The sequence below is a fragment of the Aristolochia californica genome, unplaced genomic scaffold (genome assembly GCF_029961685.1).
Source record: "Aristolochia californica isolate CCGP_79_NKW_82.1479 unplaced genomic scaffold, dmAriCali1.0.hap1 SCAF_16, whole genome shotgun sequence".
Lineage (NCBI taxonomy): Eukaryota > Viridiplantae > Streptophyta > Magnoliopsida > Piperales > Aristolochiaceae > Aristolochia > Aristolochia californica.
In genome coordinates this window covers 2,055,120-2,197,146 of record NW_027181837.1, presented here as the reverse complement: position 1 = coordinate 2,197,146, position 142,027 = coordinate 2,055,120, and the positions used below count along the sequence as shown (strand labels likewise).

The 142,027-nt window shown below is 40.0% G+C and overlaps 9 protein-coding genes across 18 annotated transcripts in view; 4 read left to right on the top strand and 5 right to left on the bottom strand.

Moving 5' to 3' along the window:
* The window catches only part of LOC137953487 (BEACH domain-containing protein B), a 113,644-nt gene extending 65,016 nt beyond the window's left edge, over nt 1–48,628 (top strand). For 3 of the 6 annotated variants that reach the window (XR_011112385.1, XR_011112384.1, XR_011112382.1), the window contains exons 19-42: nt 9,492–9,652; nt 16,025–16,331; nt 16,419–16,851; nt 16,960–17,296; nt 17,480–17,668; nt 17,959–18,220; nt 18,329–18,535; nt 18,605–18,826; nt 28,327–28,503; nt 28,640–28,761; nt 28,884–29,345; nt 29,440–29,653; nt 29,788–30,009; nt 30,111–30,551; nt 30,634–30,966; nt 31,067–31,519; nt 31,609–31,655; nt 36,919–37,012; nt 37,204–37,410; nt 37,902–38,027; nt 38,130–38,501; nt 38,893–39,124; nt 41,194–41,962; nt 48,065–48,628. Coding sequence is in view for 1 of the 6 variants with exons in the window: in XM_068800910.1 (XP_068657011.1) it covers nt 9,492–9,652; nt 16,025–16,331; nt 16,419–16,851; nt 16,960–17,296; nt 17,480–17,668; nt 17,959–18,220; nt 18,329–18,535; nt 18,605–18,826; nt 28,327–28,503; nt 28,640–28,761; nt 28,884–29,345; nt 29,440–29,653; nt 29,788–30,009; nt 30,111–30,551; nt 30,634–30,966; nt 31,067–31,519; nt 31,609–31,655; nt 36,919–37,012; nt 37,204–37,410; nt 37,902–38,027; nt 38,130–38,501; nt 38,893–39,124; nt 41,194–41,894 (6,321 nt within the window). In the remaining 5 variants the exon portion in view is untranslated. Of the gene's footprint in view, nt 1–9,491; nt 9,653–16,024; nt 16,332–16,418; nt 16,852–16,959; nt 17,297–17,479; nt 17,669–17,958; nt 18,221–18,328; nt 18,536–18,604; nt 18,827–28,326; nt 28,504–28,639; nt 28,762–28,883; nt 29,346–29,439; nt 29,654–29,787; nt 30,010–30,110; nt 30,552–30,633; nt 30,967–31,066; nt 31,520–31,608; nt 31,656–36,918; nt 37,013–37,203; nt 37,411–37,901; nt 38,028–38,129; nt 38,502–38,892; nt 39,125–41,193; nt 42,474–47,274; nt 47,780–48,064 lie in introns of those variants that run through there. The other 3 variants (XR_011112386.1, XR_011112383.1, XM_068800910.1) reach the window with 3 other exon arrangements.
* A 994-nt stretch (nt 48,629–49,622) lies between these two features.
* LOC137953529 (putative UDP-rhamnose:rhamnosyltransferase 1) lies at nt 49,623–51,035 on the bottom strand. The gene has a single exon (XM_068800956.1). The coding sequence runs from the start codon at nt 51,033–51,035 to the stop codon at nt 49,623–49,625; it is 1,413 nt and encodes a 470-aa protein (XP_068657057.1).
* Nucleotides 51,036–53,804: 2,769 nt separating this feature from the next.
* On the bottom strand, nt 53,805–55,451 carry LOC137953527 (pentatricopeptide repeat-containing protein At1g12620-like). Its single transcript, XM_068800954.1, has one exon. It carries the CDS (start codon nt 55,449–55,451, stop codon nt 53,805–53,807), a length of 1,647 nt encoding a protein of 548 aa, XP_068657055.1.
* A 1,671-nt stretch (nt 55,452–57,122) lies between these two features.
* LOC137953778 (KH domain-containing protein HEN4-like) lies at nt 57,123–62,938 on the top strand. Of its 2 annotated transcripts, XR_011112420.1 has the most exons (8): nt 57,123–57,844; nt 59,127–59,567; nt 60,056–60,328; nt 60,657–60,944; nt 61,130–61,209; nt 61,445–61,556; nt 62,142–62,394; nt 62,735–62,938. XR_011112420.1 is itself a non-coding variant. In XM_068801283.1 (7 exons), the coding sequence occupies exons 1-7, from the start codon at nt 57,236–57,238 to the stop codon at nt 62,283–62,285; spliced, it is 1,947 nt and encodes a 648-aa protein (XP_068657384.1). In that variant the 5' UTR covers nt 57,123–57,235; the 3' UTR covers nt 62,286–62,601. The 2 variants fall into 2 exon arrangements, 1 of the variants encoding a protein (XP_068657384.1); XM_068801283.1 differs by lacking the exon at nt 62,735–62,938 and having other exon boundaries at nt 62,142–62,601.
* On the bottom strand, nt 62,522–63,744 carry LOC137953779 (costars family protein). The gene is made up of 2 exons (XM_068801284.1): nt 63,603–63,744; nt 62,522–62,807 (listed from the first exon to the last, which is right to left on the bottom strand). The coding sequence occupies exons 1-2, from the start codon at nt 63,681–63,683 to the stop codon at nt 62,628–62,630; spliced, it is 261 nt and encodes an 86-aa protein (XP_068657385.1). The 5' UTR covers nt 63,684–63,744; the 3' UTR covers nt 62,522–62,627.
* Nucleotides 63,745–64,673: 929 nt separating this feature from the next.
* On the top strand, nt 64,674–70,231 carry LOC137953029 (GATA transcription factor 24-like). The gene is made up of 8 exons (XM_068800212.1): nt 64,674–65,160; nt 66,084–66,173; nt 66,255–66,397; nt 67,427–67,543; nt 67,768–67,873; nt 68,445–68,525; nt 68,955–69,014; nt 69,538–70,231. The coding sequence occupies exons 1-8, from the start codon at nt 64,834–64,836 to the stop codon at nt 69,616–69,618; spliced, it is 1,005 nt and encodes a 334-aa protein (XP_068656313.1). The 5' UTR covers nt 64,674–64,833; the 3' UTR covers nt 69,619–70,231.
* A 1,106-nt stretch (nt 70,232–71,337) lies between these two features.
* LOC137953525 (pentatricopeptide repeat-containing protein At5g65570) lies at nt 71,338–73,423 on the top strand. Its single transcript, XM_068800950.1, has one exon. The coding sequence runs from the start codon at nt 71,338–71,340 to the stop codon at nt 73,180–73,182; it is 1,845 nt and encodes a 614-aa protein (XP_068657051.1). The 3' UTR covers nt 73,183–73,423.
* Nucleotides 73,424–77,666: 4,243 nt separating this feature from the next.
* Nucleotides 77,667–81,094, bottom strand: LOC137952941 (probable 1-deoxy-D-xylulose-5-phosphate synthase 2, chloroplastic). 2 transcript variants are annotated; one of them, XM_068800068.1, is made up of 10 exons: nt 81,017–81,094; nt 80,685–80,843; nt 80,417–80,581; nt 80,145–80,295; nt 79,650–79,921; nt 79,302–79,575; nt 78,903–79,210; nt 78,535–78,816; nt 78,166–78,450; nt 77,667–78,082 (listed from the first exon to the last, which is right to left on the bottom strand). In XM_068800068.1, exons 2-10 carry the CDS (start codon nt 80,799–80,801, stop codon nt 77,936–77,938), a joined length of 2,001 nt encoding a protein of 666 aa, XP_068656169.1. In that variant the 5' UTR covers nt 80,802–80,843; nt 81,017–81,094; the 3' UTR covers nt 77,667–77,935. The 2 variants fall into 2 exon arrangements, with proteins under 2 accessions (XP_068656169.1, XP_068656170.1); XM_068800069.1 differs by lacking the exon at nt 81,017–81,094 and adding an exon at nt 80,969–80,991.
* Nucleotides 81,095–83,176: 2,082 nt separating this feature from the next.
* On the bottom strand, nt 83,177–140,950 carry LOC137953510 (protein SABRE-like). 3 transcript variants are annotated; one of them, XM_068800934.1, is made up of 24 exons: nt 140,587–140,950; nt 138,455–138,566; nt 130,683–130,955; nt 129,363–129,628; nt 128,909–129,107; nt 110,526–110,699; nt 110,331–110,408; nt 107,800–108,069; nt 105,650–107,713; nt 103,407–105,252; nt 103,101–103,201; nt 102,162–102,518; nt 101,877–101,995; nt 91,238–91,496; nt 90,299–90,523; nt 89,770–89,909; nt 86,466–86,538; nt 86,107–86,208; nt 85,852–86,028; nt 85,043–85,390; nt 84,790–84,957; nt 83,888–84,269; nt 83,647–83,721; nt 83,177–83,555 (listed from the first exon to the last, which is right to left on the bottom strand). In XM_068800934.1, exons 1-24 carry the CDS (start codon nt 140,655–140,657, stop codon nt 83,455–83,457), a joined length of 7,980 nt encoding a protein of 2,659 aa, XP_068657035.1. In that variant the 5' UTR covers nt 140,658–140,950; the 3' UTR covers nt 83,177–83,454. The 3 variants fall into 3 exon arrangements, with proteins under 3 accessions (XP_068657035.1, XP_068657036.1, XP_068657037.1); XM_068800935.1 differs by lacking the exons at nt 129,363–129,628; nt 130,683–130,955; nt 138,455–138,566; nt 140,587–140,950 and having other exon boundaries at nt 110,526–110,694; nt 128,909–128,997; XM_068800936.1 differs by lacking the exons at nt 83,177–83,555; nt 83,647–83,721; nt 83,888–84,269; ... (1 more) ...; nt 85,043–85,390; nt 85,852–86,028 and having other exon boundaries at nt 86,184–86,258.
* Nucleotides 140,951–142,027: the final 1,077 nt, after the last annotated feature.

Below are 142,027 nucleotides of genomic sequence, written 5' to 3'. Positions count from 1 at the left end.
AGAGATATGGTCAGGTTCTATCTTCAACCTCGGGTGCCTGGTGGTGGGCGGATGGCGTTACTCGCCTTCTATCCCCGATATGGAAATCAATTCAAAAGCTCCTCCCAATATTCAGAGATGCAGCTTCCTTTCACACAGGCATTGGAAGGACCCTCCTCTTTTGGTCGGATGAATGGTGCAGTCCCCGCCCCCGCTCTCTAGCGTGGCTAGGGACCTCTCTTGCTCAGTGGCAGATTCTTGGAGAGACTGCTCATGGAGTCTAACGTCTCGCCGGGGATTAAATGATGAGGAAATTTCGGCTTTTTGCCCTCTCCAGACTCAACAACATTACTATTTGTGAGCATGCAGTTGATAAACCGACATGGAAGCCAAATATTAATTTCCAATTCACAGTTGCATCCGCTACTCTCATATCAGAAAGCAAGATTCCAGTATGCAGGAGCACAAAGCAAACTTGGCACGGAAGCTCTCAGTGCCTAGTAAAATCAATTTTTTTGTGTGGACGGCCGTAAGAGAACAAATCCTCACCTCTAACAACCTCTATAGCAGAGGCTACACAACCCCCGATCGTACTTGTCCCCTCTGTGGTATGAGCGATGAGACAGTCCAACATGTTCTATTACATTGTGATTTCTCTTGGCAAGTTTGGATGAAGATTTTCTAGAACATTAGACTCCAAATGGGGCTACATCAGGACCTCTTTGGAACCAATGAGATGGTTATGTGGATCCGCCTTCTTAAGTTGGGCAAGCTAATTCTCTTAGCATGCTTTGCGCATGTCCCATGGTGCCTATGGCTCGAGTGCAATAACTGGAGATTCGACTCCAAGGCTAGCACCTCGGAAAACACGGCTTCTCATGCAGTAGGCCTTATCTCTAGTTGGTTACATACCAGGAAGGAATTTGCCTCTCTATCGGATGTTTCCCTTCGGAAAAATTGGGGTTTGATCTCTCATATGGCGGGCCCGTGCAGAACTCCGATTATGGCCACTTGGGATCCTCCCCCTTGCGACTGCATCAAACTCAATTTTGATGATAGTGTTTTAGGTTGTCCTAGGCCAGCTAGAGCTGGTGATGTTTTAAGAGAACAGTGGAGACCCTATTCTATCTTATGCAGGGCCAGTGGGTATTGCTGATTCAAATACTGCTGAAGTGAGTGCTGTTCTATTCGGCCTTCAAATCTTCAAAGAGCGTTTCTATGCCAAGTTGTTTATTGAAGGAGATTTCTAAGACTGTCATCAGTTGGTGCTCAAAAGATAGCTCCCCCCCTTGGCGCCACTGGCCTATCACTGATTGTATTGCTAACATTGTGTCATCTATTCCTTGTAATTGGAACTTTGTTCCTCGATCAACCAATTCTTTGGCTGATAAATTGGCAAAATTTGGAACCTCCTAGCAATTTCTCATTGTTTGGGAAGGCTTCCCCCTTTGTAATCTACCCATTTGAGCTTTCTCTTAATAAAAATCAGCATCTTTAAAAAAAATAACACTAAAGGGGCAAGGAATAAGAAAAAAAAAATAGTTTGGCATCCCAGAGAGAACTGATTTGATTAGAACAGTGCAGCCAGCTAGAGAAAGAAACTTTCCTTGCCAGCAGGATAGTCCATACTAGGGTGAAAGCAAGCACTCCAAATCATTAGTTTAGTAAGTTATCCAGAAAACAGATAAAACGGCAAAATCTCCTAGACTTTATGGCTATTCAGCTATAATTTGTGTTGTTTTTTTCTCCGAAAAATTCTTTTGTTTTTATCATTTGTTGTTCCATGGTCATGCGCTTCTGTAAAAGTCTGCACCCAATTGAGGATCAAATTTGTGAATCGTCATATAACCATTGATGTGCGTGTCGAGAGATGATGCTTCCCTTCTTGATGAAAATAAGTTAATGACATCTTTTGACTATTGATAGGTTGGTGGAGCTTGTGTTCAAAGCAATAACAAAAGATTCAACTTCTAGTTGAGGTCACCCTGTCTTATGGAACCCAAAAAGTTGGCTGATAGCACAAGGTGAATCATTGGGTTCCTTGTTAAATTTTCACTTTAGAAAGTCGAGGCGTGCTAGACATAGCTGCAACTTTTGATGACATTGGTGTGTGGTCTTTGTTGAATTTAGGACCCCATGAGTAATATCTCGAGCAAGGGGAGAGAGAAAATTAAAAGAGAGCTCTCGGGTAGAGAGAGAGGAGAAGAAGAAAAACTAAAGAAAAGAGAGGTAGAGTCTTTCACGTGAATGAGAGAAGAGGAAAGCTTTTTTAAATGCCTCAACCAAGACCCCCTATTCATACTATTTCCAATACATAATTAGGGAAACTCAATAAATTAGGATTCCTACTTTCCCTTATAATACATCAATCTAAGGAAGATAAATCAATCATATAAATCATGGAAGATATGCAAATATTTCCAACTCATGTTGGGAAAGATACCAACACGTGGTATATTTTGTGGGTCACACTTGATCCTCAAATCTTCCAATGTATTCCAGCTCATTCCAACTCATGTGGTGATTCTTCTTGGCTGACGTCCTCATGATGGGTCCCACCATGGTTGCACGTCATGGTGGGTCCCACATTGTAAATCTCCCCTTCAAGCTGGGGGTGAGGAAACATCGTAGATGTCCAACTTGCTGCAGATGGAGAAAATTTTATGAATGACTGGTTTGGTGAGAATGTCTGCAAATTGGTTTTGCAATGATATATACTTGAGAAATAAGATGCCTGCAGTGAATTTTTCTCGTATGAAGTGATAGTCTACTTCAATATGCTTTGTTCTTTCATGGAAGACTGGATTCGATGTGATGTGTATTTCGGCCTGATTATCACACCATAAATCCAGAGGAGCTTCTTTGTAGAATCCCAGTTCAATAAGAAGGGATCTGATCCATATGAGTTCACTGACCGTGTGTGCCATCGCTCTATATTCTGCTTCTGCTCTAAACTTCATTTTGTTTCTTGCTTCTCCATGTAACCAAGTTCCCTCCAACCATCGTTCATTATCCCGAAGTAGATTTTCTGTCATCCGGGGATCCGACCTAGTCCGCATCTGAGAATCCTTCGATGGTGAAGTTACCGTGAGTTTTATAGAGAAGTCCTCTTCCTGGTGCTTTTTTCATATATCGCAATATCCTTTCTGGTGTTTGCCAATAGCTGAGTTATGGGTTATGCATATATTGACTTACCACACTGACTGCATATGAAATATCTGGCCTCGTTACGAGGAGGTAAATGAGTTTTCCCACCAATCTTTGGTATTTTCTGATGTCTACTTCTTCTCTACTACCTGCACATAATTTTGTATTTTGGTCTATAGGAGTTTCTGTTGATCTGCATCCCATCATTCTGGTCTCCTCCAATAGGTCAAGGACATACTTCCTTTGAGATAATATAATGCTATGTCTGGATTGTAGTACTTCAATACCCAGAAAATATTTGAGTAGTCCGAGATCCTTGTCTTAAATTTAGCACATATCCTTTCTTTTGTTTTCTGGATGCCTTCGGGATCACTACTGGTTATAATGATATCATCAACATATACTACCAGAATTACCTTACCTTTCACTGTGTCTTTAATAAATACTGACTGATCTCCAGAGCATCTGTGAAATCCGGCCCGTATGAGTGCTTGGCTAAAATTTTCAAACCATTCACAAGGAGACTGTTTCAAGCCATATAGGGAGTTTTCTAGTCAACATACGGAAAACATTTCCTCTTTGATATCCCCATTCAGGAAAACATTTTTTACATCAAGTTGGTATACTTGCCAGGAAGAGTTAGCTACCAGAGATAATAATACATGTACCGAGTTCATTTTTGCCACTGGAGAGAAGGTTTCCTTATAATCAATGCAATAACTGTGTATAGCCTTTAGCAACGAGGCGAGCTTGCAGGCGAGCCACGGATCCATCTTGATTGTGTTTCACAGTAAATACCCATTTTCAACTGACGGGTTTCTTATCGGAAGGAAGTGGTACTAGAGCCCATATCTGATTTTCATAAAGTGAACACATTTCTTCATCCATTGTCGCCTTCCACCTTGAATGTTTGAGAGCGTCCTGATAGGACTGTGGTACAGATTTGGAGGAAATAGCCAAGAGAAATTGATAACATACAGGGGACAGACAATGATGAGACACAAAATTTGTTATGGGATGAGAAGTAGAGGGCATGGTGCATGATCTGGGTTCTTTTCTGAGGGCAATAGGATGAATATCATATTGTGGGCCAAAAATAACTAGAGAAGATGGACTTACCTCGGTGGGATCCGTAAACTCAGCAGGTGTGGTGTCGGCCAATGTTTCTGGGGGCTGAGTCGTTTCTGTAGCACAGGGCACAACCGGTCGAGGAAAACCTGGTACTAAAGATAGACCTGGAGGAGCATTGTTAGAATAATATGGAGTCTTCAAAAAATGTGACATCCTTGGACACAAGTAAACGCTAAAGAGTGGGATTATAGCAAACATAACCCTTTTGGGTGCGAGAGTATCCTAAAAATATACACTTGATAGATTTTGGATCAAGTTTACTGTGTTTTGGGGAGGAAATATGGACAAAACAGTGACACCCGAAGATTTTCAAGGGTAGTGAAAAGGGATCATCATTGGGTAATAATAGAGAGTAAGGGGTTTTGTTACCAAGAACGGAAGATGGTAACCGGTTTATAAGAAAACATGCGGTAAAGATTGCATGCGGCAAATAAAAGTATGAAACTTTCATGGCATATAGTAAACTGTGAGCTACCTCAAGAATATGACGGTTGTTCCATTCGGCTAGACCATTTTTTTGAGGGGTGTAGGAACATGAGGTTTGATGAATAATGTCATTTTCTTGACAAAAGGAGTCAAGGTCTTTGGAGGTGTATTCTTTGGCATTATCCGACCGGAGTATTTGAATTTTCTGACCAAACTGAGTGAGTACCATAGCATGAAAAGATTTAAAAATCAATGGTTTTTCAGAATGCTCTTTAAAAAGAAATAACCAAGTGGTATGAGTGAAGTCATCAATAAATGCGATAAAATATTTTTCTTGAGAACTGTTCAAGATGCTCAAGGGTCCCCATACATCAGTATGAATTAAGGCAAACAGAGTGACACTTTTAATTTCTGGACGAGGTGAGTATGTAGACCTCTGATGTTTACTCATTTGAGAAACTTCACATTGAAAATTTTACCTCGTTTTAAGAGTAGGAAAAATATGATGAAGAGATTGTGTGGATGGATGTCCCAACTGGTTGTGCCATAACTTGATTTCAGTTTCAGTGGTGGAAACGGTATTTATTTTTGGCACATCTAGGTAGTAGAGGCCCCCTTGTTCACGGCCTCCGCCAATTGCCTGCTTCGTTATAAGATTCTGAAACACACAAGAAGTGGGTGAGAAGGTGATGGAGCAATGAAAATGTTTGGTGAGCTGACTAATTGATAAAAGATTTAAAGGGAAGGTAGGAACAAAAAGGATATCAGTGAGCAGACGTGATGGTGTAACAGAAGTGGTTCCTTTAGTTTGGGAGCCGTCAGCTATGGTAACATATTTATGTGAAGGACACGGTAATAAATTTTTGTTACTTGTAAGATGCTCAGAGGTTCTTGAGTCAATTATCCAGGATGAAGAAGAGGCAGATAGCATACCTGAAGCAATGGTGGCAGCGGTAGTTGAGGAAGTACTTGGAGTAGAACCCATCATTGTTCTCATTTTCTGGAACATCTCATACTCTTCATCAGTCAATGTTTTCTTTGCTGGTGATGTGGTTGACTGATCTTCTTTTGTTTCACTCACTAAGGCTTGGTTAGCCTTATTCTCGTCTGGTTTTCCATTGAGTTTATAACATCTTTCTCTAGGGTGGCCTTGGATGCCACAATAGGAGCAATCTTTCAAATGGAAGCATTGGTCTCTAGAGTAACCAAATTTCCCACAATAACTGCATTCCTTCCCATATGTTCTATCAAATCCATTCCTTCCACCTGTTCCTCGACCTCCTCTATAATTTCTGCCTCGGCCTCGGCCTTGGTCAGATAATGTTCCCCTATGCCCAGACATAGCGGAGAATACTTCGGTTTTAGAGGAAGAAGCGTCTGGAATACGGAAAAGTGTGGCACATACATTATCAAAGGTGGGAACCGCGGAAGAGCTAAGAAGTTAACTCTTAGCAACTTCAAGATACGGTTTGATGTTAGCAAGGCATATGGCCGTGACTAAGGTTTCTTTTTGTTTGTTTTGGACCGAGATATCTGTGGAGGTAGGCTGGGCTATTTTCCATTCTTGAAGGAAACCTCTAAACCGAGCCAAATATTCATGGACATTGTCTCCTTGTTTCGTGGTAAGCATTCTTTGGAGAATATCATATGGCCTGTGTAAGTTGTCAGAGCTAGAATACAGCTTAGTATATGTCTCCCAAATTTGTTTAGTCGTGTCAAGATGAATAACATTATTGGAGATATGTTCTTCCATGCTATTAATTAGCTAACTAATCGCCAAAGTATCATTCTTCAACCACTTGTTATAAAAAATATCATATTCATCAATAGGTGGTCCACGGGTGGTGAGGTGACCAAGGAGGTCTTTTGTTATAAGAAATCGACGAACCGATGTGGACCAACTCATAAAATTTGATACCCCTCGCAATGGTACAATAGTAATCTTGAGTATATCACTCTTGTAACCCATGTATTCTTCAGCCATCAGGCAATTCACTTTAAAAAAATTCTCCAATCAACTACTAGTTAAAAAACCTACGTATAGGTCGTTAACCAAATCAATTAATGGAGAAGCTTTAGCATAAAAGCTAAATAATTATATTTTTGAAAATTTTCGAATAATCACTCAGAAAAGGCTCAATACCATTCTTCTTTATCGGGGAATCTCGTTCCCATAGAGTTATAACTCTTTATATAAAAATTTCAACATAAATTGGTCTCGGTCAACAAATTTTTCAAACCGACAAAAACTGCCTTGATAAATTCTTCTAATCCAAGATGCAAATATTTCCACAACCTCATAAGATGAAGGCATGCATAAAAACATCTCTAAACCATCCTTTTAATATCCGAAAACCAGTAGCATAAATCAATAATATAATAAAAAGAAAAACCTATCTCATGAGCTTCAATCATGCTTCATGAAGAGCCTTTTATGATCATATCTTCTTAGAGCATTCATTTGATGTGGGGATCCTAAATTGGTTGCTTTGATACCATGTTGAATTTAGGACCCCATAAATAATATCTCGAGCAAGGGGAGAGAGAAAGAAAAAAGATAAAAGGAAAAGTGAGCACTCGGGTAGAAAGAGAGGAGAAGAAGAAAAACTAAAGAGAAGAGAGATAGAGTCTTTCACGTGAATGAGAGAAGAGGAAAGCTTTTTTGAATGCCTCAACCAGGACCCCCTATTTATTAGGGAAACTCCTTAACAAATTAGGATTCCTATTTTCCCTTATATACATCAATCTAAGGAAGATAAATCAGTCATATAAATCAAGGAAGATATGCAAATCTTTCCAACTCATGTTGGGAAAGATACCAGCTACTGGTATATTTTGTGGGTTCCAATTGATCCTCAAATCTTCCAATGTATTCCAGCTCATTCCAGGTCATGCGGTGACTCCTCTTGGCTGACGCCCTCATGGTGGGTCCCACCATGGTTGCACGTCATGGTGGGTCCCACATTGTAACAGTCTCTTTCATAGTGATGGGGAATAAATGTCTGAGGTGCTAGCTAGTTTGCTTTCTCAAGTTGGGAAGCATCTGGGCAGCCTGTATAACTTTCTTCAATGTTGGATCCCTTCAAAGGATCAAAGAGTTTTATCAGGGTTTGGCAAAGTTTTGAGCCAACGTGCACTTTCTCAAACTGTTAAGGAATAGTCACATATGGATTACTGAGTACAAAGATCTTGAGTTTATTAGTTGGGAAAGAGGTTTCCTAAGTTGGTTAGTTATTCTGGGATGGGCCTTGGACCCAACTTCACATGGTATCAGATCAGGTACTCATATGTGAGCCTTCACTCAAATTATCTACATGTAGAACCATACAAGAGGGCTACACATGAGGGGGGAGTGTTAAGGAATAGTCACATATGGATTACTGAGTACAAAGATCTTGAGTTTATTAGTTGGGAATGAGGTTTCCTAAGTTGGCTACTGATTCAGGGATGGGCCTTGGACCCAACTTCACACAAACAATGGCCTTAAGGTGGTGAGCTAGGCTTCAATACTGTCGAAGTGGCTAGTTATCCAAGCCATGCATTGCATTACATTACCAATTTGGTGGACATGGCATGTACTCAATCTTGTGAACGCATTTCAGATGCCATCTCTATGAAGGTTATGTGACAGCCATGGCAGATTACTTTCATCTTGTGATACTCACGGTCTACTTCTAGTACAAGCTTTGGTTTTTCTTGTGTCGATTTCTCCCTGTGGATAATTCGAATTGATAAGTTATTTCTTCCGTTAGAAAGTTGACCTACTGTTCTATTGTCAAGCTATAAGTTTTAGTATATAGTTTTGGCTGATGAAAAGTTTCGGTTGATTGAAGCTAGTTTCTACTATCTTCGACCTCCTCTTTTTCTCGACCTTCACTCTCTCTGAAGCCAGTTTCTCCTTGTAGAAAAATCAGGTTAATGGGATCCTTATTGCATTTTAAAGCAGACTCACAAGACTTTGGGACAAGCTATAATTTTGTTAAAAGTCATGTATTTGATGGTACAAAATATGAGAAAAGTCTGCTCTAATACCAATCTGCATAAATCTGTCCTAACTTGGGAGATAAAAAGTGAAAGAAACAAGAAACAAGATAAATGAAGCAAGTTTAGGGTCTAAATACCTCCCTCACTCTGTGATTTCTTCAATTTATTGTTAAAAGTCATACATTCATTTGAGAGAAATCCTTACTCTTACTTCTATGTTCTGTCCAAAACCTAACTCCAACTTTCATTCTAAATCTGACTTTGACTACTACTAAGGCATTCACATACAGTAGGATGTCCACACGTCGAAGTCTGCCTCTAATTTCTCTCCAAATTACTTATTTACTACATCAAAATTTCCCAAGTCCTCAATTCCAATAATAAACAGTATTTTTTTTTTGTTTTCAAAAACAATTTTACTCCAAGGTTTCTAACATACAGAGGTACCTATGCAATCTTCTTGCTAAAAGTTCTATATATCATAAAATCTGCACTAGCTTGTTACTGGAACATAACCTTTAGCCTGCTAAAAATTCTATATAACATAAAATCTGTGCTAGCTTCTAACTGCAAACATTTCCTATAGCCTGCCCATCTCTCTGGTGTTGGGACAGCACAAATCCTTATTGATGATTGTTTTTCTAGTAATGTGACCCTTTGAACTACTGCTTTCTGTAAACTAGAAACTGAAACAGTGGCACCTTGGCCCCTTAGACTCTTTAGTTGTCCATACACCTTTTTTGTTTTATCCTCTTCTTTCTATTTTTCTTAATAAAATCTCTTCTACACTTCCTATTGTAACTAAAATGATATTGTATTTTCAGATCATCAACCAAAAACGGCAGGCTGTTTCATTATCTCTTGGTCTTGTACGAAAGAAGTGGCATTTTCTTTGCCTTACTCACAACATTGGGAGAGCATTCTCTGGAGGCAGCTTACTTAGATGTTATGTTGATGGTGATCTTGTATCCACTGAAAAATGCAGGTTGACATATATTTCGAGAGCTCTTTGGGCAAGTGCAAATCTTATTATGCTAAAATATTTGTTAGTAATTGTTCTTTGTTCCTCTCCCTCTCAAACTCTCTCACACACTCTTTTGCTTTGCACCATATTCTTGGTTTTCAGCATATCTTTCTCCTTTTTTTGCTCTTTGTATGTGCTGTAGGGAATGAGAAGAAATATCTTTTGAAATCTTGTAGACTCTCCAACTGTTGCATTTATTTATTTATTTATTAGATAATTATTCCCTTTAATTTGTGCTTGTGAAATAATATGGTCTGGTGATCTTAGAATAGAAAATTTGAGAAGGAAGGGAGGGCGAAGCCAAACCCGGGATCCCAAAGGCGCTGCCATCAAAGTTCAGTTTATAATATCCGGTGGGAGAAGGCGCCCAAACAGCAACTCGGCGGGGGGCAGGGGGGACGGACACTTGAGCAATAATCTTCCAGTTGGTGCGGGCCGAGGCACGAGAGGCAGGTGAATTCTTTCCAAGTGTGGATCCAGGTGGAGATGAGCCCTGTAGCAGTGTAAGAAACCTTTGCAGCAGAGCGAAAAACATAGTCAAACCGTCTGGAGTTCCTCTCCTTCCAGAGGCATCAAGGGATGAAAGCAATGCAGGCAGCTAGCAAAAGCTTGCTTAGGCTGGGAAGGCGGGTCCTGGAGGAGAAGCGACACATGGTGCTCAGGTCAAGTGGGATGCAGAAGTTGAGTCCCATACTGTCAATCATGCAAGTCCAGACCTTCCAAGCGAAGCCACAATGGAGGAGAAGGTGGCTAACAGTTTCAGCTTCCGTCCCGCAGAATTCCTAGCCAGGTCCTAGCTGATGGATGTGGAAAACTCTCCCAATCCCTGATTGTAATAGTTGCAAGGCTGAGTTATACTGGCCAAACCATCTCGACCTGGTTCTCTAAGCAACTTTGTCTGACCTACATCTTCTGTTGTTTCTCCTACCCCGGCATTGGCTCAATTCCCTTTTCCACTGCTGAAGACAAACTTGCAGCTGCTGCCCTTCCGCTTAACCCTAACTCTCTAATTTGCACCATTCAGGAATAGAGTCCTACTGAGACTGATTTCTCCTGTAGGCCTGGTTCACCCTCATGGGCCTGCCCGCTGAGCTCTGGGACCACCTGACAATGGAACTCATTGCCAACACCTTTGACAGACAAGGCAAACTGGATAGTGGTCAAGCTCCCTTCTGCCTTTGCACTCGAAGGCCAATCTTCGTCCAAACCGAGGAAACCTTTGCACACCTCCGTTACCTTTTGGGACAACTGACCGGATGACCAGGCTCGACTGTCCTAGATTCTTCATTATTCCAAACCACCGTTGGACTGGATGCAAATTCCTAAGACTCGATGCTGGCAACTCATCCTTCTGGATCAAGTTCCTCTTTGATGAGTTCAGCACTGGCCACCTGAGCGGATATGAGAACCCCCCCCAAAACGACAAAACCGTGTAGGCCACTCATCCTGGTAACTTGGACGCTCAGAACCATGTCTGCTTCACTCCAAGCACCCCAACCCACTCTCATATAGACCCCGTCTGTGACAGAGAAAAGCGGCCACCCCACTGTCTTTCCATTTCTGAAATGGCTTTCCCCCCATCTACACCCCCACATTCCCCATCAGCTCACCATTTTGATAATGAGTCCACCACCATAGTCAACCGCCAACCCCCGCCCCCCCCCCCCCCCCCATGCACACTCTCACCCGAGACAATTCTAGACAGCCTCTCCATGGCGAACCCAACTGTTTGCACCAATACCCAGTTGATCCCACCATTGGTCAGGTTTCTTTTCCCCTGTTGGGTGAAAGATCGAGGAGGTTGGTTGCTGCTCTTCAATCGGACTTGCGTAATTACAATGATGAGACCTGGAGGACCATGATGGAACTCACTGAACTCATGGGAGTCGTATACCAAGGGGATTATTAGCTCTTGGAAAGTAAGAGTAATTAGCTCCCAAAGGAAATGAGCCACCATTAGAAAATTCTTACCACCAATGCCTCCCTCTCCATCATCATTCTTCAGGAGACAAGCTACCAGGCACTTAGGGTGCATCTTCATCCTTCGGGATGCCAATTCTGTTGACGTCCTGTCCACTTCCTCCGAATCCCACTCCATTGGCCTTCTACTTCTGGACAGAAGTTCAGGCAACCTCTAGTGCCTTGCTGGAGTCTACGGGCCCAATCACTACAGGGAGAGGCCGGGCTTTTGGGATGAACTCCTTGGTCTTCTCCATCCATGACAACACCCCTGGCTTCTGGCAATGCCATTTGTTTTTGCAAGGACAACTCCTCGCCTGCCTACAGAATTACTTCCTCTATGTGTGCCTTTGCTGACTTCATCAGCTGTTGTGAGCTTGACGAGATCCACCTTACTAGCAAAACCTTCACCTGGTCTAATGGACAAAAACCTTCACCTGGTCTAATGGACAACTTCCTTGTAAATGTTGATTGGCTCAGGCTCTACAAAAATGCCACAAGGAAAGTGCTCATCTGTGCTGGATTCGACCATTGGCCAATCCAACTGGACACTTAATTTCGGACGCTAGGGTAGCAAGCCCTTCAGATTTGAAAGTAGTTGGCTTCTTGAGAATGACCTTGATCCCCTCCTCTTGGGCTTATGGAATAATCTCTCATCTTCAACCAATCTTGGCTGGGCCTTCCCCTGCAATTTCAAGCTTCTCAAATCCATCCTCAAAGTCTGGTCCTTTGATCGTCATGCTGCCAACCGTGCTAAGAAGGCTTCTCTTCTCTCCTAGATTGCCAACATTAATGGTGTTGAAGAATTGAGGCCATTCACTCACTCTGAATTTTATTCTCCATTCACTCACTCTGAATTTTATTCTCTCATCTCTCCAAATCAAATTTTGATTAATTTTTCTTAGTGAACACTGTCATTGGAAGCAATGTGCTCAATTCAAGTGTTGAGAGCGACAGAAATACGAAGTTCTTTCACTCCATGGCCTCAGCCAGAAGGAGGAATAACTGGGTTACTTCCCTGTGCATCAACAATGAAGTAACCTCAGATAGAGCCTCCATTACTAATTCTCTCATAAGTTTTTTCACAGTCTTGTACTCGGAGGAATGTACCAACCGGCCCAAGCTCTAAAACTTCCAGTTTTCATCAAAACGGTATCACTGACTATGCTATGGGGCTCGCTTCGTTGCACTAATTTCCAAAAGGGCCAGCCCCTAGCACCCCCACAACTTCAACCTGATTAGCCTCGTCTCCATCCTACACAAAGTCATTGCCCAGCTCCTTGCCCACTAATTTAAGCTGATTTTCCCTACGATCATCCACTAGGGTCAAAGTGCATTTGTGAAAGGGCGGAGCATTCTTGATTCAGCCATGGCCGCCCATGAAATCCTGGTTTCCTTTAAGAGATCAGATTACCCAGATATGCCCTCAAGCTCAATCTTAGAAGGCATTTGATCGAGTCAATTGGCAGCTCATTGACGACCTCCTCCCACAAATGGGCTTTGGTAATCATTGGAGACTCTGGATTAGAAGTTGCATATCTTTAGCTTCCTACTCCTTCCTCCTCAATGGTACCTCTTGCGGACTCTTCCACGGTTCCCGAGTCACCTGATAGGGAGACCCCCAAGGAAGCTAGATGGCTTCACCTTGTCTTCAACCAATCGGAGCTTGACATCCTACTTCTTTAGTTTGTTGATGACATCATACCCTTTGGGGGAAGGCACCTTTGAGCAGATCAAAGGCGTCAAGGCCTTCAGCCTTTTCGAGCTCTCCTCGGGGCAGAAGATAAACTGGCAGATGCTGCCGGGGCCTGCCTATATACTGCCACCCCCATAAAAATCTTTGAACTCCTATGATTGAGAAGTTGGAATTGAGGCTGGAGACATGGAGGGTTAAGCTTTTGTCCAAGGCTGGCATGCTTCTACTACTACAATCTTGCCTCGCTGGGAATCCTAATTACTCCCTCCCTCTTATCTGCTGCCCTTCTTCGATTCACCATCGGATTGAATGCTTCAAGAGACATTTTCTTTGGAGAGGGCCCCGAGGTGAATTCAGATATCACCTCGCCACTATGTGCTGATATCTACAGACCTAAATCCATAGGCGGCCTTGGCATTCGGTTGACAACTAATATGAACTCCGCCCTCTTGCTCAAGTGGATTTGGAAATTCAATATGTCACCTAAATCTATTTGGCAACCTATGGTGGCTGTTAAGTTCTGGTGGGGCAATGATTGGTGAACTACTGGTGGACGTCGCCCTTGCCTCTCACCTCTTTAGAGATCCTTCTTCCTCCTCCTGCCAAAATTTGTTGCTGCTATTCACTACCACGTTGGCAATGGATCGATGACGAAGTTCTTGTCTAATTGGCGGAATGGACTCGGCCCCTTAGCTTCCTCGTATCCCTCGTTGCTCGCCATTACCTCATATTGCTCGACGACTGTTGTTGATGTCTGGGGCCGCAACGACTGCTGGAATTTCCAATTTCAGACATGGGTTTAATGATGCTGAAACTTTTATTGTCTACACTCTCCTGGATGATATGAACTCCTTCAAAATCCGAGTGCATGTCTCTAATAAGATGATCAGGTTGCCGGACACTAGTGGAGTGTTCTCAGTCTTCTCGACATGTTACCACCTGAAGGGGTGGACCGCAGGCCTCAATCTTGTTGACATTGCAATTGCTTCATTGGCGCGACAATACTACTCCTTGTGCTCTCTACTTGTTCTGCAACACCGTTGAGGAATCTGTTAACCACCTACTCCTCCTTTGCCAATTTGCTTGGAAGATCTGGTCCTACATGCTCAACAAGATAAGTATTCACTTTTGTGCTCCCAAGGACGTCACTTCTGCCTGGCTTACGAAGTTGGGAGCTCAAGCTTCCTTGCATTCACCCCTTGGCACCTTTCGAAGGAGAGAAACAACCGCCGCTTCAACTACAAATTAAGAAATCATAAAGAAGTCTCTCTGACTTAATTGTTGGCCATGTTTTCTCTTGGCTTCACACAGGGATGGCTCCGCTTCATTTGGTGCACCATGGCCCATATGTTCGCCCCGTCTCAGCCTCCAACCTTGGCAACTTGGTGACCTCCCCATGCTAGTGCTCTCAAGCTCAATTTTGATGGTAGTGCCATTGGCAACCCTGAGATTGCTAATTTTGGTGGTGTCATAAAAAATTCTAACGACGCTCTGTTCTACTCTTATGCTGAGCCTATGGCAATCTCTAACTCCACTTTTGCTAAGTTGTTTGCACTCCTTCAGGGACTTATCATCTGACCATCTCTCTGGTCCCCTTTTTATTGAAGGAGACTCATCGGTGATGATTGGCCGGTGCTCCTCTCCCAAGGATCCGCCCTGGCGACATTGGATGGTGTTCCATGAAATTGCAGACATCACTTCTACTCTCACTTGTACTTAGGGCCACGTTCTCTAGTCAGCAAATTCTTTTGCTAATAACATTGCTAAACAAGGTCATTTAAAAAAAAAACGTTGCTAAACAAGGAGTCTCACTCCAATCCCATGTTCTATCACGAGAGCTCCCCTAAGATGCTTGTATCTTTACTTTCTCTTTTATAATACACACATCATTCTCAAAAAAAATAAAAAAAGTGAGGGGATGGGTTTGACACCCTCTTATCTTATATGACTCACTTCAGTAACAAAGAAGTACATGCACATAAGTACCCCTCTTACTAATACATCGTGTTCGAATTTTTCTTTGTACATAAACAGAAAACTAATAATGTGAATAAAGACATAACAAGCCTAGATTTGAGAGAGGGCATTTGACCAAACTATCCTAGATTTTGAATGACCAAAGTACCCCTGGACAGTACTTCTTGACATTACCACATCCTGCTTCTTATTTCTCCAAGCTAATTTGAAAATTTTGTTAGTTTCATTGAATGGTTTAGATTTTGGGCTAATGATGTGTGAGGGAGTGGAAGAGAGAGGGGGAACAAAGCTGTCTCTCCAGTGCCTTCTCAATGGCTACATTGGTTTAAAGGTGCCGGGGGGGGGGAGGATCTCTGTATGAATTCCTGAACATCTTCATGAAGATGGAGGCTCAATCTGGACATTGCAAGGAAGATAAACTTAGAGAGTTTAATGACCGTAGTAGCTCGTTTCAAGATGTTGACAGGAGGCTCTAGTATTGCTTAGTTGACTATCTGGTTCCTAAATAAGCTCTTTAAATACTCTTGACTATTTAAACAACATCAAGTAATGATGTGGAGAATAAATAAGAGCATGTTTGAGATTTATTTTGAAAAATGGGGTTTTGGTGATTAAGCAACAAGGTGGGAAGAAAGTCTCTCTTCTTCTCTTGTACAATTATTGATGAGGAATAAATTTGATTTCTTTTTCTTTGTTTCTAGGTACCCCAAAGTAAATGATCTTTTAACACGTTGTTCAATTGGCACTAAAGTCATTCTAGCTCCAATTGAAGAGAGCTTTCAGATTCCTTTGAAGGATACATTTTCTTTTCATGGGCAGATTGGACCTATGTATTTGTTTGGTGATGCCCTTTCATCAGAGCAAGTCAAGGGTATTTACTCGTTGGGACCTAGTTACATGTATTCGTTCATTGGCAATGACATTACTGTTACTAGTGATGCTGCAAATGGGATTTTTGATGCTAAAGATGGTATTGCATCAAAGATCATTTTTGGGCTCAATGCACAGGTTTGATTCCTTATTTTATTTCAAAAATCTAAAATTTCTGACAAATATATCTCTTTTTAACTCTGCTAATTTCCATGCCTAATGCAGGCTTCTGATGGTAAGGCTTTGTTTAATGTTTCACGGGTGTTTGTTCCTACTACGGATAAGAAATTGTTTGATGCTATAATCTTGGATGGAACACAGTTATGTTCCCGTCGTATGTTACAACACATCATTTACTGTGTTGGGGGTGTTTCTGTCTTTTTCCCACTTTTGACTCAGTATGACATCTCTGAAAAGCCAGAAGGTGGACAGGCTGAATATACATTGCTCAGATCTATTACTAGAGATAGGCATGCGGCTGAAGTTATTGAGCTTATAGCATCTGTTTTGGATGAGAATCCAGCTAACCAGCAACAGATGCATCTTCTTTCTGGATTTTCAATTTTAGGTTTCTTGCTCCGATCAGTTCCACCTCAGCAACTTAATTTGGAAGCTCTTTCAGCTCTGAAGCATCTGCTTAACATTGTGGGAAACTGTGGTAATGTAAATTGGTTCCTCTCTTCTCTGTCTCTCATAATTGCAAATGATTCTATATTGATTGTTAAACTAATTCGTGCAAATAATATATTCTTTTGACATGAATTAGGTTTATCAGAGCTTCTGGTGAAAGATGCTATCTCTTCAATTTATCTGAATCCTCATATCTGGGTCTATGCGGATTATAATGTCCAACGTGAACTGTACATGTTTCTCATCGAATACTTTGAGACTGATCCTAGGCTTCTGACAACTTTGTGCCGGACCCCAGAAATTCTTGATATCATACACCAGTTTTACTGGGATGAGAAGTCAGATCAATCTGCTTTTGGCTGTAAACCTCTTTTGCATCCTGTAACTGGAATAGTTATTGGGGAGAGGCCAGATCGAGATGAGATTCAAAAAATACGTCTTCTGCTCTTAAGTCTTGCTGAAATGAGTTTAAGGTAATACGTTCGATTCTTCTTCATATCTGATATGAAGATTATGCTGTTGAAGATGTTGGTGGTGGGAGTCTGGTTAAGTAGTTTTATTTTAGCTTTTTTTTAAGAGAGAATGAAAAAGACTGCATGAAGTATAGTGATTATAGCATCACCAATAATTCTGTTCGGAACCTTTGAATTACACAGGCAGAATATAGAAGGCTCTGATATCAAAGCTCTTGTAGCATTTTTTGAGAGAAGTCGTGATATGGTCTGCATTGAGGATGTACTGCATATGGTTATTCGTGCTGTTTCTCAAAGGCCAGTGCTGTTGTCTTTCCTTGATCAAGTCAATTTTCTCAGTGGCTGCCACATTTTTATTAATCTTCTCCAGAGGTCAGCCATTCATTGTCCAAAATTTTAGAAATATGAAATATTGTTATTTTAGTTTATCTCTGTTGATGCTGACATGTTTAAGATAGTTGACATGTTATTAATCTTCCATGTTGCTTTGAAGGGCTATACTTACTCTCCTTGTATTCCTATTGCCTAGATAAAACATGACACCTTTGCTATCCATTCTTCACAGTAATATGATGTAATAAGTAATTGACTGTTTCAGCCAGATGTCTGGTGATTTTTTCCCTCATTTCCTCTGAATGTTTGCTTTGTTTTATTCATTTTAGGGACCAGGAACCAATCAGACTTCTAGGCTTGCAATTCTTAGGAAAGCTTTTGGTTGGTATTCCCTCTGAAAAGAAAGGTCCAAGGTTTTTCAATCTCACAGTTGGACGAACAAAATCTCTTTCAGAGGGGCAGAAGAAAGCAGTGATAAGATCCCAACCCATTTTTTCTGCCATGTCAGATAGGCTTTTCATGTTTCCACTGTCAGATCATTTGTGCGCGACATTGTTTGATGTCCTCCTTGGTGGTGCTAGCCCTAAACAGGTTATATTGGATATTGAGATATGAAACCTCTGATTCTGTTTTCTTTCTTCTTGTGTTCAGAAAAAATAGTTAACTGCTCTAACTGCTGTTGATGACAATGTCTTGTAGGTTCTACAAAAATGTAGTCACCCTGAAAACCAGAGGTTTAAGAAACATGGTTCTAGCAGCTTCTCTTCACACTTCTATGTTCCTCAGGTTTTGGTGCTCATTTTCAACTTCTTGTCAAGCTGCGATGACACCCTTACAAGGACAAAAATTTTGCAAGATTTACTTGATCTGCTTGATTCAAATCTTTCAAGCTCTGAAGCACTAATGGTATTTTTATGTCTGATGTGTAATTTAATTTTCAAGAATATTAGTTAATGACTTGTATGGTCCAAACAGGAAAATGGATGGAATTCCTGGTTAGTAACATCGCTATCTCTTGATGTGCTGAAGAACTACAGCCCTGTGTCTCAACTGCAAGCTGATAGTGATAAGAAAAATGAGCAAAATCTTGTGCGGAAAGTATTCTGCTCTGTTCTTTCTCACTATATATGTTCAGTAAAAGGTGGCTGGCAGCAGTTGGAAGAGACATTGAATGTCTTACTCTTGCACTTGGAACAGGTACAGATACATACTAATTTTTTGGTGGTTTTTTTTCTGTCACCAAAACTATGAATTTCATTATCGATAGTTGTTGTCAAGTAAAAACAGAGTCTCTACTAGTATAGACAGTTTCTCTTGGTTGCGTTTTGGGGGAGACATTCTGGGCACCTATGGGCATGATCGAAATCCAATATAAGAGGTTGTTTTGATCAGATGCGTTAATGAGAAACAGTTGCCCTTCTCTACATGTTTTATGATTGCTTATTCTTAGAATAGATTGCCCTCTGTCCAGAGGAGGGATATCTATATATACTCACTTGTGAATATATCATTTCAGTTTTATAATGAGGGATATTAGTTTGTATGGAAATTTTGTATTGGCAATGGAAGATCTGTCAAATTCTGGGGTGATTGGTGGCTTGGTGATGGACCTATCTGGAACACCTATCCAAGGATCTTTAACTTGATTAAAGACCTGGATCTGCTCAGGCTGATTATTGGAGGTTGGATAGTTACCCTGTCGCTTGGGCATTTGAACTAGGAGTGGGATGGATGTTAAGGAGGCAGGTGATTTTGGCAGTCTACCCTCCCAAGTTAGATGGTAGGAAATAATTGAGTCAACTTTGAAGGAGATGAATGACGTAACTGTAGATGCCATTGTAGAGGAGAAACCTTAGTGTGTAATGCCTGTGGAGAGTTTTGTGAATCATCCTCCACACAGTATAGTCTGCCTCTCTCACGTGCCGAACTAACCATACGCCTCGTAGTAAGATCCTGAAAAATACAGTGTGAAGGATAAAAATCTGACATCAAGTTAAGAGGAAATTTAGGGACAAACAGAACTGTCTGTTGTGACATTAAAGTGGACAAGTTTAATGTACCCATTCCCCATACTGGAGAAATGGATCCATCAGCTAAGGTGACTTGTTTAATAGAAGTGTGCTCCTTCAAATCAGAAAACAATGTGGACATACTTGACATATGAGTAGACACCCCTGAGTCAAGAACCCAAGTGGAGGATGGACGCACAAGAAAAGCTAACATACCTGAATTAGCCAATGTGGTGTAGGAGTGGAAGATTGAGTTACAAATGTTTATGAGGAGGCACCATTTAATTGTCATGCGCTAAATAAGCTGCTGCATTTCATTAGAGGCGCCTATTACGACTTGTACAAGAGGTTCAGTGGATGTTAGTACTCTCATGAACAAGCGAGTTGGCCCAAGCTTCTATTGTAATCCTCCAAAAATCTAAATGTCAGAATCCTTCCAATTCCATTATGCATGACCTCTGGGGTTGTAATAATTTGGAGTGGCTTGCTATGAATGCTATTGGTTTTTCTGGTGGCCTCTTTCTTCTTTAGAACTCCTCTGTAGTTGAAGTCTTAGATCACGTGACTGGATCCTTCTCTATTGATATTAAGTTGCGTGACAGATGCACTGGATTCCTTGGGGGACTTGCTGGCATTTATGGCCCTACCAAATACCGGAATCGGCGCTCTTTTTGGGATGAGCTTTTGGCTTTCTGCCTCTCTAGCCCATTCCTTGGCTCCTTGCCGGGGATTTTAATGCAACCCGCTTTTGCAATGAGAAGTCCCTCCTACCTCCCGAACTATCACAACCATAAGGCAATTTGCTGACATTATTAGCGGTTTTGAGCTGGAAGAAATCAGCCTTTCTGGCAAGGCGTTTACTTGGTCCAATGGTCAGAGACCTTCCATCCCGTCTAAGCTTGATCGTTTCCTTGCCAGTAGTGAATGGCTCAGACTCTACGACAACACTTGTGGATCGGTCTTGAGTCGTGCTGGCACTGGCCTGTTCAGATTGATACCAAACTTGATAAATGGGTGCCTGCCCCTTTCAGGTTTGATAATTCTTGGTTGTTGGACAAACATTTCGCCGGCAACGTCGCATCTTGGTAGGAAACCTTTGGGGACCCTAACTATGATGGCTGGTCTCTCCCGCGCAAGTTAAAGAGTATCAAAGTGAAGCTCAAATCATGGTCCTCGGAGCGTCGCTTTACTACCTCCTCTCAGAAATCCTCTCTCCAGTCTCAGATTGCTGCCCATGATATGTTTGAGGAGCAAAGATGTCTTACTCATCCTAAGTTTTCTAACCGCATCTCTCTTCAGTGCAGTTTTCAATCTATTCTACACTGTTAAAGGGTTCAGTGGAAGCAAAAGGCCCGTTTCAAGTGGTTGGCCGAGGGTGATGTAAGACAAAAGTTCTTCCATGCTATCGCCTCGGCCCGCAGAGGATTAACCGGGTCACCTCCTTGTCTATTGACAACAAGGTTACTTTGGGTAGGACCTCCATTACTGATGTTTTTCTCAGTTTCTTTGCAGATCTATACAGGGAGTATGACCACCAGCCCAGACTTTCCAGCCTTCGCTTCACCACCATTTCCCCCATATTGGCGAGTTTCATTGAGCTTCCTTTTTCTGAATAGGAGGTTGAGGATGTGGTCCTGGGACTCCCCCAAGATAGAGCCTGGGGCCTGACGAGTTCAACGGGGAATCTATAAGGCTTGCTGGCCCGTCTTGAAACCGGATATCGTTTTCATGATCCGAAGTTTCTATGATCGTGGAATCACTTTTAAGAGCGTGGGTGCTTCCCTTATTGCTCTGGTCCCCTAAAAAGCTAGTGTGGAACGCCCTTAGGATGATCGGTCGATCAGTCTTGTTTCAAGTCCTTAAAAGATCACCGCCCTTATCACCAGCCTTTATCCGATTCACCAGCCTTTATTTCATTAAGAGAACTCAAATATGAAATATGATTTGAAATCATTAATTATTTTGATTCTTTACCAGATATTTAAAATCTTCCAATTATTCGAATTGAGAAGTTGCATTTCCTCAAATAACCAAATTAAATTACTATTTTAATTTGACTATTAATGCTTAGTAATTAATAAGACCCTTGCAGAACTCCGAGTATGGCCATCTGGGATCCTCCTCCTTGCGACTGCATTAAGCTGAATTTTGATGGTAGTGCTATTGGATGTCCTGGGCCGGCTGGAGCAGGCGGTGTGTTCAGAGGTCACAATGGAGACCCTATTCTTTCTTATGTTGGTCCGATGGGCATTGCCGATTCTAATACTGCTGAAGTTAGTGCTCTATTGTTAGGCCTCCAAATCTTCAAGGGTGGTCTCCATGGCAAGTTAATCATTGAAGGTGACTTGAAGACTGTTATTAGTTGGTGTTCCAAAGACTGCTCCCCCCCTTGGTGCCACTGCCCCATCACTGATAGTATTGCTGACATTGTATCTTCTACTCATTGTAATTGGAATCTCATTCCTAGATCAGCCGACTCTTTGGCTGATAAATTGGCAAAAATCGGAACTTCCCAGCAATCTCTCATTGTTTGGGAAGGCTTCCCTCCTTTTTAAATTGCTCTTTTGAGCTTTTGTCTTAATAAAAATCAGCATCATTTAAGAAAAAAGGATGTACTTTGTGTTCCTTTCAGCAATCAGGAACTTCTTAATGACTCTAGACCAATTTTAAGTAACTAGATCTATTCAACTTAATAGACATAATCTAAATGTAGTCCTTGATCTCTCAGAGTCTGATGTTTTAGTTGGTGTACTAACTTCACTTATATTAGTCATAATTACACCCCCAAAAGCATAAAACAGTCCCTACAACAATCAACCAAAGAACTGCTCACAAAAAAAAGTTAACTAGTTTATAAAACACTTGTGGAACCGCAGATACACAGCCTGGATTTAGTGAGCACATAATTTGATTACTTCCAATAACCAGCAATCTGCGACTCCAGCACATAAATCTGTTTGTGGAGGCTTACCTGTGCATCAAGAAAGATGACACAGGCACAAGTCTCCTGTAAACCCTACTTCAACAGTTCATCCAACCCTAGAAGGGCCTTAGATATACGTTTTTTTTTTGAAAAATGTGTATATAGACTAAAAAAGGAGCAAATACAATCAAACCTAGGTCTGAGGGCCTTCATCTACAACAAAGTGTTGGAGTGAAATGCCCGCCTTAGCCTGGTTGTCTACCAAGTGATTGGCAGAGTGAGGAACGTGTTTCCAATTACAATTCAAATGGGAAATTAAATTACATATTTCCGAGTACGTATCCCAGTGACACCATGGAGGCCTTATGGATTTTGCACACCAGTTGATGACCACCTTTGAGTCGCCTTCTATGTAGAGTGGACTTGAAAAAATTTGAATTCCGTTTAGCAATCCTGAAAGTTATGTTGTAGTGGAATCAGAGTTTCCAAGAGGGCTTGCAAAAGAGAGAAGGAGATCGTCGTTTGGGTACCCCCTCGGATTAAAGAAGTAGAAGTGAGAATTTTATTTCTTCAGGCGGTCCAAATGAAATTTTTTGCACGTGGCGGGGCAAGGAAGTTCCAAGCAGAGGCCACTGGGTGATTTGAATGGGTTGTGGATGTGTTGCAGAGGAAGTTGTAGGTTGAGGCAGTGGAGAAGGACCCTTTTGAGCAAGGTGTCCAAATCAATGTATCATCTGTGTTATTCGGCTTCACTGCAAGAAGACATGATAGGAGATTGGAGGCCAGCATGGCTTTAGGATCAGAAAGAAGTCTTCTGAGATTTAAGTTCCAATCCCTGCTGTTTGACCACATTTCAGAGATGAAGGCATAAGAATTTCCGGAGAGGCTAGAGATTGATTCATGGCTGATTTGAGGCTGGATTGGCCAATCCACCAATCATCCCAGAATTTTGTTGAGGTACCATTTCTGATATAGCACTTTACTGCTTTCTTGAAATTTGGAAGAAGTAGGACGATTATTTTCCAGGCAGGGGAGAGAAAATAGAGCCATCCCCCCCTGTCCACCAGCCCAAATGCTTGTTAGCTTTTGCCGCTACTAGAGCTCTTCATATTGAGGCAGGGTAGAGATTGAATTTCCAAATCCATTTAAGGAGAAGAGCAAAATTTTAGTGGAAGTATTCTGAATACCCAGACCTCTGAGAGATTTTGGTTTACAAACCTCATCCCATTTTACAGGATGATATTTTTTCTCCCCATTTGGCCCTCCCCCCAAAAATCTTCTTTTGAGAAGCTCGATTCTGTTTCTGATAGAAACAGGGCATCGAAACATGGACAAATAGTAGCTGGGAATTCAATGTAAACAGGATTTAATCAGAACCACCTCTCCAGGAGGCCAAGCGCCCTTCCAATCGCTCAATGATAGGGTGCTAAGAAGCCTTGGAAGAGAGACAGTCAAGGGGAGACCGAGATATGTTCCAGTAGACATCTCAATTTTGCATCTAAGATAGCTTGCCATTGAGCTAAGCAATTTTTTTTCAATGTTAAAGCCAGTAATAGATATTTTGCCCAGCTGACTTTCTGGCCCGATGAGATCTCAAATAAGTTAAGCAGGGCTTTGATGTTGTGAATTTGGTTTAAAGAGCCTTCGCAGAAGAAGATTGTATCATCTGCATATTGAAGGAAGGCAATGTCTTGAGTAGGATCAGGGGAGGTACAGCTGAGCCATCCTACCCTTTTAGCCAGTCGGACCATGGCAGCCAAGTGCTCCCCAATGAGTGTGAAGATCAAAGGAGAGAGAGACTATCTCTCTGCCTGATACCCCTTGTGCCTATGAAGTACCCACATGGCTTACCATTGACTAGAACAGAGTATGAGGCATTGGAAATGCAACTTCTCATCCAGAATCTCTAGCGGGTGGTGAAGCCCATTTCACCGAACAGGTGGTCAATCAGCTTCTAGTTGACCCGGTCAAAGGCCTTCTCGAAATCTAATTTGATGACAACTCTCGGTTGGTTGGATTTTTTAAAGGAATGAAAAAGTTCATGGGCTGCCATAGTTGAGTCCAGGATGTTTGATAAAAGCACTTGGACATGGGCTAATAACACAGGGGAGAACAGCTTTTAGATGGTTGGAGAGAATCTAGGCTAAAATTTTGTATGAGCTTGTGGTCAAGCTGATAGGTTTGAAGTCTTGAGGGAGTGTTGAGTTGGTTTTTTTGGGGATAAGGGCGATGAAGGAGGCACCAATGGATTTGTGAGTGATTCCTACTTGATGGAAATTGTTTACAAAGGCATGTACATCACTTCTGATAACTTCCCAATATTTTTTGTAAAATTCACCGTTAAAGCCTTCTGGCCCCGGGGCTCGATCCTTCGGCAGACCAAGTGCAGTTGCATCAATTTCTTCTGGAGAGAAAGGCCTCTCCAGTAGAGCAGCATCAGACGCAGAAATACGATTGAACTCAATCTGATCGAGAGTAGGCCTGTTGAAGTATTCCTCAATGTAGAGATCTGTAAAACACTTCACAAGCACATTAGCAATGGAGATGCTATCCGTAATCTCCTCGTCTTCATGAAGAATGGAGGATATACGGTTAGTTCTTCGGCGAGCTGAGACAATGGCATGGCAAAACTTTGTAATGCCATCCCCATCGTTCAGCCAGCAAAATCTGGCTCGTTGCTTCCATTGAGTGGTTTCATTTTTTAGGAAATTTGAGAGATCAGAATTTAAGTGGTTTCTAAGAATGAGTTCACTGGGAGAGAGTGACCTTTGCTCTTCGAGGAGATCAATCTTAGATAGGCGTTGCCGGATGGAATTTTTCCCAGATGCAGCAACAGTAGTAGCAGTGAGGCTACGTGCCCAGGGCCTGATCATTTGCTTTAGAGCTTTGAGCTTCAAAGGAAACGACCAACCAGGGTTTGGGTGATGACTAAAATCTTCCCACCATGTTTTCAGTTGGGGGACAAAAGAATCATTGAGGAACCAGGAGTTTTCGAAGCTGAATGGAGAGTGTCCCCAAGTTGGGGGGTGAGTATTTATGAGGATTGGCCAATGGTCAGAGCCAATTTTATTGAGGACTTGGCCGGATGTATTGGGAAGGAGGTGTAGCCAATCATTGTTTGCCAAAAAATGATCTAATTTGGAAAGAATAGTGGGGGCTGTCCATTGGACCAAGTAAATTTTTCCCAGATAGTTGTATTTCCTGGAGTTCCATAGTGCAAATTAGATCTGAAAAAGTTCTCATAGTGGTGGAGATTTTTTTTTACAGACGGGATTTTTTTCGGAGCAACGGAGGGTGGCATTGAAATCCCTGACAAGAAGCCAAGGTAAGTCCCATTGTTGAGTTTGCATCAGTAGTTCATCCCAAAAAAAGGCTCAGGTTCCATGCCGAGATGGGCCATATATGCCCCCAAGGGCCCATTCAGTGCCCATAGCTTTGTCTCGGAATCGAATGCAAATGGAAAAAAGGCTAGGATTAGTGGAGACGGCCTCAACCGAGTTGTGGTTCCAAATGACGAGAATGCCACCAGAGTGGCCCACCGCATCAACCGTGGCCCATTCAGGGTCCGAATTATACTAGAGACTTCCGGCAACAGAGTTATCAAAACATTGCAGCTTAGTTTCGAAGAGGATTACAATATTTGGTTTACAATAAAAAATAGCTGCTTTGATGATGTGCGCTTGGAGGGCGAGTTGATTCCTCTGACGTTCCAAGAGAGTACTATCATGCCATCATGATGGTGAGAATATCCTTTTTTGAGTAGCAAAAGAGGCCTTAGATATACGTACTAACTGCTTTACGAAGCAGCACAAGTGATTGACCCTTAGATTATTACACAAATAAATGAAAAACACTAACCTTTTAGATCAATCAACAATGAAGATATGGGAGAATAACCTAGTGAAAGATCACAGCATTGAGAGCGAACAATAACCTGAAACCCCTCTTCTATCTATTGATAATCTTTGATGTCATGTCAAAAAATAAATTTGAGAGAAGAAAGAAGAAACAGAAGAGAGAGAGAGAGAGAGGGCTCCATGAGGCAGCACCTTCGTTAGGGGAAATCAATCTTGTACTCTCTTCCATTAAAACTTGAGTCATTGCAAAAAGACACATATACCCTCCATGACTTATCTACAACAACAACAAAAATTGCATCTTTGTCCTTTGTAACTATTTTTTATAACAAGACAACATTGAATAATTCTAATGATTTAACTACTCACTTGTAGAATGATAAAAATACCCTTGGACTCTGACAGTAAACATCTCAGCTTCATTAAGAGAGGACAGTGATTCTCAGCAATTATTTCATGTGATCAATTCAATAAATAGGTTCGGCAGTTGGCAACAAACATCATCTGCTTCCTCTACTTCTGCTTTGGCTTGGAATTGAAGCACTTTTTTGTTTTTGAAAGATGAGAAGATTTTTTAAAAAAGGTGCAAAGAGCCCAAAAACAACAACAAGAGAAAACATGTGAAAAATACAGAGAGGACAAATTGGGTTTTTTTTTTTTTGAAGAAAAAAGTGGATTTAATTATTGAAGTCAAGCTAAGAAGAAAACAAAAGCAAGCAGGAAATTTTCCCCTCAAATAAGCGATTGGAGAAGGGCTCCTTGCTTAGCAAGGAAATCAGCTAAAGAATTAGAGGCCCTAGGAACGTGGATCCAGACATAGTCAAAAGAAGAGAAAATGTCTACAATTCCATGAAAGGTTTTCCAATGCTGCCAAGGAGTAGTCAATGTGAACCACCAGTCAGTTACAGTTTTAGAGTCACCCTCAATCAAGAGCTGGCCACTAAAATGGCTATAGAAGATGACAAGCCCATGGAACAATGCTTAAAGCTCAGCTGATGTAGAGTCTATTGTGCCCAAGGGACCAGAATAAGAAGCTAGGATAGTTTCTTCATTATCTCCGATCGCTCCCCCAAAACCTGCTTTGCCTGAGCTACCGAGAGCATTGTCATCGAATCTTCAAATTGTGTATGTTAGCAATGTAGAGACGCAAGCTGAAGCTTACATGAATACATTTGATACATCCAAGCCCATTAAGACAAAGAAATGAAGCTCAAGCCCATATTGTTTAGGACATTCTTCAACTTAAGATTGCTTTTGGTAATGGCTTAGTTCTAGTGTCATGGTCGTCTAGAAGTTGAAAGATATTTTATGGGGTTCTCTCTAGGTCTCAAGTGGATTAATGGTGTACATCAGGGTTTTATACAGTTGTTGGAAGAAAAGTTGTTACATTGAAAAACAAAAAGAAAATAAAGTAGTTTGCTAAGTGTGGTCGCTAATACAGTTAATGAAGAAAAAAGAGAGGATGCTTGATTTTTGGTCTCTGCCATATTCTTCTTCTCGTTATAAATTATTTTTCTGTCCACTTCTCTATAAATTGTTGTTTTAGCAAAATGGGTAGCTAATGCTTTCGCCAGCTGAATTGACAAGTTCTTTCTCTGCTTAGCGATTTTGTATTCTAGTTTTTTGTACACCTTAAGTTGTTTACTTATCTCTTATCCTTTCAGCTCTTACCAGCTGTCACATGTAGACATCTATCAAAATCAATGGATTAGTTTTGGTAATATCTTAGAGAAAATAAACTTTAGGACTCTGTACCACTAAACAGTTCATTATGTCCAGCTATTAGAATGCCAGCCAAGGTTTTTCCTCCTCTTCACATACCTATTTTACTATTGAAAGAGCTTCAAAGTTGTCTTACGTATAATATGATCAGATCAGTAGCTCAAATTCTTTGCTTACTATATGCAGGGCAATCATTCATGTCAATACTTGATTCGGGTTATCTTTGAAGATATAATTGACAGGCTAGTGGAAATTTCATCTGAAGAGAGCATATTCATCTCACAACCATGTCGTGACAACACGTTGTTTCTTCTGAGGCTAATTGACGAGATGCTTATCAGTGAAAGAGGTTACAAACTTCCGGTATTTGACTTGATCTTGATTTTTTACTTTTAATCTTTATCATAGATTGGCCTTTCATTCTACCCGGCCTTCAAAGACATGATAGCCTATCTTGATGTCACTCATATCTGATCTTTCTGGGTTAAATTTTATGTAGTTTCCTGGGAATAATTTTCCTACTGATGTTTCTCCTGATCTTCTGGAGTTGGAGGGTCGCAAAGACTTTGATTCCTCTGTGCTCGAAGTTTTGCAAGGAGAATTGGAGAACCAACTTCCTAGGTACTGCTTTTGGTTACCCTTTGATGTTTGCCGGTTGTGCATGATTTTATGCTGCCCTGAAATTTTTTGTTGAAGTGCTTACTGTTGTGCACTTAAGTGATTTCTTGCCATGTTACTACCAGATATTCACAGGGTCAGAGGCTACCTAAATCAAATGCAAATGAAGCAGAGTATGGGTGGTGGAATTTGTACGACAAGGTCTGGGTGCTGATTGGTGAGATGAATGAGAAAGGATCTGGAAAGTTAGTCTCCAGATCTTCAGTGCCTGGGGGACCTTCATTTGGGCAAAGAGCTCGAGGTTTAGTAGAATCCTTGAACATTCCAGCTGCTGAAATGGCAGCTGTAGTTGTATCTGGAGGAATTAGCACTGCATTGAGTGGAAAGACAAACAAATATGTGGATAAGGCTATGCTCTTACGAGGAGAAAAATGCCCAAGAATTATTTTCCGGCTTGTAGTCTTATACATCTGTGAAGCTGATCTTGAAAGAGCATCAAGATGTATTCAGCAGTTCATTTTACTTCTTCCTTGTCTTCTTACTGCAGATGATGAGCAAAGCAAGAGCAGATTGCAGCTTTTCATTTGGTACCTGTGCCCTGAGTCTGGTTTGATTCACATATTTAGTTTCTCTTTAATAGCAACAAGCAGTTAATGACTTTAATATGCAACTTGCACTCAGGTCTATACTTACTTTGAGATCACAATATGGAACACTGGATGATGGAGCACGGTTTCATGTTATATCACAGTTGATCCGAGAAACTGTAAATTGTGGGAAGTCCATGCTTGCCACCATTATTTTGGGGAAAGATGACTCTGCAAATTCTGCCGGCAACTTGCAGGAGGCTGGTACCATCCACAGTTTGATTCAAAAGGATCGTCTTCTTTCTGCGGTCAGCAACAAATTTGTCCTTCTATCAAATTAACTAAATTCTTGTCGATATCATTTTTATTTATCTGCAAACTAGTCTTCCAGTTTCTTTTATAATTTGTACCAAGTGTATTAACTCATAGGTTTTGTTCTCAGGTTGTTGAAGAGACAACATACATGAAAATTTCCAAATCTGATCGGTTAAAGCAGTTGCAGGAGCTTCTTGTCAAGATGGAAGAGAATACATCTGCAGAGTTAAACCAGAAGAAAGCCTTTGAAGATGAGATCCAAGCAAACCTGACTATGATTCTTTCTTCTGATGAAAAGAGGAGATCTGCCGTGCAGCTTGGATTTGATGAGTACCAGCAAGTTGTTGCCGTAAGATTCAAGACTTTCTACTCAGGAGCACTGTTACTTATTTATGAAGAAGGAATATTTAAAGGACTATTACTTATTTTCTTTGAATTCTTCTTCAACAGGAAAAATGGGTCCACATGTTCCGTGCACTAATTGATGAGAGGGGCCCATGGTCTGCAGATTCATTTCCCAACTGTACTGTGAAACACTGGAAACTTGACAAGACAGAAGACTTTTGGCGACGGAGACCAAAGTTGAAAAGGAATTACCATTTTAATGAAAAATTATGTCGTCCTACTACAGCCTCTGTGAGTGACAACAGTCATTTTGTCAATGAGGTTTCAAACAATGCTGGGACTTATGTTCCTGAGAAAATGAAGCAAATTCTTTTAAAAGGGATACGTGGTATTACTGAGGAGCGAAACTTGGAAACCTTTGAAATGGACTCTGAGATCAGGGGCTCAAAGGCGTCTAATGAGGGTTTAGAGAACCAGTTATTGGAGCCTGTGAAAGATAACCCAGGACAGGAGGCTTCTGTCACTTCAGTGACAGAGATGACTGATGTAAGCCCTGAATCTGTGCTTATTTTTTGTCTCGAAACGCATGAAGTAAAAGACTTTCAATAACTAGGATTTTTTTTGTCAGGTCCTACTGTCTGTTCCATGTGTACTTGTAACACCTAAGAGGAAGATAGCGGGTAATTTAGCAATCATGCACAATGTTCTGCATTTTTTTGGAGAATTTTTGGTAGAAGGGACAGGAGGATCTTCAGTATTTAAAAGCTTTAGTAGCTCTGATTCGACAAAATGTGATCAGTTGAGTGGAACTCTTAAAAGCAAGTTAAACAAAGGAGCGTTGTATCCTATTGGAGATGATGCCAAAGAAAATGCTGCCACTATCTCAGATATTGATTCTGAAGTTTCACTTCATGGAGAACCCACAAAAGTTAAACGCTATCGAAGATGGAACATCTGCAAGGTACCTTAATACTATTTAACTCCAAAAATTTTATCTTTTGTTTTATCGGATTTTTCACTAATTTAGCCTTACCTTTTTTTAATTGAATTTGCTTTGGCAGATAAGAGCTGTACATTGGACTCGGTATTTGCTTCGCTATACTGCAATAGAAATATTCTTCAATGATTCTGTGGCTCCTGTATTTTTTAATTTTGCATACCCAAAGCAAGCCAAAGATGTTGGAACATTAATAGTTTCGTCAAGAAATGATGCATTATTTCCAAAAGGAAGTGTAAGGGATCGGAGTGGAATGATTTCCTTTGTAGATAGGCATGTGGCTCTGGAGATGGCAGAGACTGCAAGAGAGAGTTGGCGTAGAAGGGACATTAGTAATTTTGAATATCTAATGATATTAAATACCCTAGGAGGAAGGTCCTATAATGACTTGACTCAGTATCCAGTCTTTCCTTGGGTATTGGCAGATTATTCATCAGAGAAGCTTGACTTTAACAAGTCATCGACCTTTCGTGACCTTTCAAAACCAGTTGGAGCTTTGGATTCAAAGCGTTTTGAGGTATATCTTGTTTCTTTCTTTTGTTAGGACAGTTCTATTTCCTCCCATTAAATGATTATGCTGATAAGTCTATACATTCTGAAATACAGGTCTTTGAAGATAGATACCGTAACTTTTGTGATCCAGACATTCCAAGGTAGTAGTCAATCTATGATACCTCCTAATTTTATTGGAAAGAAGTAGACAGAAGAACAGTGTGGGGATGTTAGGCTCTCATTAGTAGATTACTTGTATAAAAGAAATCACATGGAGGAAAGAAAACAAACCAGAATACCCTATCTTGAGAGAAGACAGTGTGAGAAATGAGGGAAGAGAGGATATGGGAGAAGGTAATAGAATGAGAAGGCTATCGTGACTTTCATTTTCTGTACTTGACCCATCTCTAGGTTTCATTAATGAAGTTTTAATATTTTAAAGTACAAAAATACCCCTTCTTAATAACTTAAAGTGCATACCAATATAATTGTGTAACATGGAACAATATAGTGCCATTGATTGGTGACTGTGCTCCGTCGACTACAAAAACAAATTTATCTGGCTGAAATTATCTAAATTGTGAGTATTTCTTGTTGCCCACTCATATGCTGAGAAGCTCCTGAGTCAATGGTTGTAGAATGTGATGAGGAGTAGGAAAGAAAGTTCATAGCTGCAAAAACTAAGGTAACACTTGGGGAGACAATATTCTTGATTTTCTACGATTACTCAATAGTTATCATCTGCCACAACATGCTTGCGGTGAAAGTGGCTTTTCCAGTTCTGTATCTTGTTAATTCTTCCACTTAATATAATCTTCACCATTCAAAAAAAAAAAAAAAAAAGCTTATCAACTGTGATGATTATTTCCTGTGCAATGTGTATAACATCTTCCTTACCCATCACATCGTCCTTGACCACCATGAGAGGAACCGTTTCTTCCTCTTGTATTAGTTTCACTACCAACACCTGAACTTGCATACAATGCAGAATTATCTGATGGCATTGGATTGAAATTTTACACAATTATACACAAGATTGTAGCGAATACATCTACAAGTCTAGGAAGTAGTTGATCCCTTTGCATAGTAAGCTTTTTTCCTTTTCTTTTCTTTAAAAAGTGAGGTTTTTTTCTTCGTCCACCATTTTTTGGGTGTTGTATAACATTCTTGCAGGGTATTGACCTATTTTCCCTTTTTTTTCTTATTTCTTTTCTTGTGTTCCAATTTGACTCTTTCCTAATTTTGCCCGTAGTTGGGTTTTTTTGTTAATTCAGTCATTTTTTTCATCAAATTGGGTGTTTATCCAATTAAGGGAGTTTATTTGTTGTTCTGATCCTCCTTTTATTCTGCATAATTAAGGAGATTTTTTGTCGTTTTGGTTGAAGTTGCTGTCTTTGACAATTTATTTTCTTTAAAATGGAATTTACTACAACCTGTCCCCCATGTTGTTTTTCTGTAAGATAGACCATGAGAGGAGTGAAGAGGAGTGAAGCGTTGGAGCCTCCTTCATAGCTCTAATCCCCAAGAAACAATCGTCTGAACATATGAGAGATTATCAGTCTATCAGCCTATCAGCCTTATATTCAGCCCTTACAAAATCATTGCGTGGATTCTTGCCAACCGGCTCAAAGTGGCTATGCCGATCTTGATCTGCTTTCATTCGGGGCAGAAACATATTTGACTCTACCATGGCCTCTCATGAGTTGATGGAACATCTCAAACGATTGGGAAGACCCTACTTTGCTCTAAAACTAGATTTGGAAAAGGCCTTCAATAGAGTCTATTGGTCACATATTGGGGATATTTTACACAAAATGGGATTCGGGCCTAAATGGCAATACTGGATTCACAACTGCATCTCATTTGTTAGCTATGTGAAGTTGGGTCCAAGGCCCATCCCAAAATGACTAGCCAACTTAGGAAGCCTCTTTCCCAACTAATAAACTCAAGATCTTTATACTCATTAATCCATGTAAGACTATTCTTTAACACTCCCCCTCACATTCAGGCCATCTTTTGTTGCTCTACAAGTGGATAATTTAGGTGTAGAGTAGATAATTTAGGTGTAGGCCCACATATGAGTACCCACTCTGATACCATGTGAAGTTGGGTCCAAGGCCCGTCCCAAAATGACTAGCCAACTTAGGAAGCCTCTTTCCCAACTAATAAACTCAAGATTTTTGTACTCATTAATCCATTTGGGACTATTCCTTAACAAGTTACTCAATACTACTTCTCGGATATTTCAAGGGGTCTAGAGGCATTCTATAAGGGGACTTGCTTTCTCCCTTACTCTTCAACTTAGTGGTGGAGTATCTCTCTAGATTAGTCCATGCCGCTAAAACGGCTGGATGGCTCCAACCATCTTCCTCCCAGGCTGACCTTGACATCCCCCTGCTACAATTTGTGGATGACACCATCTTATTCGGAATTGCCACTGTTGAAGAGACACAGCATATTAAATCGCTTCACAAACTCTTTGAGCTGACATCGGGTCAGAAAATCAGTTGGAGTAAAACATCATTATTCGGCTTCAATATTCATGGGAGCTCCATAGTATGGTCGAGCATCTCAGATGTCAGATTGGGACTCTTCCCACCTCGCACTTGGGACTTCCCCTCTTCATTGGAAGACTGATCAAGCAGCTCTGGAATACAGTCATAAAAAAAACTAGAACAATGGCTCACTACATGGCGAGGCAACTTTCTTTCTTCTGCTGGGAGGCTCACCCTCCACCGGGCTGCTATTGATGGAATCCTATTTTCTTCCTCTTTTTTTTCTGCTGTCAGGTGGAAATATGCTACTGTATTGATCGAATCCGTAGGAGGTTCCTTTGGCATGGTGCCAATGATGTCTTCAAGTACCACCTAGTCAATTGAGCAGATGTCTGTCAACCCAAAGCTTTGGGCAGGCCTGGTCTGCGTCTAACAAGAGACATGAATTTGGCTTGCCTTCTGAAATGGTTTTGCCGTTTCAATCTCTATCCAAATGCAATTTGGAGACCTCTGGTGGCTATGAATCTTCTCATAGATGGAAGATGGTGGATCATTGGTGGCGACCAATGTTGTCTCTCACCTCTATCCCCTACTCAGTTCCTTTCGAGCCGGGATCAACTTCTATGTTGGCAATGGTGAAACAATTCGTTTCTGGTTAGGTCGTTGCTGCAATGGTATGGATCTGGGCAGATCTTTTGCCCCTCTGCTCCCCATTTTCTCCTCTCAGAATGCCATGGTTGCTGATTTATGGGCCTCCCCTGGATGCTGGAATTTCCATTTTCAGCGTGGACTCACTGCATTGGAGGCTATATTAGCCTCACGGCTATCTGACCTACAAGGTGTAGACATTCAGCCCACCACCTTGGACAAACTCATCTCCCCAATGGAATTTTTTCGGTCTCCTCTGCTTATCTTCTCATCACCGGCAGACTTGAACCCCAACCTCCTCACATCAGCTCTACCGCCTAGAAGATATTGGCTCCTCGGTGCGCTCTCCATGGCCGGATTCTCATGGCAGATAATCTTAGAAGAAGAGGAAATGCCACTCCTTGCAGACTTTGTCCCCGATGCTCCCAAGAAGATGAAACTATTCAGCACCTGCTGTTCCATTGCCATTTCTCTTGGAGAGTCTGGTCCCAGATTTTACAGCGCATTGGCATTACTTTTTGTATGCCTCAGCACTTAACTGATGTTTGTCAATTCCTCCAGCACATCCCCCTACCCAAGCTGGGTTGTATGATGGCCTCTGCCTGCCTCGGGTACATTTCTTGACTGATATGGCAGGAGAGAAACATCAGACGGTTTAATTCAAAATCCCTCTCAACCAAGGCAATCACTGATTTGATTGTGGGACACATCTCTCTGTGGCTTCACACTAAGGATGCCTTCAGTGCTTTTAGTGGCTCCTCTCTGAGAACTAATTGGCGGTGTATCGCACAAATGGCTGGAAGCTGGCGCCCTCCAGCTTCTATACCCTGGTCCCCCCCCTCCCGAAGGAGTTTATTAACTAAATTTTGATGGTAGTGCTCAGGGAAACCAAGGCCCAACTGGGTTTTGGTGGGGTTATCAGGGATGCCTCTGGTAATGTTCTATTCTTCTATGCTGGCCTGATGGGAGATTCGGATTCTACTGCTGCTAAGCTCTTGGCCTTATACCATGGGCTAGCCACCTTCAGCGAACATCTTCGTAGCCCCCTCATTGCTGAAGGGGATTCCAGCGTGATCATCCACTGGTGCTTTTCTGTTGCTATTCCTCCTTGGAGACACTGACATATTTATCGTCGTGTTTCAGACCTTGCTGCCAACCTTACTTGTACATGATCACATGTTCCCTGTTCTGCCAATTCTTTGACTGATGGCTTGCTAAACATGGGACCTCCCTCCCTGCTCTGGTTGTAACGGGAGGCCCTCTTATTTTTTAATCTTTCTTTTGGTTAATATATTATCACTTTTATAAAAAAAAATGTTGTCTTTCTGTTTTTTTGTCTCTCTGGTCTCTCCTTTACCTTTCCACGGCTAGCGATTTTTTTTTGAAATGCTGAAAATTATAAGTATACCCCTTTAAGGTGTATCATATTACTTTGCATGGTTGCAGTTAGTTAAAAGGTATTTTTAATACATTGGATTTATATGAACTTCTTACTAATTCTCCTCCTACAGAAGATACCAAGGATGCTAAATTTAAAAAATGACTTCGATACTGTATTAAAGCTAGGTTCATCCATTCCAAAATGACTAGCCGATGTCAACTCTCCTCCCGACTTAGGTACGATCTTTTCAAACCCAAATTACTGTGGGACTATTCTCCCATACAACAACTCTCACTCTTTGACTGCTATCCTAAGACGTGGAGCACATGTAGTACTATAGATTGGTAAACATATTTTTCCTCCAACACTCTCCCTCACGTCCAGGTGTAAACAGACTACTGACTAAAGACATGGAAAACATGCACATATGGACCATATAGAACAAACACAGGCTACAAAGAATAAAAACCAGGAGTTGGGTTGGCTCTGATATCACTTTGGAATGTTAGGTTCTCATATTGAGGATTCTATTTACTAGAGTGAGGACATGGAGAAGGAAAACAAACCAGAATATGCTGCGTTTAAAGATGGAGAAGGGGAGGGGGGATATGGGAGAGAATGAAAAGGCTGTTGAGATTTTTCAGTTGCTGTACTAGACCATTCATAGGTTTTATTAATGATGCCTTAACATGCAAAAGTACAAAAATAACTTACGTCATACAAATCCAGAAGTACCCAAAAAAAACTAGTAGAGAGAGACTTTCAAGTGGCAAACTTGAAAGAAAATTAACCACTAAAAAAAATCTTGTTTGCTGCTTACTACTTTACTTTGATCAAAGATTTATATTTTTTACTTTGTTTTAATTGTGTTTCTTCAACATTCCTGTGTGCCTTCTGCAGCTTCTACTTTGGTTCACATTACTCAAGTATGGGGATTGTCCTCTATTATTTGCTGAGGTTGGAGCCTTGTACAGCTCTTCATCGAAGCTTACAGGTAGTTTTGTTGGTGACCTAGTACTTAATCCTCGAATTTGATCCTTTTTCTTTTAGTATACCTGCTTCATAGTTTTTCCTCAGGTTAATCACAAAATTTCAAATACATGTTCATTTTTTTCTTCATGTCAATTCCAATTGTCTCTATTCTATTCTATTTATCTCTTTTCATTTCATTGACTTATTGAACAGGGTGGTAAATTTGACCATGCTGATCGTCTTTTTCAAAGTATTGAAGGCACATATAGGAATTGTCTATCTAACACCAGTGATGTCAAGGAACTGATACCTGAGTTTTTTTACATGCCTGAGTTTCTTGTAAATTCCAATTCTTATCACCTGGGTGTGAAGCAGGATGGTGATCCTTTAGGAGATGTTACCCTTCCACCCTGGGCCAAGGTAGCAGATTCTTTGTGTCATTGAATTTCTGTTAAATTTATTCTTTCCTTTGTGGTGGACTATTGTGCCCTTATCATCCTCTCCAAAGAGACTGACACCATGTATTGCTGAAAACATTCTAGCTATATCAAGGAAAAAAATTGATTTTATTTCTCTTTTTTTTGTGGGGGGGGAAGGAGGAGTTGGTGGTTCTTGGATTCAACTAAAGAAAAAAAGAGTATATTCTTCTTTGTTTAAACTATTAGCTTGTGTATATTTTCCACTCAATACATTGGAATAAATTCTGAGCAGATTAAGCCAGATCTGTGCTGCTGCTGGGTCATCATTCATCTGACTAGATAAATTCTGATTTTTTTTCTCGAGATAAGGAATTTAGGATATTTATTTCAAATAGGCTGTGAGCTTATCTAAATTAAGAATATGTGGTAGGGTGTTATTTACTTTTCTTATGATCTCTGAAATTTTACTCAAGTTTATCTCAAATGCTTCAGGGTTCCCCTGAGGAATTCATACATAAAAACCGGGAAGCCCTTGAAAGTGAATTTGTGAGCTCCAATCTTCATCACTGGATTGATTTGGTCTTTGGTTATAAACAGCGAGGCAAACCTGCTGTTGAGGTATGTTATGAAAATTCAAATGACACTAAATGGATTAATCCATATGTGAGATAAATTTATTGATAAGATCCTAACTGCTTTTTAATTTATATTCTGTATCAGGCAGCAAATGTATTTTATTATTTGACATATGAGGGTGCTGTTGATCTGGATACCATGGAAGATGACTTGCAGCGGGCTGCCATTGAAGATCAAATTGCTAATTTTGGCCAAACACCTATCCAGATCTTTCGAAAGAAGCATCCAAGAAGAGGACCACCAATTCCTATAGCCCATCCATTATATTTTGCTCCCGCATCAATCACTTTGACGTCCACTATTTCAAATATGGTTCAAACACCGTCAGCTATACTGTTTATAAGCCTATTGGACTCAAATATAGTGCTTGTGAACCAGGGACTCAGCATGTCAGTTAAGATGTGGGTGACCACCCAGTTGCAATCTGGTGGAAACTTTACCTTTTCAGGTTCTCAGGTATGTCTTCTCAGGGAAAGCTCTTTTTGTTTTTTTCATTGAATGAAAAGTTGTTGGGAGGAAACCTAGAAGAAAGAAAGTGATCAGTTGGAACTAAATGTATTAACAGATGCACTGCAGCACTGACAAAGGGAAGGAATTGAATATGTTTCCTACTTAGTATCGAGTGCTCAAATGTACCAATGCATAGGTCACTTTTTTTTCTAAATAGTAGGTCAACCTTTTTATCTCCATTCATAAACCAATTCCTCGTATCCTGATCTAAAGCATTCCTTGAAATCATCAGCTAGATAATTTCATCACCACATTGGATGAGTGATATCATGTAATTACAATTTGTCATGTTCTCAAAGTATTTGTTTCTAACTTTCTTTTTCCTTTCTTTATCTAGGATCCCTTTTTTGGAGTTGGACCTGATGTCCTTTCACCTCGGAAAATTGGTATTCCCTTGACTGAGAACGCTGAACTTGGAATGCAATGCTTGGCTACAATGCAGACACCATCTGAAAACTTCCTGCTCTCATGTGGAAACTGGGAAAATAGCTTCCAGATCATATCCTTAAATGATGGAAAGATGGTTCAGAGCATTCGACAGCACAAGGATGTTGTCAGCTGCATTGCAGGTACTGCATGGCTAGTGAATTTGTTATGTATTATTTAAAAAAAAATTATGGCTTTTGAAAAATATGAATATGACGAGAGAGTGACTTTCAGCTAAATAGGGAAAAAGCTCCTGCTTACAAGGGGAGGTCTTTTTATTTGTAATGTTGATAATTTTATTTCAAAGAAAGAGAAGATACATCAAGGGAGACCTCCCCTAACAACAAGAGATTCAAAGGGGGGAGGGGCGCTCATTTAGCACACAAATCAGCAGCCGAATTGGTTGATCTATGTACATGAGACCAAGTACAAGAAATGGTGGATACATTGTCCAAAATATGAAGAAAAATCTTTCAGTGACGCCATGGGGGGAAGGATGAGGTGGAGCACCATCTGATGACGACCTTGGAGTCTCCCTCCATGATAAAGGAACCACTGAAGCGGTCCTAAAAAATATGCAAACTGTGAAGGAGACCAGAGAGCTCAATAGTGGTCGAGTCAGCAATTCTGAGAGGGCCAAAGTAAGAGAGTAAGTGTCTCCCGGATCAAAAATCACCCCACCAAAACCAGCGAAACCCGGATTACGAGGGGAGGTCTTGACACACCTTTTCAGCTAATACATCAAACATATTTTTTGAAAAATGGTGATTTCATTAATCGAGGAGAAGAATATAAAGACTAGGGGAGAGGATAGCCCTCATACCCCAATGGAGAGAGAGTCTTCAACTGGTAAACAGGTTCTTGCTACAACCGACTTTGCTAATACATCAGCAGCAGAATTGTTAAATGTAATATATGATGCCTTGAAACATGAAGAGCATCATACAAGTATTATCTCGTCATAATAAGTGTGAAGCTGCCACACCAAGACAGAAGCACCAGTACCAAGAAATTACTTTGGAAGGTCCACTCTCTATCATTATAGGCCTCGAAAACTGCTGAGCATAGAGGCTTAACCCTTGAAGCAAGGCTTCTGTTTCCACTTTCATTGCATCACACATACCAATTGGCCCTGAAAAAGTAAATAGAATGACCCCAAACATATTATTGGCAGCCCTCAAGGGATGCTACCAAAAGACTTCTACAGAGATTTAAACATGTTTGATTTCCTTGAATAAGTATCTAAAATTCCATGGTGGATATCTTCCCCTCATCTAACTAATAACTATAGTTTAGACACCTTCAATAGCTAGAGGGGCTGAGAGTTTCTGCACATATAATTTTAAGCCTTGACTTAAAGCCTGCTATCTTGGCTTCAGCTGAGTCCATGCAGCCAATGCGCGCTGAAAATGCTAAGAGAACAGAGCCTCCATGATCCCTTACCACTCCCCTGATGTCTGTAGGCCCCAGATTACCAAGAGAACTGCGATCAAAATTCATTTCTAATCTGGGCAGTGGCTGATTTCTGGAATTTGCTACAACAAGCAGGCCTATTAAACCATGGAACTGCAGCAATAGTGGCTCTCCAAATAGTTTGAACAGTGTGTAGCTGATTCTGATTAAGATTCTGAGCCCTAAAATCAGGCAAGATAGATGGAGAGCAGCTCTAATACTGACTTTTTAGAAGCAGCACACCAAATGAAGAAACTGAATGGACAATGTGGTTTCTTCCTCACCATTGCAAGTTTTGCAATGAATTAAAAATTGGGCAACCTTGCCTTCGCAGCTCCTCTTATGTGAGGATTCTTTGGTGGGCAGTTACCACTTTGTCTTCATTTCTAGTATAAGCAACATAGAATCTTAGACTTCTTTCGGAGTTGTCTTCTTATACTTAGCTAGAAATTTGGCTTGCATGGTTAAAATGTGCATGGAAATCTGGCTTTCGTGGTTAAAATGTGGACTTATATTGCATGAAACTTGTAGAAACAGCTTTTCTAGTGTTTTTTTTTTAACAAATTTCTAGGAACAATTTTGTGGTGATCTACCTCTAATATTTATTTTATACTACCGAGAGGCAACATTATTCAGTTTATATATGTTTTTTTTAAATGACAGTTTATATATGTAATGCTTTGTTCTTTAAGATTTGAATTTCAGTTCAGAAAGTAATTTTCAACTTCTGTTAGCTAACAGAGTCCCATTTCTGCTGCAGTGTCTTCCGATGGAAGTGTCCTGGCTACTGGAAGTCATGATACAACAGTCATGGTATGGCAAGTTTCTCGTCTGAGAGCTACAGAAAAAAGGGTCCGAAACATGCAAGGAGAGAATCCGAGAAAAGACTCTGTCATTATTGAAAATCCCTTCCATATCCTATGTGGCCATGATGATATCATCACTTGTTTATTTGTCAGTGTGGAACTGGATATAGTTATTAGTGGCTCAAAAGATGGAACTTGTATTTTCCATACCCTTCGAGAAGGTAGATATGTCAGATCCGTTGAGATCCCATCCGGTAGTCCCTTATCAAAACTAGCTGCATCCCGGCATGGAAAAATTGTTTGTTATTCTGATAACGACCTCACGCTCCATTTATATTCAATTAATGGCAAGCACATTGCCACCTCAGAGTCTAATGGCCATCTAAACTGTGTTGAACTAAGCAGCTGTGGGGAATTTCTAGTTTGTGCTGGGGATCAGGGGCAGATAGTTGTGAGGTCTATGCACTCACTTGAGGTTGTGAGAAGGTATGATGGGATTGGGAAAATGATTACAGCTTTAACTGTCACACCAGAGGAATGTTTTCTGGCTGGAACAAAGGATGGGAGCATCCTTGTGTATTCCATAGATAATCCTCAGCTTAGAAGGAGCAATGTTCCTCGAGGTACAAAAATGAAAGCTTCTGCAGTAGGATAGCCATGGAATTTGAGAACAGGGAATTGACACATTGCTCTGTTGGATTTTCCCATGATGATGGTCCAGAGGTACTATTCTCATTGACTTCTGCTTTAACAGTTTCTAATGCATACTCTAGGGGTTTCTTGTGTATAATTTCATCAAAATGTAGCCATGATGCCACCATTGCCTTTGTCTTTCCACTTTTTTGTGTGTGGTGCTTATCCATGAATATTTTCTTTTGTTCCCTGAGTCTCACGTTAAGTGTTGAACCTACAATAAAGGTGATAAAAGGAGAGCAGAGAGAGTTTGAGGTTAGGAAGAGTTAGTGACAAAGAAGATCAAAAGGATGAAAGAAAAAGTCTGAAATAAAGCGAACAACAAGGCAAGTTAATCATTGAAGGCGACTCGAAGACGGTTATTAGTTGGTGTTCTAAAGACAGCTTCCCCCTTGGCGCCACTGGCCCATCACTGATAGTATTGCTGACATTGTATCTTCTACTCATTGTAATTGGAATCTCATTCCTAGATCAGCCAACTCTTTGGCTGATAAATTGGCAAAATTCAGAACTTCCCAGCAATCTCTCATTGTTTGGGAAGGTTTCCCTCCTTTGTAAATTGCTCTTTTGAGCTTTTATCTTAATAAAAATCAGTATCATTTCAAAAAAAAAAAGAAAAAAAAAAGTGAACAACAAGAGCAAATGATGAAAAAAGGAGTTAAGAGATAAAGAGATTGATAATTGAACAGTACAAAAGCACCTCTCACTTAAATGAGGATGACTGAAATACAGCAACTTAAATAAGAAACAGAAATGAGACTTATTCATATCTCTAACGCTTTCAGTTTCTTTCTTTTTTGCAAGAGTAGCACGAAGTCCTCTTAATTATTCCTGCATAAACTGGGAAAGTATCTATGTCTAAAAAATTACTGTATCTAGGGTCAGAATGAGAGATGTCAAGGTGATAGGCTTGACCCGCCTGCTCTCTTTCACTTGCAATCATGCACTTTGATTTCCAAATTGAACATGGTATTAGAGTATTAGTCCAGAGATGGAGAAAGAAACAATGAAAAAGGAGGAGAAGAAGACAAAGGGGAAGAACAAGAGAAAGAGGGAGAAGAATGCTCTGTTTTTTGTTCTTTCCATGTCACTATTTGACATTTCATACTTTTCTTTTTTTTTGGAAAAAGTGATCACTTTAATAAGCAGTTTGACATTTCATACTTGGCATTTCAATCTCCAGTGGAAAGCAACAATGGGCTCTCTCATCATCCGTTTAGTGGGGAAAAAAACTTCACGGGCTCATCAATGGTGAATCGGAGAACATCAAGCTATCTATTTCAGTTCCCTTTCAGACAATTCATTCTATCTCGTTTTTTCTCTGCAAAATCGCCTTTTGTTGTCTTCTCTTACCTGTCTAATTATTTGTTCTTAGAAGGAAACTATTCCTCTTAGATTCCTGATATGTTACCTGAAAAACTTTGATCTCTCCATCTTTATTGTCCCCTAGATAGACATCTCTTCATTCAAACCATGGTAGAAGAATGTGACTTTTTTTTTCTTTTAATAAATTTTCATGGACAAGGGATTTTGTAGAAATTTTGTGGATCAAAGCACTATTTTTAATTCAAAAAGTGAAGAGAAAATTCATTTACTTTTTTGTTTTAAACGGTGATGATTTTATTACGAAGAAAAGCAAAAGAATACATTAAGGGAGGTCTCCCCTAACAACAAGAGATTACAGGGAGGGATCCAATTTAGCACACAAATCAGCAGCCGAATTGGCTGATCTAAGAACATGGGACCAAGTACAAGACGTAGTGGAAACAATGTCCATAATATCAAGAAAAAACTGTCAGTGATGCCACGGGAGGAAGGACGCGATGGAGCACCAGCCAATGACGACTTTGGAGTCACCCTCCACGATAAGTGGACCTCTGAAGCGATCCTGGTAGATGTGAAGACCGTGGAAGAGGCCAGATAGCTCAGCAGTGATCGAGTCCGCAACGCTGAGAGGACCAAAGTATGACATAATAGTTGTTCCTCCAGGATTAGAAATCAACCAACCCCCCCTTCCCCGTTGTACCCGTCAAGCCTCGGGGCCTTATCTCGAGGAAGACCTAAGACCACATCTTCCATCTCCAAGTCCGAGAAAGGAAGCTCAATGAAAGCCACCAAGGTGGGAGAAATCGAAGAGAAATGGAGCATAGTCAGGCGAGGGCGATGGTGGTTCTTCTCTCTGTAAAGATCTGGAAAAAAACTGAGAAGACGTCAATAATAGAGGTCTTATCCGAGGTTACTTCATTGTCGATAGACAAGGAAGTAACTCAGTTAGCCCTGCGACTGGCCGAGGCAATTGCATGAAAGAACTGTGTTGGCGCCACCCTTAGCCAACCACTTGAATCGGGCCTTTTGCTTCCATTGAATTTGTTCAATGTGAAGAAGACTCTAGAAATTGCATTGCAGGGAGATGCGGCTAGAGAATTCCAAATAAGTAAGCCCCTTGCTCCTCAATCGCATCAAGGGCAGCAATCTAAGACTGGAGAGAGGACTTTTGAGAGGTGGCATTGAGGTGACGCTTGAAGGACCAAGACTTGAGTTTTTCTTTGAGGTGCTTCAGCTTGCGCGGGAGGGACCAGCCGTCATAGTTAGAGTCTCCAAGGCTCCCCACCAGGATGTAACGCTATCGGCAAAGAGCTTGGCTGCCATCCAAGAGTTATCAAACCTGAACGGGGCAGAGCCCCATTCGCCAAGTTTGGTGTCGATCTGAATGGGTCAATGGTCAGAGCCAGCGCGGTCCAAAACCGAACCACATGTGTTCCCGTAGAGTTGGAGCCGATCACTGGTGGCAAGGAAGTGATCAATCTTGGAAAGAATGGGAAGCCTCTGGCCATTTTACCACGTGAACGTCTTGCCAGAAAGGTTAATCTATTCCAACTCGAAGCTACCAATAAATTCTGCGAACTACCTCATGGTGGTGGAAATTTTAGAAGTAGGGGGAGACTTCTCATTGTAGAAACAAATGGCATTGAAATATTCGATAAGAAGCCATGGAATGGGCCAATGGCTCAGAAGATTGGTAAGCTCTTCCTAGAATGAGTGACGCTCCTAGTATCGGGTGGGACCATAAATGCCAGCCAATCCCCAAGAGAAACCAGTGCATCTGTCATGGAGCTTGATTCCTATAGAGTAGGAACCAATCAAATGATCTAATACCTCAACCACAGACAAGTTCCAAAGCAGGAGAAGACCTCCAGAGGATCCGTTTGTATTAATAGCAAGTCATTCCAAGTTATTACAGCCCCAAAGATCATGAACAAAAGCATTAGAAGGATTCCGACATTTAGATTCTTGGAGGATCACAATAGAAGGATGACTCCTCAATAGGAGACTCCAAACAGTGGCTCGCATTCGGGAGAAACCAATTCCTCTTCCATTCCAAGAGATTACAATCATTTATTCCCTTTTTTGCTTACTCCTGAGCGATCTTGCCTCCCGAGGGGTTATCACTGTAAGTCACGCCCAATCTTCTAGCCAGTTCGGAGATACGACTCCAAGTTTTTTCATCGAACTGATCTCACTCAGTCCAAGTAAAATTTTTGGTTTCCATCTATCGACGGAGGGAAGCAAAAATCTCTAAGGACCATATCCCCCGACTAATGGGGAGGGCAGCTGGATTCCCCGGGAAGGGGAGAGTGGGCACGGGCAGTAGGGCGGCATTGGCTCTAATAGGTGGCCATCGGAGGTGGAGAACCAGTAGCAGGGGGAGGGGGCATCTGAGCCGACTGGTCACAGAAGAGGAGGACTCGCTGTGGGACAAGGGAGGGGAAGTGGGTCTAGGAGGGGTGGGGCTCGGAGAAGGGGGATCCATCCAAGCAATGGGTAGGGCAATAACAAATTCATTTACTTTAGGCAGAGTGATTAAAACGGAATAGTGCATTGAGAAAGTTGGGGCGGAAAGTACATTACCTTTAGAATGTACTTTACCCTGTTATGTATACTAACCAATTGAATGTGGAATATTCACCAAAGAATTTCAAATCTCTCGAGTTTCCATGCACGACCATGACTTGATTGACCAAGTCAGCTCAGCCAATTCATTAGTTGAACCAACAAGCTCAGCTTGGTCATCTCAATTTCGACCCATTTTTGGGTCTTGCAGTTTTCTAACCTAGTGGAAGCACCAGGTCTGATTGTACTCAATTCAATTGACCAAGTCAATTAGGTCTGATGAAACTGCTTCACACACATCTTAGATGGAGTTAAAAATTGAGTCTCCAGGTCTGATGAAACTGCTTCACACACATCTTAGATGGAGTTAAAAATTGAGTCTCCTTAAAATTGCATTTGTTGAGATAAAGACTACATGAGATGAAAAATCCGAAAGGCTTTCATTGTTGTTAAGGATCTTCTCATTTTTAACATGCATCAATTTATTTTATTTTTTTGAAAATATGCTGATTTTTATTAAGAGAAGCTCAAATGAGCAGATTACAATGGGGGAAGCCTTCCCAAACAATGAGAGATTGCTGAGAGGTTCCAAATTTTGCCAATTTATCAGCCAAAGAATTGGCTGATTGGGGAACGAGGTTCCAATTACAATGAATAGATGAAATAATGTCAACAATACAATCAGTGATAGGCTAGTGTCATCAATTTATTTTTTAGAAACACTATTACTGAAATGGCTCTTTCTACAAGACAAGAATCTACGTAGTTGGTATTGTCCAATTAAAAAAATTTAGTTTCAAATTATATCGATTACAAACTATAGTATAAACAGATTTTTAAATGGAAAATAACTCAGAACTACCTTAATTACCCTCACTCTTCTGAAAAATATAAAAATTACTCTCACTCCCTGATAACTTGTTCTCATCCCCCTAGATAATTCATTACTCTCACCCTCTTTAGACAGAATTTAGAGTAAAGTTGATACTTATACCATTAGTCTTTTTTTATGCCAATTTTTAAATGTGTAAACATGATTTACTTTAACAAAAGAAAGAGGGATATGCCCACATCCTCTCCTCTCTCCCTTCCAATATTGGGAGTGAAGACCCTCCCCTGCTCCTGCAGCTGGCAGAAGGAGAGGGTTCTGCCCACGCCAGACTGAGCGTGGGGCTTTCCCTCTTCCTCCCCCTATGCAGGTGGCAGCGATACCTACCTAAGCACCATGGGCATGTGAATGATGGGGGGAGTCACTGGCCTCCCCTCCATTTGCAACCAGTGCTACCTGTATCATTGATACAGTTATGTATCAGGTTTTAGCATTTTTATTCTGTTTTACTCAACTCACACCCAATATGGCAGTGATGTCGATCTGTATCAGTGGTAATTTATCTGAGTTTTGAGGGTTCCAACACGGTAACCAGTACTGATATGGACAGCCTTGTTTGCAGCATCAAGAAGGTGCCTTGAGTTTTTCTTAGTGCACGCACAACAAATGAGTTGTAGGGAAAAAAGGACTGAAAAATGATCCCTTGTCCTCCTGTTTCTATACAGTGACCATTGACATGTTACGCTACATATATGTTTGAGCTTCTCTTGTGGAAGCAGTTTAAGAGACAAGGTAACAGCTGCCACAGTGAGAACTGGAACTGTGTTTCTCAAAATCTATGTAGGTGTTTTTGAAAACTTTGGACTTTGGTAGCAGACTTTATGGAGATGTTTGATTTATTCTTCATAGGAATACAAGTATCCACTACAGGAAGTTGCTAGGAGGGGATGATTGTGCATGCCCGAAGGTGTCATTTGGAATGGAAGAAATGATGGGCATTCTGATCTGTTTCAGTGTCATCTTTTGTTGGATATACACATTCACTTGCGTGCATTGCGCAATAGCATTTTTACTGTTTTGGGAGAAGCAAAAGGCTAGTTTTTGCTGTTTTATCTTTATCTTAGCAATCAAATCACTTCTAAAGTGCCTAATTTGGTCAGTGTGAAATAGTGGCATTTTCATCAGTCTATGCCTAGTGCTTGGTGAATTTTATACTGCTAGTCTGTCAAGATGTGCAAGTATAAAAGGTTGATTTATTTAATATTCATAACCTTTCTTTCGTTTTTCAATGATCATTGTTCATCATAAATATATAATTCAAAATTAGAAAGATATTTAAAATAAATTGATGGTCTCTAGCGCATCCTTTTGTAAACTTTTGTGAAAATTGATTTGTAAGCTTGTGTGTTCAGAATTTCTCTCTTTATGGTCGGGGAAATCAGCACAGCGGCTTCAGATATCATTGAATTGTATACATATTCTCAGATGTGTGTTGGGGATCGAGAGCACCCCCAGCTGGGTTGCATCAGCATGGATCATTGTCAATGAAGCAGGACCGGGCATCATTTCCCACCACCCTGATAAAACCCTCCCCAGATTCTTTCGTCTGTAGATAATGTACAATAGATAAGTTGGGTTTCAATGAAACCATGGCAATTGTTGTAAAAATAGAAACAAAGAGGGCTGAACGCCCCATGACAACAAAGAAAGGTAAAGGCTAAGTTCATTTTTCGGCTATCGCCGACACTACCGAAGGATTTCATTATAAGCCAGGGTACTAGACATTTGTTTTAATTGTAAATGCTGAACAGGCAGGATCTGCCACTGGGTAATTTCTGAAGGAAATTTCTGTATTTATTTCTAAGAAATAAAGTTCAGATTTCATGTTCGGACGCAGTGTTCAGGAGAGGAGTCTTTGCCTTTGCCGTTGCTCTTGGCAGCAAAGGTGCAGATTCTTTCCCTGTCAGTGTACTAGATGGGGAGAAGGGTAAAATTTTGTCTAGAAAAAGAGTTGGAGCTCAACTGATATTTCATGACCTGCAAATAGTAAGAAATCGATGAAATAGACCATCTCTAATGTTTCAAAAACTAGTAATTGGCCACCAAAAAGGGACCTTGTGTCCTCATATGAAGATTGATCAAAAAAATCCATGAATAAATTATGAATAAATACTTAAATATATTACATGAGCTTTTGAACAGAGTGGTAGAGAAAAATTAAAAACCTTCAGACTTAACTCAAAGTTTGAAAGATCTCCTAAGCACGTTTTTGGGTTTGACTCGATCACTTGACTTAATAGATCAACATTCATTCCTCAGGTCGATTAACCTGTTTACAACTTGTTTGATCAACACAATCAATCAACTTGATTTCTAGTTGCCTCTTAAATTAAAAACTTGATTGATCATCTTGTCTTGGTTGAAATCAATCCAATAGATCTTGGATCAAAATTTTGATCGATCGATTTAACTCGGCCAATCAAGCTTCTTCCTGTGCCTTGTTCTGATAAATCCTTGATCGATCGACATAACTTCGTTGATCAACATTCCTTTAGTACTTTGTTCTACCAATTTTTTTACCAATCAACCTTCTTTGTTCAATCAAATACTTGTGAGACCCTTGATAAGTTTCATGTTTTTTGTTTGTTATTATCAAAAATAAAGTGGAATAAGAATTTACACCCCCTCCCATAGCAAGGACTAGGTACATACTCGTGGTACAAACCCCAAGCATTCGTTTATTCACCATCCTAGTTTGTAGTTGCTTGTCATATCTATTGGGAAGAACATCTACAGCTTTTATTTGGTAAGACTAGCATTGATAGATCAAAGTGCTATTTCACTGTGATCATTATTCTGAACTATATCAATCTATTAACATTCTTTGGTACTTGCTTGTACTCACACTGACCTTTTGGATTACTAAATACAAGTAAATAAGAAGTTAATTTATTTACGAAAATCTTTCTTTCAAGAGATGCCTCTTTCTCTTGGATTCATCACATGTTGAAGAAACTGATGTATGTAGCTCTCATGAAGTTCCTGGTTGGCCACAATAGCTCTCATCTGGTGTGCCTTCTGCCTTAGAGGCTCTCCTGCTGGATCTACCATTACATGTCTCATACTCTTGGCAATCTCTTGCCTAGTGAAGGAAACACCATCTTCTCCCCTTTCAACCTCCAATGCTACCCCTTTATCCACTAACAACCTTGAGTTCAGCCCTTGGTCTGCTATCATGGGCAAGAGAATTAAGGCATGGCCGTGATGCAAGGACTCCAAAATAGACCCCCACCCAGAGTGGAACAGACAACCTCCAATGGCAGGGTGAGCCAGGATTTCCAGCTGGGGTGCCCAACCAAGACAAACCATCCCTCGATTGGCAACCCGTGTCCTGAATCCTTGAGGAAGGATATCCAATCCATCTTCTACCCCTAGAGGCATTCCGAGTACCCATATGAAGGGAAGCTCAGAGAGCTCTAACCCAAAGGCTAATTCATTCACCTGATCCCTTGTGATCTTGTACTCACTTCCAAACCCAACAAAAACTACAGATTTAAGGGTTTTCCTATCCAGCCAATCTAAAGTGTTCGACCAAATTTCCGCATCTCTTTCAGTATCATTTTTTGAGAGCCTCTCAGTTGGGGGTGGAAGCAAGCCTACTGGTAAAACTGGTTTTCTGTAGAGTTTCTCGAGGACGCCTATGTACTCTCCTTCAAACTCTCTGCAGCTTCTTAAGGTGATGAAGTCACAGCCTTCAATGGTTTCTGCCATTCGTTGGCCACTTGACATCCCAGATTCGTCAGGGACATTCAAACTTGCATGGATTTTTCTGGCTCGATCACCTTGGTGGGCTACGGTGGAGGGGAACGAGAACCAGTCTGGTGAGACCATGAGATCTTCAGGTTGTCTTCTCTTCGAACCAGTCTTTAGTTCCGCAGGTGGTCCTCCAAATGCTAGTGTAGCAGCCGAAAACACGCTGAAGTAAGCAGATAAAACTCCATATTTTGCAGCAATCTCTGGAACCCAAAACGATACAAAATCACAGATAATCAAATCTGGTAGCGTCTCTTCAAGAAGTTTTTCAACAGCAGGCTTTAACCCATCGTAAGCCATCTTCAGGAAGGGAACCTGTTCTACCGGGAGATCAATGGTGGCTTCTTTACTTTCCTGCAGACCTTCCACTTGGGGTAGTGGGATCTTCACGAAACTCAACCGTGACTCCAAATTCGGAGAAATCGGTGGCAACCGTTTGATATTTCTGTGGGTAGAGATGAATGATACATGTATTCCTTTTGCAGCAAGCCTCTTGGCGAGCTCCAGGAAAGGAAGCATATGACCGAACGCCAGCCATGGAAGCAACACAATGTGATAGTTTCCAGCCATGAATCACTGAAACTCGAGCAAAGCTAACCTCGTCTCTGAGCCTCCCATCTTCTGGGCATTTATGGAAGGTCGACAGCCTCTTCATAGCTGAGTACATGCATATTGTGTACCTGACCTAACTCTCCCAATCACAAAATCATGCTCGTTCTTAGACCAACTGCCTTTCTTTCCCCAAAATTTCTTAAGAGAAACAGGTGTTGAAAGAGGCATTCAGATGAAGTAATTAATCTTATATCTCCAGTGTTTTTATGCATGAGTAATCATAATAAGAATTTTCATTTATATGAGACTCACATTTCTACTGAAATGCAACTATTCAACTTGATAACAACAAAAACAAGAAAGAAAAACCTAATTCTTCATTGTATATTTGCATTTATTTATTTCAACTTATTTTTAGTAACATGTAATTTTTAAAGGTACACTCTAAACTGTCATAATTTCATATAATGGCCATTTAACTGCCATATTTTCAAATACGGCGAATAAAATACATTAAGATCAAGGTGAAATACACTTTTAAATTTTTAAAACAAATAAAATATTAATTTATAAAATTATAAAACTCTATTAAAAATAAAAGGACCCATGTGTGAGTCCACCAATTTCATTCATCTCTTATCGCTCCTCTTTTTTAACGGTTCGAGGGACAAAATATGTGTATGTGTATGTGTGTGTGTGTCGTGGAAGGTAGCCAATCATACTGCACCCTTGCACCGATTGGGTCTTCACCGTAACGCAAATATTCTTTCTCCCTTCTCCCCCTCCTTTAAGTTAAATAATATCCAAAACCATAATTTAGAAAATATTTCTTTCAAGAAATATCGACTATGATATATTAATTGTTTATTCCATGTTTGAAGATATGTCATGTGGGCAATGTTGTTTCTAAGAGGGTCATATTTGAATTAAGGTGCACTTCTATATTGTCAAATATGACTTGTAATATCGTATTTCTCAATATAATCAATTGCCAAAAGTAACTTGAAAATCCAATGAAAAGTAACTAATTACATGGTCTTTGATAGAAATTATTCCTTAAATAAACTAAAGGACCTACCTCCCCTCACCTCTCCCTATGCTAAGGAGACTGGGGGACCCTTGCCCTCCGGTTCAAAGAGGGGTAGATAGGAGAGTTAAATATAAGCAATTAAGGGTTTGAAGACTGATCCAATACGAAAAGTCATTGGATGTGAAACGGTTATCTCAGTCGTCCGATCATAATCAATGGCTATCTCAACCACCCGATTCATTTCATATGTTTCGCATCAAATAGTTTTTCGTATTGGATCAACCCTTGAGGGTTCGAAACAAGATGTAATTGAACAATTTTCGTTATTGAAAACCAGTGAAGCCATGGAGTCAAAAGTAACTACTTCAAAGCCATATTTAAGTAACTCTTATCTCTTGGTGATCATGTAAATCAAAATTTATTCACTTGTACCAAGGAAAACTATGATTTCCTCTTCATTCTTCTCCCTTCCTTATCCTCTGTCGAACTACAAAAGCCTCACAGATGATTCATCGATCCTGGAAAATCCTTTAGAACAGGAAGGAACAGCATAAGAAATCCACAACGTCCTCTGTGAAGTCATAACAACAGGAACAGCTGCATACAGAAATGATACAGACATGAAGGCATATAAAAACTGGTATATGTGAAGCTTTTGACTGCTTACCATCCATTGATGATCTTTTCCTTCTCATCTTCAACTTTGTCTTCCCTCGCAGAGATGTGTTGAGACGGCGGTGGTTCCATATCTTCCTCTCCGAGAGGTACAGAACTCAGGAAACGACCTCGAAGGGACGAGGAAGGTTGCAGAAGCAGAAGAAGGGAAACCCATGTGGATCCACTCTTTATATGGTTGGCTCGGGAGGTGCCGCATTAACATTTGCAGAGGAAATCTGCTAAGCAATTTGGTGTATTAACCGTTCAGGAGAATATCTAATAAATGCATGGATGCACCATTTACTTGAGATTGCAGAAGGATATTGCCAGTACAAAAGACTGATCTGCTTTGCTGTTGTTAGCTTAGTGACGATGAAGGGAATCCCACTTCTGCAACCAGCTCAGAAACACCAGTTATATATCCCTCGTGATGGAATGTCTTTTCCAGGGAAATAAACAAAAATTAATTAACAATCTCATATAATACCATCTTATTCGATAAATTTCCAGTAAAATAAAATGTCATATACAAAATTGCTTCGTGCCAAAAGTATTGCAATATCAATTGTCAAATACTTATTCAAAAAAAAATTGTACGATTTTCCAGGTTATTTTTGCTGGAAAATTATATAATTTCCTTGGTAAGAATTTTTAGCAAGAAAAGTATTCCCATAAAATATGAGGCACTAATACTCCTTAGAAACATATTTCTATTAGAAATGTTTTTACAGAAAAAGCACTAACAAGGATAATGCAACATTGGGGAATCTAATCAATCACAACTGATGGGCATGACGATTTAGAGAATCTAGACATTTATGAATCTTATTTGGTCGTTTGGTTCAATGGTTACATTGGTTCTTAGCATTAGATGCTGGGTTCAAGTTTTACCAAGAGCTCACATGGAATTTCTCGAGGAGAACTTTTCCCTGTAGACTTAGCAGATGATAGATGAAAACAGAGGACTAAAGTTTTGATTTTGAAGAAGATGAATGAACTCGAAGCTAAGTACAGTAAACATGCATAAAGTGATAAAAATTCGTTTAATTTCTCTGGTTTCTACCTATAACTGTTTGGTTTATCATACAAAGAGAGAGAGATCAGAATCCTAAGGAGAGATCTTCCCCACCAGCAGTGCACAGAGAATAAAAAATCTGCTTCCATTCAATATATGAAATTAAAAGTCCATTTTCCATCATTTCATTGAGGTACCCATGAGCCTCCTCAATCCTTCCGCAGTCGCATAATACTCTAATCATAGCCTTGTATAAAGTCCCATTCACTGGAAAATCCCTCCCAACCATTTCTCTGAAAATCACAGTACCTTGCTCAATATCACCATGATCGAATAAACCTTCAACCATCACCCTGTAGGATGTGGCTTTGATCCCACCGTAGTGCCCCTTTTTCATCCTGTCGAACAAATCCATGGCTTCTTGTCTTCTCTTTGCTTTCAAATAACCAGCAAGAACACAATTGCAAACATCAGAGTCTGGAAGAGACCCATTATCCAATATTTCATCAAGAAGTCTCCGAGCCTCATCAGTTCTTCCTACTTCAACAAGACCTATGATCAGAGAGTCTGAAATCTCCTCCACTGAAGCTAGTCCTTTCTTGTTCAAGGCCTTACAGAACCTGAGAGCATCGTCAGCTCTACCCACCTGGAAGAGAGCTTTAACGAAAGATTTATAAACACAAACATCCAAAACACTTCTTTTTCTCATCATTTCTTTCAGCAACTTCTCTGCATTTTCTACTCTCCCTGAGCAGCACAGCGCTCTAAAAAACGTCTCATAAGCGACTATTTCAGGAACTGCTCCGCGGCAATTCAATTGGAAAATTACCCGTCTCCCTCTTCTAATACTCGAAATGGGGTCTTGTAAATTGCTTCTCTGAATCAATTTATGGAACAGCTTGTGCGCTTCCCTGAACTTACCCGACTTACATAGCCCATAAATGAAACTACCATAAATACAGATATCAATTTCTGAAGTCTGCTTAATCAAATTTCGAAGAATAAGATCGGCTTCAGAAACTTTCCCGTTTTTGCATAAGCACTGAAACAATCCTATATAGGTTATCTCATCTGGTTCAAACCCCTTCTCCTGCATAGCTTGGACAATCTCCATTGCCAACAAAGACTCATTTTTCCTACATAGAGCCGCAATTAAAGCAACGTAGTCTTGACTAGTTAGAGCACCATCATCCGCCAAAACCCTCTTACAGACCAACATAGCTTCCGAATCATCACCGAACTTGCAAATGTAACGAACGAAATCCGAAAATTTGATTCTAACATGCGTAGCAGGTCCACAAATCTCAGCCCAGACTATTTCAACATCTCTAATTTTGGCCTGTTTCACCATACACAGCATTGTTAAACTGTATAAAAACGAATCACACAACTTACCTCTCTTACGGAGATTGACAACAACGGCTTTCGCTCGATTGAGCTTTTTCAAATGAGAGAGAGCGTGGATAACGAGAACGGATGTTGCAGAATCGAAGAGATGAGACTGATCAAGAAACGCATCAAGAGATGAAAGAGCTCTAAAATTTCTGCTGTTGGCGAATAGTTCCCGGATTATAGAGCAAAAATCTTTCATGAAATAGAGAGACTTTCGGGGGATTTCCGGTAGAGGAAAAACATCGTCGAGGTTGACTGTTCTCTGTGAAGCGTTGCAGAAGTGAGGTGGCGAAAGAGAGGAGACGGAAATGGAACTGCGGAAAGGAGCACAAAGCTTCATGAGCAGATACAGCCAGTACTGGCTGTTGTTAAAGAGTATTCATGTTTAATTTTCAAGGTATTTTGAAGTTTGAATTTACATTTTTTTTTAACTTACGGTTAATCAAATTATAATTAAATAGATAATCAAATAAAGCCATAGGACGTAAAAGAAGAACAATAACAAATTCATATTATCGGAATCTGAGGCAGAAGACCAGTTCTCCGATAGGCCGAAAAATCTTTTTCGATTACTATTGTAATTTAGTATAAATCAAATGTAAATTCTCATTATTAATTCATAGTGATTGCAAAGATTTAATTAAATCTTACATGGTGATTGTTTTAAAAAATCCTAGGCATGTCAGAGGTGGTTCCGGTCCACCTCTCTTGAGTAGGTTGGCTTTCTGCACTTAAACAATTAGTCTTTTAGGTTGTATTGGCCAGCCTCTTGACATGGTATCAAAACTAGGCGAGATCGGTAAGGGCAGGGTGGGTGTCAGAGGTGGTTCCGATCCACCTCTCTTTAATAGATTGGTTTTCCTCACTTTTCGGTCCACCTTTCTTAGATTACATGAATAGTCTTTTAGGTTGTATTGGACAGCCTCTTGACATTCAAACCTTTTAATTATATTTTAAATTTATTTTTTTATTTTAAATTAAATCCTTTTTCACATTTTTAAAATTCTACATTATAAATTGAAAACCTGCCATGATGATGAGAGGAGGATGAGAGAGAGAGAGAGTTGTGACCATTTAACAAAAATGTGGTCTAATCCATTACCAAGTGAGTCTATTCGTGTAATCTTTAAGACCACACACTTCTAAGGGTCAAGTCTATTAGTATATGTGTACTAACATTGGGTTGGTCCCCTTGGACCACATTAATAAGATGAATTAAACCTAGTTATACAAACAAATAGGTCATATCTATCTTCTTCATATAGTTTAATGAGACTAACCTAGTTGCTATATGCATTAAGCAAATCTGACTCAGATTAAAAACCTAGATTGGACTAATTGGTTCAATCGATTCAACCTTCGACCCTTTCTTTCTATCAAAACTCACATAAATCTACAAAAAGGTTAAAATCACCCGACTTTAACTAGTGAACCTTTTGAATTGGCTTTAATTAAAGTATACTATTATTTCCTTGTCTACGAAGAAAGACCAGAGAAAAGGGGTAAGTCTCCATTAAATTAAAAATCTTTTGAAAAAATATTTTTCATAAAATAAAATTAAAACTATTTATTTAAAAATTCATTGTGATAATTAAAATATCAATTACTTGGGTTTATTTTTTAAAATTAAAATTTTGCTCTCTCTTATAATAAAAACTTAATTATGTAAAAAAAAAATTCTAAATTGAGTAAAATAATTTATGTATGCAATTAATATGACATCAAAAGATGACACGTCTCAAATGTAACATCTTATTGGTTCATGGTCCAGCAATCTAACATGAAGGTCTAACTGCAAAATGGTTCTAAACAAGGGTCACATAGAAAAAATGATAATGTGAGCCAGGGAGACACTCTCGTAAGAGGCCTATCCCTCGGTTGCATTTCCGTAAATAATAAGGATAAAACTTTAAAGGAAGAAATCCGAGTAGTCGCGTTCAATGGGACCTGCCGTATTTAGCTGCCGCCGCCGGGCCCCTCCTGTATCATTTTGCACATCGATCGAAGAAAATCAAAAGCTGTAACGTGTTGTGGAGACTATCCGAGACTGGTGTCTTCTCGTCTCCCTCGGCCTCACAGGTGCGAGAGTAGAGAGGGAAAAAAGCGAAGCCAACAAGGAACGAAATGGAAGAGCGGTTTGCGTCGGCTTCACCAAAAGGCCCAAAAAATACGATGACGGAGAACGTACCCCGGACGGCAAACGGCGCCTTCAAGCGCCGCTCGAGGCCTTCACCTATAGTGCTCTCCCCAGGCAACGTTGCCTTCCGCATCTTATGCCACGTCTCCAAGGTCGGCGCTGTCATCGGCAAGTCTGGCAGCGTCGTCACGCTTATCCGACTGGAGACTGGCTCGAAGATCCGCGTTGAAGAGCCCCGACCTGATTGCGATGAGTGCGTCATCCTCGTTACTGGGCCTGACGCCCCGAAGAAGAAAATTTCTGTGAAGAATGTTTCGTCTACTTGGGTGATCGACGGCGAGGACATGCGGGAAGTGTCGCCGGCTCAGGAGGCGCTAGTGAGGGTTTTTGAGAGGATTTTCGATGGTAATATCCAGACGGAAGGATCCACCCCCGTGCATTGTAGGTTGCTGGCGCCGGAGGGGCATGTCGGACCGGTGATGGGGAAAGGTGGGAGAGTCGTTGAGAAAATTAGGAAAGAGACAGGAGCTAGGATCAGGGTTTTATCTTCCGGACAGCTGCCTGTTGGCGCTTGTCCTACAGATGAAGTGATTCAGGTAATTTCTTTCGATCGTTGTTTTCGACTGTTCACTTTTCTCTTTTGATATTTTGGTTTATAGAGAATTGTTGAGTGAATAAAAATTTATGATTGGCATTCTGCAGAGACTCGCATAGTGTCCTTCCTATGATAGGTTTAAATCCTGGCATTGAAATGGATCAGATGAACAAGTTATCTCATGCATATAACTATTAACCAATTTCTTGTGCATATGCAATTGGAGGCAGGAGACCCGTTTGTGAATGAAGTTCACTATACATCAACTGGTTAGGAAACCCTTATGATGCACAAATTTACTTTTTCATAATTTTACTATGTGAAAATAGAATATGCTAAATTTCATCTATGGTTTTATTCAAAAGCAATGCTGAATCTAGGTGGATCTCTAAATAAGTCACCTCCTTTTATGTATGACCTGATTTTTCTGTTTCTCTTTTTTCTATTCTTGAAAGCTTAACTTTGGATGATAAAACACAACTGCACAGTGAAATTTAAACTTGCTGCAATAGAAATTCCAAAATATTGTGTGCAAGTGATCTTTCCCCCACCTTACTATATCACCGAAGAACATAATAGCAACTTGAATCAGATCATTTTGGTCGGAAGCTCATCATCATCGTTGTTAAATGCCTTGTCCTGATTAAATTGAGGTTTACTACAATATTTCTTCCTTCACTCTAATTTATTTGCTAAGTCTATTGTTTTTCTACATAACTTGCTTCTTTGTCAATTTTGGCTGTCCTCTACATCAGTGCAGTCCTTAAAATCAATAAATCATGTCTCACCACTGTGCTACTGGTCTTTGTTGAAAATCTAAGCCAACTCAATTTCTATTTTATTATTTTCTCTTTCCTTTCTTTTTCATTGACATCATTTCTAAGCATCACTTTTTTCAACTTTTCTACCCATATTTCCACACCTTTTCACCTGGCTCATCTACTGTTGAAACTACAGAGAAAATGAAGGGATGAAACTTTGTCCTGTTGGATCGGTTTGTTCACCATTAATTTTTATCAATTTTGACTGTGCAAGCCCTATAATTTGATCATGAATTTTATTTTTTGTTACGAAAATAATACAAATGATTTTCCAAAAAAAGACCCTAGAAGAAAAGGATAAGCAAAAGAAAAAAGAATATTATTTCTATTGCAAGAATTGGTCTTTATTACTTTTTATATTCTTATCCAGTAAAACATTATTAAGTATATACCGATGCTTATTATCTCAAAAGATTTTACTTCTGATACTTGTACGGCACTAAAAGAGACCTGCATGGGCAGATTACTGGAGATATTTTGTCTGTGAAGCAAGCACTCATTGCTGTTTCTTGCTGTCTCCAAGACATCCCTTCATCGCATGAAGCACAAGCGACTGTCAACAGATCTGGCAGGCCTGCTCCTCATGGAACATCCTGTGCTGATATTAGCGGGATCCACAATTTCCGTGGGAATTTGCAACCTGCTTCTGGGGGCTCCGTTGATTATGCTGCTAGAAATCAGCCTCCTTTCATCCATACTGATAGAAATTTCCCACTTAAACAAAATACCATGCAGCAGGAAGTTAAGTTTCGATTATTGTGCTCCAATGATAAGGTTGGCGGGGTAATCGGCAGGAGCGGATCCATTGTCAAGGCGATGCAGAATGAAACTGGGGCTTCTATCAGTGTTGGTGCTACAGTGACAGGGTCTAGTGAGCGTGCAATTACCATTTCTTCTGTAGAGGTTTGTGATGATAGCGATATTTCTAGTAGAGTATCTTAATGAGTGATTTCATCCCATCATAGAAGCAAAAAGTTGTGTTTTTAATGTGTAGCAACTTTATGCACTGCTCCACCGTGTGGCATGTGGTTCACATACTACCAATTAATGGTCATTCGTTTTTGAATTTGGGGACATGAAAAAACTTTATTCTTCCCATGCTTTTTTAAGGACTATAGATTACTAGATTGGAAGATAATATTTCCCATTAGATGAGTGACCCACTCTTCCGTGTGCCATGCTTCAATCAGTAGGCTTCAGGATCACTTGCCACATTTAAGGTTCAAGAATCATTTTCCATGGGAAAAGGTTGTCTTCAAAGGACTTTGGCTAAATACCCACCTTTGGCTAACTCATTTTATTTATGTACTAGATTCAAATTTTGACTTTATGTGCTTCATGTATTTTTTAGGTTTCTTAGGTTTTCACGTTTCTATTTTTCTCTCTTCCAGAACCTGGAATCTCAATATTCGCCTGCACAAAATGCTGTTCTCCGTGTTTTCAGTAGATTCATAGAGGCAGGAATGGAGAAAGGAAAAGAGGGCCCTGCCAAAGGAGTGCCTGTTTCAGCTCGGCTTTTGATACTATCAAGCCAAGTTGGTTGCTTCATGGATATAGGAGGTTTACTAATGTCTGAAATGAGGACTGCAACTGGTGCTGGCATCCGATTATTTGGAGGTGATCAAGTCCCAAAATGTGCATGTGAGAATGAAGAGGTTTTACAGGTGTGGATTTTTATTTATTTATTTGTAAAGCAAAATTTATTATCATTTTCATTAAGTTTGTTTTTCAACTGACTAACCTGGGTCAAGACACCATGCAAACTCATGATTCAAATACAGCAAATGATGATATGAGTTGTATGCATCGTACCATTCACAATGGCTATTGATAAACTGAACAATGTTCTGTCTCAGTGTAAATTATTTTTTCTTATTACTTCAAAAAAAAATTTCAAAGTGGATTGCACTGGTCGAAGCTAAATCTGGTGACCTTTTAAGAGATAAAGGAAAGAAAAAAAACTGATAGTATGTGGCTGGTTTTTCACTGCAGATAAATGGTGACTTTGCAAATGTTCGGAATGCTTTATTTAGTGTCACTAGCAAGCTGAGAGAAATGCTCATTTCTTCTAAACCACTTGATGATGATGGAGGTGGACTCCACACATCAACCTTGCCTGAGCTTACTAACTCAAGATGCAAGGAGCATGGCTCGTCAGGAACGCGCTCTTGTATAGTTCAGGATCCTGACAATCAAACTAGTTTGGCTCTCACTATGGATCGGCTCCAGCTTTCTCACAGCATCGAGGGTTCATCATCGCCAGGTTTATGGACACCACAGGTAACAATTTATAGCTTTGACTTTCTTAGTCTTAATCTGATCACAGGGCATTGCAGAAATATGATTCAGACTCACCTGCTGCATAAAAATCATGTGGTCTTATTCTTCTGTAATGTTTCTGCTTTCACTTTATATTTGGGCCTTTTTTTTTTCTTCCCTGAGGTTGATAATATGGATGGTTATAGATTGATTGTGAGAATCCAAGGAGCTTTGCAAACAATGGAAGAGGATTATCACCAATGCAAGAAATAATGGAGCTGAAAGGGTGAGAGTTGGGATTGAATTATGCAGAAGTTTCGAATTTATATTCAAAAGTCAACTAGCTGAGTGAAGAAAAAGCAAATCTTTTACGGGCTGCCCGCTTTTTTTCTTAGCTCTAAAGTCATCTGATTCATAGGTTTTTGTGTTTTTCTTTCTTCTAGAACTGGAAGAAATTTAAATTTTTGGCGCATGTTTAAGTGGTTTGTTTCACCAGAATTTGAAGTTTTGGTTGTGTACAGTGGAAACAAGCCTACTGTTCAGACAAATACGACTTTGGAGATTGCGATCCCCGTACACTCCATTGGATCAGTATATGGTGAAGGTGGCAGTAACCTGAATCGAATCAGATATGTAAGTTATTCTAATGTCAACCGTGGGAATTCCATGTAGTGTTTCTGCCGGTAAACTGGCATTCTCAACAAGCCATTCACTTGCTTCATAGACACAATAATGCGTATATCACATACATTGTAGGAGTGGTTTTTATGTTGTCCAGCTCAATGTAGTTGAGAAATTATAGGCAACCTGAAAACGTGGTTCGCTGCATTACTTATACTTATCACATATGAGGCTACAGTCCACTTTACGGAGGCCAATTTGCTGATAGAGAGGTTATAGTGACTTGTATCAGGCATACCCGTCAATATATGGTAACAAAGTATGCTTTGAAAGAGCTGTCAACTTTTTGGCTGTGCTGTGAGCTAAACTTACCAAGCATTTCAGTTTGATGGTTCCAACCTTCAGTGGATAGAGAACTGTTGAAATTGCACTTACCTTGTCATATGGTATTCGTAGCATACGGGAATCAGATGGTGGCTGCATGATACCTTTTTTTCTTTATTTTTTAGCATTTAACTTACCTGTGGTCTGTGTTTTGCTATTCTCAATAGTTTATCTTTCCAACAAGCCAATGAAACCTCATTTTCTCATCTTCAGATATCCGGTGCAACCGTTGTTATACACGATCAACCTGGCAGACACGAGGGACTAGTAATTGTATCCGGGACACCTCACCAAACCCAAGTTGCTCAAAGCCTTTTACAAGCTTTCATTCTCAGAGACCGGACTGCTGGATTATAAGATGAAAATCTTGCAGGCAAAAGGCTGTGCAGCATTTCCAAACGATAATGCAGATGCCCATTAGGGGAAAGGGGAATCGACCCCCAATGACAGAATGACATATTTTCTGGTAACTATGCTTTTCCTTTCTTTACTTTTGCACTTTTTCCTTGTATTTTTTGTTTTACTTTTAAGATTTAAGCTTTGAGTTGTAGCAGAAGATAAGTTAACAGTAGTTTCTTAGAAGAAACAAATTTCATATTAAAGGGATTGGTCCGTAGATCTCCATACAATTGTATGTTATATATAGAAATCAGAGAATGCTGTAAAGTCTTATAAAGCACCAGTGGTTTAGTGGGATTTCTAGGCAGTAGGCGCCGGAGGCAGCTTTAGAGTAATTTCCACATTGTCATGTACTCCCTGGAGGAGTAACTCGCCTTCGTAAGTGACAAATTTTCTCTTCTTTGCAGCTCGTAGCGTTCCAACCAATGCTTCAAATATGTTGGCACACCTGTCATCATTGAATAGTACCCCAAACTTGATCTGTAAGACCCATTTAATTCGTCAGGGATTTCCATATCAAGTGAAATGTGCAAATCCTGAGGAGAATATGATTTCGTTGCGTTAGTTAAGGAAAACAGAAATTTTAAATATTTATTATGGGAGTTGAGGTGTTTCAAGGCAAAATTTAGACTCTGCTAAAATCATAGGAAAAAAAGGTACAAATAATTTTTTTTCTATTTGATCAAAGTTTTATAATGTTTATGAAATTTTTACTTCGATTCTTGTATGTCCTACAAATTATTAGAGATGGGAAAATGAATATCATCTGTTAGCAAAACAGTGAAAGAGATAAAACTGAAGGCAGCAAACCATGGCCTCAGGTCTTGCACCAACTGGACCGCGAACAAAATGCCAATTTCGACTTTCTGAACTGTTAATTGCAACTTCGGCTGTTCTCAAGTCGATGCTCTTTATCCTGAAACACACACTAGGGAACGCCAAAGAAACCGCATTGCTCTTATGGAGGATAAGATTGATTTCTGTTACGGAGGAGAACAACTTCATGGATCGAGATGACAATTGGCCATGCGAAGGCTAGTGACTAAATGACTAATGAGATATGGCAGCTACGTGCAAGTTAAATCTAAAAGCAGATCCGACATAGGCATTGAGAGATGAACAAGATCTGAAAACGGTGGATCAATGGATCCATGACCACTGATTTGACACTCCAGATGGAGAAGATTATGACAAAAGGCCTTAGATTCAAATTTGAAACCTTCAGAAGGAATCGGAATTAACTTTTGCGGGGAGGGAGAAGAGGAAGGTGAATACCTTGTAAGAACCGTCCTGTTGGACCTGACCTAATCGCTTGATTTCTTCCTTGAGCCGTTCTACCTCTTCTTCCACATTCATCTTCGCTCCGAGTTTGCAGAAATCTCTCTCCTTTCGGCTTGCGATGTGTGGAAGGACGATGATTGTGCTGTTCGTTAAATATGCACCGTCAGGTGTCGGGAGTTTGACTAGTCGCAGCTCTCACGAACCGGCCGTCAAATTCGGCCAGCTTAGGTCTAACCCAAATAGACCAGGTTCAACTTTTGGTTGAAAGTTGAACTAAAATGGGATGTCACCTTTGGGTTTTATCATTGATACGTTATATTATTGCATTTTAAAAAAAAAAATCACACTTGATTATATCCAAACCGGTCCAATTTATTGTTAAATGGACAACCCAAGGGGTTGAGCCTCCTCTCTCCCTTTCTTCATCTCTCTCGGCCTTCCAAAAGTTTCCTTGCCCCCTCTCGTCCCCTTTTTCTTTGTAGACGGAGAAGAAAGGAGAAGAAAAGAGAGCCCCTTTATATCGTAAGAGGGATTTCATATACATGATGAATGACTTGAGTGGTTTAACTAAGTTTTATCTTATTATAAGTCTAATTTGCCGCTAAGTTCGACATGGTCGGGTTGAATCCAATTCAATTATTTAGAGCTTGGATGCTACAAATATTATTTTAGCTAAATTAAGTCAATTTAGGGCACATTATAACATTTATGTCAATTGCAAATCAAAATTTTCGTATAAAAACTTAGGAATAAAACCATTGAATCACAATCCAAATCTTTACTCGGTCCACATTGACTATAGTCTACACGGATTAAGTTCGATTGACCCGTGCCCACGCTGGCATGACCCGTGCGACTCTATTAAAGAACAAGAAGGATGTAGCGCTTTCCATCAAATTTTTTATTTTATTTTATCGCCTCTGTCGACGTCGCCCGCCTTGTTACGGAACGCAGGGGTACGGTTCGTAAATTTAGCTAGTTCAGGGGTGAGTCGTGCGGACGTTCTCTCTTTACCCTTTTTTACATGTTTTTCTCACCTTTCAAACGTCCAATTTCTTTTCAATTGAATATAGGGTTGGGCAAATCCCAAATTAAATTCGCTACTGCATCTCCGCAACCGTAGCAAGGGAGGAAAATCAAAAGAAAGTGTTTTTCTTCTTTCTTCCGGATTCTGATTGTGAGAAGAGTGTGAGATAGTTAGGGTTTCTGCTGTGATGCTTGAGGGATGTCGGAGGCAGATCCGCAGGGGCTCAATGCTCAGCCGATAAATTCTCATCCTCCTGTTGCGGAGTCGCATCACATGCATGTCATGCATCTTCCCGGCCAGATGGACGGCGCCGGCCCGGGCGGTAACGATGGCCCCGTCGAGCACTATGAGGATGGCGGTGCTGATGAGGGCATGGAAGGGGGCGGTGACGAGGCCATGGAGGAGGTCGCTATTGATACCGTTGATCCCAATTTCGCCCTCCCGTTGCGGACGCAGGGGATGAATCAGCTCATGCTCTCCTTCCAAGGGGAGGTGTATGTTTTCCATGCTGTCTCGCCTGAAAAGGTGTGGTTTCTTATTGAAATTTCTTCATCAAATTCGACTTCGTACAAATTCTTAGCTGGCTGGCTACAACTTTTGGTTGTAGTTTGTGGAAAGTCTGAAGAGAGTTTTTAGAAATAAGAGTATTAAGGACTTGAAGAATGGTTATGATTTTCTTGGAAATGCTTGTTTGAATAAAGTACTCATTGGTTGTGACGTTTTTTTGGGAAGTTCTTGCCTTTTCCGCTTTCTTTTACAAATATCCACTCTCCTATGCGGGCGGCCTTTTCGTTTAAAGTCGGGATTGTTTTGTGGCCCTTACTGCGCAACGGAAATGACTGATAGAATTGCTTTCTTCTACCGAGCCACTTCTGTCAAAATATTTTAATTCCACTTTTCACTCCCGGAGGAGGGAGAAGTGAGGTCCTTTTATATGGGGTAGAGTTCACTTTTGGTTAAGACTGTTTTGAGCAAGATGGCATTAATGACATCATCATTTATCACAACCTTATATTTCCTTTAAAAGAACATGTGTGCAATATGTCGAAAAAGTTAGGGACAGTAATTAAGAAAGTGGGTCACTTGGTGAAAGAGAAACTGAAGCCTACTTGTGCTTAACATTCAGTTCCAGATTTTCATCCACTGTCCATTTGTTGTTCCATTCTTTCTTTCTTCCCTTTAGATTCCCAGTAATTGTCATGCAGTTGTGCCCATTCATGGCTGGAAGCTAGTTATGGAAGAAGAGGCTTAGCGACATAAAAACAATACTTGGGAATCACTTCATGCTAGTTGACAAACATGTTGTGAGATGTTGTTAGGTGCCCACTATGACATTCTTATCCAATAAATTGATTGAGAGAATCAAAGTTTAATTGGTGAGACAGTCTTGTGACTTCTGAGGCTTCCATGCCAGAACAATCTGATTTTATGTTTGGGCATTCATACAGGTGCAAGCGGTACTGCTCCTGTTGGGAGGTCGGGAGATTCCTCCTAGTTTGCCTAGCACTCCAGGAGTGGCTCAACATAATAGTAGTAGGGTATGTTTCTAAATTTGTTCTCTTCTGTCAATATTTTTTCATATGAGGTGTTTATTTCTGTCATGTCTTAATTCTCACCAGGTTGCCAGTGGTGGTGATACTGGAAGACGATCCTCTGGTATACCACAACGTCTTGCCTCTCTTCTTAGATTCCGTGAAAAGCGAAAAGAGCGGTGCTTTGATAAGAAAATTCGTTATACTGTTCGTAAAGAAGTTGCGCTAAGGTATGTTGTTGGTTGTTCTGAATCTCATGGTTCTTATCCTTGTAAAACTATTTTTGTCTCTGATATGAACCAGATGCATTTGGAGGTCATTCAGATCTCAAAAATTACAGTGCTTGCTTCTCCATTTCAACTGCAGTTAAAGACTTACTGCTATGTTGTGAATCAATTATCTTGTTCTCTCTCGAAAAGGAGCCTGAATCTGTTCCTTGCTAAGCTTCTTTCATTAGTTAAAAAGAGTTTCTAATATAACAAAGGCCATTTACATGTTGGGCATTGTGAAAGTCATGAACTTTTATAGAATCCTCAGAAGTTTAATATTGTATCTTTTAGAACATTGTGCTATTAAATATAAGTTCATTTGAAGTTGTTCCTTTACATTGGTACAGATGCATACCATAATATTAGATAAAAAAAGTAAAACAAGAGAAACAAAGGAAGCACTTGATTCTATTTTAGAACATTTGTGGAGTATATTTTACATTAATGACAAATGCTATGTTGTAAATATTTATGACCCAGCCACTTGTTAGAAAGCGTTATGAGAATGGAGAAAACGTTGTATGAAAATTAGTTTTTAGCACATGATGCTAGGTATATATAATTAGTCTATTAAAAAAATTGTCAAATGATAATTGATAAGTCTTGTCTTCAATACTGCATTCATTAAGAAAAAAACAGGATTTGGTTTATACCTGTTCATTTACTGGAAAGGAAATCATGGAGCTGCTTGCAATGTGAATGGGGTTTTGTTTATTCTATGCGTCAAGCATGTGTATACTTGTTAAAAGTGTGCAGGTATATTTCTATTTCTTTTTTTAAAAACATATTCTTAATTCCTTTTTCTCTGGAACACCATTAAACCATGAAGAACTGAAAGTGAGTGATATCTCTGGTTTGCTTTATAGCTAGTATTATTGCTGAAATTTTTAACTAATTGAAAAATTTTGGGTTTTTTCTCATTGTGCATTACTGCTATTTATAGCATGGGGTTAGTTTTCATATTAATTTTCTTCATTCTATAATGTTTAGGATGCAACGTAGGAAGGGCCAGTTTGCATCAGCCAAGCAGATAGCTGAGGAAATGGCATCACCTTCTCCGAGTTGGAACTCCCCTGGATCACAAGATGAGCCTCACCTAGCTACTGTGTAATCTACAAACTGTTTACTGCCTACTTTCCTTTTTGTGGAATGGATTTATATGTAACTTTGTTAAGCTTTTCGGCAAACACGTGGAGGTGGTGGGCCATGGTTTGGCCCCATTGCAGCTGCTTTCTACCAGCACTTGCAGTTTGGGGCATGCTTTTGCTTTCAATTTGTTGCACTTGGATTCCTCCTGCCTTGGCTTTTATATCTTTATTTGCTGCACGCAGATGTCATCATTGTGGCACTAGTGAAAAATCTACACCTATGATGCGTCGTGGACCTGCTGGTCCCAGGACATTATGCAATGCTTGTGGACTGAAATGGGCAAACAAGGTTTGTGTCTGAAGAGTTACACTTTTTCAATGAAATTCACTACTATCATTACGAAGTTGTTGTTTCGGGCTTAGTTCTTTTGTATGGGTTGCTTTAGAATTTGCAAGTTAGCTCTGGATTTTGAAAAGAAAACTGCATCCTGAATGGATTTAACACACTTGACAAAAAGTTGGTGGCTAAGAGATAGGAGGGATGTGCACAAATTTTGGCTTTGGCCTCAAGAAGGGCATGAAAATCACCTTTAAAGGTGTATCTTAAAACTTGCAATCAGGAACAGTGGAGGCTTCAAAATATTGAAGGGTGCCTTGTGATTGATTGTTGGTAGTCAAGGTGATTTTTTTAGATTTCTCAAAAAAGCTTATTTCTTTGAAAGTTATTCAGTGTATGTGTCACAGGTTCGTGGTAATTGTGAAGTTTTATTTCTTATTAAAGCCTTTTTTTGGAATGTGGTCGCATATGCACACACAGATTCACAAACTCAAGTCTGCACAATGGAAAAACCCCATCTGATTATTGAGCCAGGCCCAATTTACCAAAAGCTATTCTGTGACATGTGTATGTTATGTTGCAGGGTGTTTTGAGAGACCTATCTAAAGCTGGAGTCCAGCCTGTGATTGTAAATGAACAACTCTCTTCTGTCACAAATGAGCAGGTGTGTATCTTTAGTGGCAGCCACTTGAATAAACTATGGTTGGGATGCCATATCAGCATGTGTAATTGTTTTAATGATTTAGAAGCTTACAGAGCTTCCAAGCCTATGTGGGGTGCTCTGAGCGACTTAATGATTATGTTGTCCTGTATAGAGTCTGAGAGACATGCTAATGGCCTGAGAAATTTGATGGTCCTTTGAAGTGGATTTCTTACCTTTCAAAAACAAAGATCATTTGGGTTTGAAAGATTACTCAATTTGTGCTTGTCGATTATGGTACGAGTCTGTCACGAAGATCTTGTTCTTGAATAAAAGTGCAGCTTACAGAGACAACTTTCTCATTCAATACTTTGGAATGATTTGCTCAACTCATTTAAAAATTTCAAAAAGTAGAATAAAAGTAATATTTCACTAAGTTAATTCGGTATGCAGGGAACTGTGGCTGATACTACTACTACATCAATCCAGACTCCTTTAAACCAAAGTCAACAGGTAGTGATGTCTCTGCTGATATGTTCAGATAAATGCATGCAATCAAGTAGTTACATAAGAGGATGTAACTGAGTAGGATTTAAATGATACAGTTGATTTTTCTTATGTTGTTTGTTGAGTGGTTAACTATGCTGTTTTGAGATATCAAATTTGAAGCCTAAATAAAATTTCTCTCTGTTCTTTTTATTTTTCCTTTACAAAAATTGTCTGTTAAGTAAGTGGTACAACTGCCTGAAGGCTTTCTTTGTTCATTTGTTCTTAGCAAGCATTACTGACACACACACACACACACACACACACACACCAATACCAACAAATTGATTTTTTGATTTTTGGATTCATCCTGTCATGTATAAAAGTTAGTATTCTTCTCTACTTACTACTGGAATTTAGCATTGGATGTAAGCAATCGGTGTAAACGAAAATTTGACTAAACTCTGAACTACAACTGAGACAAAATGGTGCAATATTTCTGTTACTTCTATTGCTATTCATATTTTCCTGACTCGTCACATTTCTACAGAATGAGGTCAACCTTCCAAGTAACAGTCAACCTCTTCTGCCTGCTTCAGAGGAAAATAAATCTGCTGCCGTGGAGTTGTGAGAATTATGATGGCCAGAGCTATTTGGTGCAGGCCCTGTTGGACACCCTTAACAAGGTCCTTTGTTTATACCTTAGCATAGAAATTTTGCCTGGTGGGAATGTCTGTAATGAGTATTTGAGCTGGTGAGCCTTGGTCTAATATGTTCATTTGGCCAGGCCTTTGTGTAACTTCCATTTATGTGCATTTCCATGTGGGTGGTCAAGGGTTATGTTTGATTGAAATGTAGGGACAGTTTTGGAGTACACATTTAAATATCTTATAAATAATTTACACATAATTAGAGTCCATGGATTCTTGGATGGAGTGGATGTCTATGTAAGAACTACTCTCTGGCAGCAGCAGTGGTCCATCGTCAGAAACCTGGGGCGGCCGTTACTAAAAGGGATGTTTATTGCTCACACGGAGTTTGCTAGTCTGTAAAATTTGGTGTTGTAAGACTGTGTTTAGATTTCTGTTTGTGCGCATTTATTTAATCCTCATTTTCAGTTGGTAAAAAGCTTGGTATGCAGTTTACTTGTACAAGCTTTTTGACAAGAAGCTCATTACTAAGACAGGTATCATTTTCTATATTGTATAGCTTATACTTACTCAAAGATCTTGATCCGTTATTGGTTTGAAGCTTATGAGACAGCACTTCCGCTGTAGCTTTACAGTGTTATCTACTATTGCGTTTGGTGCATATTTTGTTTTGTGCCATTGTAACAAGTACTTACCAGGGTTTGTCATGTCAAAATTGTGTGTTCAAGTATCACTTGAATCCTGCAATAAGGAGCAATTGCTTGTTTAAGCAGGTGTATTTATTGACGAGATTTGGGGAAGAACTTTTGGGGGTGTTGAGCTGAAGGAAACATTTATTTGGTGCTTGGTTGAAATCCCACCATTTTACTAGACAAATCTTATAGAAGTTACGTATATATATATGTGTGTTAGAATTTAGAGAACAATTGGACATGTTTTTTCACTAGAAAGACATGAAAGGACATTCCCACAGCCATGCTTCTTTGTTACCAGAGGTGGAGGAGGAAGCTTCGTTCTATCAATTCACCTGGAAGTGGAAGGAGGTAGGGGGTGTCCTATGGTCGTGTAGAGCAGGTATGAAGACAGGGTTCTTGTCACCCTACTTCTTACTTAAATGGGGTGTTTAGGTTTGTTTGGAATCTCGTGGAAAAGAAAACGGAGAATTTAATTATTATTTTATTTTTATTAATTATTTTAGGAATAACAATGGTCAAATTCTCATTTTTGTTTTTGTTTTCTAGGGTTCCAAGTAGGTGTTTGCATCCAAAGAGCCCATAAAAAAATCAAAAGAAAAAAAGGGCTGTGGATTTGAATTATAATAAAAAATATCTGATCTCAAAAACTCCAAAAACGTTGGCTATTTAAGGGGACTACTATGGACTCTTCAAACTTTTTCTTCGATTAGATGTTAATGTGAATGAACCATGTAGTCCTACCCCTAATAGATTGACTTAATATAATTTAATTTTCCGATTAAAATCTTATTATAATGGTACCTAGATTATATGTTAGATTTGAATTATAAGGGCATATTCATAATTAAGGTACCTAATTAGTAATCTTTGGAGGTATAACATTTAATAATACTATACTTGAAAATTATCCAGTAGATCGTTGTAGAGCAGAGAGATTCCCACGAAGAAACCAAGCCTGCGCTGTTGGTTATGTTATGATCGTCGACAGAACCAACTACCGAAGCAATGCAGAGAATTTTCTGCGGGAAAGGCATCATTAACAACATATCAGCAAATTTCTTTAAAATATACAAAAGCTTTCGTGGGGTGATTTCTAATTCTGAGAACCAAAACTCCTCGTTCGTCGGCAACAGAACATTCGGAGCCGAATCTGACGCAACCAATTACATTTCGCTTCTTCGAGAATGTACACTTAGAAGGTCTATGGCGGAAGTGAAAAGGGTACACTTTCAGATGAAAACTTCAGGGTCGGATTACCTGAGTTTAGGCAACAAACTGATTGATGCGTACCTCAAGTGTGGAAGTATCGAGGAGGCCCGCAAAGTCTTCGACGAAATGCCTCGAAGGCATATCGTTACATGGAACTCTCTAATTTCGGCCTATATTCGCTCTCATGGGAATGAAGAAGCACTTGAACTCTATCAAAAGATGTTACCTGAGGGAGTTATTCCCGATGAGTTCACCTTTTCAAGTGTCCTTAAAGTATTCTCAAATATGGGTCTTCCACGTGAAGGCCGAAAAGCTCATGGAAGACTGATCTCTTTGGGTTTGGATGTCAGGAATATCTTTGTTGGAAGTGCACTTGTCAATATGTATTCCAGTTTTGGGGATTTGCAGGATGCTCGGCATGTCTTGGATCAAATAGTTGAGAAAGATGTGGTTTTGTTCACTTCTTTGATTGTTGGCTGCACACAGAATGGGGAAGACTCTGAGGCTTTAAAGGTTTTTGTTAATATGGTTAGTGAAGGAATAAATGCTAATGAGTTTACAGTTGCCAGTATTTTAATTGCATCTGGTAATTTAGCGGAACTGTGTACAGGGAAGGTCATTCATGGTATGATGATAAAGTTTGGATTTGGGTCTGCTGTTGCTTCTCAGACATCACTTCTCAGTATGTACTCCAAATGTGGGTTGGTTGATGACTCTGTGAAAGTTTTTTATCAGGTTGTCAATCCCAATCTTGTTACTTGGACAGCTGTAATCACTGGTTTGGTGCACAATTCTAGAGAAACACATGCTCTTAAAATGTTTTGCAGAATGATTCGTGATTCAGTAAATCCGAATGCTTTTACCATATCTACAGTTTTGCGAGCTTGCTCAAGTCTAACTGTACTGCAAGAGGGGAATCAAATCCATGCTCATACTATTAAAACAGGACTAGACATGTATAGATTTGTGGTAAGCGCGCTTCTTGATTTGTATGGGAAGTGTGGGACCATCGAAATGGCAAAATGTATTTTTGACAGCTTAGGTGAGCCTGATATCGTTTCTATAAATTCCATGATCTATGGTTATGCTCAGAATGGCCTTGGTGAAAAGGCAATTAGACTATTTGATCAAATAAGTAATTGGGGTCTCCAACCCAATGAGGCAAGCTTCATTTGTGTCCTCTCTGCCTGTAGCAATTGTGGCTTGCTTGAAGAAGGCAAAAGAATCTTCTCCTTTCTATGCAGCAAACGTGTTTGTGGGCCCACAAGGGATCACTATGCATGCATGATTGATCTACTTGGTCGTGCTGGAAGACTTGAAGAGGCTGAATGCCTGATTACCCAAATTAAACAGCCAGATGTAGTCCTGTGGCGAGCATTACTTAGTGCATGTAAAATTCATGGAGATGTAGAAATCACAAAGAGAGCTGAAAAATTTGTGCGTGAGAATGAACTAGGAGATGAAGGAACGTATGTTCTGATATCAAATATTTATGCCTCAACAGGGAACTGGCATGAGGTTGACAAGATGAAAGCCTTGATGAGGGAGATGAAATTGAAGAAGGCACCTGGATTGAGTCGAGTTGAAGTGAACCGGGAGAAGCATACATTTATGGCTGGAGAAGAGACATACCTGAGATGAAGTGAAATCCATCACAACTATCGGAATTTCAATGAGAAGGTTAGGGGCTTGGATTATGTTCCTAAATCAACATTTATGCTGCAACTCTCGATGATATGGTGGGTTGGTTAGTACTTGAAGGGAAATTGATATAGAGATGTGGACATTGTTGTTGACCACATGGCATTCAATATTCTTGCAAGTCTATTCATGTAGTATACATGCATTATTTTGGTGTCTCACAGGTAAAAATACTTAAATTATGAAGAGAAATTATGTAGAGAATGCTAATGGTTCTCATTGTGTTCTCTTTGCAACAAAAGGCTCACTATGCAGAAGACTTGTGAATGGGACATTTGTGCAAGTGATGTACAAGTGGTAGCAACCAATGGTAATAGATAATCTTGTGGATGTTTCTTATGACGCAAATGGGAAAAATTTCAAAGCATGACCCAGTCAAGGATTCAGCACTCAGATAACAGTTTTATGGGGTAACTGAGATAAACAGCCTAGAGAGATTGGTCCACCTTTTCAAGGGAAACTTGTAAAATAAACAAGAATTGATCAGTAGACTACTAGCCAGCAACTGGAAAGTAAGACAGTGGATGCGAAAAGCTTGTCGCTGGCTTCAGAGAGGATCCGCTTTTCTCTGATTTTATCCTCGCTATCCTACAAAACAAGATTGGCATGTCTGCATCATTGTGTAACCTCAACATCGAGCATTCTTTCATTCTTTTAGTGGCTCTTTCTTGGACATATGCATGGATGCCTGCAATTCCCGTACTGCTGTGAGAACTTACTTGACTCTATCCACCACCATCATATGTTTATGGTATCTAATTGTTTGCCATCAAATTTCTCCTTCAATTTGGCAAAACCTAACTTCTATCTGATTGGTCACATATTTGTGCCGAGCTATTGACTTCATTCTTTTCCAAGCATGTATCAATTTGGTGTATGAACATCCAATAACCTGTGCTGCATATGTTATAGATCTGAGCAATCCTATTTTCCATGATCGAAATGGTTAGAAACCTTACTTCAGATGTTCCTTGATGCCTTTCCGTTCTTTATAATTTGGTGACTGGGGCATATGTGTATATGGATAGAAAAGATATTTTCCATGAATAAATTGGTCTTTTTAAGCTTATTCAGAGTTTAATATTAATTTAGTATTTGTTTTATTTTTATTTGGTAGATGGAGTTGAGAAGTAATTTCTGAGGGTTTTACATTAGAGGTCAAACTACACTATTTGCTACATTTTTGCTACATTAATGTCATAAAGATAATATGGTTAAGAGAGGGGGAAAAAGGCATCACACAGTGATTTGGGAATCACTCTCAAAAAGCTTTTGATTGGTGCCAGAAGTTAATTTATACAATTTTCATTTATCAACTGGTTTGGTACAAGACTTTTAGAATTTCCTAAGTTGGCTAGTCATTATGGGATGGACCTTGACTTCACAAGCTGAATAGCAAGAATTATGTAATGTGGGTGTGGATCTAAAAAGTAACTCAAGTTCATTTATGAGGATCCACATTCTCATGTAATTGAAGATTGATTCAGTTATGTGAGGCTTATCAATATAATGGAGCTTTAAATTAGTAGTCAAGTGATATTAAGTAAGACTATTAAGGGATTCCAGGTGACATCACTGGGGATTTTGCCAGGGTCAAAATTTATGTTGGGTTTATGATTTGTGTGCATGATTTTTCACCATGCAGGGGGGTGGTAAGTCTCTTAATGATTTCCTTGGTGAGATGGATAGTGTATAACAAGAAATTTGTGTCTATCATCCCAAAGAGACAGGAAGGTAGAGGGAAAAACTGAAGAGTAGCTTGATTTGTTCCCACTCTTTGTCCAGAGTATGAATCCTATTAGGGCTCAAGCATTAGCTAGCAAAAAGAATCCATCATTTAAGGAGACATGTGCTAGAGTGTTAAAGGCAAAAGCTAAAAGTTCCTTGCATTGGTTTAAAGTTTCTAACTTATATATTTTAAAATTCATTTTTCTAATACAAAATTTATATAATTTACATATTATAATATAATTTATTTTTTATTTTTATTTTTATCTTATATCATATCATATTATATATGTGATAAAATTGTTGTATTAAATACTATATTTAGACCAATACATGGATTTTCTCATCACCTCAACAAACAAATCAAAAACTCTCTCGATGAGTTAAGTAAAGGTCTTGACTGAGAATGTTTGCTTTTGAGTCAACACAGAGCCTCTCAATAGGCTGATTTTATAATGCGAACACAAAAAATAAAAAATAAAATATATTCAATATTATGTGCTATCTTTATGTTACAATATCTCAATAAGTATTTAATTGATTTGATTTCAAATTTTAAAGCCAGATGTAAATTTCGGATTGGTTTTTCAAGAACAGGAGATTATAGTTAAATCAACTTGATTTCAAAATTCTTGCTCATGAATAATAATCTAAACTTGTTTAAATGATTTCAAAATGTAATAGAGCTAGTTCAATTATACTCAATCAAGATCAATCAAAAGATTTCAAACTAAGTGCATGTTGAATATTGGATTTGAAAATTCAGGCTGCAATTATGAACAATTATGCAAACACCGAAACAAATCTTTTACTAGACTAACATATGATTCCAAAGTACTTAGAGCAAAGGTTTAACAACAACAACACCAAATAAATAAAATTTTCAATGTACTGGCACAAAAAATACTTATCTCCTTGAGAGATAGCTTTTCAAATACTCAAATTCAATCTTCAAATTCAATTTCAAGGTGTGGGAGTGTTTAGAAGTGGTCATTTTCCCTTAAGCATTAAGATTATGGTTGTTTAGAGCAAAACCAACTTAAATAAACAAATTGTCAACATTCAAAAATTGAACCATTGAGCTTGAAAAAAATATAGTTTGTCCTTTTGGGGGGGTTCGTCCACAATGAAGTGGTATGAATTCCCCCTGCATTACCTAGTTCATTAAAAAATGGTGTTAGTGTAGAAAGACTTGAATTGAAGTGAGATTACACAAACGGGAAAAAGTTGTTTCCTACCTATCCCCCCCCCCTCCCCCCGCAATTCTCCTCGGCCTTCGTCTCCCAACGATCTCTGCTCCTCTGCAATCCTTCAGCAAAGTGTTTTTTTTTCTCCTATCTTCCCCCACCCCCCGTTGGCCTTCCTCCCTCTCGGCCTCCCACTCTTCCACCCCCCCCCCCTCCCCCCCCCCATTCGGCCTCCCTCTCCTCTCCCTCTCGACCTCCATCGCAGAGCACGGGAAGCCGAGCCTCTGTCACAAAGCCCCTCGGCCTCCCGGCTTCTCTTCTCTCTCGGCCTCCCTATTTTCTCCCTCTCGGCGTATCGTCGGAGAGTCGCCTCCGTTGCCCACTGGCCCGTCGCTAAGGAAGATGAAGACGATGTTTAATTTTTCCTAAGTTAGGAAAAATTAAACCATCGTCATAATTGGTTTAATTATCCAATTAATTAAACCATTAGTTTTTTCATTTTTTGTTAATATATTATTAATTAATAATATGTATTATGTTATTGATACATTAATATATTTATTTATTTATTATGTATTTTTTATTTTTTATTAAAATAGTGAGTTTTAATGTTAAACTATATCTTATGTTATTACAAAATAATTTATTTATTTATTATATTCACTTATGTTATTTTTAAATTTTTTATTTATTTTAAATAATTTATTCTAGTCACATGTAGTTAGTATATTAATTTATAATAAATTGTAATCATTAATTGGTTTAATTATCCAATTGTTATAATTAATTAAACCATTAGGTTTTTTTTATTATATTCTCTTGTGTTATTTTTTAATTTTTTTAATTAATATTATATAATTTATGCTAGTCACACGTAATTATTGTTTTAATTTATAATAAACTATAATCATTACATAATATAATATAGTTTTTTATTAATTAGGATATTAATATATTCTAATACTACACGTTAAATCACTTATAAGTGTAGTAACCACGTTTATTTTTGTTAATTATATGTTTAAGTATATGTTTTATTTAAGTATATTATAAAAGGTTACTCATTCTCTTCTTTATATCATATTTTTCATTTGGGAGCACTAGACATCTAGAAAGTCTTTTAGGTGTTTGATGTTGATCCACATGGTTTCATCTCCAAAGCTTTGGAGCAAATACTTCTACTTAGTTCGAATGGATTTTTTTTACTCGAGCTGTTTACGGCCTTTTATCGATTGTATTACCATAACCTTATTGAGACATTTATGTTTTTAAAATATTTTAATTTATATAATTAATAAATTAAAAGTATTTATTATCATAAAAATTAATTCAACGAAGATTTGATTTAAAAAAAAAAAACAAAAAAAAAATTGATCTTGCTTCTCCCACATCCAAAAGCTCTATATTCTAAATGGGTGATGTTTTGCTCAAGGCCACCACAAGGCTACAATGCATATGATAGAGGCTCCAATAGAAAAATAAACGATGACATCATGAGACAAGCAGGTTCTTAGGCTTTGATTGAGGATAAAAGAGATGAAAAGATTTTCCTTTTCTCCTCTCTCCAATCAAAGAGGGCAAATTCTCCTTTTCTTTCTTTCTAAATCTTCAAATCTTCTTGTCTTATACTTTTATCCCTTGCAACAGGACAGATCGAGATTATACAAGGCTAGAAAACCCAACAACATCATCTCATCTTTTCCCTGGTTTGCTACCCATTTACAGGATGTGAGGAACTCGTCCAAGGAGATGTTCTCATGTAAATATTTAAAAATGAATCACTTGAACTGAAGAGCTTCTTTATGTCTTCCCAACAGAGACAGGACTGTGGCAGTTATGTGACTGGACGACAATCCAGCTTCTTCAATCTGATCTTCAGGGGAACCATGGTCTATGTACCTATCTGGAAGCACCATTGCTCTCCACTGCATCAGAAACCCAGAAAGGTCTCAACAGTCTCTTCTGCCTAGAAATTTCAAAAAATGTCCCAAAGAGTTCGGAAATGTACCTTGAGACTCCCGTCGAGGAGACCATTCAAGCTTAGGAAATGAGACACATGAGACCCAAAACCCCCAACTGAACCTTCTTCAACGGTGATCAGAATCTCATGCTCTCTTGCAAGTCTTCTGATCAGCTCCGCGTCGAGAGGCTTACAGAATCGAGCATCCACAACTGTTACAGCAATGTCACGAGACTGAAGTGCTTTCGCAGCTTTGATGCAGTTTTGGACAATAGTACCAAAACCAAGAATAGCTACTCTGTCGCCTTCCATCAGAATCCTGCCCCTTCCAATCTGTGCTCAGAGGGAGGGTGTTTAGTTCAATGAAAACCAGACGGTTTGTTCTAAAAATGGTTTGAGGCGGCTCAGGTGACTGACCTCAAGAGGAGTTCCTTTGTTGTTCGGCGGAAGAGCTGCACCGATGCCATTACCTCTTGGGAACCTAAAGCAACTGGGTCTGTCATCAATGACCGCCGCAGTCGCAACCATATGCATGAGTTCTGCTTCATCAGACGGAGCCATGACGACCATGTTTGGCAAGCAGGCCATGTATGCGACATCGAATGCCCCGCAGTGTGTGGGACCGTCTGCTCCAACCAAACCTGCTCGATCCAGTGCGAATCGAACAGGCAGTTTCTGAAGATCCACGTCGTGTACCACCTGATTCACGCAGTTCTATTGAGTCCCACCAATCATTCTCATTTACCCCAGAATGCTGAAACTCCATGAAACAGAATACGACTTACCTGATCGTAACCTCGTTGAAGAAACGATGAATAGATTGCACAGAAAGGCTTCAGACCTTCAGTGGCCAGGCCAGCTGCAAATGTAACCGCGTGCTGCTCGGCAATCCCCACGTCGAAGCAACGATCAGGGAACCACTTCTGGAAGAAATTCAGGCCAGTTCCACCACCCATAGCAGCATGTATGGCTACAATCTTGTCATCTACCTCTGCTTCTTTGATGAGGGACTCGGCAAAATATTGAGTATATGAGAGCGTAGAGGACTTGGCTTTGATTTGCTTCCCTGTTACCGGATCAAACTTTCCAACACCTGAAAAAGATAAAAAATTAAAATGGGGATCTCGTAGAAACTAAGCTGGACAGACCGATTACAGAGAGTAAAAAGGATTTTTTTTTTTTACCATGCATTTTATCAGCTGCAGCCTCTGCAGGAGGATATCCTTTCCCTTTCTCAGTGACAATGTGAATGAGAACAGGGCCAGGGGCAGGCATAGCCTTCACATTCTGAAGTATTGTAACTAGATCTTTGATGCTGTGGCCATCTACAGGGCCAATATAATACAGACCGAGCTCCTCAAAGAAACATGACCCAGAAGCACTGATCATTCCTCTTGCATATTCATCAACCTTGGATGCAACTTCATGGGTTGTTCCCCCAATTTTCCTTGTAATACTCTGTAACGGAGAATAAATAAAATCAGTTTCTATCCGGGAATTTTGCAGAGTCAGGTAAGTGAAGAAGCAAGGACCTTGGCAGCCTCCCTGAGCTTTCGGAACTCAGTACTGGCTTGGAGTCTGGTGAGAGCAGCACTAAGAGCTCCGACAGGAGTTGCAGGACCATCGAGAGTGGCGGTGGGTAGGGAGACCTGTTTGTTGTCATTCAATATTACAATCAGGTTCGCGTCAAGAAAACCAGAGTTGTTCAATGCTTCGTAGGCTTGTCCAGCAGTCATTGCTCCGTCCCCAATCACAGAGATGACATGATTGCTTTTCCCCAATAGATCTCTGGCGACTGCCATTCCTGGAAAGATTAGAAGAAAAGAGAAAAATGTGAACAAACATTTAAATACGGAGAGAAAACATATAAACAATACGAATGAAATTTAAAAAATTGGCCTGAATCCTGATACATTTCATACACGAGAAAAACACAGAGAGAATGTGATTTTGAGCTTTGAATCACTGAGAGGGGACTACACGAACAAATGAGAAAATTGAAGGATGGGCGGGAGTTTCGAAGATACCAAGGCCGGCTGAGATGCTTGTGGAACTGTGGCCTGCACCGAATGCATCATAAATGCTTTCATCCCTTCTGGGAAAACCTGCAATCCCCGCTGTCTGCCTAATGGTTTGCATTCTCGACCGTCTCCCAGTCAAAATCTTGTGCGCGTACGCCTGCAACAGAAGCCAGGCCACAGCATCCAAATTGAAAGCAAACAGAACAATAAGGTACTCTGGATTATTTTCTTCAAAAACAACCAAGGAAAAGAAAATAGCCAAGGTGGCATCTTCAAACCTGGTGACCGACATCCCATATGATCTTATCGTCGGGAGCATTGAAGACATGATGAAGAGCCACAGACAACTCCACCACTCCTAAACTAGAACTCAAATGCCCACCAGTTTTTGATACCTTGTATACAATATCAGCTCTTAGTTCTGCTGCTAACTGTTCAAGATCCTGTAGACACATCATAGACCAGTTTGTAATAGAGAAAGACAAAGAGAAAAAGAAAATACAGAGATTCATTTATATCGGAGTTCTTGCTTGCTCTCAAAATAACCTGTGAAGATAGATTCTTCATTTGAATGGGGTAGTTGACGGTGTCCAACAACGGAGTCTCAGGTTTCTCTCCAGTGAAATCAATCCTCCGCCCATTCTTCTCTTTTCTAATGACCATCTTTCTTTCATCATCTGATGATCTACTTGCTCTGACACAGTGCTGAAGGAGCCCAACAAGAAAGCACAATCCGTACAAGAAACACCACATTAAATCCACAACGAGTACAAACCGGAAAGAACAAAAGTTAAAACACGATGATTCAAACACCCTTTGTAGAAACATACCAACGGAGAACGATTCAGAGAGAAAGAGAAATGGGAACGAAGCGGCACCTGTCTTATGCAAGTATTCGCCGGGTTTACTGCTTTACGTAATGCAGAGGAAGCTGGAAAACCTCCCGGAAAGGAACCCAGTACTTCCATGACTTCGGCAACTTTGCGCCTCTGGTCTGAGGCCGGTAAGAGAGAGAGAGAGGCGTTACAGGCAACGAGGCGACAGCTAAACTGGTTCTGAACTCTCTGTTCGCTTTAAAGACAACTGTTGTGATTGCAAGCGAAAATTGATTGTAACAGTCATTTTCTCCCGTGATGACAGTGGGAGAAGAGACGAGATATTTCTCAACTTGTCGCGAATGAATGGAGATGGAATTGGGTTGGGTTGGGTTGGGTTGGGTTGGGTTAATGTGGGAACCTAAAAACCCACATTAATTTAGATAAAACATATAATTTTTTAAAAAAATATTTTTCGTTTTAAAAGGTTAATTTAATTGATAAATTTTTATAAAAAAATAAATATAGGTATTTTATCAAATTTATTCAAAATCACAAAAACCTATTACGAGGGTGGAGATGAGGTTCGATTAGGGTTTAGGGATAAAAACAAGTTTTCATGAAATATACCTTCCAAGTTAGGTTTTAAGGGATAAAACAAAAAAACAAAAAAAAAAAACATGTCACATTGTTTACTACCTACCCCATGTGCCACTTAGCCATGGCCCTACACATGTGTTTGTTGCTCTCGGTATACAGGTCACGATTAGGATTGAGTCGGTCCGACTAAGTATACACCCAAACATTCGATGATGCCAAATCTATTCTTTAACTATATTTAACACATAAAGGGTTATTTTAGGTCATATAAAAGTTTCGGCCAACTTTTCGATATGAATCGAGATTTATATAAATTAAGAAAATTAGTAATTTTATTTTATTATAAAATGAAAATATTAAGAAATAAAAGCAAAATCCAAATATTGATTAAAGAGGTAGAAGGAAAGAAGGAGAAACAATATCTCATGAGACGTTGAAGAGAAGGAGACGGTGAAAGTTAAGAAGGGATTTTGATACTAGTTTGTGGAGGAATCTGTGAGTGGATAAAAACAAACAAACTGGACTGCAGAAGACGAGAGCGAGAAAGAGAAAGAATGATGCAAGGGAGAGAAGAAAGTGACAAAATAAACATTTGGGAAGAGAGGAATTTTGTCCTGGAGGCATCGTCGAGCCGGCCCCCATTTGCAGATACCCCTTCTCTCCTTCCCTCCCCTCCTTTGTCTTCTTCTTCTTTCTTCTTCTTCCAACCCCGTTTGCAGATAAGATTAGACAGTAAACTTCGGTTGAGATTGATTGAAATCATTCAAACCACGACCTCCTCTTTCAAATGTTTTTTTTATTTTTATTTCAGCAAATCCCAACCATCTGATTTTGGTTTCTCTAAATGAACTTCATTCCTTCTTCCGAGAATCTTGAGGTTTGTGTATTCCATTGTAGAACTTGACTCTGAGTTTTGTTTTATTCGACTTGAACAATGGAATTGATAATCGGAATGAAGTAATTTAGATTTTCAAATGGATTTCCATAATTCAGCGGTTAGTGAATCGGATTTAGAACTGTCTCTAATCCCAAACAAACAGCTTGACATGAAAGAAGAATAAAATTAAAAAGAAAAAGAAAACAAAGACCTTCAAATGGTCTCTATCTCGTTTCATTTTATCTAATCATCAAAGAGTTAAATGATCTAAAAGTGGCAGCTGTGTTTCAAAGAGCCCAGCCTCTTCTGCCGCTTTGGTGTTTCCAGCACTTCTCCTGAGATCAGAACAGACTTCTTCCAAACACAGCTGTTGCAGTGATGCATAAACAGACGAGTGTTTGACCCTATTCCAAGAAGATACATGGGGTTTATGTTAATATTAGAAGACCTAGTCAGGACTAGTTGGCCTGGTGACTCATGTTTTAAAAAAGATCGAAAAACTGGGTCAGACTCAATTGACTAGAGTAAGTTTGGTCGATCGGTGATCCGGTTAACTCGGTTAAGAGCCTACCAAACTCCGATCTAAATACACGATAGGGTATTATAAGTGGTAGAGTAACCTTGTTATACTCATGTCACACTTATTCATTCCTCCACTCTTGTTATTATCTTTTATCAAGAATTATTTTTCTAATATGCCTACAAATGAGAAATAGAGAGAGAGAGAGAGAGAGAGAGATTTCACTGGCTTTTATTTCTTTTCTCAACATAGAATATGCCTACAAAAAAATATGGAATGCTTGAGAGCCAAGATTTCCAGCTCTTCGTACCAGAGGAGGCCACAACAATTTACAACAGATAAATAATCTAAAGTAACAGGAAAAGCAAATCGTGTTTTCCTACTTCAACATTGGGATATTTCCTTCTTTGCAGCCATCAATATCCCATCAGGTAAGTCTAGTCCCGAATACGCCTCCACTGGCTGCCCACTTAGGATCATAAATCCCAAGCAGTTTATTCAAAATTACCCAACAACCATCTTGGTTCTTCTTAAAGAGTGTTGCCTCCTCATGTCAACCGATCTGTACAAACCGATGGAGATTTCAACATGGACAGGTCTTCTACCTGGGTGTTGACGCCGGGCTGTTGTTAGCTACAGCGCAACATCTAAGAAGTTCTTTAAATGATGGAATTTCTCGTTATGGGGACGACTCACTAGATGAATCACTTTGGTATGGGCTCGTATCCCTTGGAGATGAGGGAAGTGAGTCTCTTTGCTGAGATGAGGCACCTGAAACACAACAAAGGTGTTGAACAAGATTATACAAGCAGGATACTACTATTATTTAGAGAAAATATTGATGCAAAGTTTCAAAAAGAATAAGAAAACGCCACATCAAGCAACCATTTTAAGCTCCGGAAGATTAAAAAAATAAGTAAATACTTCTTAATCCAACCTTTTTGGGCTCTTGATCTGAACTTCTTTGTATGCCTTCTGATAAGCCTCTTAGCCTTTGTTATCGTAAGTTGTCTAGCAAACGGGGAGAAATCAGCTTCACTTTCACTCCATTCACCATGGAACTCACTGTCTGCATCACCCCTCATAGTTCGCAGCACAAAAGCCTTGGCCTTTCGACGCTGTGAGTTAAACAATCCCCTTATTGAAGTCACAAATCCATCCCCTGCTCCATCACTTGGTCTCTTAAGCCAAGATATAGGGTACTGATCGGATTTCCCACCCTGACCACCGTCACTGTCACTTAAGTTAAGGTCGCTGTCAGGAACAGTTGGCCCATTGGCTTCCTTATGGCTGTGTAACTTGTCTTTAAACTTTTTACCCTACACAAACAGAAAGAAAGATGCAAGTAAATTATCACTAGAATTATCACTTACATAAGTCCAACCTGTTTTAGGGTAATGCGGTGGACTAAAAGCAAATCAAATAAGCAAGAAGTGAGCCCAGAAGCAGAAAAATAAATGCTTCCAGAGTAAACCGGACTTTTACTACGATTATGAAGTAATTTACAGAGGCACAAGCCAACCATCAAAATACTCAAGTGAACCACTTGGCCAATCTTGGAGGATAACTAATATGAGAAGTAGCAGAGACCGTGGTTGGAATAATGCACGAGCAATTCCACTAAATATAATCAAGAGACCAACAAAAGAACCAATCTACAATAACAACCCTCGGTTCAAAGCCTTCATTTGAGGCTCTAAAGAGGCTACCATGCTACAATTACTTCCAACTGGATTGCAAAACCAGATTAAGATCAGAATATATGTTTGATAATCATGTCAGGCTACTAAAAAGCAACAACATAGTTTATCAGCAAAATCGCTTATGTATATTACTTGCCTGCATGCCAGTTACTGACTTAAGAACTCCCCAAATAATATGCTTCTTAACACGTGAAAAGAGCTTCCTCCAGGTGCCAGTGAACTCGACACGATGGAATGTATCCATCAAAAGTCTCAAATCACTGACTGCAAATCTTGCCCCCTCATAAGTTACAAGCAATTCAACCTATAAAATCATCATCAAGATAAGCACCACTGAACAACATGATCCATGCAGCATTTGATAGTGTGTGATGAGAAAAATAGCACACCTGACTTATCTTGATATTATGAAATTCCCTCATCTTTCTTTGTCGGGTTCTCTTGTCATCTTGAGATTTCACAACCTTCTTCTCTTCATGGGATGATCGACCAGATTTGACAGGTTTGGAATCTTTCGACTTACTTTTGGGGGCTTCCTCACTAACAACAAGCTGATTCTCAGATGTTGAATTCAATGGACCACTGTTTGCTGAAGAGATAGATGACAGCACCAGTTCATTAGCTATAGACTCAGCTACAATTTCTTCCCATGTTCTGTCAAATGAAGATGTTCGCCGGAGCTCAGAAGGGTTGGACCCGCAGACTGTGCTTGTTTTTATGTTAGGCAACTTCGCTCCCTGCAGCAAGGAACAATTGAAAAGGGGTTGATAAGAGTAATCTCATCCTTAATTATTTACACCTTACTATTATAGGACTATACTATTGATTACAGACAAGGATGGAACATCTAAACTTGAATAGAAAACATTTTGCTATTAAGGTTTTTAAGTTTGAATAGAGGCCAATCTGACCAAGAAGAAAGCCACATGCAAGTTGACCACAAATGATGGAAAACTCCAACCAGCATCACTACAAGCATCTTTAAGAAAGAAAAGACAGGCAGTGGAACTTGCAGATAGTGCAGAGTTTCATGTCTTGGAGTCAACAACTCTTGCAGGGTATGCCACTGAAACGTTCTTAAGGTAGAAAAGCTTGAATCTCCAAATTGATATGGATGCCAGCTTAATTCTGACCTTGACAGCTGAATTTGGACCCCCAAAGAAATAATCAGGATAAGTTGCATTATTATTCAACTCACTAGGGAAGTATCAACATGACCAGCAGTACTTGTGGATACTGCAGACCCAGTCAAGTTGGACTGGACCTCAGATTCTTTTGAGCGGCTGCTTAAGGCAGGTACTTCAGCCATTGCTATCTTCCTTACACGTCTTAACCCAGCCCTAATCCCTGCAGATGTTGAAACTTTCCATACCTCCTGTGTCCATAAAGAGGAAATACAGTCACTTGAAGCACAAAAATAGACAGATTAAAACCTAAAAGCCATACAGCTTACCTGCCGTCTCTGTGAATCCTGTTCTTCTTCAGGAAAGAAGTACCCCCACATCATTCTGTACATTGTTTCAGTCAAGTGTATCTTTAAAGGGTAAATCTCTACCTGGAAAGTGAAAATTAAACACATTGATTGCATGCCACATGGCAGCATAACTGAGCAAGAAAAAAGCAAAATCATCATATACCATGAGGAAACCAGTGAACTTCAGTATATAACAGCTTATTAAGTCTTTTACACTAATTCAGCAAACAAGTATTGTTTAATTAAATGAAAGATAAAACATGCTTTTAACCCATCAAAAGAGTTTGAAGTATAAAAAGTTACCAAAAATTCAAAGAAACAAATGACAAAAAAATTACCTGAAAAAGTTCAAGAGGAGAGTTGCCTTCTTTTGGAGCTCCCTGTTTAGCATCAACATGGAGCATGATATTTCTGCAGTAAAAAAATTTTAAAAGTGCTAAGATTACAAGTACAATTGAATCTTGTTGAGTGCCATCCTTCTAGTTCAGGCTCATATAAAAAAAAACACATTTGCCTAAAAACCATCCGATCAGACATGCCCATGCAAACCCAAAGTTGACCAACTCGATCCCTTATAAAACATACTAAGGTTGAGTCAACACTATACACCTCTTCACTTAAAATCAAATTTTGAATTTGAAAATAACAAAAATTCTTTTCTATTTATTTACAATGACATGGATTAATTATTACAAGAGACCTAAAGAAATTAGGAATTTCAAATAGACTTTGATGTAAAGATTGGATGCATCATGTAAAAAGGTTGAATCCACAGAAACTAGAAGAGTTGGGATCATATTAGCTTAAATGAGATTCATTGATACTGGATTGAGCTCGGTTCCATCCCAAAAAGACTAGCCACTTAAGAGACATATTACTCAACTTACGACCCAATACCATTTTTTAACACTTCTCAATGTGGACGTTTTCTATTCAACACTCTCCCTCATATCTAGGCTGATACATGACAAACCTGAGATGTGAGCACGAGCATAAACTCCCAATGGAGCACACAACACACAAACTCCCAACAGAGCACATATAGGGCCTCAGCCCAAGCACACATCTTTCTCTGGTACCACTATTGGATTGTGTGTGGTTCTATCCCAAAATGACAAGCCAAGTAAGAAGCCTATTGCTCAACCTTATAACCCAATACCATTGCTTAACGTTTCTCAATGTGGGATTTTACCCCCTTTTTTTTTAAATGGTGATGATTTTATTTCAAAAGAGAGCACAAAAACACATCAAGGGAGGCTCCCCTTATAACAATAGATTGAAGGGAGGGACCCAATTTAGCACAAGAGTCTGTAGCCGAATTGGCTGATCTAAGTACATGAGACCAGGAGCAAGGAATAGAGAAAACAAGGTTCATAATATCTAGAAATAGCTGCCTATGATGCCATGGAGGGAATGAGGCGGAGGAGCATCAGTCAATGACCACCTTAGAGTCCCCTTCCACAATGAGCGAACCACTTGAATGATTCTGAAAGGTGTGAAGGCCATGGAGAAGGCCCGAGAGTTTGGAATCAGACTCAACCTCCCTTCTGAAACTTCTTTCTCTTCTTCTATTTGCTGGTTTTATGCTCTCTTGTCTCACATGTGCTCCTCCATCACAGGACTCTGAATTCAACAGACACTGTACCAGTTCAATTGGCAACCAGAACCAATAGAACCAGAAACAGACAGGCAACCAAGTTCAGTAGCAGGGCTGGCCTTTGCAACATGGATGTATCAAGTTGGCATAGCTTAGATTACTAAACAGAACCAAGCTGCCAGAGAATAGGATAAATCTTTGCAAATTATAGATAAAACAATTCTCTTTTTTTGCGACTAAGTTGTCTCCTCCAAAAACTAGAAATCATTTTGGTTGTTATCAAGTTGGCATAGCTTAGATTACTAAACAGAACCAAGCTGCCAGAGAATAGGATAAATCTTTGCAAATTATAGATAAAACAATTCTCTTTTTTTGCGACTAAGTTGTCTCCTCCAAAAACTAGAAATCATTTTGGTTGTTATCAAGTTGGCATAGCTTAGATTACTAAACAGAACCAAGCTGCCAGAGAATAGGATAAATCTTTGCAAATTATAGATAAAACAATTCTCTTTTTTTGCGACTAAGTTGTCTCCTCCAAAAACTAGAAATCATTTTGGTTGTTATTCATGAGGAGCTTCTGTGCACTTGCTCATTCAAGTCATCATCATTTTAAACCTGTACTATAAGAACATAATACTAAACTTCTGACCACAGATAAACAAAAGGATATTTTTTAAAAAAGTACCTCCAAAAATTGAGCCTTTTCCACAAAAAAATTGAAAATAAATTTCAGCTACAAATCTTCCAAAAAAATCTAGGAGAAGATTCCAAGATGCAGTGACGGTAATAATAAAAAGCTCCAGATGCAGGATAAATATCACTCCACATCTATCCTGGTGGCTGCAGCAAATGACCTCCTTCTCAGACAGAATATCAATTATGACAAAACTGTACCATTGGGGCCATTCAACTTCTGGCATCTGCTTTGCCACTGCTGCAAAGCACTGGTATTTACACTGAACCCAGTGCGGGCTGCTGAAGAACCTTCCTCTGAACAAATAAATGCTTTATCCGGTTTCCTTTATTTTGATTGTTAAATTGGGTGGCTAGTCATTTTGGGATGGGCCTTGGACCCAACTTAACATTGATGTTTTTCTATTTTTTCTAGTTTTCCTTCTAAATGTCCTCTAGAGATAATCTGAATTCTTCCTTTCTCTATAATGATACTCTCATAGCACTAAAAACACAAAAGAAAAGGGAACCACTTGTGTGTACTTTTGAGATAACCTCCTTTTTAGACAGATCCACCTTGAAACAAATTCCAGTGTGAAAAGGAGAGAACGGGACCAAAACAAAAAGAAAAGGATAAAAAAGACTACCACTTTTTTTTTTTTATGAAAGGTGATTTTATCTTATTTTATTTTATTTGAAATGATGCTGTGAAAGGTGATTTTATTAAAAGAATGAACCAAAGGAAACAAAAAAGGGGGAGCTAACCCCTAACAACAAGAGATTGCAAGGAAGCTCCCTGTTTGACCAAACCATCGGCCACAGAATTTGTTGATCTCGGGATGTGAGACCAAAAACAATTAAACAACTGAAAATTTCCATAATCTCAAAAAAGGTGTCCCAATGATGTCACAGAGGTGCTGAGGATTGTTCACACCAACTGATCACCACCTTGGAAATGCATTTATAGCTTCCAGGCACTAGGAAGAAGAATCACTCTTCCAGTGCATACAACCTTGCTCATGAACAAATCGGAGGGCATCCAACAGGTGCTCAGATGAATTCAGTTCCAACATGTATTGGGAAGGTGTTCTAGAACTGAAAAAAACAGAGAGAGATAGAGACTATTGTTTTCTATTTGTTCTTCTTCTTTAAAGATAAAAGAGTGTTTCTTAATTTTTCTCAGTTAATACATTATCACTTTTATAAAAAAAAAAGAAAAAGTGTTCTTAAATATTTTTTGGCACTATAACAACCTAACTAATAAAAAACCCCGGGTATTATGCAAAGGTGTTCATTTCTAGAAGTGTATACACAAGCAATTACCAAAAAGAGGACATTGCGGCAGAAAAGTAACAAATCTCAGATATTCTTACTTTCCCCATTCAGGAGGAGGATTCCAGGCTGATAGCAGCATGTCACATTTGGCATTAGGCAGGCAGTTCCTCACTACAAAGGATTTAGTTGAGAACTGAGCAACGCCAATATCTTTGTAATCACGATCAAAATCGTAAATCTGATCAGAAAAAAGAACTACATCAGAAGAAACTTAATATAGCCAAGATTTTTGCATAGTCCTGGCAACAAATTATTTTCTAATCCCACATAATGCATTGTCGGAGAGACACTTTGATGGTCTTGACAGATTAAGCTTGAACATGGATGCTACCCTTCCCACATTTCCTCATAACTAGTATAAAGTCCCATGAGTGAGGTTCTTCAACATTTTGAGAATTTATCAGAAAGACAGACAGGAGAGAACACTAAATGCAATGTTTATCAGCATCACCAAGACCAAATATTTTACATTGCCAAAGTCCAGGCACACATCTATTCTGACTAGAAAATATCACTAGACAGGAAAACAGTGGAGAAAGTTCCTCCTGATTGCATAGTACTGCTCACCATGTTATTTATCTCAGCTTCAGCAAAAGGTTTACCATCTGCCAGCATGCCCCAGACAACTTTGTCAATTCTTAAAGAAATCCTCATAGCACATGAAGGGCTTTTATTTTTCTCCTTCTCCATCAATCTTAATTGTGCAGCTTTTTGTAAAGCTGTCCTTAACAATGCAGATGCTGCCTTTCTTGATTTTCTTTTGTTGCCAAGCTCTTTCTTTAACCCCTGGACCTATGACATGGACAACAGTAAATGTAACAGAATTTAATGTCTATTACAACAAGTCAGCACCAAAAAAACAAACATTAAGAATATAAAACCGAAGTAAGAAGCAACACACGATTTGTAAGAAAATGAATAAAAGGATTTGAGATGCTAACTTTGATATACAAACCAGATATATGACCTTAGTATACCATCCCTATCAGGTGTTTTATGAATAAATTATGACTCAAATAAGAAATTAAAGGCCATATTTGGTCACTGTATTAGGGTTTTCACTTACTGATTTGAGACTTACACTAGTTCATTAGACAGTTTTAGGAAGTAACTGTGGGTCCTTCAGGCACTATTTCTGTAACTTCAGTTTACTCTTTCCAATATATTATTTTTATCAGCAATGCAAAAAATAAGAGATAAAAGCAGAAACAACAAAAGCATACCCAAACAAGCAGTTAAATCATGCCATCCTCTACTTCTAACTTATGGCATCAATACCAATCATACTCTAGATAACTGGAAGAAACATTATCAAGGATTATCCACATTTCTTGTTAAAAGTATAACCTCCATTTAACACCCAAAGAATAGACTAGTGACAGTGGACATAAATGGAGGTTTTCCACCTCTCATTCTTTTGTTTTCTTTCCACAGAAAATTTTGCTCAAAAGATGCAACAAATTTAAACCTTTAAGAGCGAAAAGCAAGCAAAATAGTAGTAGTTACCAAGGTAACTGTTCCAGCACTTATCATCCACAAATCACCATTCCTTTCTGGAGACAAGCATGGGTCCACCAAAATGTCACTAAGTACTGAAAGGGTCCTAATGTCATCAAGAAGCAACTTTCTCTCCCTTTCTGCTTGTTCGAGGTTGATTCTTGCAAGTTCTACCTCTTCTACTCCATCTGGGACCACCTCATCTGCCTCTTCTCCAACATCTTCATCATCATCATCAGAAGCATAGGAGAGACTACTTTTCCGAGGCCTAGAGAACATGCAATTGAACTGTTTAGGTAAAATTAAAAGAATCACATAAACAAATTATCCATGTAGAATCTGAGCAGAACTTTTTGCATGCACAAATCTGATACTAGAGTATAGTATAATCAACAGTAGAATATGAAACATGTCATTTCATATTGAACCTTCACAATTTCTGAGTCAGTAACCTCTGTTCAAGTATAAGTAATTAGGGAAGAACTCCTTGAATGAAAAGAAGCCCTCGTAGTACGGACTGTTAAAGTTCCAGTTTAACTAGGAAAGTAAAGTAATATACGTTTATAAATAGCAGGTAAGGGGTCAATTGGATGTATGTTTGACCACCACCTTCTCTCTTTCACTCTCAGATTTCTTTTTTCTTTAGTTGGCACTAATATTTCCTATTGTGGACTCTGGTTTCCAAATCTAAAATGGTATCAGGGCCTCAGTCATGATCAGAAGACCAAGAAGAAGAACAACAACAACAAAGCAATACACTTTTATAATTAGAAGATATGGGGTTAACTCGAAGTATGTCCAACCAGCCTTCTCTCCTTCACGCTCGCATTTCCTATTGTGCACTCTGATTTCCAACTCTAACATGTATCAGAGCCTCAGTCTTGATCAGAAAACGAATAAGTAGGCAAAGAAGAAGGAAGACCTGGTGTCTGCATCCACCAAAGTCCACTTCTCTTACTGGTTACATTGATCTCAAAAGCTCTTTGTTTCTTGTTCTTCGCTGCGATTAGTTGGAAATAGTTTTTTTTTTTTTTTGAGAAAAAAAAAACCCTAGGTCAACAATGGAGCACTCCAGATACAAATTGGATTTCCATATTATATACTCCCTAGTTGAGGGAAAGTCACAAGATAATTGGTATTGATGAAGTTTAGTCCAATAATCTATTTCACAGTTGCAAATTTCAAGCAGTCATACACAGCCAAGAATATGTTAAGAATAATTTTTTTGTGAGATAAAGTGCAGGGCAAGGTCAGCTCTACTCAACATGTTTGATCACAGATTCTGTAAGTTTTTCTTTTTTTAAGAAACAATCATCTAATTTTGGCAAGTAAGCATCCACAAGCTTTGACATCTATGACCTATATGCAACAGCTTGATGGGGAGTCTTGAAATATATATCATAAATAAAATAGAAAAGAAGAAGAAAACTCATATTAATTACATGCAGTCCTTGTAGATAAACGCAGTAAACCCCTTATGCCCTCTCTGCAATACTGAAGCTGAATCCACTAGCCACATTTTGCTTCAATGCATCTTCTCACGGAAGGTGTGGACATCCATTCTCAGCAGGATAGGGATTCAGTTCTTTATGGCGGCTGATTTGATCTCATTCAGTAAATCACTTCTTGGTATGTCCCTCCCTGGTCTCGGCAAGGTGATGCTCTTGGTCTGTGCTAGCTTTATACCATGGGGTTTATGGAATGAGCGCAACCGCAGAAGGTTTGAAGGTAAAATCAAATCTGCGGACCGGGTGGCGGACCGAGTGGTTGGGCATATTTCCTCTTGGCTCCTGACGAAGAAGTCTTTTTCCTCATTTGTGGGGACTCTTGTCCGTGATAACTGGTTTAATTTGGCTAGGCTGCACTTGAAGACAAATGCCCGGACTATGCAGGAATGGACCCTTCCTGATCCTGGTTACCTTAAGCTGAACTTTGATGGTTCTTCTTTGGGTAACCCCGGACTCTCAGGATTCGGCGGGGTTATCTCGGACCACCTAGGTAACCAACTTTACTCATATGCTGGCCCTCTAGGTATCTCAGACTCTACATCGGCAGAGCTTCACGGTCTTCTCAATGGGCTCCACATTTTCCGAGATAAGTGCTCCGGCCCTCTCCATGTCGAAGGGACTCGAAGGTGGTCATTGGATGGTGCGAACGTACATCCCCTCCCCTGTGGCGTCATTGGGACATTTTTTGGGAGATTATTGAAATTTGTTCATTATTATCTTGTGCCGATGCGCTTGCTAAAAACGAAGCTACCCTACAATCCCTGGTTGTCAGAGACATGCTCTCCTCTCTGTAATTTCTTTATTTTCTTGTTTATATATACACACATCTTTTTCAAAAAAAAAAAAAAAAAAGATTTTTTTGCTGAAGTTGATTGCACTATTAGAGTTCCACTTTGACTAGGAAACCACTATAACTTACATTTATAAATAGAAGCTATGGGGTCAACTAGAAGTATCTTTGGCAACCCTTCTCTCTTTCACTCTCAAATTTCCTATCATGCCCTCTAATTTCAAAATCTAACAACCTTTATAAAAGTAAAAACACGAATATACTGTGAACTCTTATATAACATATTTAGAAATCAATATACTCTGCAAGTTGAACTAATGTGATTCTACCCATGACAGCAAGCAACAGGTAAGGGACTATAATAGCCTCAGTGACATAGATCTATGCAGCATTTGTAAAGATCATGATCCCAATTTGAGAATCCAAGCAACAGTAGGATTTTTTTTCTTTTTGAAAATGAACAATATTAAGTTATAAAATCCATTTCTTCTTTTTTCTTTTTAATAAGATATGATATCAAACTCATGTGTCTCCTCTTCTCCTTGGCTGGCCCACTTGGAGTCTCCGACTCCACCATAGCAGAACTCTCTCTGGACTGCTTAACGGGATTCAAATCTTTACAAGCCGGCTCACGGACCCTCTCTGCATCGAAGGGGACTCAAAAAAGGTCATTGAGTGGTGTGCAAAGTCTATCTGATCTCCATGGCATTATTGGGATATGTATTCAGATATTTGTAATTTAATTTCTTCTATAAATTGTTTTTTTTAAAATGATGCTGATTTTTATTAAGACAAAAGCTCAAAAGAGCAATTTACAAAGGAGGGAAGCCTTCCCAAACAATGAGAGATTGCTGGGAAGTTCCGAATTTTGCCAATTTATCAACCAAACTGATCTAGGAATGAGATTCCAATTACAATGAATAGAAGATACAATGTCAACAATACTATCAGTGATGGGCCAGTGGCGCCAAGGGGGGGAGTTGTCTTTGAAACACCAACTAATAACAATCTTCGAGTCGCCTTCAATGATTAACTTGCCATGGAGATGATCTCTGAAGATTTGGAGGCCGAACAGCAAAACACTAACTTCAGTAGTATTAGAATCGGCAATACCCACTAGACCAGCATAAGAAAGAATAGGGTCTCCATTGTGACCTCTGAACACACCACCTGCTCCTGCCGGCCCAGGACAGCCGATAGCACTGCCATCAAAATTGAGTTTAATGCAGTCGCAAGGGGGAAGATCTCAAATGTCCATACTCGGAGTTCTGCAGGGGCCAGACATATGGGCAATCAAGCTCCAATTTTCCTTAAGGGAAACACCCGATAGAGCGGCAAATTATTTCCTTGTATGAAGCCAGCTCGAGATGAGGCCAACGGCATGAGAAACCATGTTGTCCGGGGTGCAAGCTTTAGAGTTGATCACCGGTTGTTCCACTCGAGCCAAATGCACCATGGAATATGCGCAAGACAAGCCGAAAATATTAACTTGCCCAGACGAGGAAGGTGAATCCCTCGAGCCATCTCAAAGGTGTCGAAGAGGTCCTGATGTAGCCCCACTTGGAGCCCAATCTTCTGAAAAATCTCCATCCAAACTTGCCACGAAAATCCACAGTGTAAGAGGACATGCTGGACTATCTCATCGCACTCACCACAAAGGGGACAAGAAAGATCAGGGGCAGTGAAGCCTCTTCTATGAAGGTTGTCAGAAGTAAGAATCTGTTCTCTGATGGCCGACCACATGAAAAAATTGATTTTGCTTGGCGCTCAGAGTTTCCAAGCCAGATTTGCCTTGTGCTCATGAATACTGTAGTCTTGCTTTCTAATATGAGAGTAAGAAGAAGTAACAGTGAATCGGCCATTAATGTTGGACTTCCAAATCAGTTTATCAATTGAATGCTCCCGGATAATAGTATTGTTGAGTCTGGTAAAGAGAGAGCAAAAAGCCAATGACTCTTCATCATTTAGTCCCCGTCGGAAGGGGAGACTCTACGTTTGATCACTCCATGAATCAGCCACAGAGCAAGAGAGGTCTCTAGCCACCCTATGCAGCCCCGGGAAGCCCTCCAAGAGGGGTTGGGGGCCACACCATTCATCCGACCAGAAGGGTCCTTCCATTGCCTGTGTGAAACAAGGTAGCATCTTTGAATACTGGAAGGAGAAGAAATTGATTTCCATCTCTCCACCGGGCACCCGAAAACTGAAGGTAAAATTTAACCATATTTCTTTATAAATTGTTATGCTTGTTGTTGAAATTCCAAATCCATTTGAACATAAGAGCTTTGTTCATTTCCCTTGTAGGCCGGATGCAAATATCCTTCCAACTAACCAGATGGTATCTGAAGATGTCTTCTGATCCTCTCCAGAGAAATCGCCAACGGATGGCATCAATTATGAAGCAAATGGAGGTCGGACAGTGCATGAATGATAACAAATAATTTGGCAGTCCTACCAAACAAGACTTGAGGAGTGTGAGACGCCCCGCTGTAGATAAGAACTTACCCCTCCAAGTGGCTAGCCTCTTTTCAAATTTCTCAATGAGGGGGGACCATAGTGACGCCGAAGGCCGAGAATGAAAAAGTGGGAGCCCAAGATATGTAATTGGCATATTTCCCACAGAGCATCCCAAGTAGTCCGCCACATCCCGAAGCCCAGTTGGATCAATGTGGTAGCCAAGAATAATGGTTTTTCCACAATTTATGTTCTAACCGGAAGCCAATTCAAATACTCCCAAAACAGCACGTTGTTTTTTTATCTGATCCATAGTACCAACCCCGAAGCAAATAGTATCGTCCGCAAACTGGAGGATTGGAATATCAAAGGCTTTGCAATTTGTCGTGGGGAGGAGCCATCCCATGTTCTTGGCCGAGTAGATCAAGGAGGATAGATATTCTACTACCACGTTGAAGAGCAAGGGGGAGAGGGAGTCTCCCTGTCTGATTCCCCTGGTTCCCTTAAAATACCCACAAACTGTTGCATTGAAAAGGACGGAGTAGCTTGCAGAGGAGATGCAACTTTGGATCCAGAAGCGCCATTTTTCCCCGTATCCCATCTTCCCAAGGAGAGTGTACAAAAACTTCCAGTTAACTCTGTCAAATGCCTTTTCAAAGTCAAGCTTGAGGATGAATCTGGGGAGCTTGAGGACCTTGAAATGGTGACTAAGTTCATGACATGCCATGGCCGAATCAAGAATGTTTCTTCCATTAATAAAAGCACTTTGGCCATGGTGAATGGCAATAGGGAGGACCGCCCTGAGTCGACTAGCAAGGAGGCGCGCAATCATCTTATATGCACTGGTGGTGAGACTGATCGGCTAGAAGTCGGATGGGAACTCTGCCCCCCATCTTTTTTAAGGGATGAGGGCGATGAAAGAGGCTCCAATGCTCCTATATCTGATGTCATGCTGATAAAAGGAGCAAGCCATGCCGGAAATATCGTCTCTGATGAAAGGCCAATAGCGTCTTCTTTAAATTGTAATTGGAAGCACATTCCTCGTTCTACCAATCATTCGGCAAACATTCAGGCTAAGTTGGGTATTTCGCTCCAACACCCAGTTGTGGAGGAAGGCCCGCCTAGTTAGGTTTGTTTGTACTTTACTCTCTCTTTTTAATAGTTTATACACCATGTTTAAAAAAAATAAATAAATAAGAAAAAAAATTTATAGCTCAATGAGAATGAAACTTATTGGAGTAAAGATATAAGGAGGTCAAATAAGATAATTACATAAAAAACAGGAACCAAGAAAAGAGAGATAAAACTAATCAAATGATAAGAACCACCTCAACAAGATGCTCCAAGAAAAATTCTCTCTTCACCCAGGAATCAGCACGGTAACAATTGCTCCTGGTATCTCCAAGAATGTTCAATGAGCAACATGGATACTCATCATAGAAGACAGAGATGGCAGGTGGAGCTTTCTCCCAGAAACTCGATGATGAAACTGACCCATTGCCTTTTACAAGGAGGGGCTCAGAGAAATTGTCTTTTCATTTTCTATTTTATTAAGTTAGTCAACAGCCAGGTCAATGTTTAGTCCTTTTACTTGTACCAAATGGAACTTCTGAGGTTGATCACAAGTAAAATACAAGTCACTGAGCTACGTTACCCTAAATAGATTTCACAGACAATATGACTTAAATCAGGATGAATAACTTTTGAAGAAGGAAAATTTGGAAATGGTTACAGTACTACTACCTCTATTTTATTTTATTTTAGTATTGATTATTTACATACAGTACACCCCTTTCCTCAGGTATCGCTTAACACAAGTACTCACACTAGAAATCCCCCATGTAGCCGTTGAACCGAAGGCCCAATCCACAATACCTTCATAGAAAAAATAATATCTGAATTTTAGGTGAACAGGGAATTTCAGCTGCACTACCTGGTGAAAAATAGAATGACATCTTTTGGATTTGTCACTTATCCAGGTTTTGGTACATGAACTTGCTACTTTTCCTTATAAATCAGGCATCCAACTTTTTTTTCCTTTGAGAGAAGCGAGCATTTAATATTCAAATGAGAATTTTTAAATTTTTTTTTTTTTTTTTGAGATGGGCATGGCGTGATTCGAACTCGCGACCTGACGCACCTGATGTAAAGAGAATACCACTAGACCAAATGGCCTTAGGTTGAATTTTTAAATATTCAAAAAAATAAAAAAAAGAAGCAAGCATTTGATCAAGCAAAGAACAGAGAAACTTTTCCGACAACAACTATTCTAACTATATGGCATCTATTTTCTTGGTCAAGTCATTTGAGAAAAGCAAGCATTTCATTAAAGCAGAGAAATTAGAAACATTTTCAATCAACAATTATTCTAACTATGTGGCACCTATTTTCTTGGTTAAGTCATCCATTTGTTAGAACCTATTTTCTTGGTCAAGTCATCCCTGTATTGGCAATGTATATTCTTTGCAGAATCTTGTCATTGAAATTCATGCCACTTGGCTTATCTTGATTGATTCGTTGATTTTGTATATTTTAGTTTTGTTAATTGATCCTATTCTTATTGGTGAAAACATGGTGTAATAAGAAGTTAGTTCGTTTTTATTTTTTTCACTATCTCTTTAGTTGTTATCCCCTTTGTCAAGTACACTACTGGAACTTGTAATAATTTTATTACAAAATAAATAAGAGCAAAAGTGAAAAGTAAGGATTTAAGAGAGGCGATTTGGGCCATTTCGGAGCGAAATCAACGTTACGCGTAACGTGCGCCGGTGAAACGCGTAACGTGCGCCATTAGCTTCGAATGTGCTAACGTGTGCCGATTTCGAAAATGAGTCGAGAACCTTCTCCGATCACCGTCCCCGCAGCCGGTGACCGGAACCCTCGACAGCAGACTTCCGGCAAGGATGCCGACTGCTTCTCCAACACCGATCAACGGAAAGAGGTTGACTTTCCGAGAAGACACAGAAATTCCGAAACAGAAAAGCGTCAAGCCAGACGCTCGGAAACCCTGAATCTTCCCTCCGACGAGCCAACTGAACCTCCTATGGAAGATTTCGAAGCCAGCTGGAAGACGACCTCTTGGTGAAAGAAAAGGAACCCCCTTTCCGTTTCAGCTACGAAGAAAAGAGATTTACGGTGGAGAAAGTCGCCTGGAGCTCCGGACAGGTGATTCGCATCTCCTCTGCCGTAGGATCGAAGATGTCCTTCATCTGTATTCCGATGGAACCGCTTCAAGCTTCATCCTTCAGTTCCAACGAGTCACAAACAAAGCTAACTGAACCCGTGAACTTTGGACACGGGATTCGATTTTCTTCCTGTCGGTGAGCTCCTTTCGGTGACAAAGAGAGTGTCGTGTCGTCCATCGGCGTGGCTCCATAAAGGGCGACAATCTCTGACCTGCTCTATCCTAGTCCACACCTCCTCCAGTATCGTCAAATCCAGCATACTTCAATGGTTGATTGATGAACTTCACCTCCCCTACACACCCAGAATTTCCTACCTCAACCCCCATTCCTGGCTTGTTCACTTTGAAACCCAGAAAGAGTCTTTTGCGGCCCTTGCTTTCACACCCCACACCCCCTTGGGTTTCATTGGGATATCATAATGGCTATTCTTGACTCCTTGTAGTCAATTTGGGCAATGGGCTACAGTCACCGGCCTCCCTGCGGAACTATGGCACAATGAGATCTTCACGAGCATCATCTCGGAGTTTGGTGACATAATCGCTCTGGACCCCCTTACTGAGCACTGGCATCGTCTTGATGAGGCCCGGATCCTCATCAATCCTATCCATCCTTGCGAAGGACACTACTTCCGATGCATTATGGTGGATAATGCCCAATTCTGGATTCAAATTGAGTTGGTAGATATGCAAGATTTCAAAAATGTGACCTCGAGTCCTACAACTAAATCCAGAGATTCTCTACAACCTGTCCACACATTGAGAGCAGCAACCCCAGCCTCTTCTCCCCAAAAGAAGTGTCCTGAACCAGCCAGTCTTACAGTTGGCGATGACTCTATTCCAGTTGCCTCCTTGGTTGTCCCTCCCTCCAGCCTACCATACCACCCACCCACCAGTCCATCTCAACCCACCATAGATACTATCCCTGATAGAATCTACTCCCACCCCAAAATTCCTCCTCCTCCCCTTGCCATCTACCAGCGCCGGAATAGAGGTCAGCTGAGACAGCTTCTCCAGGATGGTCCCAGTGCTACTTCTAGATACCCCTGCAATCCAGAGATAGGGGACTTCATCCTTCCAGAGACGGGGGGAAAAGCTCAAAAGTATGTGGCTGCTCTTTAGATAGAACAACAAAAATTCGACCCAGAAACCTGGGCACAGATAGTGGAACTTAAAAAGGTGATGGGCGTCGTCTACACGGAGCCCCTCAAGGAAGATAACCACCTGTTTGAGAAGTCCAAGAAGAAGGCTAGTGATCAATGATCATTATCTCTTGGAATGTTCAAGGAATTGGATCCGTGCGTCGCCATGCCGCAATTCGGGACCTCCTTGCCTCTACCAAGGCAAATGTTGCTATTCTTAAAAAAACCAAGGCGGATTCTCTGCCCCTTGGATATATCCGTGAGTTGTGGCCTCAAAAGGAGCCTGGATGGATCTTTGTGGATGCGATTGGATCGGCTGGCGGCATTTTGATTGTGTGGGACACTAATACCATTGAGGTGATCGATCGCTGCTGTGGCACTTACTCCCTCAGAATCAAATTGAGAGACAAAGGATCGGGGAACATTTGGTGCCTTGTGGGTGTGTATGGTCCTACTAGACACCATGAGAAACATCTCTTCTGGGATGACCTTGTGAGGACTTGTCAGAGGTGGCCCATTCCTTTGATGCTTGCGGGAGATTTCAATGATACCCGCTTCTGCCACGAGAAATCCCCGCCCTCCCGGAGAATCACTACCTCAATGAGGCTATTTGCAGACTTTATTGGCAGTTGGGATCTTGAGGAGGTTACCCTATCTGGGAAGACCTTCACTTGGTCAAATGGTAGACCAAGTGAAGGTACACACCAAGGAAGACCGCCACAAAGTTTAGAAGATAAGGAACCTTAGAATCTAACAGTTATAATATTTATTTTTTTGTTTCGTCTATTTTTATTTTTAATTTTCAGTTTTATATTTTTGCAATAAAACTTTGACAATGTTCAAAAAATCCCCTTTTAAGGCTTTTTTGTCTTTCTTTTGAATTTTATTGTAATTTTGACCATGTTAGATTTTTGTTGTATTCCTTTCTTCCTTCCCTCTTTTCAATAAATTATAAACAGTTTCGAAAAAGAAAAAGTTATCTCCATGCTAACTAATAGACCATTTTGGGTTTCTTATTCACTTTGGAATGTGGTGTGAAAATTGTCACATGATGTAATAAGACTACCGAAATTTATAGAACAATTATAAAGCATGCCTGAAAAGATATATAGTCAAAGAACCTGAACCAAAAACCTTAACGTCTACAAACAATCCGTAGCACAGAAAAGGAAGAGATAGAATTTGGAAAACCTATGATGAACAGTCACTACAAAATATTTAAAGAAACGTTCAAACTTAGGTAAACTGATCCAATAAGTTTTTTTTTTCCAAACTATGAAATAATTCACTAAAATTTAAATAATGATGAAAGATACAACAGGAGGGGAGAAGCGAGCCTCAACCCACAAAAGTAAGGGCAGGAAACACCCCTCTAATTGGCCATCTCAACATAACTTTTATGTAGCAGTTTTATAAATTTCTTCTGAAATTAGAGACAGAATCAGGTTTATCTAATTTTGTGAACATCATCTAGAACTTTTCAACCATATGACAACATAAATAATATACTTGCTAAACTTCTAAAAGGATACAGATGAACAATAAAGATATAAATAAACAAAATTAGCATTCTCACTTGGGAAGCCTTGCAAAGAGAAGGTTACTCAATATATCCACCATAACTTGAAATTGACGTGAGGTCATAGTAGCTGTGATATTGGGGGAGTTAAAAGTAAGCTCTTTCAATGGCTTTACCTGAAACACCACAAGTATTATATTCTCAGTGATTCTGGATGAGATAAAAGAAAAGCAAGTGGAATATAACAGCGTATAGGCACAGGCTAAGGTTGAGGGGCAGCTCATGACAATATGCTGTGTACTTCTTTAAATTAACAAACTTTTAAGTAATTTTCACTTCTACCTTAAGCTCTGCTGTGCCTCCTTTATGCCTTGTGTAGCGGAAGTACATAGTACAAGGCATAAAGACTCTTTCAAGCAAAGCACCAGTCCGCTTCACTTTCGGGGAACTTCTAAGAATTTTTGGAAGCCATTGCAGTCCAGCTCCAGGATCCACATCTGTTGGAGCAACATGAGCTTGCACATGCTCTAACATAACAGATAACTCTACTCGCTTCCATGTCATCTCTGGTTCAGTCTCAGGAATCTGAATGCTTCCCGCACCAAGGGCTTGTTCAATCATCTCATATCCAACATGAAGGACTGAATGAAATGATCGAGCTAAGACACGGCCACTGGCAGCAGCAAGTAGAAACCTACCCTGGTACAGAAACAGAATTTTAACTAAAAGGAAAAGGGCCCACCTTGTTCCTTCATCACTGGGTTGCAAATTCCCAATCTCAGACTCAACTCATCATCAACAAAGATGTACACTTCATCAATTTAACAGAGGTTAAGCTCAATAATATATATATATATATATACACATATATATACATATATATATATATATATATATATATATATATATATATATATGTCAGTTTAACAGAATAGTAGTAAAGATTAGGCTCCATCTTCAAACAATAGATTGTCCTCTTTCACATCACAATAAACATAAGGCTGTTCAAGTTAAGGTTGTAACACCTTATTGCAGCAAGAACAGACAACCTGCAAGAACTCTTACATGGACAAGGTTTTATACTATTGACAGATGCAGTGTCATTCAAATGACATGTTACAGAAAGAAAAGAGTAGGACAAAGTCAAGGAACCAAATGATTGGAACTTATAAGCTAAAAGCTACAAACACATCATAAGAAATCACATTACTGGAGGAAAACTATCTCAAAGCTTAACAGAAAGACATAAGAACGTGTTCAACAATGAAGCACAAGACTTACATTAGCCTCTTCTGAATGGAGGTTGAATTGAGGTTGGATGACATTCACCATAAAATGTCGCGTTCCATCCTCCTCAGAGTTATCAAGATTCCCATGCTTTGCTGATAGACAAGCAAAATAAATGACCCTTAACAATTGACAAAGTAAACCAAAACCTAATCAGGTTTAGAAAAACGAGTATTTTCAAGTTATGGTACACAAACAGAAAGAAAATGCTGAAAGACTTCTAGAGAAGTAGAAATCCCAAACATAAACATAAACACAAACTCATTTCAAAGATCCCATCAAGATAGTAACCATACTTACCAGCCAGGCTCGAGGATGACTCTGCTTTAAGTGAAGCTGAGGGAGATGCATGTGAGCCCACAGTCTCCACGTGTTGTGGCAAAGGGAGACTCGAGCCCTGATTTGCAGAAAGTGAGGGCTTAGAATTATCTTCTTGAGGCATTTCAATACCACCAAGCATCTGCGGCTCTTCAAGCAATTTCCTCTGAGCATATTGCCGAGAGGGAGAAGGCTTTGCAGGTTCAAATGCTTTAGATATCCCACCAACCCAAGCCCAAACAGCATCTCGATTTTTTAGAGTCCACAAGAGCTTCAGCCCATAGACAAAAACCCGTTGACAATTATCAGCTATTACCACATTAAACCCATCATCGTCACTTGGATCAGATCGTGTGTGGTCACTCTCACTCCCATTCTCAAACTCAGACCTTACATATGTCATCTCAAGATTCTTTCTCCCTGCTTCTTGCCATGTCAATAACTTTGTAGGATCGGCCTTTGGTGCCTGCTTCCGTATTGTAAAATAGTCAGAAGATAAAAGAAATCCATCATCATTACCACCCACATAACTGCATTTCTCAGTTTTAGCTTTATTAGTTGATAAAGCTTGAGATGTTCTCATTGTTGCTTGAACATCAAGAACCACACATGCTATATTCTCTTTATGTAAATGAGCTTTGAGCATGTGGAGGTCAAGGCCCTGGTATACAAGATCAAGAAGGTCCCTTCTGCAGTCAAAAGTATATTTCTGTCTACCACGACTGTAGCAAATTTCATATTTCAGCTTTGTTGTTCTAAATGTCAATCCTTCAGCAGGATCATTTTTTGCCAAAGGCATGTGTTTTATACAAGCAGGCATTGAATCAAACCGTAGGAAAAGTTCAGTCATTACTTTGTCAAGAGACAAGTTGCCTGAGCGAGGAATCCTGGGAACCCCAAATCGTGGCCATCGGGAGAATGACCGCAATTTATGAGGAGGATTATAAAACAAATTCCACCACCTAAACACCCAAGCTAGATCATGGCCTCCAAAGCTTACGGTTGGTGTACCAATTGAAATCAACTCTGATTTCTCTCCCTTACCATGAATCAAAGGCCCAACAGTAACAGGAATCACTGAGTCATCTTTCTCACAGGGAGGAAGAAAGGGCCTCAAAGAGAAGTTAAACCTAAGAGAGAGAGAAGTAGATCTGAATGGATCCAGAACCTTTTCACGCAGCTTCCCTTCCTTGGGAACAGAATGCAGATAATGATCAAGGGGATTCCCAGAGTCACATTCCCAGTCCATAGAGACCTCGACACAAAAGGCTGGAGTATCAACAAAAGGGATCAAGGCAACAGCTGGATTTTTTAAACTACTGCTCTTAATTAAACTCTCCAAACTACTGACAAAAATCTTAAATTCCTTTGCAGAAAGAGTAACTCTACCATCTGACTGTCGGATGTCCATGTAGCCAGAAACTAGTTTAACTTTGTCCAACGTTTCATAAGGGTTAGTTGTAGCAAGCAAATACCATGTCGTCTCATTGAACGACAGGCCAATTTTTCCATGAATGTAATACCTCATATCATCCCACCATGGCAAGCTTTTCTCCTTTTTGGGCTGATTGAGAGTTGTCAAAGCATCAGGACCACCTCTGCTGCCAAGATTGGCCCTGCGAAGAGCCACAGTGAAAGCATAACTGATATCTGCAAGAACTGGTTCATAACCCACTCCAAATGAAACTTCTGCTTTCTGGAAAAAAATTGGGAGATCAGCGTAGGTCTTCAAAGCTGGAGTTGTACCACTTGCAGAACGAAGCACACGTACTCTTCGCCATTTTCCAATGAAGACATCTTGTTGGATTTGAGGTTGGAAAAATGTTGCCTGCAAATTTGGAAAATGTTAAGGCCCTTATTATTTGAAGTGTACATGTGTTGGAGAGAGATATGAAGAGAGATACAGAGGTGCATCCATAGCAGGGGCAGGCATATTACTCTCAGGAAATGTATTGGACTCTTATATTTTGGAAAAGTATAAGCCAATACATATCATGTACAGGGTAGTAATGCCCTGTCTCAGGCTAAAAAATTACAAAAAATTGAAAAAAAAAAAAGAGATTATTTCCTGTGTGTCATATCTAACACCTCCAAAAATCGAGTATCGAGTGATACACCCACCCCCCTTGGCCCATAGACACAACTCCAAGAAAAATGAATAAGTTGGATTCATCAGCATGTAAAAATAACAATAATAATAATAATAATAATAATAAACAAATTACCTGCTGTGCTAGCACAACACAGCCCTCACATTTACCGCCTGTTGCGGAAAAAATTGGGAACGTGTAATCTCGTATTTGGACAACCAGCGATCCTGTAGTCAAGCCAATATTCCTCCCAAGAAGACGCGAAAATGGAATGTCATTTGCAGCAGCTACAGGATCATGCTTCCTTATAAACTCTATCATTCCATCATCACCACCACCTATTTTCATCAATGTCACATCCAACTCTGTTGCACAAATAGAAAGAAGAGAGTTTCTCGTAGAACTTGGCCTAAAACCTGCCTGAAAACCAGCCCTACAAGCACCAGAACCCTCGGAAGGCACTAATCTCTGACAAGCCTTGTAATAGGATTGAAATGCCTGTTTGTAAATTTCATCTCGGAGATTTTGAACAGAGGACCTATCATTCACAGAAGAAGTCTCATTAAATTCTGAACCAGCGGCTGAGATGCCTTCAGAAATAATCTCATCAAGAAATTTCAACCGAACCTCTGATTCACATATCTCATTTTTCAGAAGATGAAAATGTTCATCAAGCCAACCTTGCAAAGGCTCTTCCTCAATATCAGCAGTTAATTTTCTTAAATTGAATTTGACACATCCAAGTTTAGAGGACTTAGGCTTCGACCTTTTTGTACTTTCTTTCTTTGCAGGATAAATAAGCTCACTTTTTGCAGAAAAAATGAGCTTCAAACCTCGTAATGTATCTTCTACCGCATCTTCAATGGCACGTAACTGCAGTCTGTAAGGCATGCATATATGGACTTCAAGACCTCGAATAACCCAATCCCAGGTGGTCACAGCAGTTACTTTCACCTCTGAAAAATTTGAAGCAGATATATTAGGAATGCGTGAGATTTGCATGCGACTGCTTCGGAATACTCTTGCTTCATTCAAACTAAGGATAAGGCCTTCAAGTAAAACACCTATCCTAGCATTTTCAGAAAAGATAGACTGAACTTGAAGCATCATCTCAACCCCATCAGCAAGTTCTGCCGAAACTCTCAGCATCTCAACATCAATGGCAAAAACAGACTCCTTCTTGTGTTGTTTTTCAGGGCGTACTGGCTCCATGGGAACTTCTCTGTCCTGCTCTAAGTCTTCCTTCATTTCATCACTAGGTCCTGACTGCAGCCTCTGACTGTGAACAAAAGCTTTCAAACGAATAACTAACTCATACAGTGAGATATGTACATCAGGCTCCCACCTAACTGCAATATCTGTTGCACTGAACAAGGAACAAACTGCAATCTCATTATGCCCACCAGATCGGTGGACAAATCTGGCATTTTGCACATCAAACAAGGTCACTTTGTCATTAGGTTCACATTCGTGAGAATATTCCTGGTAGATGCATCTAGCTCTTTCAAGATCCATCTGTGTGGAGTGTTTGTCCTTATTCATAGATACGCTAAAATGAAAGATGTCGAGAGAGGTTGAGTACTTGCGGCTGTGGGGCCCATCAGATGTAGTAGATGCAATATTGGCTCTTCGTGGGGTACCATCAGCAGAGACACCTATCACAATCTGACCACCCTGGGATCCATAATTCACCTTCTTAGGATCAAGGATGACTGCATTTTCCACACCCACATCACCACAGAAATTTACAGAACAACGTTCAAGATTAAATCTCAGAATACGGGTACCCTTGGAAGATTTGCCAGGGTGGGCTCCCCCAGTGTTATTAGTTGTTCTCTTTCCAGGAGAAAGACTCTTCAGAAGAGATTTAAATGAAACCATTGTTGACAGAAGGGATTCAACACGCTTAAAACTAAGATATACACTCATACCAGTAACATCAACAAAGAAAACCAACTTCCACCTATTTGTGTCACTTTTCCCTTCAGAAGAATCCATTTCTTTGTGGCCCCAATCAAGACTAACTCGTGCTACATGCACCAAGGAACCAGAGTTTGTTTCTACACCAAATAGGCTTTCCCTCAAGCACTCCTGGTTATCATCAGCCATCTGCAAATGCAACTCACCTAGTTCCATATGCACTTGAATCCCTCTGCTAGCTATGTTGTTTGCAAACAAATGGGAAGATTGAGAACAACCCTAGACCACAAAATATGAATAATGGTCAAGCATGACAACTTACTAAATAAAAAATTAAAAGTTAGAGGAAAGAAGAAACAACTTACATGGTACAAGGGCGAACCGCTTAAACTGTATAGCACAATAATCATCTCAGGGGCAGAAAGAGTACATGTCCACATGATGGCTTTTGTGTCTGTAACATCCACAGGTTCAGTGTTGTGAGGTCGGTCATGGTTGGCATGGTTCTCACTGAGTACCATTTTTTTCTTTTTTGACATGTGGAAGCGCATCCATGGATTTAATCTGTTCATAATAATATTGCACTGAGTCCCCCCAAGCTTGATATCAATCTCAGCTCTAATAGGTGCTGTCAGCTGGAAGCAGATTCATCTCAAATTAATTATACAATCAACAAAAGGGTAATCAATCTCAAATGCATGTGACACATCATTCACGAAAATCAAAATAGTATCTTATCAATTTTTCTTCGCCTTTCTATGAACAATGAGGAAGATTTTATTAATGAACAGGAGGGAAAAGAATAAGTAGGGTCAAAAACGTAAAGAAAAAAAGCAGAAAAAATTTCTTCATCTTTGCCTCCCCAACGACCTCCTCTCCACTCACATGATTGCTGCTCGGCCTCGCCTTCCCACCTTGGGAAGAATATTAATCTCCTCTATTATTGGGCACACTCCCTGGATTATCTGGAAGGAGTGCAATAACAGGAGCTTTAATTTCAAATCTTGTCATCATAGGCTGATTGTCAACCAGATCATTGGCCATGTCTCGGACTGGCTACACCCGTAAGGAGTTTCAATTTATCAATTCCTCCCTGCGCCTCAATTGGTCAACCATCGCCCATATGTCTTGCAACCGCCGCCCTCCCACCATGACCCCCCTTTGCTGGTGTTACTAAACTACATTTTGATGGCAGTGCGAGGGGATGCCAGGGCATTGCTAGATTCAAAGGAATTTTCAGAGATGCTGATGGCCGAACTTTGCTCACATGTTCCGGGCCATTGGGGATTGCTGACTCGACTGTAGCTGAACTCTCCACTCTTCATCATGGTCTCCTCCTCTTCCAGCGTCATCTTAGCGACACACTCATCATTGAGGGTGACTCTCAGGTCATCATCAATTGGTGCTCTTCGTCATCATCCCACCCTTGGCACCACTAGACTGTCCTTCACAAGATTTCAGACCTCTCATCCCAGATTGATTGTATTTGGACTCATACCCTGAGATCAGCAAACTCTTTTGCTGATTCTCTTGCAAAAAATGGAGCCCTTCCCCAATCCCTGATTGTAGGGGGAGAGCTCTCCGAATCTTGTTTTGTTTCTTTCCTGTTTTCTGCTAATAAAACTACGCCTTATTCAAAAGAAAAAGATGCTAGAATTAAGGATATTCAATAAGAAATGACATATATGGAGAAGTTTACTCTTTGCTAAAGATAAGATAACTAATGGCAAGCATAGTTTTGAGGTTGATGATTTGGTCAAGGGAACCATCACAGAAGTAGATGATGTGAATTGGGTAAGAGCAAACCAATCGGGAGTTAAGGAAAAGGTAAGTGGACACCCATCCATGACTGCAGGCAGCAAAGAAATGGAGACAAGAGCTTCTCAAACAATGTCCATGATAAGAGAGGACAAAGGATTTCCCTCTTCTACTTTGTTTTAAAAGAAGCAAATCAAAATCAAAAACTAAAAAGATAAAGTTAAAATAAGTTAAAATGGTGAGAAAAGACTTCAAGAAGATGACCTAACAGTGGATCTAGTAAATGATAGAGCAACATGAGGAAATTCCATGTAGCTGAAACCAGCAGAGTTAATATAAAGATCAAGAAATGATACTAGTCAAGGAACTAAGAGCACAAATGTCACAAAACCCATTTCCTGCTTCATCTCTTGATGCAAAATTATTATCTTGATTTCCAGTCAGTTGAAAATTAAAGCACAGACAACAAAAATACAGAGAGAAAAATATTCTCATAAAATTTGTTACCTCATGAAGTATGTTAAAACATTTTTTATTTTCCCTGATCTGCCCTTTTGAAAATGCAAAAACTCACCAGGATAAAGAAAATAAAGTAGTCTTAATTTCCCAATGGAATCACATGATCAACTAATGCATGGGGAAAATGAAAAGTGTTGGAATAGAAGTCACCATCAAGGCCTGATTTAGACCAAGCTGTGGAAGCACTCATGCAATTAATTTTCATATAAAATAAGGTTATTTTACTTGTCATAACACCAGATCCAATTAAAGCTTCACAAATCACACATAGAGAACTACAAAGTATGCTAAAAAATATCTTGCAGATATCTTGTGAGACGGACTAAATTTGATAGTCACTGTGCAAAATGGAGATATAGAAAATGCTAGATGCCAAGGACCAAACAAATGATTGCCCCTAGGGATCGTCTATAGTATATAAAACATGGTAGGAAATACTGAACTATATCAGCTGGTTTAGATGTATATAGTAACCATACTCTGGATCAACTTGAACTCAGAAGCAAAAAGTGTTATGATCTTAGTGGCAAAATTCTACTGCAAATAAAGGCATGATATCAATGCTATTTGAAATTGTTTTCCCTAAAACATAACAGATATCAGAAGGGCAAGGCCTTACTTGCAATGGGATATCTACAGAAGACACAACAGCAAGTTTTAGAATCTCCAACACAGCACTGCCACCTTCTCGAACAAGCTAAGAAACAACATAAGACAAAAACATATCAGCAATGGCCTCATACAGGAGAGTGGGTCACCAAGAATAAAGAGTATTGCAGAATGAATTTCTAGCAAAGGGCAACCAGTTACATACATGGATTTCTCTGAAATCCATTTGAACATCAAAGTGTGATGTGTTCTCGCCCGATTCCTCAAGTAACTGTGATTTACTACTTTGGAATTGAATGCCCATAACATTATTGTCAAGAAAAAGACCTTGACAACGATGTAGAAACCGTACATCCAGCTTTGGCAAAATGAAGCTAACCTTCCAAAGAAAAAGAACTTTGTTAATTAATCTGCATTGGACCAACAGAGAACTCCAAGAAGAAATAAAACTAGCCCCCTCTACATAAGGTGATGAGTCTTGAAAAATGTGAATTCAGAAATTCATGTAAAAAGTCAAATGATATTGTGAATTCTCCAATACTATCATCATAAAATATAAGTAAAAACTGTAAAAAGTCAGAAAGACGTATTGCAAGTTGGGAAAGGTGGAACAAGTAATCCTGTCAAGTTATCCAGATTAGTGATTTACTATTTAACTTATACAATGTATTGAAAGTGTCATAAAAGAAATTTATGTTTCCACAGAACTGATAGACATCTCCAATACCCCCTATGCAACCAACAGTTTTGCTATTTTTACTCATGGACTTGCCTTTCCAATTATTTTTTTAAATGTTTACAAATATTCACCGGAGTGGCTTCTTTTTTTTATATAGAAGGCCTTGCATGTAACCTGAAGGGGTTGGATAAGACCAAGCCTAGACTTGTCAGACTAAGAATTCGGGAACCTCCTCCTATTTCTGGAAGAACAAGAAGTCGATCTTCCCCCGGAAGAATACAACGAACTAGCCGAACTTGCGTGGATCTTCAGCTCTTACTACCACGAGGCTTCTCGCCAACGGGAGAAAGATCTCAACCTACCAGTTTCTAAATGATCATCATGTCATGGAATGTCAAAGGAATTGGTTCACACTCTAAGCGCACCATTATCAAAGCAACCCTTTTGGAATGTAAGCCAAAAATTTGTAGTTCTAGTTGAAACGAAATTACAAACTTTTGATGACTCTATCGCTCGCGAGTTATGGTATGGTTTAGACCCTGCGTGGGCAACAGTCGATGCTATTGGTCACTCGGGTGGCATTCTTGTCATCTGGGACCCAAAAGCGGTGGACACAAATCTCTGCCAATTGGGTCAATACTCCATTGGTATCCGCTTCTACGATTATTTTTTGGGACGTCGTGGGCTCTAGCTAGTGTGTATGGTTCGACTAGGCCTATTAATCGAACCTCTTTCTGGGAAGAATTATTTCAACTAGTCCACTTATGGGATCTGCCTTGGCTTCTAGCCGATAATTTTAACTTCATTTTACTTTGCTCTGAAAAAAGACCTCCCGCGCCCAGAACTACCTCTGCCATGAGAGCCTTCTCCGACCTCATTTGTAGTCTCGAACTTTCAGAAATCTTTCTGTCCGGGAAAAAATACACTTGGTCAAATGGCCAATCCCCTCCAATCCTTTCAAAGTTGGACTGTTTTTTTGTTAACAATGATTGGCTCAATCTCTTTCCAAATACATTTGGCCAAGTCCTCAACAAAGTCGGTTCTGATCATTGGCCTATTCAAATTAACACCCTCCCCTCTGCCTAGGGGCGCTCTCCCTTCTGCTTTGAAAATTCTTGGCCCTGCTAGAAGTTTTCAACTCTTCCATTCCGGTTTAGTGGCAAGAATTGAATCATCACCCAAACCCTGGCTGGAATCTCGCCCTTAAATTGAAAGCTCTGAAGTTGAAGATTCACTCGCAGTCTGTTTCCTATCGTGTTACAGCTGCTTCTCGGAAGGATTCGGTTGGTCGTCGCATCTCGGTGCTCGACTGACTCGAAGAGCAAAGGTCCATTTCTCCCTCTGATTTAAACCTTAGATGTCTATTAAATTCTGAGCTTTCTAATCTACCTCGCTGCAAAACTGTTCGTTGGAAACGGCGTGCAAGATTTTGCTGGATGGCCGAGGGGGGTGGAAATACAAAGTTTTTCCATGCTATTGCCTCGGCCAGAAGGAGGGTTAACCGTATCACTTCCCTCTGTCATGGAGATCAAGTGATTACGGATAGTCCCTCAATCTCTAATCTCTTTGTGAAGTTTTTCTCAAAACTGTACTCCGAAGAGAGCTTTAATCGGCCGAAGTTGCCTCAACTAGATTACCTGAGAATCTCCATGTCTGAGGCAATAGACTTGGAAAAGCCCTTCAGCACAGAAGAAATTGAATCGGTAGCAATGGGGCTTCCGAAGGATAAAGCGCCTGGACCGGATGGTTTTAATGGTGAGTTTTATCATAAATATTGGGATACCATCAAATCGGATGTTTATGCGTTTGTCCAGAATTTCCACCAAGTCGACATCACTCATAAGGCAGTAGGTGCTTCCTTTTTGCCCTAATCCCAAAAAAATCTCCTGCCAATCTTCCTCAAGATTTTAGACCCATAAGTCTCAGCACAAGTTACTATAAAATCATAGCCCGTCTGCTTGCTAATCATCTTCGGACCCACCTCTCCAAAATTATAAGCCCCTGCCAAAGTGCGTTTATCCGAGATAGAAACATTTTAGATTCTGCCATGGCTGCCCATGAACTCCTAGACACCTTCAAAAAATCAAATAGGCCAAGATTCGTCCTAAAATTGATTTTGAAAAGGCCTTTGACCGAGTAAACTGGAAGCTAATTGATTACCTTCTCAATAGAATGGGTTTTGGGACCCGGTGGAAATTTTGGATGAGAAGTTATATCTCTTCACCATATTTTTCTGTCCTAGTAAATGGGATGCCTTGTGGCTATTTCAAAGCTACGAGAGGAATAAGACAAGGCGACCCACTGTCCCCATTTCTCTTCACTCTCCTGAGGGAACATCTTGCTTCCATGGTCGGATTTGCCAAAAGAACTGGTTGGCTTAATCCTATCTCAACTGATTCTGGTCAGGATATTTCTCTATTGCAATATGCTGATGATACTATTTTTTTCGGAGAAGGTACTTTTACTCAAATCTCCCACTAGAATGCTCTGCTAAACCTCTTTGAGTTGTCTTCTGGACAGAAGGTAAGTTGGGCTAAATCATCCATTTTGAGTTTCAATATTTTCTTTGAGAAGATGTGTGAATGTATTCAAAAAGAAAAATTACAAACCTGGAAACTAAAAAGACATTTCCTCCACAACAAGATGTTGGAGGGTAACGCCTTTTTTCGCTTGAGCATCGGCTACATGATGAGCAGATCTTGGAACATGTTTCCAAGTGCATTGTAAACCAGAAGTTAAATTACAAATTTCATCAAAAATCTCCCAATGACGCCAAGGAGGTTTTGATGGCTTGGAACACCAGTTTATAATGACTTGAGAATCCCCTTCAACCAAGAGAGCACCCTCCTTTTTTTGTTTGAAAAGCTTCAGTCCGTTGAACAAGCCATGCAATTCCGCACAAGTAGAGTCTGATACTCCAATTGGACCTGCATAAGTGAAGAGAAGATTCGCTTGATCATCGTGAATTACTCCGCCAAAACCAGCTGGCCCCGGACACCCGAGAGCACTTCCATCAAAATTGAGTTTAAAATGTCCAGGAGGAGGTTTAGTCCATTCTACCATAATAGGAACTTTCGATGGAAAAGACATTCCAGCAACATTTCGCTAATTTTCCCTCATGTTTGTCGCTCTTAAATTACAAAATTCTTTGCGAAGGAGAACCCAAGAGCTAACTTGACCGACGATCTGTTCACAAAGAATATTCCGAGGAATAGCTTTCTGATTGAATTTACGATTGTTTCTTTCTTTCCATAAATTCCAAGCAATGTGCCCAACACAACAAGATATCAAAATTTTCCCTAACTTCGGAAGACGAGAGCTAACCAAAGTTAAGATAGTGTTTTGCAAATCTGGTGAAGGGCAATATAATAAACCGATTTTGTCCATTAATTCGGTCCAAATCTTATGAGCATATTCGCAGTGTAGAAGCGTATGATCTGTTGTTTCAGGAGATGTGTTGCAAAATGGGCATTCTGGATTGGGAGTATTAATGCCTCGTCTTTGCAAAGCGTCAGAAGTTAAGATTTTCTTACGACATACCGTCCAGATGAAAAACTTGATGCGAGGAGGAATCGGGAGCGACCATGCAGAAGCAGCAGGATGTTCTGCGTGGGGAGGCGGGTGTGAAATCATATGATGGTACGTTGAAGCTGTAGAGAACATACCTTGTTTGTTGGGCGTCCAGATGAGTGTATCGGCAGAGTTTTTTAAGGTCACACCAGAAAGTAAATTGACCAGACAGGTGGCTTCAATAGCTTCAGAGTCATTCAATGCTCGCCTGAGATGAAGATTCCAGCCGCCCAAAGACTGCCAATGGTCAGAAATCATTGAGCTGCGAGATCTTGACAGTTGGAATAATCGAGGATGACTTTCCTTTAAACAACTAGCCCCTATCCACCAATCCGACCAAAATAGAGTATCTGTACCACTCCCAATGTAGCATTTGATGGCAGATTTGAAGGTAGGTAAGAGTTTGGCAATTTTCTTCCAAATGGGGGATAACTTGTAAAATCTTCCCCCATCCGTCCATCAGCCATTATCTTTTTCGGATTTAATTGCAACCATTCGGCGCCACAGTAGATTGGGTTGCATGTTGAACTTCCAAATCCACTTTAAGAGCAGAGCCTTGTTTGTGGTAGCAATGTCCCGAATCCCGAGGCCCTCCATTACAATTGGTTTACAAACATCTACCCATATTATAAGATTAAATTTTTTTTCCCCATTTGGCCCATCCCATAGGAATCTTCTTTTCAAAAATTCAATTCTATCCCGAATAGATGCTGGACAATGGTACAAAGATAAAAAATAGGATGGGATTCCATGAAGGCATGATTTGATCAGAACCAGTTTACCAGCTTTGGATAAAAAAATTTCTTTCCAAGAAGCCAGACGCTTCTCAAGCCTCTCAACAACCGGAAACCAGGAGTTTTTCAAAGGCAGGAGCGGAGTCAAAGGTAAGCCCAGATATGTACTCGGAACGGACGCTACCTTACAACCCAGATAGTTCACCATTGAGATGAGAATAGAGGCTTCAATATTAAAACCAAAAATTGTTGTTTTTTCCCAGCTTATCTTTTGACCAGACGTCAATTCAAAGATGTTCAAAATTGCTTTCATGTGTTTGATTTGTCTCATGGACCCTTCTCCAAAAAAAATAGAATCATCAGCAAACTGAAGAATGGGAACGTCTTGGTTTGGATCAGAAAAAACAAGACTGAACCAACCCGAACGTTTAGCAAACCGGATCATAGAGGTCAGGTATTCTCCAACGAGAGTAAAAATAAATGGAGAAAGGGGGTCGCCTTGTCTTATCCCCCTAGAAGCTTTGAAATAGCCTCGGGGTTTCCCATTTACCAAGACAGAATAAGAAGGAGAGGAAATACAGCTCCTCATCCAAAATTTCCATCTTGTACCAAAACCCATACGGTCAAAAAAATAGTCCACCAGTTTCCAATCAACCCGATCAAAAGTTTTCTCAAAATCAATTTTCAGAACAAACCTTGGAAGGGAAGATTTTTTGAAAGAATCAAGAAGTTCATGAGCTGTTAGAGAAGAGTCCAGGATGTTTCTGTCTCGGATAAAAGCACTTTGACAAGGATTAATTACCTTGTAAAGGACAGCTTTTAGCCGATTAGCCAATAGACGCCCAATAATTTTATATGAACTAGAAGTGAGACTAATAGGGCGAAAATCTTTAGGAGCCTCCGAATCAATTTTTTTAGGAATAAGTGCAATAAAAGATGCGCCGATTCCAGAGTGAGTTATTCCCACTTGGTGAAAATTGTGAACGAGGGCACAAACATCATTTTTTAACAGGTCCCAAAAACAGTGATAAAACTCACCATTAAAGCCATCTAGTCCGAGGGCTTTATCTTTAGGAAGGCCAAGGACAGCCCGTTCCATTTCTTCTGAGGAGAAAGGTTTTTCAAGATCAGCAGCGTCTTCAGCTGAGATACGCTCGAAGTCGAGCTGATGGATTTTTGGTCTTCTGAAACAGACTTCTGAATATAGCTCTGAGAAATACTTCACCAAAAGGTTAGAAATGGAGGCACTATCCATAACCACGTGGTCTCCGTTACAGAGAGCAGTGATACGGTTAGTCCTCCTCCTGGCCGAGGCGATGGAATGGAAAAACTTTGTATTTCCATCACCCTCAGCCATCCAACGAAATCTTGAACGTTGTTTCCAACGGACAAATTCAGAACGAAGAAACGTAAGGTATTCAACATTTAAATTATTTCTAATCAGCAAATTAGTAGGAGAGATTGTTCCTCCAGTAGATCCAGCTCAGAAATGCGGCGGCGAATCGAATCTTTCTGGGAAGCAGCAGAAATTCGGTGATTTTTATCCCACATTCTGATCTTTGTCTTGAGGGCTTTGAGTTTCCGAGGGAGGGCCCAGCCCGGGTTCGGATGATTTTCCAATTCGAGCCACCACGATTTCAAGTAAGGGATGAAAGCCTCGGTTAATAACCAGGCATTCTCAAACCGAAAGGGAGATCTTTCCCATGTAACTGGCCGAGAATTGAGTTGGATAGGCCAATGGTCAGATCCTATTTTGTTTAGGACTTGGCCAGAGGTGTTGGGAAAGAGGAGGTTCCATTCTATATTGACAAAAAATCTGTCCAATTTAGACAAAATAGGGGGATTCTGACAATTTATCCAGGTGAATTTTTTCCCCGAGAGAGGAGCCTCGGAGAGAGCAAGACTATTGATAAAGTCAGAAAAAGCTCTCATGGTTGATAAGGTTCGGGAGGCAGGAGGACTTTTGTCAGAGCAAAGTAAAGTCGCATTGAAGTCTCCTCCAATGAGCCAAGGGAGGTCCCACAATTGGACAAGCTGAAAGATTTTCTCCCAGAAAGATGCTCGGTCACAGTAACGAGTTGGCCCATATATGCCGGCTCGCGCCCAAGAAGTACCGAGGTTGTGATCCAAGAGCTGGAGACCGATTGTGTATTGCCCCGGAATGACGGAAATAGCATCAAAAGCAGTTGGATCCCAGATGCCACCAGAATGGCCACCAGAATGGCCAATTGCACCCACATGTGCCCACGCTGGGTTGGTGTCATACCATAAATTACACACAATTGAGTAATCAAAAGACTGTATCTTAGTTTCAAGAAGAATAGCAATTTTTGGTTTAACATCAAAAAGCGCCGCCCTGATGAGGGCACGCTTGGCCAGAGAGCCGAGACCTTTAACATTCCATGATAGAACGATCATGGGGAACGATGGGTGTTGATATTCCGCTCCACGGCGCCAGCTTCAGAGTAGCCCGCACAAAAGATGTTGGCAAGCTCCGTCATTTCTGAAAATTCCTCCCGTGGAAAGTCTTGTTCCTGTTCCAGCAGAAATAGGAGGAGCTCATCCCGCGGATTGGGAGTGAAGGTCTTGGTTGGGGTAGATTCAAAGGTTATAGTTGGGGGGAGGTCGGACCAAATTGGAGGGATTCCAGAGGGGAAAGCAGGGGGGAGATCGTACCAATCAGGGGGAAATTCCAATGGAAGGACAGGAGGAGGGTTTGAAGGGGGGGAAGGTGGGGTGGTAGTGTCTTTGAATTTATCTTTGTCAGTGTTTTTTTTGGAAGGTGCAGGGTTGTTGATTTTGGCTTTATATTTCCCTTCTTCCTTTTTTCTGGAATAGGTATACCGGTAAGGGGTGTTGGCGATTTGTTTTCCAGTATTGGTGTGCAGGGGAAGGGTGAAAGTTTTGGGGGTTGGGTTTTCCATGGTGTCCGAGTGGGGGAAGATAATACAAAGGGGGGTGGGGCAGAGGATAGTGGGAGAGTGAATATATAAGGGGGGAGGGGAGTAAAAAGGGGGGTCAAAATCCGAGGTGGATTCATTGGAGAGGAGGGATGGGCTTAGCGGGGCTCGAGGGGTGGCCGTATATAGGGAGGTTTGGGTCAAAGAGGGAGGGTCTGATGGGACGGCGAGAGGAGCGGGATGCTGGGATAGTTGATGTGGAAGGTTTGAGATAGGGGGGGTTCGCAGGAGGTAATCCTTGAGAAGGAGCCAAGAATGTGGATGAGAGTGGGGAGGAAAGGGGATTTATCGAGGTAGAGAAGCCACGGGACGGGGGAGAGTTTGTGTATGTCAGGCGAGGGGTACGGCTTCGGGAAAAGAAAACTTTAGGCGGCGGAGGGGAGGGGAGGGATTTAAAAATGAAAGGACAGGAGGGCGGCGTGATGTGGACTGAGAGGTTGACGTATGGCAGTCGAGTACTGCTTTGGGAATCGAGGGGCGGCGGAGGGGAAGGGGGTGATGTAGAAAGGAAAGGACGGGGCGACGACGTGATGTGGACTGAGGGTTTTTGGAAATTGATGTGGTCAACGGCTGTGGATTTGATGGTTGAAAAGGTGTTTTTTTTATGTGAAGAAGTACGGTGCGGGGCTCGAGGTTGCCAAATCGGAGGGGCATTGGAAATATCATTGATTTGAGAGGGTGGTGATGGTTTTTGGTAAATGGAGAGATAGGTGTGTGGGGGAAAGTGTTTCTTTTTTTGGTTTTTGTGTCGAGGTGAGGTAGAGTGTGACGGCGATGGATGTGAGCATGGGGAAGTAATGAGAATCCCCTTGTTAGGTGAAGGATGTGGCTGTAGATCAGGTTGAGAGATCTTGTCAGATTTTGGGTTTGGGGACAGATGTATTGCAGATGTTTTGGGACAACTGGGGATTGGCACTGTGGGCAAGGGCGATTTCAGAGATGGGATTTTTTCGGCGAAGACATTTATGTGGATTGAAGCTTTTTCGGCGGAGGCATTAAGAGGGTTACTGTGAACTGGTATTGATTGGACTGTTTCGGGATATGGGGATTGATTTTGGGTGGTCGAATTTTTTTTTTTTTTGGAACCCATGTCCGATTGAGCTCCGAGTGATGCTTCCGAGTCAGCAACTGGTGGATCGGCTCAGCCTAGGTTATGTTTCGTGAGGTTTCTTCCGAGTTGGCTGCCAGAAGGATTTCCAGATCTCCAAATTCCATGGAGACCCAGATCCTGGTTTTTCCGCAGGAGATATGAAAAAACTGTAAACCACTTACCGGTGATTTTGGTCGGATGAAAATTTTTTCTTTGTGAAGCTGCGTTGGCTGGCTTTCGGCCCAAATAAGCTCTCCGAAATCTTTTGTGAGGCATTCCAGAGTATGTCAGCATCGGATCTCCACCGAAAGACCTTTGACGATCACCTATTGCCCCGAGATGGGGGCTGAGTTCTGGGCTGCGTTGGCTGGCTTTCGGCCCAAATAAGCTCTCCGAAATCTTTTGTGAGGCATTCCAGAGTATGTCGGCATCGGATCTCCACCGAAAGACCTTTGACGATCACCCATTGCCCCGAGATGGGGGCTGTGAGTTCTGGGCTCCAATTGGTCATGTGGAGGATCATTGAAATAGTCTCTGTCTTCAGTGAATGTAGTCTCCTGCGGTCCTCCTCCGAATAACAGTTGATTAGCCAGCTCCTCTCATGAGCTTTGATGATGGTTGTGGACATGATATTTCATTTTTGCAGCCATTCTTGGAGTTGTCTTCTAGTGAAAAAAATTTCCGGATCTCCCAAGAGCACTGCCAGGGACATTTTGCGCTTGCCCTCAGATTCGATGTGGGTTGGCAGGGATATAGAGAATTGGTTTTTTTGGCTTGAAACTTGGGGGAGTGATATTGGTGGTGGTGTTGGACAATTGGTTTTGTAGACCTGAGTCTTCTCTGGTGGAGGATCCGGTGGAAGCGACAGAATTGACTGGTGTGAAGCGCTAGGTTGTGAGTGGATTTTTGGGGGGTGTGGCTAGCTGTTGGAGAATTTGATCAAAGCGTTTCCATCCCATTCCAGAAGTGGAGAGTTGTGGAAGAAAAATCATACCCATTATCATTTGGCCACATCTTTGGTGGATGACACATTGAAGAAGTCCTCCATGATACTGGCTGTGAACTTGGAATTCCAGATCTCCGGTGAGGAGTGATTTGCTGTATTTTCTTCCCGTGTTTCCTAATTGGACTTTCCGGAAGATGTCTAGGAAAAAGCTAACTGCGGAGATCGGGAGGGAGATGTATGATTTTTTCCCCCCTCTTGTGCATGAATCTGGATGGCCTCCCCACTCTTCTCCTTCCTCTTTCGAAAAGTCAGCTTTGCTTTTCCATTCCAGAATTCCTATCTGGTCGGATCCTCCACTAGGATCCTTCGGCGTGAGGATCTCGAGATTACAGTTTGCCATCTCTCGCCTGAGCTATCTTCAGAGTCAATACTTTCTTTTTCCCTCTTGTCTTCTTCTTCCGGTTGTTTACCTTTTCGTTGCTGCTGCTGCCGGTGCTGCTTCCCCAGACTGGTTCGATCTTCGCCCCTTCCTGGGCGCTGTCCTACTAGAGGTGCAGGATCAGAGGGAGTGGTCGTTGAGTGGGAGTTACTTCGTTCCCCAGATGGTTAGTGGGAGGAAATTACTCCTTGACCGACCCCTCGTCCAGCCATTCGATCATTTTTGGGTTTCAATATTGATCCCTTGGTTCTAAATTCCATGGCAAACTACTTGGGTTGTAAAGTTGCCTCCTTTCCGGGCACATATGTGGGTCCTCCTCTATCTCCTGTCTTACCCTCAAAATCTGCTTGGCACCCAGTCATTGAGCGGCTTGAAGGCAGACTTGCTTCCTGGAGAGGGAAGTTTCTGTCCAAAGCTGGTAAACTTACTCTGATTAAGTCTTGTTTACACGGTATTCTGTCCTATTTTTTATCCTTGTACCGTTGCCCTGACTCTGTCAAAAAGAGAATAGAGTTTTTAAAAATAATATTTTTATGGGGTGGGCAAAATGGTGAAAAAAAATATTGTTTAGTGAAATGGGTTGACATTTGTAAACCTTTTGCTGAGGGTGGCCTTGGGATTCGCGACACTGCAACAACTAACTTGGCTCTGGTTATGAAGTGGATCTGGAAATTCAATATGTTTTCGTCTCTGATTTGGCGAAGGCAGACTTGCTTCTTGGATAGGGAAGGTCATATCCAAAGCTGGTAAACTTACTCTGATTAAGTCTTGTTTACACGGTATTCCGTCCTATTTTTTATCCTTGTACCGTTGCCCTGTCTCTGTCAGAAAGAGAATAAGAGTTTTTAAAAATAAGATTTTTATCTCCAAATCTTCAGAGATCGTCTCCATGGCAAGTTAATCATTGAAGGCGACTCAAAGACGGTTATTAGTTGGTGTTCCAAAGACAACCTCCCCCCTTGGCGCCACTGGCCCATCACTGATAGTATTGCTGACGTTGTATTTTCTTTGCATTGTAATTGGAATCTCATCCCTAGATCAACCAACTCTTTGGCTGATAAAAATTGGTTAAATTGGTTAATTCGGAACTTCCCAGCAATCTCTCACTGTATGGGAAGGATTCCCTCCTTTATAATTTGCTCTTTTGAGCTTTTGCCTTAACAAAAATCAGCATCATTTCCAAAAAAAAAAAAAATAGGATTTTTATGGGGTGGGCAAAATGGTGAAAAAAAAAATATTGTTTAGTGAAATGGGTTGACGTTTGTAAACCTTTTGTTGAGGGTGGCCTTGGGAGTCGCGACACTACAACAACTAACTCGGCTCTACTTATGAAGTGGATCTGGAAATTCAATATGTTTTCGTCTCTGATTTGGCGAAATATAGTGGCAGGTAAAGCAGACAAGTTATCGGGATGGTGCACTGAAGGAGGAAGGTATAACAAATTATCTCCTCTTTGGAAAAAAAATAGCTAGTTTGTTGCTTGTCTTCAAAAACGTTGTCCAGTGTTATATTGGATTTGGCAGTAGGACAAGTTTTTGGACAGATTGGTAGATAGACCCGGCTAGTTTAAACTCTAGCTATGGTCATATCTTCTCTCTTGCCAGAAACAAAGAGGCTAATATTTCAGATGTCGGGCATAATTCTTGTGATTGGAACTTAAATCTCCATAGAGGGTTGACAGAAGTAGAAACTCTTGAAGCCGCCGAACTCATTACGAGACTATCTTCGGTTCGTGTCAAAAATGCTCCAGACACCCTGATATGGACTCCTTGTCCCAAAGGTACATTTTCCACTTCAACTGCCTACAAAGCACTTCTCTCCCCCCCCCCCCCTGCTCAATCCTGTCACCCATCAACTATCGCATGGTCCCTACACGTACCTCCAAGAGCAAAATTCTTTATTTGGACAGCATGGCAAAACAAAATCTTGACATCGGATACGTTAATACACCGGGGAACACATGTTTTGGATCCTCTGTGCCCGTTCTGCCTGTCCTCCACTGAAATTGCGGATCATATATCATTGCATTGTAATTATGCTCACTCGGTATGGACAAATCTCATCAGCAAAATTGGCCTGCAATACTACTCCTCCCAAAATCTCATATCCACAATTCATACGATAACAAAGGTTAACCTCCCTAAACTTGGGAAGTTATTAATCTCCTACTGCGTCGGTCACATCATCTGGGTCCTTTGGAAAGAACGGAATAACAGAAGGTTTAATAAAAAATCTCTCTCCGAAAATATTCTCAGCAACCGAATTGTTGGGCAAGTTACTTCTTGGATTCGTATGAGAAAAGAATTTAAAAATCTCAAAGGAATCAACATTCGAGAAAATTGGGATCTTGTTGCAAAAATGTCTCATCTTCCCCGCCCTCCGATTACGGAGACTTGGTCTCTCCCCCCAGTTGGATATTTTAAACTGAATTTTGATGGAAGTGAGTTGGGCTGTCCGGGGCCTGCTGGATATGGAGGGGTCATTCATGACGATAAAGGGATTCTTCTCTTCACATTTTTCCGGGCCAGTTGGGATATCAGATTCAACTATAGTCGAGCTATCTGGGTTGTTTAATGGCCTGAAACTGTTTCATCAGAGGATGATAGGACCTTCATATGACGAAGGCGATTCTCAAGTTGTCATCGGTTGGTGTAAGAAGACATGCAAACCTCCTTGGCGCCACTGGGATCTTTTTAATGATATATGTATTTTAATTCCCCAATTACAATGTATGTGGAATCATATTCCTAGATCCGCCAATCACTTAGCGGAGGCGCCACTGGGATCTTTTTAATGATATATGTACTTTAATTTCCCAATTACAATATATGTGGAATCATATTCCTAGATCCGCCAATCACTTAGCGGATAGTCAGGCTAAATTAGGTGTTTTCTCCAACATCTTGTTGTGGAGGAAGGTCCTGTTTAGCAAGGTTTGTTTTCTTTTTCTCTCAGTAATATATTTACACCTCTTCTCAAAAAAAAAAAAAAAATGCCCTTAAGTAGTTGGGCAAGGATTATTTTATTTTTTTTGATAAAGATATATTTATATTAACAAGAGTGAGCTCGTGCACTGGAAGCAGCATACAAGATTTAAATGGTTCGTTGAGGGGGATGCTAATACTAAATTCTTCCATGCAATCGTCTCTGCTCAGAGAAGAGCCAAATTCATCACCACGCTCAGCGTTAATGGTGAGAGTACCTCAGATTGATTCCTTATTTCAGACTTACTGGTGAAATTTTTTGCAGAATTATACTCTGATGGCCAGCTAGTTCGCCCTTTCTTTGAAAGGGTTCATCTCCAGGCTATTCCTTCGGCCGCAGCTAGTCTCATCGAGCTCCCTTTCTCTAGTAAGGAAATTGAAAAAGCAGCATTGGGTCTTCCTTTGGATCGTGCTCCGGGCCGGATGGTTTCAATGGGGAATTCAATCGCTGATGTTGGCCCATCATCAGAGACAATATTGCTTGCATGGTCCACTCGTTCTATCAGCATGGTATCAGATATAGGAGCATCGGAGCTTCGTTTATTGCCCTCATCAATAAAAAAGAACGGGCAGAAATTCGTTCTGACTTTTGGCCGATCAGTCTCACCACCAGTGCTTAAAAGGTGCTTGTGCTCCTCCCCACGACGGACTATGCAGTCTTTGATGTGTCAATCGTTCAGTTTGCAGATGATACAATTTGCTTTGGGGTTGGCACTATGGATCATATCCGAAACTGCGTGTTGTATTGGGACTATTTGAACTGGCTTCTGGTCAGAATATTAACTGGAAGAAAACCACCCTCCTAGACTATCATATCGACTCACCTGTGCTTCATGGTATGGCTGACTATTTGGGGTGCCTAGTGGAAAATTTGCCAGTTACATATCTTGGACTACCACTCTTTGACTCCTGGCCTTCGGCGACGCTTTGGTGCCCCCTCATTGAGAAATTTGAGAAGAGACTAGCAACTTGGAGGGGGAAGCTTTTATCTACTGCTAGGCGACTCACTCCTCAAGTCTTGTTTGGCAGGACTGCCAAACTATTTATTATCCTTCATGCACTGTCCAGCCTCAGTTTGCAACAGGATTAACACCATCCGTCGGCGTTTTCTCTGGAGAGGATCAGAGGACACCTTCAGATATCATTTGGTGAGTTGGAAGGATATTTGCATGCCCCGCAATCGGGGTGGTTTAGGCATCCAGCCTACAAAGGAGATGAGCAATGCCTTTTTGCTCAAATGGATCTGGAACTTAAACATCAAGCATAACAGCCTATGGGGTGATATGGTCAGGTTCTATCTTCAACCTTGGGTGCCTGGTGGAGGGAGGAAGGCGCTACTCGCCTCCTATCCCCGATATAGAAATCAATTCAAAAGCTCCTCCCAATATTCGAGATGGAACTTCCTTTCACACAGGCAATGGAAGGACCCTCCTCTTTAGTCGGATGAATGGTGCGGCCCCCGCCCCCTCTCCGAGGATTTCCCAGGGCTCTCTAGGGTGGCGAGGGACCTCTCTTGCTCAGTGGCCGATTCTTGGAAAGATCGCTCATGGAGTCTCACGTTTTGATGGGGATTAAATGATGAGGAAACTTCGGCTTTTTGCTCTCTCCTCTCCTGACTCAGCAGCATGCACTTGATAAACTGACATGGCAACCCAGCATTCACAGTTGCATCCGCCTACTCTCACATTAGAAAGCAAGATTACAGCATGCATGAGCACAAGGCAATTCTAGCATGGAAGCTCTCAGCGCCTAGTTAAATCAAATTCTTCGTGTGGACGGCCATCAGGGAACAGATCCTCACCTCTGACAACCTCCATAAAGGAGGTTACACTGCACTCGATCGCACTTGTCCCCTTTGTGGCGTGTGCGATGAGAGTGTCCAATATGTTCTCTTACATTGTGATTTTTCTTGGCAAGTCTGGATGAAGATATTTCAGAAGATTGGTCTCCAAATGGGGCTACATCAGGACTTTTTCGGCACCTATGAGATGGTTATGGGGATATGCCTTCCTAGGCTGGGCAAGATAACTCTCTTGGCATGCCTTGAGCATGTCCCATGGTGCATATGGCTCGAGCGAAACAACTGGAGATTCAACTCCAAGGCTAGCACCCCGGATAATATAGTTTCTCAGGCAGTGGGCCTTATCTCAAGTTGGCTACATTCTAGGAAGGAGTTTGCTTCTCTATCGGTCGTCACCCTTGGGGAAAATTGGGGTTTGATCGCGCACATGGCGGGCCCCTATAGGAATCCGATTATGGCCACCTGGGATCCTCCCCCTTATGACTGCACCAAACTCAATTTTGATGGCAGTGCTTTAGGCTGTCCTGGGCCGGCTAGAGCTGGTGATGTTTTCGGAGACAGCAGTGGAGGCCCTATTCTATCCTATGCAGGGCCAGTGGGTATTGCTAATTTAAATACTGCTGAAGTGAGTACTCTTCTATTCGGCCTCCAAATCTTTAAAGAGCGGCTCCATGGCAAGTTGATTATTGAAGGCAAATCAAAGACTGTCATCAGTTGGTGTTCAAAAGATAGTTCCCCTCCTTGGCACCACTAGCCAATCACTGATTGTATTGCTGACATTTTGTCATCCATTCATTGTACCTCGTTCCTAGATCAACCAATTCTTTGACTGATAAATTGGAAAATTTTGGAACCTCCCAACAATTTCGCATTGTTTGGGAAGGTTTCCCCTCTTGTAATCTGCTCATTTGAGCTCTCATAATAAAATTCAGCATCATTTCAAAAAAAAAATATTTACAAGAGAAATTACAAAAGAGGAGAGAGCAGATCCCTGACAACAAGCGATTGTAGGGTAGCTCCCTACTTGGCAAGCACATCTACTACCTAATTGGCGGATCTTGAAATGTGAGACCAAATACAAGATAAAATTGAGTTAATTTAGAGAATCTCCCGAAAGATGTCCCAATGGCGCCACAGGGGAGGGGATGCACACTCCCACCATCCAATGACCACCTTCGAGTCCCCTTCAATGTGAAGGGGACCGCTGCACTTGTCTCTAAAAACACGATTCGACTAGGATTTGTTAGCTATTTATTTTAAGTTGTATGGTTCAATAGTTTCATTTTTACTAAGGCTTTTTCTTTTTCTTTTTTTTAAAAAAAGCTAGGGCTTTTATTTTTGTCAGTATATTGGGCCTAGCTAGCAGGCCTTAAATGTCTTAGTTACATTTTAAATCATTGCTTGGGGCTCAAGTTACTTGGAGAACATGAACTAGCTTTATAATTAGGGTGTTGACGTCTTGTAAAAGATATCTTTTGAATAGAGAACGTTTTATACCTGATTTTTTTTATTTCTACACCTTCAAAACCCCAACCTTAGCTTAAGAGTTTTTAGCTCTTGATAGCTAGACACTCTTGAAGATTTGTAAAAATCAGGTCCATGTCCATCCCAAAATGATTTTTCAAAGTTAGGAGGTCATTTTCCATCTCGTAACCACAGGATTTTTCCAAATATTAACATATATGAGAGTATTTCCACTCAACAAACGAACAAAAATTCTGAGGTGTGGACGACATAAACAAGTTCAAAATGAACTAGGTTTGATTTTGGCCCAAAAAAACAGACAGTCTGCTCCAATACCATGTAAAAATAGTGTATCCAAAAAAGACTAGCCGAAGTTAAGAAGCCTCATACTAACTAGTAGGCATAGGATGTTTCCTACCATTAATGTGTGTGGGATTATTCCCCCTACGAGGTTCACTATTGGACTCACTTAAAGGCTGGAAAAAGTTGAATTTTGACAACAGTAATAGGTGCAAACTGGAACATTAAGAGGGACGGAAGCTACTTCATAGAAAAGAATGGAGGATTGTTTTGGTAACCCCATGCATTCATGCCCCAACACTAGGGACCCCACAAAGGCTGAGGTGAGAGCTCCTTCAAGGGTTTAAGTTATTCCATAACTCATCCATTCAGCTGATGATGGAAGATGCCTCAGCAGCTGTAATCAGTTTGGTGACAAAGGGAACCCCTACCTTTCCATCAGCTTTGCATCTCTATAAGTACTATTGAAAAATAAGAACAGGGGCATTTTGGTCATTTTACTTTGTCGTTATTTATATTTCTTGATGTAATCTTATTCTACATGTCAAACTATGTCTATGGACCAAATTTCATGTAAAGGGGACATGTAGAATAGGAGATATAGAGAATTAGGGTTTTCACTTAAGCTATAAATAGAAGTTGGGGGAAATCCAGGTCCCCCATCTCGGTTTTTTTCTCAATTTTCTCTTCTCCACTTTCTCTCCCTCTCATCCTCTCTCTTTAACCTTCATTCTTCTTACTTTTTTCATAATGGAAAAAAATCTATCAATGCTCGTGTATGCATGCCTCGGACTTTCATAATAAGGGAAGCCACAGAGAGGAGCGTTATGTGCCACATGCAGCCTGATATTTATGGTTATTGGGTTAGGCAGCATATTAAAGGATAGATTTAAGGCCTTAGCTTTTTGGGTTCTGCAATGCATTTCCCATATTGGCCAGGTATCAAACATGGAACCCTTGGCAATTCCTTATTGTCTGAAAATCCATTCCCTTGACCCTCCATAGACAAGTCATCTTATTTTTAATTTTCTGCATTTTCTTCTCCAATAAACTTGCAGTTTGGGGCCTATACATACACTTTCTTTGCTTCAAAGAGTTATCACTGATTTTAAAAAAAAAAAACACAGAAAAGTTGGAACATATTGATTCAGTTTCAAATTTCTCAAGTCACTTTTCCCCTTTCACTTAGATTTTCCTACTTATATTAAGTGACTACCCTTTTTCCAAGTAATAGCAAACTTCTTAAATTGACTTTCTGTTCTTCATCTTTTGTTCCCCGAAACCTATTTCCACAACATAGAGAATATGTCTTGACATCATATGAATCAACTCCTGCCACAATACAATCCTCACTAGCTAAAGCACATACAGAAAGAAAATGACACCATAGATCTCAGACAGAAAATACAATGGCACAGATACATTTACCATTTTTATGTCGCAAAAAGAGTTTCATAATACACTGACTTTTTTTGTTTTTTGAAATGATCATAATACACTGACTTTGTAAAGACAAGCTGAAAAAAGAGAAAACTACAAAGGAAGGACATTAATCACAGCAAACACCAGATCACAAAAGAAACAAGAAAAAGGATCTAACGTGTACACTGAAGCCACTAACCTTTTCAGGAAACCGGACAATATTTTTTTTTATTGACTCAAGAGAATTCTGTTTCTTTGAAGTTTTTTTGGCTGGAGTATCAAAAGCAGTCCTTGCAACAGTATCTATTTTTTTATTCTTGAGAAATAAATCTTCACGTAGGTTCACTGTCACTTCTCCACTTGTTATATCCACATTCTTGATCACAACACCATTCTCCCTGCCACCAAGTTCACAAAAAAAAGGTCAATAAAGACTAGTTCTGCGATAATTACTGATAACCCAGTGCAAAGAATCAACCTGAAAGAATCCCATTACAGTCTATACTACGGTTTGACAAGAAGATTCTGACAAAGTTATGAATTCTGGGGAGCCTCATAGCCAGTAACACTAGACTAACATAGACAGCGCACCTGACAAATGGATAGAGAAAGAAGGTAAAAAAAGTTCAGCATCTCTAAAAGGACTGACTAACCTGTCATGACCAAACTCAGAAGAAATTGATAACTCCTCACAGATAAAAGGAACCAAGTTCTTCTCCACATTCAATAAATATGTCTGTCCTGATGTTATATATCCTCCATGACTGAAATTAGATGATTGGTCACAACTGACACGTGACTCGCCCATATGACATAGCACAGGCACAAGTTTAAGCTTGACAAATAAAGCTGGTACTGGCTCACCATCCTTCGATAAATCCACTTTCAGGTCTTTAACTTCCACAGTAGCTTTTGGCACCTGAACATCAAAAGTGCTACATAAGTATCTTACAGCTGTTTATACAGCAGGTAAATTGAGTATTTGTCAGAACTGCTGTGAATTTCCCACTTTGACCAATGAAGGGGAGAAAGAAAAGGTAATATGTACAACATTGACAAATCCATTTTTGTTCATAACCAAATGCAGATGGCATACAAAGTAGTTGTAGACTTCAAACCGTAAATACTGAGAAAAGAAACATCTACATATTCTTAATATTTCTATATTAATTAGAAGCATCAGATTTTAAACAATACAAAGCTATTTAAGACCATTCCGTTGCAATGTTTGTTCGAAAGTGTTTAATATGAGCTTCACACTACTTAAAAATCTTTAAATTTTATGTTAAGCAGATCTTCATGCTGTAACTCACTTCAATATATTGCCCTATTTCTAGATATGAGTCTGTAAATTTTTTTTTAAGTGGTGAGAATTTTTCCAGCTCCCCTTCAACAAAAATAAAGGACAGCAAATAAAACTACTTTGAGAACTATTTACAATAAGGCTCAAAACAAACCCTTCTCTAGCAAGGGAAGCCATTAAGTGGTATAGATGCCCACAGATGTTTTAAAAAATATATATACATGAATTTCAAATAACTCAGAAAAACAAGTAGAAGTTTTCAGAAACCTTCTTAAATTAAGGGCACAGACAAGCATACATATTCACACAACACTATCCCTAGAAGTAAACTTAGAACTACGTTAGGCCAGCTTACAGTTTTTTATGAAATTTGTAATTTAACTTCTGTTTTATTATGCACTTGGAAACATGTTCCAAGATCCGCTAATCATTTAGCCGATGTTCAAGCTAAAAAAGGCGTTACCCTCCAACATCTTGTTGTGGAGGAAATGTCTTTTTAGTCTCTAGGTTCGTATTTTTTTCTTATTGAATACATTTACAACTCTTCTCAAAAAAAAAACATACAGTTAGGATATATTAGAAATGTCCCATAAGATAAAGTCCACATAGACGAAAAAACTCTAGTGCAGTAGCATAGAATATCACCAGATGTCAGTTGCCAAGTGTTTACCTTAATGACCAAATCTGTAATGTGAATAGATAAAAATCTTGCCATGTTAGCCACAACCATCCACTTCCCTCTGCTGCCAGCTGAGCATGGCTTTACAGGTCTCCGAGGTCGATCCTTCCTCACTCTTGGTTCAGGCTGCCTTATAACAACTTCCAGCTCACATATTAACAATTGCAACTTAGGGTCCCTCGAAATAAAACTAAATCCAAGCTTCACCAGAGACTTCCGCAAGCTGAGCTTGATCTCACCAACAGAGACAGACTCAACAGCACCCTGAAAAACATCAGAAACTTTCTGACATTTAAATTCAGACTACAACTGCACAAGACCATTAAAACTTGTAGTACCAAATATCTCTTTGTGTGGAAGCACCAATAAAAAATTTAAGAGCTATGAAAGAAAGAACTTGAGCACTAAAAGATATCTCTTCATGGATAACTAGGATAACTTGTACTAATTAAGAAAACTAGACAATCAAATCGAAAGAAAATAAAAACAATGCTCTAATAGGAGACAAGCATTCACCCAGTTTCCAGAACTGATGTCAAATGAAACAGCCATACTGTTAATGGCTTAGCCAGAGCAACAATATTATCAGATGCACCCATGCACTTATACATGTTTCTTTGCATTTATTTATGTTGAAGATAAGGGTAGTATGGTCTTTATACACATGTGAACTTGTTCCCTCTAGGGCCATACAAGAGCCACGGAGTAGTATGATGTACTCGGGGTTTTTTATTGTTTTATTTTCTGGGTTTAACTCAAGTCTGTAGGTAAGGTGATCTAGAAGGGCACTTTAGTCCTTTGTTATATCTGTTTACTTAAGGAGACAATATAAAGATCAGGGGTTGAATTCTGACCCCAGACAAGTTGCTGCAGCACAGGTCTCTCTTTCTTGTTTTTCATCCTTTATCTTTTTTCCTTCTCTCAATCATTGATTCACAGATTTCTACATGGTATAAAAGCAGTAAATCCAACCAGGGAGATCAATGTCAGTTTCTTTACCATCTCCTCCGGTGCCTGTGATTACACAGGGGAAGAATTCTTCATCTTCTCTGCTGATTAGTGTTTAAGGTTAGAGCCTTCCTTCTTCTGTGTGCCTGAACCTGTTGGCTCATGGCTCTATGTTCTGCACGAGCAATTGATTATGTGCTGTACCCTGCCTATGGTTTTGTGACTTCCCTATCGGGGTTCTTTGTCTGTGCAAACTCTTCAAGTCTGTGTCTGTATCGAGTATGTGGTGATTCAGGGTTGGTTAGTGCTATTTTTTGCACTCAAGTGTGCTTGTAGATGTGCATTGGATTCCTATTGTCTTCTATATGTGCTGCTGATTGAGTTTTGAAGATTGATGTGCCCTACTACTGTTGTGTGTTGCTATTATTTCCTAATTACTGCTATCATGTGCCCTGATTGCTGCTGTCCTCTTGTCTTTATTGCATCTGGTTGGTTTCTTTACCAATGCAGACCCTGTGGTGCTGTTTGGTGTCATGTATTTCTGGTGTTGTGATCAGTGGCAGATGAAGGTGAGGTCATTACAACTAATAAGACTTCCGAGAACTCTGAAAGTAAAAATGATACATCTATTCAGATTACATCTGTTAAGTTGAATGGTGCAAACTATGAATATAAACCCTAAACCCTAAAGTTAAAATTTCTTAAAGGAGGATCCTAGGATTCTATGAATGATGCTTGGAAGTCAGACAATTATCAGTGATGATTTGGTTGGTATATAGTAGGAACCTTAAATTAGCTCTCAGATTATGACCTATAAGACTGCTAAAGGTATGTAAAATACTCTCAAGGCCGTATAATCTCATCAGTGTAATCTCTCCGGTATTTATGAATTTTATTCCCGTTAACACTCTATGATGCATAAAAATATAAATGTCATGAGTATTTTGGTGAGATGTAAAGTGTTTTCCAGGAGATTAGAATAAACCATCATACCACTAATGAACAAGAATTAAGAAAAAAAGAAAATCACTTGCAAGTTGCTTGAACTTTGCATTGTTTAGGGTGTGAATATGATTCTACCCCCACAACAAATAGGACAGAAAGTGCAAGGGGACGTGGGGGTGGTGGAGGTGGAAGAGGGAGAGGAAGAGAAGGGACTGATCTTGGTAGAGGACATGGAGATAGACAGTTTACACATATGTCACCTTTTTTTAGAGTACTCCATATTTTTCATATTTTTCATCCACTTCTGATTCAGCCTCTCCTTCTTTTGTCCATCCTACTGTTCCTCTCCCAGGTCCAATGACGGTTGCTCCAAGTGCCACAAACAAAAAGATCTATTGATAATTTCTCACAAGTATATCAACGCAGGAAGACAAATTGCAGCCTAGATCAAGGTGTAGTTTTTGAGGAACAAAATTTTATCTCCTCAAGAGAATCACAATATGCAGTTTAACATGTTCGAGAAGTACAACCCACACTTCTCCCCTTGCCATCCCCTCGGACATCCTATGGCCCTGAAGACAATGACTTAGACCTTCCTATTGCCCTCAAGAAGGGAGACTATGCGTGCACCACCCATCCCATATCTAAGTATGTTTCTTTTGATCATTTCTCCACTCATTTTAAGTCTTTTGCAGCCTCTTTGTCTTGTATTTCTATTCCTAAATGAGTACAAGAAGCCTTGAATTCTCCAAGGTTGAAGGCAGCCATGGATGAAGAAATGCAGGCTTTAGTACCAAAAGTACATAGAGTTTGTATGACCCTTCATCAAATGCTGCTATATTGGGATACAAATAGGTGTTCTATGAAGCACAATGTTGATCATTCTATAGAGAGATATAACGCACGCTTAATAGCAACAGGGCCGGTGGGTATTGTTGATTCAAACACTGCTGAAGTGAGTGCTCTTCTATTCGGCCTCCAAATCTTTAAAGAGCGGCTTCATGGCAAGCTGATTATCGAAGGTGACTCAAAGATTGTCATTAGCTGGTGTTCAAAAGATAGCTCCCCTCCTTGGCGCCACTGGCCAATCAATGATTATATTGCTGACATTGTGTCATCCATTCATTGTAATTGGAACCTCGTTCCTAGATCAGCCAATTCTTTGGCTGATAAATCAGCTATATTCGGAACCTCCCAGCAATCTCTCATTGTTTGGGAAGGCTTCCCCTCTTGTAATCTGCTTGTTTGAGTTCTCATAATAAAATTCAGCATCATTTCAAAAAAAAGAAAAAAAATAGCAAAAGGGTACACCCAAACATATGGGGTAGATTTCTTTGTCACTTTCTTTTCAACGGTAACATTGAGCTCTAAGTATTTTCTATCTCTGTTAAAATATACATCCTTTTCAAAAAAAAAACATTGAGCTATGTGCGCATATTAGTTTTTGTGGCTATGAATAAGGGGTGGCCCCTAATTGGGTCCTTGTGTCATCGCGCCTCCATTCAGGACCTCCTTGCCTCTACCAAGGCAAATGTTGTTGTTCTCCAAGAAACCAAGGTGGCTTCTCTTCCCCTTGGATACATCAGCGAGTTGTCGCACCTAAAGGAACCTGGCTGGGCTTCAGTGGATGCAGTGGGATCGGTTGGCGGTATCCTACTGATGTGGGACACTAGTACTACTGAAGTGTTTGATCATTGTTGTGGCTCTTACTCCCTTCACATCAAGCTGCGAGACAAAGGTTCGGGGAACATTTGGTGCCTAGTTGGTGTCTATGGCCTTACCAGACACCATGAGCGCCACCTATTTTGGGAGGATCTATTGAGGACTTGTCAGATGTGGCCTATTCCTATGATGCTTGTGGGCGACTTCAATGTCACTCACTTCTGCCATGAGAAATCCCCGTCGTCCCGGAGAATCACAACCTCCATGAGGCTATTTGCTGATTTTATTGGCAGTTGGTGCCTAGATGAGATTACCCTATCTGGGAAGACCTTCACTTGGTCAAATGGCGGGCAGCCCCCTGTCCTCTCAAAGCTGGACCGATTCGTAGCCAGCAATGATTGGTTTCAGCTCTACAGCAATGTCTCCGGCAAAGTGCTCAATCGAGTCATCTCTGATCATTGGCCGATTATGGTTGATCCCCATTTTGGCAATTGCCCCCCCCCCCCCTTTTAAGATTCGACAATAATTGGATGGCGGACCCCTCTTTTGATCTATCTCTCCAATCCTTTTGGGAGAATATGACCGTTGCTGACCTGAGCGGGTGGACCTTCCCAATCAAGCTCAAGATGTTGAAACCGCTGTTGCAATCCTGGGCCTCCGAAAAGAAGGCCTCTTCCTCGGCAGTGAGAACTAATGCCCTTGCTTAGATAGCCGCTCTCGACTATGAGGAGGAAGTCAGAGGTCACTCTTCTCGAGAATTCTCTCAAAGGTATGCCCTTCAAGGACAATTGTAGTCCTTCGCCCACAGCGAGTTAGTGCTCTAGAAGCAACGTGCAAGGTTCAAATGGCTCTCCGATGGGGATGCTCATACTAAATTCTTCCATGCAGTCACCTCTGCACGAAGAAGGACCAACTGCATTGCCATGCTCAGCATCAACGGTGAGACCACCTCAGACCGAGCCCTTATTTCCGACTCACTGGTCCGTCCCTTGTTCCAAAGGGTTAACATCCAGGTTATTCCATCAGTTGCAGCTAGTCTCATCAAGCTCCCCTTCTCTAGTCAAGAAATTGAAATTGCAGCCCTTGGTCTTCCTCTGGATCGTGCTCCAGGCCCCGATGGATTCAATGGGGAATTTTATCGCCGTTGCCGGCCCTTCATCAGAGACGACATTTCCGGCATGGCCCGCTCCTTTTATCAGCATGGCATCAAATATAGGAGTATTGAAGCCTCTTTCATCGCCCTCATCCCTAAAAAAGATGGGTCAGAGCTCCCATCTAACTTCCGGCCGATCAGTCTCACCACTAGTGCATATAAGGTGATTGCACACCTCCTTTTTTTTTTTTTTTGAAATGATGCTGATTTTTAATAAGACAAAAGTTCAAAAGAGCATATTACAAAGGAGGGAATCCTTTCCAGACAATGAGAGATTGTTGGGAAGTTCCGAATTTAGCCAATTTACAAGACAAAAAGTTGGCTGATCTAGGAATGAGATTCCAATTATAATGCAAAGAAGATACAATGTCAGCAATACTATCAGTAATGGGCCAGTGGCGCCAAGGGAGGAGGTTGTCTTTGGAACACCAACTAATAACCGTCTTCGAGTCGCCTTCAATGATTAACTTGCCATGGAGAATCAACCTCAAGCACAACTGTTTATGGAAGAATATGGTGAAATTCTACCTTCAGCAGAATTTGATCGCTCATATGTCAAGCTCCAACAGAATTTCGAGTATGGCTATCTGGGATCATCCCCCCCCCCCCCCCCCCCCCTCCCCCCTTGCGACTGCATTAAGCTGAATTTTGATGGTGGTACTATTGGATGTCCTGGGCCGGCTGGAACAGGTGGTGTGTTCAGAGGTCACAACGGAGACCCTATTCTTTCTTATGTTGGTCCGGTGGGCATTGCCGATTCTAATACTACTGAAGTTAGTGCTCTGTTGTTCGGCCTCCAAATCTTCAGGGATCGTCTCCATGGCAAGTTAATCATTGAAGGCGACTCGAAGACAGTTATTAGTTGGTGTTCCAAAGACAGTTTCCCCCCTTGGCGCCACTGGCCCATCACTGATAGTATTGCTAACATTGTATCTTCTACTCATTGTAATTGGAATCTCATTCCTAGATCAGCCAACTCTTTGGCTAATAAATTGGCAAAATTCGGAACTTCCCAGCAATCTCTCATTGTTTGGGAAGGCTTCCCTCCTTTGTAAATTGCTCTTTTGAGCTTTTGTCTTAATAAAAATCAGCATCATTTAAAAAAAAAAAAAAGGTGGCCCCTCTATTAACATGACATTAAAAATACTTTCTTATATGATGATCGTCATGAAGAATTATTTATGGAACAACCCTCAGGGTATTGCTCAAAGAGAAACTAGTAAGATATGTAAGTTTGTTTACCAAAAAGCTCGAGGCATGGTTGAAAATTTTAGTAGAGCAGCTTTTGTTTTCTCATAGTCACTATGGTCACTCTCTATTTGTTAACAGATGTTTGTTTGGAGTTATAAAATTATTGTTGAAATGGTTGATATAGTGACTCTAGGAGTTACCAAATCAATACTAAGGAGATGCAGAATCATTTCAAAAGTCATTTTCAGACAAAGGATCATGGTCATTTGAGATATTTATATAGATAGGAGTGGGGACGGGTCAGGTTAGGGTTGGAAAATCAACCTCATGCTTGCCTTGTTCTGTTTTCCCTCAATGTCGTCCTGTAACATCATCCCCTCATACCTGCCCTCATCCTTGATCCATCCCTATATCCCTACTTACTACCCGCACTTGGGATATTTAATCCTTGTGGCGGCAAGCGTTTTTTCCTACCCCATCCCAAACCCACAAGATGAAACAGGAACCCTGTCCCTAGGTGTTCCTAGTTTGGTTGGGTCAAGTTCCCCACTAACCCAACTTGATCCCACTCCTGGGCATAGAAGTGGCTCAAGCAAGAGTTGGAATTGTCTTGTCTCAGTGGAAATATGTGACAAATTTTTTATAGGAGTATAGTTTATGTGAGGCCCAACCAATTGACACCCCAACAAAGGTTAAGCTAACTATCTTGATGATCAAAGTCCATTGATGAAGGATAAAACAGGGTACAAGAGGTTAACTGGAAAACTTTTGTATGCCACAGCGACTAGACCTAACATATCTTTTGATATAGAAGCAGTAAGCCAGTTTATGAAGAATCCTAGGAAGTCTCATTTTCAAGCAGCACAAAGTATTTTGAGGCACTTGAAAGGAGCATCGGTTAATCAACTCCTCCTAAGGACAAATTGATGTTCACGAGTACTTAGATGCCGACTATTCTGGAACCAGGTTGGATAAAAAAACACAAGATATCGTATATTTTCTGGTAGTAATCTTGTATTTTGAAAGAGTAAAAAGCAAACAATGGTTGCTCACTCAAAGGCAGAAGTGGAATATGGGCAATGGCTCATATAGTCAGCAAGCTCATGTGGGGAAAGTCTATGTTAGTGGAGATCAGTATTGAAAAAGGTCCCATGATGATGGAAAGGTAACAACCAAGTATGCAATACCATGATTCACAAAAGGATGAAACATAAGAAGTAGATTGTCATTTAATTTGGGATGTAGTAATGAGAAGTAAAATTGTCACACCATATATTCATCAAACCCTTGGAAAGCATGAAACTATGATGTTTTGTAAAAAGCTGGCTTTTATGATATTTATGCTCCAGCTTTAGGGGGAGTATTGAAGATAAAGGTTCTTTTATCTTTATAAACATGTAAACTTGTCCCTTCTAGGTCATCCAACATTGTGCACTTGGGGTTTTTGTTGTTTTATTTTCCAGGTTCAATTGGTGTCTATATGTAAGCAGGTCTACAGGGTGGTTCTAGTTCTTTGCTATATGTTTTACATAAGTGATAAAATATAAAGACCAGGGGTCGAGTTCTGGCCCCAGTTAAGTTGCTGCTCTCTCTAGTAGAGAATTCAAAGGATCTTTAAGCAGGGTAAATAATTTCATGAGAAGAGGAAATATGGCCACAACTTGCAAAGGACCGTGTCATAAAAGAAAATTAAATAAAAACTTCTAAAGGACTGAGCAAAAAAGAGGAAAAATACATAAAAATACCACCTTTTTTCTTTTTTGCTATGAGGATGAGAAAAAAAAAACTCTCCAAGTGATAGACTGCATAAAATACATAATTTTTTTTTTGCAGACCTTGTCATAAAATAAAATGAAAGATTAACCTTTTTAAATTTCACATGGACATCTCTCAAACAATTGAATCCAGCAAAACGGAATCCAACAGATGCCCCCATTATTCGGCTTAGAACCCAAGCCAACAATCTTGCAGTAAATCTGAAAGAAGCGAGAGTAGAAATGAAAATCTATTAGAAGACGAGTGAAAGTACTATAGCTACATTACTTCAACATTGATCCATGTGATAAAACCTGAGCACAAAAAAGCTACAGATGGGAAACAGGGACTTCTTACATGTAAATATTTCACTTGCAAGAAGCTTAAAACTATACCATTTAACCAGCTCAAGCATAAAAGAGTGCTTACTTGCCATCCTTGTTTTCCTGTTGTTATAGTGCCACTACATTACTTTTGGTTGGCAATGTCGGTTCAGTTTTTGTGGTGTTGAGGGGCAATATTGAAAGAATTCCACATGTAAATAATTTTCCAGTGCTTGACGGGTAGTATGGAAAGGATTCCAGATATAATTTAGGACAATGTAGCCGCCAAGCATATAACTAAGAGAAGAAATCATGCCTTTTTAGTTGGAACATAAGCATTTGCTATATGTCTAGATAGGAGTACAAAGGAACCATGTCTATTTCTTCTGCTAGCAGAGAAACTATCAGCATATTCCAAAGGGTAGATGGTTCAAAAAGCTGTGGAAACATAATGAAATCATATCCATCATAAAAGTCTAATCATCTATGCAGCATATCCTATGAATGTTTCACCAACCTAAATATACAAATGAGCAGAAACCATGTCTCTGCAGTTAGCAAAACAATAAATCGCATATGCATAGATATGGATTAGATTGGTCTACTCTTTCCACCTGCAGATAAACTATTTAACTTTTTTTTTGCATTTGGGACAAGGATAGAGATGCAATAAGGAATTTCAAAATATCACATAGTTAATAGTCTAAGCATCTGACAACATCCTTTAGACATTTACAACCATGAAAACATTGAGATAAGAGTAAATAAGTGCAGATCTTTCTTGTCAAGGAAATCAAAATCTCAGTAGCACAACGTACCCTTACAATGTGGTATATTCTACATCATGCAATTCACCAATCATGCACTTTGGAACTGTCCCCCAAAATCAGTAACTGACTATTTGGTTTAACGAACTGACCACTAGAAATAATAAGTTCCAAAACATGGATACAATGGTGATCATCAAATAATACCCAACATGCAAGACAATTTGTTACTCAATCAAATTGATTTAAGAGATTTTAGACAAGTGGTTCATATATGGACCATAAAACCCCAACATCCTTTCTTTCCTGAAAAGGACCTAATTTCATTTTAGCAAGCTGAATTTGTAAGGGCACCAGAAGATTGGTCCCCAGGTTTCAAGATCTATGCAAATAGTAAGATAAAAAAAACCATCAAATTGGATGTAGATTGAAAATAGAGTCAATAGGGAATTGGACATAAATGCCAACAGAAATGCCTTCCATAGTTCAGACCAGTTCTGGTATGCTGAGAACTTGTCTGATGCCCAATAGGTTCAATAACGCACCCCCAATAGGTGAGCCACATTTCACTCGTAATCACAGATAAGGATCAATGCCCTCACTAGGAAAAATAAGCTGAAACACATTGACAGAGGTTTAACAACCGTGTCCTGAAATCACACAGACCGTTACTCTTTAGACCGATTCCTGTTGTTGTTACAGTGAACCAGCTCGAATGGATGAACACACAAGTCAGAACCAATGAACAGTAACTGATCCCATTTAATTTGTCATTCATTTACCAGACAACCACCAGGTAAATTATAAGTCCACCCAACCAGCACAATTTGAAGAAAAACGTGACATCACAATTCTCACTTGGCTCATTTTCTTTGTCACATGTAGAATGAGCTCCCATCATAAGCTCCAGTATAATTGCTTTTGAACACTCAAATCTTCAAGCTAAGAATTTTAGAAAATTAACTATAGTCAAATTTGAAATCTGATTAACAATACTACTCTCCAGAGCTATGTTACGACAACAAAATGCCACAAAATTTTAAAATAGAAGAAAATACAAATAAAATTCAGATGATCCAGACAATAAGCAATAAAACAATGAGAAAAATTCACAGCAGAGAACAGTCACAAACAGTTCACCGATCACTTACATGAAAATGATCCAACCAAAGACGCAAGTTATCAACAGCGTGAACAAAAACTTCACGGGCGATGGCGCCATTTTGGCAAGACAATATCCCTGCCTCGATCTCTCCAGATCCAACTTCTAGACAACAACCATCAGCACACAATGAACAGCCCGAAGGAGACGAACACCACATTCATTCGTATCACCATAACCCTAAGTTTGTCTTCCACAACCCACACCTTGGAACCGAAATTGCAGAAAAAGTTCGTTCAGTTGAAATGTGGGTATCGATCGGATGAGAACTTATAGGGGACTGCTTCCGATCCGTGATCCGCTCGGAAAATATAACGAGGAGACAAAAACTGTTTTGAATAGTCGTTCTCCCGATCAAGTGTGGCTCGCGTTCAAAATCCCTTGTTATGAAAGAAACGCTTTTAATTACCATTGAGATACCTGTGGTGCCATGGGAAAGCGAAAGTGAAAGTGACATTCAAATTGAATTTACTCTTAACTAGCCAAAGGGTTAGGGCCTAAGAGACATTCACTCTATGTGTGCACGATGGAAAACATAGCGGAATGTGGATAATGAATTTATTAATAAAATACTCTAATAGATTTCACTTTATTAAAATAGTTTTATTTAACTTTTTAATTAACAAAAAAAGTAAATAATTTCAAAAATAAATATAATTAATTTAGTTAAATATAAAAATAATATACCTAAACAAACATGGTTACTTTTATAATGTTTAAATACTTAATAAATTCTTACTTTTATAATATCTAAATTATCACTATTCAGTTAGTAATTAAAAATAATTTTTAAAATCATGAATATAAGAAATAAATAAATTGGGTATTTATTAATACACAAGATAGATTTTATTTTAGTTTAAATCAATAAAATAATTTAAAAAATTAAAATAATTAATTTAATTAATTATAAAAAAATAATACTTAAAAAAAATGTTTACTTTTATAATGTCTAGATACTTGATCAAATTCCTCTTTTCACAATATCTTAATTATCACACTTAAATTAGTAAATTAATAAAGTATTAAAAGTCATTAATACAATAAAAATAAATAGTATTTTATTAATTAAATAATATTGATTTTAGTGTAGTCTCGATTGATAAACAAAAAAAAAGTAAAATAAAATTACTAATTTAATTAATTTAAAAATAAAATAAAATATCAAAATAAATATGTCCACTTTTATAATTTCCAGATGCTTGAACATATCCTTACTTTTACAATATTTACATCACTCTTAAATTAGTAATTAAATATATTATTAAAAGTCATTAATTTATATAAATAAAGTAATTAGGATACTTTATTATAAAAAAACTTTGATAGAGGCTAATTTAAAATATTTTCTTTGTAAAAATACAATTATGAATTGATAGATTTGTAAAAGTGCACAGTTCACAATATAAAAGTAAACATTTAAATATTTA

What these genes read in the sequence shown, in the direction of transcription:
- LOC137953029 (XM_068800212.1), top strand. Translation starts at nt 64,834, where the DNA reads ATGTCGGAGGCAGATCCGCAGGGGCTCAATGCTCAGCCGATAAATTCT. An exon ending in ATGCTGTCTCGCCTGAAAAG is followed by an intron (nt 65,161 to 66,083) that starts GTGTGGTTTCTT and finishes GCATTCATACAG; the next exon opens with GTGCAAGCGGTACTGCTCCT. An exon ending in CTTTAAACCAAAGTCAACAG is followed by an intron (nt 69,015 to 69,537) that starts GTAGTGATGTCT and finishes ACATTTCTACAG; the next exon opens with AATGAGGTCAACCTTCCAAG.
- LOC137953779 (XM_068801284.1), bottom strand. Translation starts at nt 63,683, where the DNA reads ATGAATGTGGAAGAAGAGGTAGAACGGCTCAAGGAAGAAATCAAGCGA. An exon ending in AACAGGACGGTTCTTACAAG is followed by an intron (nt 62,808 to 63,602) that starts GTATTCACCTTC and finishes TGGGTCTTACAG; the next exon opens with ATCAAGTTTGGGGTACTATT.
- LOC137952941 (XM_068800068.1), bottom strand. Translation starts at nt 80,801, where the DNA reads ATGGTCATTAGAAAAGAGAAGAATGGGCGGAGGATTGATTTCACTGGA. An exon ending in TATGGGATGTCGGTCACCAG is followed by an intron (nt 80,296 to 80,416) that starts GTTTGAAGATGC and finishes CTTCTGTTGCAG; the next exon opens with GCGTACGCGCACAAGATTTT. An exon ending in TTCAACGAGGTTACGATCAG is followed by an intron (nt 78,817 to 78,902) that starts GTAAGTCGTATT and finishes TGCGTGAATCAG; the next exon opens with GTGGTACACGACGTGGATCT.
- LOC137953527 (XM_068800954.1), bottom strand. Translation starts at nt 55,451, where the DNA reads ATGAAGCTTTGTGCTCCTTTCCGCAGTTCCATTTCCGTCTCCTCTCTT.
- LOC137953510 (XM_068800934.1), bottom strand. Translation starts at nt 140,657, where the DNA reads ATGGCGCCATCGCCCGTGAAGTTTTTGTTCACGCTGTTGATAACTTGC. An exon ending in GAGGCACAGCAGAGCTTAAG is followed by an intron (nt 101,996 to 102,161) that starts GTAGAAGTGAAA and finishes GTGGTGTTTCAG; the next exon opens with GTAAAGCCATTGAAAGAGCT. An exon ending in GTGCTGGAACAGTTACCTTG is followed by an intron (nt 90,524 to 91,237) that starts GTAACTACTACT and finishes TCCATGTCATAG; the next exon opens with GTCCAGGGGTTAAAGAAAGA.
- LOC137953778 (XM_068801283.1), top strand. Translation starts at nt 57,236, where the DNA reads ATGGAAGAGCGGTTTGCGTCGGCTTCACCAAAAGGCCCAAAAAATACG. An exon ending in AGAATGAAGAGGTTTTACAG is followed by an intron (nt 60,329 to 60,656) that starts GTGTGGATTTTT and finishes TTTTCACTGCAG; the next exon opens with ATAAATGGTGACTTTGCAAA. An exon ending in CAGGTTTATGGACACCACAG is followed by an intron (nt 60,945 to 61,129) that starts GTAACAATTTAT and finishes GGATGGTTATAG; the next exon opens with ATTGATTGTGAGAATCCAAG.
- LOC137953529 (XM_068800956.1), bottom strand. Translation starts at nt 51,035, where the DNA reads ATGGCTGGAAACTATCACATTGTGTTGCTTCCATGGCTGGCGTTCGGT.
- LOC137953525 (XM_068800950.1), top strand. Translation starts at nt 71,338, where the DNA reads ATGCAGAGAATTTTCTGCGGGAAAGGCATCATTAACAACATATCAGCA.